The sequence below is a fragment of the Netta rufina genome (genome assembly GCF_964035555.1).
Source record: "Netta rufina genome assembly, chromosome: Z".
Taxonomy (NCBI): domain Eukaryota; kingdom Metazoa; phylum Chordata; class Aves; order Anseriformes; family Anatidae; genus Netta; species Netta rufina.
In genome coordinates this window covers 531,318-650,366 of record NC_140126.1, presented here as the reverse complement: position 1 = coordinate 650,366, position 119,049 = coordinate 531,318, and the positions used below count along the sequence as shown (strand labels likewise).

The 119,049-nt window shown below is 44.1% G+C and overlaps 5 protein-coding genes across 6 annotated transcripts; 2 read left to right on the top strand and 3 right to left on the bottom strand.

The window, feature by feature from the left end:
- Window positions 1–19,228: 19,228 nt before the first annotated feature.
- On the top strand, window positions 19,229–25,910 carry SIGLEC15 (sialic acid binding Ig like lectin 15; the record flags this gene model as incomplete). Its single annotated transcript, XM_084305707.1, has 5 exons — window positions 19,229–19,280; window positions 20,990–21,373; window positions 23,328–23,684; window positions 24,643–24,673; window positions 25,814–25,910. 5 exons carry the CDS (start codon window positions 19,229–19,231, stop codon window positions 25,908–25,910), a joined length of 921 nt encoding a protein of 306 aa, XP_084161833.1.
- Window positions 25,911–27,870: 1,960 nt separating this feature from the next.
- EPG5 (ectopic P-granules 5 autophagy tethering factor) lies at window positions 27,871–77,633 on the bottom strand. 2 transcript variants are annotated; one of them, XM_084305491.1, is made up of 44 exons: window positions 77,542–77,633; window positions 75,224–76,162; window positions 73,537–73,780; window positions 72,597–72,733; window positions 71,976–72,083; window positions 71,208–71,281; window positions 68,858–68,966; window positions 68,236–68,350; window positions 67,644–67,794; window positions 66,582–66,737; window positions 66,074–66,231; window positions 62,633–62,787; window positions 61,970–62,110; window positions 61,611–61,775; window positions 60,226–60,348; window positions 59,587–59,846; window positions 57,718–57,858; window positions 57,018–57,162; window positions 56,035–56,232; window positions 55,402–55,512; window positions 54,435–54,554; window positions 52,687–52,853; window positions 52,260–52,487; window positions 50,509–50,632; window positions 49,965–50,109; window positions 48,765–48,936; window positions 47,684–47,846; window positions 46,952–47,094; window positions 45,614–45,770; window positions 44,439–44,633; window positions 43,128–43,341; window positions 42,616–42,776; window positions 42,293–42,500; window positions 41,556–41,631; window positions 40,619–40,722; window positions 39,509–39,684; window positions 38,639–38,824; window positions 36,687–36,896; window positions 36,405–36,549; window positions 33,996–34,238; window positions 33,014–33,233; window positions 31,353–31,568; window positions 30,476–30,590; window positions 27,871–29,816 (listed from the first exon to the last, which is right to left on the bottom strand). In XM_084305491.1, exons 1-44 carry the CDS (start codon window positions 77,593–77,595, stop codon window positions 29,634–29,636), a joined length of 7,755 nt encoding a protein of 2,584 aa, XP_084161617.1. In that variant the 5' UTR covers window positions 77,596–77,633; the 3' UTR covers window positions 27,871–29,633. The 2 variants fall into 2 exon arrangements, with proteins under 2 accessions (XP_084161617.1, XP_084161618.1); XM_084305492.1 differs by having other exon boundaries at window positions 60,226–60,345.
- A 2,502-nt stretch (window positions 77,634–80,135) lies between these two features.
- On the bottom strand, window positions 80,136–96,752 carry PSTPIP2 (proline-serine-threonine phosphatase interacting protein 2). Its single transcript, XM_084305810.1, has 15 exons — window positions 96,644–96,752; window positions 90,508–90,608; window positions 89,387–89,464; window positions 88,424–88,458; window positions 87,212–87,318; window positions 86,637–86,699; window positions 86,169–86,267; window positions 85,967–86,012; window positions 85,536–85,615; window positions 84,386–84,484; window positions 83,614–83,710; window positions 83,226–83,307; window positions 82,309–82,343; window positions 81,746–81,803; window positions 80,136–81,550 (listed from the first exon to the last, which is right to left on the bottom strand). The coding sequence occupies exons 1-14, from the start codon at window positions 96,674–96,676 to the stop codon at window positions 81,754–81,756; spliced, it is 1,005 nt and encodes a 334-aa protein (XP_084161936.1). The 5' UTR covers window positions 96,677–96,752; the 3' UTR covers window positions 80,136–81,550; window positions 81,746–81,753.
- Window positions 96,753–97,828: 1,076 nt separating this feature from the next.
- Window positions 97,829–105,403, bottom strand: ATP5F1A (ATP synthase F1 subunit alpha). Its single transcript, XM_084304751.1, has 12 exons — window positions 105,252–105,403; window positions 104,173–104,251; window positions 102,928–103,097; window positions 101,927–102,100; window positions 101,686–101,852; window positions 101,398–101,546; window positions 100,315–100,466; window positions 99,956–100,180; window positions 99,750–99,857; window positions 99,029–99,173; window positions 98,675–98,825; window positions 97,829–98,038 (listed from the first exon to the last, which is right to left on the bottom strand). Exons 1-12 carry the CDS (start codon window positions 105,309–105,311, stop codon window positions 97,957–97,959), a joined length of 1,662 nt encoding a protein of 553 aa, XP_084160877.1. The 5' UTR covers window positions 105,312–105,403; the 3' UTR covers window positions 97,829–97,956.
- A 1,247-nt stretch (window positions 105,404–106,650) lies between these two features.
- On the top strand, window positions 106,651–115,969 carry HAUS1 (HAUS augmin like complex subunit 1). The gene is made up of 9 exons (XM_084305759.1): window positions 106,651–106,715; window positions 106,971–107,145; window positions 108,084–108,219; window positions 109,210–109,344; window positions 110,295–110,418; window positions 111,189–111,254; window positions 112,837–112,908; window positions 114,693–114,740; window positions 115,774–115,969. Exons 1-9 carry the CDS (start codon window positions 106,680–106,682, stop codon window positions 115,855–115,857), a joined length of 876 nt encoding a protein of 291 aa, XP_084161885.1. The 5' UTR covers window positions 106,651–106,679; the 3' UTR covers window positions 115,858–115,969.
- Window positions 115,970–119,049: the final 3,080 nt, after the last annotated feature.

The following is a 119,049-nucleotide window of genomic DNA, read 5'->3' as shown; positions in this document are numbered from 1 at the left end:
TTGCGGTTCCTTCCCTGTGTAATGGAAGGACTCTGTTCAGCCCATGCACAAGCAGAAATAACGAGCGTATCTTGACCTCTCCCTACACCATCCCACCCAGCCCATGAAGACCAAGCAGCAAACCATCTTCCTGTCCCAGCCTGGGGCTGCTCTGCTGCTTCCCTTTGCCCTGCCACAGGCAGGGGACAGGCTGGGGGCTGGTGGATGCAGCAGAGCCTACAGCAGACCAGCCCCATGCCACCTCCACCTAGACTCCTGGGGTCTGAGGACCTTCACCCAGTGGTGTTGGTGGCCTCACTGGGCCACCTCACTCATCCATCAAGAGACTATTTTTGGCCATAAGACTTTGTCATCATCATCCCTTACCAGGGATACCAACTAGAGAATATGGGCCTGACATCTTCACCATGAATACTCTCCTCCACGCTCCTTCAGTTGGCATTAGCCTGGGTACTTTAATGCTGTTCCCAGTCCTCTTGTGGCAGAGGAAAAAAAAAAAAACAAAAATAAAAATGAAATAAAAAGGTAGCTTGCAAATCATGCCACTCCTGATTTTTCAGGTTGGAAAAAAATATATTTTTATGAACATGACAAAGATTTGAGTGCAAAATATTTGGGATGAATTGTTGGCAGCATTTTCTGATGAAACGTTGCATTTTCAGCTGTTTGACAATATTGCCATGTGACTGATGCTCCAGAGATTGCTTGCAAAGCATGCCATTTACTGTGCTTTATTGATAAATATCTACATAATATTGTGTGGAGCTTTTTGTTTGTTTGTTTTTGGAAACAAACCGGTATCTCTTTGAGGTGGGTATATATTTTCCACTCTTTTTCATCACTAAGCTCTTCCAAAGGGAGGTTCTCTCTTAAATTACATAAATAGCCAAGAAAAAAATGGGAAGTAAAATAATGAAATCCAAGTGGGAGAGCTGATATTTACGAAACCTCCAACTTCTCCTCGTTATACTGCTTTATACTTTGTTACACTCCCCTATACTCAAAGGCAGGGCGTTGTGCTGCAACCAGGGCTGGAAAACTCCCCAAGCCCAGACCACGAGGATGCAGCCCTAGGGAGGCCACAGACTGTAGACTGGGGACAGAGGAGAGCCCGTTCTGGCCAGGGGATGCACCTCACCACTTGTCAAACCCTTCAGAAAAAGGTTATCTTTTAGTGTTCCAGGCCACGTGTGCCCCAGGGGGCAGGCCACTAGCACAGGGGCTAAAGGCAAGGGCTGGCTTTCACACTCCTGCTGAAATCTGCACTCGGGTAAGAGGACACACTTTATGACCAGTGTAAATCGGCAGACTTTCTTCAGCTGGTGCTATTTCAGCTTGCTGTTGCTCAGCAACAGAGCTGTTTTAGCAGCGCTGTAAAGGAACCATAAGCACAGAACAGAAAACAGCAGAAGATGAAGGCCACATCTCATCCTTTGCACATCACTTGGTTTTTCATTCTGCTCTACCCAGAGAGTTCAGTCTCCCCATCACCTCATGCAAATTTCTGTGGTAATTCATCATGTATAGTGTTCAGAATTTGCATTTCATGCTTTTGCCACTATCATTTATGGCAGTCTTAAAAAAAATAAATAAATAAATAAATAAAAAATCAAAGTGTTCTGTTTAGTGTTTTTTTCTTTAAACAAACACTATTCAAAGTCCACAGTTTTTTCAAGCAGTCTTTTTGCATTCTTGTTTTAGACTTACACATACAGGAGGTATCAAAGTCACGGGAATTATTTATGCTGGGCAGAGATAATGGGAGGTGTCCTGGTTTCAGTCAGGAAAGAGTTAATTTTCTGTGATGGGCCCTGGTTTAAGATCATTATTGTACTGTGCGGTGTAATAGTGGCTTATGATATGATGAAATTTCTGGTCATGACTGTAACCTGATATTTGTACTCAGCACTGTTGTCAACTCTATACTTTGGAAACCGTATCTCAGAAACTATTAACAATTACACCTATTGCCTTTTCTCATTGGGGAATCAATCTGTGGAGGGGAAAGGGGAAGATATTTTTTCCTACTTGTTCACTCTCCCTTTCTCCTCCACAGCCCTCTTATCCTCCGAGCTAGTTATGATAGTTCTCCAAGATATTGAATATCCTTGGGATACTCAGACCAGCATGTTCTTGTTGTTACGTCTCCTGAATGCACTTCAGGTTTTGTTTAAGGCTAAACAACAACTTAGGAATCTCATCCAGAGATCTGTCCTGTCTTAAACCAGGGCCCAGAAAGAATAAACAGCACGACAGGGAGCACTAACAGTAGGTAACGTGCTGTTAAACTCAATTTGGAAAACAGGCACAGCAGACTTGAGATTAAAGCAATCAGCACTGTGACTAGCAACTATTAAGTAGGTCTAATACTCATACCAATTTTAGTTTAACACACTCTGGTCAGATGTGTCATTATCTCAACCCTTCGAGCCCCACATTGGGCGCCAAAAGGACTGTTGTGTTTAACCCGGCCGGCAGCTAAACACCACACAGCCATTCGCTCACCCTCTCCCCTCCCTCTCTGGGATGGGGGAGAGAAACGGGAAAGTGAAGCCTGTGAGTTGAGATAAAGACAGTTTATTAAGACAGGAAAATAATAATAATAACAATAATAATAATAACAATAATGATGATATAGTACTACTACTACTAATGTGTACAAACAAGTGATGCACAATGCAATTGCTCACCACCCTCTGACCAATGCCCAGCCTAACCCCGAGCAGCCACCCCCCACCCCAGCTAGCCACCCCTATATATCGTTCAGCATGACCCCAGATGGGATGGAATACCCCTTTGGGCAGTTTAGGTCAGCTGTCCTGGGTCTGTCCCCTCCCAGCTCCTGCTGCACCCCCAGCCTGCCCGCTGGCAGGGCAGAGCAAGAAGCTGAAATGTCCTTGGCTTGGTGTAAGCACTGCTCTGCAACAATTAAAACATCAGCGTGTTATCAGCACTCTTCTCATCCTAATCCAAAACACAGCACCCTACCAGCTACTAGGATGGAAATTAACTCTGTCCTAACTGAAACCAGGACAGGAGGGCAGCGTGAATAAAGATGACCTTAGATAAGCAGTCACAGGATGCTGGGCACAGAGCAGCGGCTTTTTGCCAGCAGAGCCCCCAGGTACAAACCAGCACCAGTGCAAGCACCTAAGAGGCTAATATTTAGCCTCACAGCAAAGATGCTAAACCCCTGGTGATGCTGACCTGGGAGGAAGAAATAGCCCAGGAGACTTGGAGAACAGAGCCAGGAGGGGGTCGCAGAGGCAGAACCAGCACCAGGAGGTTGGAGTGCCTCCTGCAGCACACCAGCTTTTAGGTGCCCAGATCTGGGGCCAGGCAACCGTACAATCTCTTATCAGAGCCTTTGGGATTTTTGTATGGTTTTGTTTTTACATGAAATATGAACAATATAAAGAATGCTCCTATTGGTAATTATCTAATCTTTTGCATCTTGACATTTAGCACAAAGGATAGAATTGACACAGAGCTTGGCCACAACTATGGCTATTTCACCTGCTAAGAAAGGCACCGGCCCCAAGGGAGCAGGGGTGTGCATTCAGATGAAATCCTTGGCTATCCACCCCTCTCTCTGAGACAAAGTACTGCAAAGCCTACTACGAATTGTTGGACACACTGACATCTCTCTGGTGGTTTCTGCCTTGCTATGGAAACGTGCCTTCAGCTGGTAAGGACCTTTCCATGTTACCAATTGTTCACCTTCCAGGAGATTTGAATGAGAGGAACATAACTCTCAGAGAGAAAAGACTCCAACGGCCTCAGACCTTCACTCTGCTTTTTCTCAGAGGTACAGACAGGCCAAGGTAATTAATTTCCCAGCTCTGTAACCTGCTGGTTCTGGGCATCACCCAGGGCACTGCTAAAGCAGGATGCCAGTGGGAACCAGCCTGTGCTTTTTGAGCACCAGGGGAGGCTGAAAGGGCAAACATGTGACAGGCGCTCGTGTTGCTTCATTTCCTACAGCCTCAGATGCTGGGGCCATGAGATCCAGCCTGAGACCGGATGAAATCCTGCACACAGAACCAGTATTTCCAAGTGCCTGGGGGTTGCAGCCTGCAGGCACAGAGCACATCCACCTGCCTGCAGAAGAATTGCTCACCATGCATTCAAAATGCTCCTAAGTGAGCAACGAGGTCAGCCCTGCGAGCAAGCAAAACACCTGCGTAGGAAAACACAGCACACTTGCACCGTCAGAGCAACTCTTTCCACTTTTAAGCCTGGAGAGGTGAATAAGATTTTTTTTTTATGTTTATAAGTAAAATAAAAGCACATGCATGTTATTGTAGATTTGGGGCTTTAAATGCAAACACATTCTAAGAAAACCTGTAATTCCCTTTCTTTTGCCTACCACATGAAGACAGACTAGAAATGGATGGGAACCTTGGGCTTGGAAAAACGTCAAAGTACAATGTTTCCCCCTCCCCCCTTTAGATTAAACATTCTTGGATTGCTTATCAGTCTAATCGGATAAGGCTGAGACCAGTAGGAGGCAGGGATCAGATCTGTTAGTTAGCATAATTAAACAAATGATACTAGGAAAAGTGTGCCCCTGACACAACGCACTCAGAAGCAAAAGAAGGAATTTATTTAAGTGGAACTTTCCAGCAGCCTTTACAAATGGTCCCAGTGCCCTGGCCATAAAGGAGCTATAAACCACGCCGTAGTATATAGTTCTGGTGGGAGAGGATGGATACCCTATTAAGAAATATCATACACTGCAGCTTCCTGTGCAGCATGAAGTGCTTGTGGCTGGTAAAGACAGTGTTCCTTGCATTGTATGCCACTGGTCAGTTTGTTGTACCACATGGACATACCGAAGTGTGAGGCAGCCCAATGGCATAGCTTTAAATGTTATAGAAACTATTTTGATGGTCACCTGTTTTTATTGTATAATGGTAATTATCTAACCTTTAAGATTGCTTTTCATTTTAAAGCAAATTAAAGGAAAACAGGGATCCCTTCTCTTTATCTTTGCGTTTTCTTTCCTGTTGAAGTGGCCATTCCTATAATCTCACACTTCCCTTCCCACATGAGCTGCTTATGAAGCACAGAAGAAGCAGGGTATTTAAAGATGCAACAAAACCTAAGTACAGCTTCTAAGAACAGATGGATGGGAACCAGTCTCCATCCAGTCTCCTCCTGCACTGTTACTGCAACCTGTCCTGGAATTGACTCCCATGCACAGGGTGGAACTTGCTGCCCTACAAGTAACTTTCTGCAAACACAACACGGAGTTCTTTGTGCTCAGACATTAAAACACAAATAGGATTTTGAGCAGTAAAAAGGCATCTTCACTGCTGGTCTGTGAAAGTGCTGTCATCTCATCTGCCAGCCCTGCTGCACTGGTCACTCATCGCAGCAGCTGAATGTGTTTTGTGTGGGTAAAACTGGTCAGTGAGATGTTGTTAGCAATGATAGATATAAGTAACTGTGTAAGAGCTGGCTCTCCTGACCTGATTTCTTCTCTCATTAGCAGGGCAAGAAAAAAAAATCCTGCATCTGGAATTACTATGTAATTTTCATTATATGTTCCCAGTTACACACTGTCTTCCTTTTGCTCTCTGTCCTTTCTATGAGCTCCATCTCCTCTTCTGCTGCTTTCACAGAATTTGCACTCAATTCCATTTTCTGCCCTTTCTCCTTCCTATCATAAAAGATGCTGTCTTAACCTTGATCTTCCAAATACAGACAACGCTTTTCCTTTTCCTTTCCTGTTTTACCTCCTCTGGCCCTTCTGCCTGTAAACCCCCCGTCTTTACCTACTGGCCATCTCTTGGCACATCTCCCTTACCTTGGTAAGCCTTTAGCCTCGTTTACCCAGGGCCCTTCTCCTGTGGCCCACTCCAGCACCAGCACTGGGGTGGGCTGGTATTGCTCACAGACCAGGACTCCACTGTGCAAACAATTCCATAAGCACATAGGAAAAGAAGGGAAAAAAAAAAAAAAAAGAAAAAAGAAAAAGAAAGAAAAAAAAAAAAAAAGGAAAAAGGAGAAACTGTTCCTGCAAGAGTACCCTGAGTGGTCATAATGCACATCTCATCCCACACAGTGCCTGATGTCTCATGTGAAAGGGAACCACAACAGGCAAGCTTTCATTCTAGCTAGTACACAATGATTGTTACAGGTGTTCTTGAGCTTCTTGAACTATTTTATGACTTTGTCTTTGGTTTACAATTTTAATTGCAGCAATAGTGTATGTCAGCTTTGCAAAAGTTGACACCTCCAGTCTGCAGACACTTCTCTTTCCAAACTTCAGTTAAAGGACAGAAGCAGCAGATTAAAAATGAACAGATATGTAGCTGCACATAAATCATATGCACACATATTATACACAAGTGCATTTGTATTGTAGTTCCTTAGACTCTACACTAATTCTGTGTCTATTTCAGTTGTGCACAATGCTTTCCTCTACTCATGCGAGAAGGAACACCTACAGTGAGTGGCAGCACCAGACAGCAAATGCAGACTCCTCAGCCACCTCCTGCTGCCAAAAATGCTCTGCCTTTACTCTCAGCCAGAGGACAATCCAGCCCTTCCCTGCATCTGTGCACTCCTTACATACAAAGCCACAGTTTCCACCTAAATAGGAGGATCCAGAATGCTAACCCCCTGACCTTTCTGATTCACTTCAGTGTAACCCAACAGATCACTTACTGTCAGCTTACCTGCACGGGTCAGATGAGGGTGACTCAAACCCAACCCAAGCATGGAATATCTTCAGAATGCAAGCTTTCCCTCCCTGGAGAGAGCGATCCAACTTAACAGTGAGTGTCGTGCAGTGGTGGCTTGGCAACAAGATGCACCTCTGCACATAAGTTTTGTGCCAGGCTCTGCTAGCAGCTAGCAAGCTTCCTACATGCAATAAAACCAAGTTTTACCCAAGAGAGAAGGAATGCAGCAATCTTGAAAAAAAAAAAAAACACAAGTACAAAAATTCTCCTAACAAGAGATCTTAGGCTGCCATCCCTCACCACAAGCAGTGTCCTTCTGGATGAGCAGGACCCTTGCTGGAGCTCACTCAACTCTCACTGCCCTCTGCAGCTCAATGGAAAGTACATACAATTAATTTCTCTCCTAAAACACCCAGATTTACAGCATTTCATCTCTACAGGGTAGGGAATGGTGAAAGATGTGCAACCTGGTCCACAGCAGCACAGACTTGCTCCTTCCACATGCAAGAGCATAACTCCCAGAGAGCTGTGAGAGCACCTAAACTATTACAGAGGTATTCGGTGAAGGCGCCACACAGACAGATTCCATAGCATTTGATCACTCTTCATTCACATGATATGGAAGACACAGTTTGATTACATTCCTTTGACTGGAAAGGACAAATATGTATTCGGGAAAGAGGATCCACACAGCAAGCTTAGGCATCTAAGGGAATCTGAGATTACATTTAGCCAAACATGAGTGATACAGCTTTGGGATGGATTTGCCATATTACTTTTTTTTTTTCTTTTTTTTTTTTTTATTTATTTAGCCAAAGGTGAAAGCTGGTAAAACACAGAGAACTTGGTTATTTAAAAGGTCAAATGCCCACTAACATACCAAATGATAGATGTTGTGAACAAAGTTGTGCTGAGGATTAACATCAGAATAGCAAGAACAGAGCAGAAAAGCAGAACTGTTCTTATCCCTGGGGTATTTGCAAATGTGCCAAAGTGTAGGGGGGACAGCAGGCATGAAAATAAGTCACAGTGATGTGCTTGAGAGTGCACTGATGAGTTGGACTGAAATGTCCAGGCTTTCTCCACTGAATACAGGAAGCTTCTATTTAAGTACAGAAATTGTTTTTGATTTCTACTTTGTCTGCATAAAAATTCCCCAAGAAAAGGCCTTTTCCCCTGACTGACACCTCCTGGAAGCTGAAGCAGTCTCTGACCTTCAAACCTTTATCAAATACAAGCAAGGCTCAGGAGCAGCAGGTGCTACAGAGGGAATCACATAAGGGGGCTGCAATCTTCACAGCTCCAGCCTAAACTCTGCTGGGATCTCATGGAACAATCCTTCACAGCAAGTCAAACCACCCAGCAGCTTCTGTCCAGTGCAGCTGGAGGCAGCAGCTCCAGCACTTTCCTGCCCCCCAGGGTGGCAATTCTGCGAACAAGCAGTGATTCCCAAGGCTCACACAGCCCAACCACGCAAAACCAGTGCCATCCTTCCAGCTAGAAGCACATGGCGAGCCGGGGGACTTGAAACCTACACTATCAGCAGAGGAATGTGACAAGAAATGTGCAGAGGCACATTGTTTTTACAACAATCCTCCCAGAGGGGGCCGCTGACTGCTGTGTTGTGCATTTACGTAACTGAGCCACGGAGGTAAAAGAGGGCCCATTTGCTGTGCAACCCATAATCACACTGGCAAGTCCTGTGAGCTCATTTGTTCCATTGTCCTTTCACAGAATGACGGCTATTCGTACAGCTTGGAGAAGCCTGAGCTTTTACCTGCAGCTGCGAGCGAGCACGGAATGAAATGCACCCAAACACCTCTGGCTTCAGGCATGTGGCATCGTTCATGGGCTCCTCAAATGCTCTGAGCCTAATTTCTGCTGATCATGGGAGATGCAGCTACACACTGATGCTGGGGAAGACAGCTGCTCTCACACCAATCACAAACCATCCAGGATGTAAACTCTTCTGGGAAGCCATCCAAAAGCATTCAGAGGATAACTGCGAATGACTTACACACTCAAACAGAAAGAGGGCCAGAGGCCTGATTATTCAAAATAATCAAACCCAAGAGGCAGGTGAGTGATTGCACCTCAGAGAAGGCATATGACTGTTCTTTCCCCACTTACTAAATCACAGCCTGATCTTCCCACAGTGTGATTACCGGTTACAGGGTAGGTAATGCCTTCTGGTGGCTCTGTTCACCAACGTGGGCTAGATCAAAACCCCCTGTATGACATTCACCTCCAGCCTACCCCTTCAGAGCTTGGCTGTGGACAATGTTAGTCACCCAGCTCCCTAAGGAAGAGAAGCCTCCCATCCACTCTGACTGGAAAAAAAAAAAAAAATATATATATATATATATATACATATATATATATATGAAATCTAGAGCTATGCATTTTTCACTCCTTATGTACTTAAAGACATGCTACAAAGATGCACAGTAATCTTCAAGATGCACAGATGAACTCATACCTGTCACAATGGATCATGGAAACCCCAGGAAGAGTTTGTCCTTTGGGGACTACAGAGCCTCTCTGCTTGACTTAGGGAAGGTCTGTGGGGATGTCACATGTGGAACAGGGATCTGCATGAAACCTGCCTGCCCACGTGCCAAGATGTGCTGTAACTCCTCGTTCTATTCATCATGTCCAATCTCAACCAGCGTATTCTCCTCCCCACCTGCTTTATCCAATTTCCAGCTTTAAAACACCAGTATCTCATTTACTTTGGAACATGACCAAATTTCATCCCTCATGCCCCATAATAGGCTCCATCCTACTGTGCTTTAAGGCAATCTCTTTCCAAAAGGGACTATGCCCTAGACTCAAACAACACGAAGGGGGCTGTTCTCTGACACCACGGCACTCTCTTTGCCTGGCCCCAAGTTGCATCTCTTTTTCAACTCATTTTCCAGCTGCGTTTCCTCAGCATCCCCCCTTTCACCTCCTCTGCATTGAGCAACTTCCCTCCTCTGGTGCTGCCTCAGTTTCCAACTTTACCTTGACAGGAACATGAAGCTTTTGGCAAGGTCCCACTGGGGACAGGGCCACTCATACAGATGCTGTGAGCAGGGCGTATGAAGTGATGCAAATTGATCTATTGTTTTATTCATCCCCACGCATGGTGAGAACTGATAAGAACAATGCACTGCCCGAAACGCTTCTCCTCCACGTTATCAGCCTCCGATCGTAATCCCAGGAGTCAATGTCACCATCCATCACCCTAAATGAGCGTGAGCTCCCCTGGGCAGCGGCCTTATCGCACTCGGTATCTAAAGGGCCATGCAAGGTTATGGCAATAGAGCAATTAAGTAAAGGTTACATTGTACTGAAAGTGTTAGCCCTGGCTGTTTGGGAACACTTCCCTCTTATCAGAGATCAGAGGAAGCAAAAGTAACTGCATTTATGTGCCACTGCTCACACACCTCTTCCTGGCACCTCACCGCTGGGACCTTCCAAGCTGTCGAATCCCAGCCCCACCACCATGGGAAGGGAAACCACCAGCCATGGACACCTCCCAGCATGGACATGAGTAAGTGGTACAATCTGAAGGCAGGACACACGCTGGAGAAGTGCTGAAAGCAGTTTGCCATTTATTGCCACTGCACATTCATTTGCTGCCAGATGTTTCCTGAGGTGAGGTTAAAGAATAAACACACAGGCAGTAATGTTCTAACACTATGTCCTTTTTAGCCCCGTTGTCTGCATCAATTAAGATATCAGAACCTCTCAGGAAACAGAACTTTAGAAGAACAACCCCAAATAAAACAACAAAACAACCCCATCATAAGCTTGCCTTCTGGGAAACCCTTGCCAGAGACAGCAAAAATGATTGCAGCTGCTTCTTCTGATGCAGGTCAATCCATGAGGGCAAGCAAGGATGCTACCTTCATTTCACCTAACTCCTGTCCCAGCCAGAAAGGAGCTGTTCTTGCCATGTTAAGAAGTGAAGGCCACCTCTTTCAGTAGTACCTATGGTCATGCACTGCACCCTGCTCATCGTGGTCGCCTTAAAGGCAGAAAGGTCTGCAATGCCCTTGAAATCCATGTTCCTTTGCCTATGACTCACATGCGATTTAGAAAATCCTGGGACAATCTGGTCAAGGAACATTGTTTCCGGATGCAGTTCATCAGAGCGATCACCCAGCCTTGCCTCATTTGTCACCTCAGCAGCTTGGCTCCATACCCACAGCTCACCTCTCCTACAAGGTTTTCCCAGGGTGACTGGGCAGGGTCTGCGAGCACCATGCCTTCCCTCGCTCCTTCCCTTATTCCACACGTGGTAACCTGATGTCTAGCTCAACTGCTGGTATTTGGAATTTACTTCAGGAGAGAATGGATGAAAACAACGTGTGATATATTAGAAGTTATATACCAGGTCAGGTGAGATGATGCAGTGGTCATCTTTGTCCTTTTGACAAAATCTTGAAAGCGATCACTTTCACACATTTCTTTAGCTGTATTTAGGAGCAAACGTGACAGCTAGATGCCCACAGAGCATGGAGAACATCTGGCTGGCACTAGCAGGTGAGCGAGCTGAGGAGCATTCAGAGCAGCTCTGCCAATATAAAGCCTCAGGTAACACCAGGAGGAGAAATCCAGCTGAAGACTGAGAGTGAGCAAGGGGAAATGACCAAACAGTACAGGTCTTGATCATATGACCAAACAGTACAGGTCTTGATCTTGGACTGGCGCACGCTTCATTGGGTTAGAAACTGGCTGAATAGCCGGGCCCAAAGAGTCGTGGTGAATGGAGCCAAGTCCAGTTGGAGGCCAGTCACTAGTGGCGTCCCCCAGGGCTCGGTGCTGGGGCCGGTCCTCTTTAATATCTTCATCGATGATCTGGACGAGGGCATCGAGTGCACCCTCAGTAAGTTCGCAGATGACACCAAGTTAGGTGCGTGTGTCGATCTGCTTGAGGGTAGGAAAGCTCTGCAGGAGGATCTGGATAGGCTGCACCGATGGGCTGAGGCCAACTGCATGAAGTTCAACAAGGCCAAGTGCCGGGTCCTGCACCTGGGGCGCAATAACCCCAAGCAGAGCTACAGGCTGGGAGATGAGTGGTTGGAGAGCTGCCAGGCAGAGAAGGACCTGGGAGTGATGGTGGATAGTCGGCTGAATATGAGCCAGCAGTGTGCTCAGGTGGCCAAGAAGGCCAACGGCATCCTGGCTTGTATCAGAAACAGTGTGACCAGCAGGGCTAGGGAGGTGATCGTCCCCCTGTACTCGGCTCTGTTGAGGCCGCACCTCGAGTACTGTGTTCAGTTTTGGGCCCCTCGCTACAAGAAGGACATGGAGGTGCTTGAGCGGGTGCAGAGAAGGGTGATGAAGCTGGTGAGGGGCCTGGAGAACAAGTCCTATGAGGAGCGGCTGAGGGAGCTGGGCTTGTTCAGCCTGGAGAAGAGGAGGCTCAGGGGTGACCTTATCGCTCTCTATAGGTACCTCAAGGGAGGCTGTAGCGAGGTGGGGGTTGGTCTGTTCTCCCACGTGCCTGGTGACAGGACGAGGGGGAATGGGCTTAAGTTGAGCCAGGGGAGTTTTAGGTTAGATGTTAGGAAGAACTTCTTCACTGAAAGGGTTGTGAGGCATTGGAACAGGCTGCCCAGGGAAGTGGTGGAGTCACCATCCCTGGAAGTCTTCAAAAGACGTTTAGATGTAGAGCTTAGGGATATGGTTTAGTGGGGACTGCTAGCGTTAGGTCAGAGGTTGGATTCGATGATCTTGAGGTCTCTTCCAACCTAGAAATTCTGTGATTCTGTGATTCTGTGATATTTCAGGTATGCGACAGCTTAGGGAGCTAAGGTTAAAATAAGTTATATTGTGTTTGGATAAAAGAAACATTACAGGCTGCCAGAGACTAAAAAACACCTAAACAAAACAAAACAAAACAAAAAAAAAAAGTTTTTGTTGTCCTGGTTTTTGGTTTTTGTTTGTTTTTTTTTTTGAGAAGATGCCATACTGACCTTCAGTCTAAACAGGCTCGGTATGGTATTTGAGACAAAGCAGAGTGTGGACCAAATGAAAAAAGGTAGAGAGTGACATCTTTGACAGGTGGGTTTCTACTCAGTGCCGTGGATCTAAGTTGAAATGCTTTTGAATCTGCTTTGGGTCTGCAAGATGTGACAGCACAGAGGTGGTGTTGCCCAGAGCTCAGCTCATGCATCAGTCCCACTGCTTCCCTGGTCAGGAGCAATGTGCTAAGGGAAAGCTCAGGACCTGCTGCTGATACCATGTGGAATAACGGAGGTATTGGCCCACGCTGCTCCTCTACCCAAAGTGTGAGGGAACACATCTCATCTCAGGGAAGAGCTCTGAAGAAGTTTAAATCTTTTAAATTACCAGCTGGGCTCATTCAACAAGGAAGGACAGAGCACATAGACCTCCACAGTCCCACTTCGGGGTACAGTAGGAAGTGGGGGCTGGCAATTCAAGTGCCCTTAATCAGGCATGTCACTGAGATTAGGTTAGAAGGCAGATCTAGTGTCTCCCTTTTGCCAGCTGGCTCAGCTCCTTACTCAGATTATTTCTCACGTCACACAGAACAGACCTTTGGTACTGACCAGTGCAGGGAAATGAACCCTGGGCAGCATCTGCGCAGCTCTGCCAAAACCCCACACACCACTGAGACTCCAGACAAGACCTTTACCAAGGAGGTACCTGCACAAGTGCTCTCTAAGGAAAGACACTCATCATTTAGCATTATTAGTTGTATGAGAGCATGTCTGGGGTAGGAGGAAGGACAGTCAGTGGTTAGTAAGCTCACTTAGGTCCAAGGAGCACTGGGTTCAAGCTTAAAAATTTTTCATCGCTATCTTTAAGCAGGTACACACCTAAGGGGGTTGTGAGTCAGAGGTCTCTAAGGTTGTCCCTCTGAAAGGTCACATCAGGCATTTTGGAGCAATTAAATCAGGTGTACCTACACTATTAGTTAAGCTTAGTGCCAAGCCCAGTGCTGAGGTCAAACAATCCCACTTTAAAATCTGCAAGTCTATAATAAAAGGTTGGATTACCCTGAACTCTGGTGCTGCCTGAAGAAGATGTGCATGTGTTATCATGGCCCCAGGCTCGTTCTCTCACATGGCTTTGATTTACTTTGTACATGCAAAGTTGAGCAAAGCATGTCCCTGCCTGTAAGCACACATCCCAAGCCCTATTCTTCCTGCTTGTGGCACAGAGGCTTTGAACAGCCAGCAGGGAGACAGAAACAGAGGAAATCTGGGAAATCTGACCTGTTCTCCATCTCAATACACGAACAGGATTGTTGGAATCAGACATCTTACCAGAGATGCTGCCTATTTCTTCCTCCATAACAGATGGGAGCTATGTTTTTGCTACAGCAATTGCCTGCTAGGTGAGAAGTACCCAAATACCCATGTAACTGGTTTTCTGTAGCTGATATTCAGAGGTGACAGGCTCAGCAGCACCCCTGCTGCTGCTCATCAATTCACTGCTGCAACTCAAATGATGGAACAGCCCAAGATGCTGAGGTGACACTATGGCAAGCAGAAGTGTTTCCCAGGCCAGGAACATTTGTAAAGGGCTAAGCCAAGACTGTAGGCAAGCAACTGAACTTGCAAGACATCCAAATTGGATCAGCAGGAGCTTGACACAGCAGTGATCATGTTCTGTAGCAGTGCTCAGTGCCAAGAAGCAGGATCAGTGTCACCTGCAGGAAGGGTGACTGGCTTGACACCCTCCACTGCATCTCTCCCTTTGCACTCCAGGTACTTTGCTGCTGTTTTTTTTTCCTCCAGCTGAGCAAGGATCAAGCAGATGCACAGGAGAGATTTGCACAGGATTGATCCGCAGCCCGTGGCAGCTCCAAGAAAGTCAGCATGGCTCAGCTTTCTCCCTGCTCAGCTGGCAGAAGCTACTAGGGGAAATTCCTCTGGGCCCTGATCTTCACCTCCCAGCTACTCTGTATGCCCAATCCCCCTGTGGAAGGGTGCCAGATTTGACAAAACATGAGGCTTTTGCATCGAATAATGCACAGACCGGCACCCTTGAATGAAGAGAGGAAGGACTTGCAGATTCCACTGTAGTAATTGAAGTAGAAAACCTTGGAACTGGAATTAAGACTCAGAGGGGGGAACAGACAGTTCCAGTCTGGTTCTTGTAGCAGCAGGTACATTATCATCGAAGGCACATGTGTACCTGCACAGAGGAAGAGCTCCTGGCTGCAAACCTGGGGCCAGGAGCACGAGGTCTGCCGTGCCCATCTCCCGCTGCCTGAGCTACCTGAGCACATGTCGCAACCCCAAGACCAGACGGGTGCTCCCATCAGAGCAGCTGAAGGCAGTGTCAGTGCAGCAGCACACAGGGTGGCTGGGAGCAGCTTCTTACAAAGCTAAAGGGCTCCGTCTTCCAAAGCTGGCCTTGAAAAAAAAAAAACAGGATTTTCTGAAGGGCCAGATGCAGCCGTACTGGTGAGAGGGACCTAAGATGGGGACCATCAGCTGACAGAGAGCATGCCATGAGCTGGCCACAACATTGGCAGCACGACAGAGGTTTTCCTCTTTCCTTGGTTGAGAACTTGCCATTGGCCTACATTTGGTTGCCACATACTTTTACCTAAAGTTCAGCAATCAGGCTCAAGCAATGGATAATCTAACAGTGGGGAATCCTATTGGGATGGAGGAATTAGAGGGGATGCATGCTACCCCACAAGCACAAGTGGATAGACAATGCTCTGAGCAAGTAAAATGTTAGTATTGCATGCTATAAGAAGGATCCCAGACACTAACAACTGGGATGCTTCATTTTCAGGGAGCCACCAAGCCCAGTATAACATTTCTGGATTGGTTCTTGAATGTTTTAGGTTGAATGTTTTCAGCTGCAGGAAAATGTCATGATCTATGAAAACTGTAAACCCCACTGTAACCGGTATGATCAAAGCCTCCCAGGATGTGGGAACAGAGAGCCATGAGATGTCACTGTTGGCTGATGTTTTGTCCTCGCGTGTCACAGTCAGGGTGGCATAAAAAGCCAAATGTTTTAATTGCGGGGAGCTGGGTCATCTCAAGAGGAAGTGTAAAAAAATAAATAAATAAAATAAAAATAAATGAGTAAAGAAAGATTGGCCCCCACACTGGCATGTGATAGCCCTTATGCCTACTATTATAGGTGTAGGGGGCATGCAGCAACCAAAGTAAAGTGCAAAACAGCCGAGTTTCAAAGGGCCAGAAGGCCAGCAAGCCCGTACTGCCCCTCTGTGTTATCAGTGCCCTGCACATTATGGGGCTGAGGTGTTTGAAGTCCGTGGGGCTTTGTGTTGCAGATGCATTTTCATTAAGGGCCATTGACAGGCAGTGCCCATCCAGCTAACATGGAAAAGCAAACAACCCACTTGGATTGATCGGTGGCCCTTAAGGAAGGAAAAGTTGCTGCTGCTAAGAGAATTGGTTAAGGAACAACTAGGCACAGGCCATATAGTGCCTACAACAAGTCCCTGAAAGATCTCCAAGTCAGTTTGTGATCCTTAATAAGTCTGGAAAGTGGCAATTGTTACAGGACCGTGCATCCTCTGTTACAGAGTCCGTGCATTCAGTCACCACACTGAAGCACAGAAGTGGAAGCAAAGGTCCCAGGTGACAGTCTGTGAACCACAGGGCATCAACAGAAGCTGACTAGGACCATTTCTTCACACCCATCCCAGATCCTTGTCTTGAGAGTCAAGGTGGCTTTGTGCACATCACAGCAGTTAAGTGAGTGACATTAGCAAAATGCTGCTCTGAAAGACAGGCTTTAAGTCAAATCACACTCAGTGAATTTGTGCAAGCGTGATTGCTTGAAACATGGTGAACAGCCCCACCGGTACCACACAAGAAGAAAACTGAGTCAAGCTCCCCTGCAGCTAGCAAAGCTGCCTGAGAAATGTTTTATAGAAGTGGAGGACAAGACTCTGCTTTCCATTTTACTTCAGACTAGCACCTTTGCTGTGACCCTCTGAGAAAACCTAAATCACAGCCTGAGAGCAGAGACTATTGCTTGAAGAATTTTGGGGGGAGAAAAAAATATCTTTCATCTGCTTGGCTGTTTAGCTAAGCTGCACACCCCTCAGCTAAGTGGAAACAAGATGCTGGATAGTAGAGATAGTTTCTTATATATGTATGTTGCATTGTCAGGGTTTTCAATAAACCTAAGAATGCTAGTATGGCAAAAGACAAATGCAATTTGTTTGCTGAAAAGTGTGAGAGAAAAGATAAAGGTATTCCTGGTGTCTCTATTTACAAATAAAGGTTCAGGAAGCCATGTAGCCTGTGCAAGACATAAATCCATCAGCGCACAGAGCACTCAGCAGTAGACACCAGACATTGGTACGCAAGCATCAGACAAGTTCCTAACACAGCCCATCCCAAGTACCTTAAGATGGGCTTTGTCTTCATTTACACGACAGGCACAACCCTGAACTGCTGCAGACACTGCACGATTCCAACCACCCAAAGCATTAATTCCTGACCACCAGGCATGGTCCAACACATGGCTTGAACACAGAAGCTGCACGCATTCATCATAGCATGTTGTCAGCAAAGTAAAAAATTTTAGAACAAAAGAGCACTTTTTTGTTTAAACAATGCAAGTGAGGCTTGAGGAAACAATTTTTCAGAAGGGAGTTTGAAAAACAAGAGTTTTTTCCCCTTCCCCACAAAATTTCTCTGCATTTTTCTTAGATGTTTTTGTTTACAACTTGTTTTTGGCTGACTCAACTTGTCTTCAAATATTTTGACTAAGGATTTTCAAATCCCTCTTTTCAAACATTAAAATGATTCATTACAAATAGCTGTCTCAATATGGGAAAATAAAATCTGTCTAGAGATAAAGCCCAGAAGATTCATAAATGGTGCATCAATTTACCAGATATTTGCCTGGATGCTGGAGTAAAGCAGGACTGAGGGAGAGGTGCATGCTGTCAGCTGCTCCTTACATCGATAAATCCTGCTCCACCGTAGCAATGTGCTTCACTTTAACCTTTTATTTCAGTCCACTCAGCCCCACTGTGCCAAGAGCAGTGACACACTTAGGCAGAGCCACAGCACCAGAAAGCTTACATCAAAGGGACAAAAATCAAATAGTGCATGGAGAGAAACAGGGAAGGCAGAATAGGCATGTAACAGATGACTTGCGGGTGCAGGCCTCTTATTTACTGTTTCCACATTTCACACCCTCAGGTTTCTCTGCCAAAAGCTGCACTTGTGACAGCACTGCATCCTGATGCCCCTGCTGCAGGGGGACGTGCACAGGGATGGAGCAGGGCTCTAAGCCACGTGTTGGAGCAACACCAACATCAGCTGCGTAGTGGTGGGTCCGAGCCCCAGTAAATAACAGAAACTCTCCCCCAAGAAGTCCAGGAAAACAGAAGTCACCCTCACTTTGCAGACACTTGGGGAGCAACTGATTTCGATCAGAGCACAAAAAGGGTTCGGAAAGCAGCAAACACACCTCATGCTACCAGATCTCGAAGCCCCTTTCTGGAGGTATTTGCACACCAGACTAGCAGGGAACTCGCGGGGAGGCAGCAGAGAGGAGCCCTCTGCATCAGTGCTGGAGTAAAAGCACCACCTGCCGGCTGCAGCAGCTGCAGGCAGCACCCTCTTACCTTGTCCTTTGGAGCCCTCCAGTGGCTGAACAGCCGCAGCTGTCTGTCCCAAATCCTGCAGCTGATGCTGTCCCCTTCCCCAAGCAGGACAGAGGCAAAAGGGCCCCCTCAGAGGCACAGCTGCTGGGATGAGAAGGGGCACCAAGGCATCTTCCCTTCCCCTGGTCGGAAAAGGGGCAGCAAACCTCAAGCTAAGCCCGGACAGGGAACAAACACTTCAAGATTCAACTCAAAATCACGGCGTCACTACCTGAAGCTGGGGCTTCACGAGTCCCAAGCTCACGTATTAGCAAACCACACAGAAAGTTCCCTTCTGGGTTTAGCTTTTAACAAAGAGCATTTTCACAAGGGTTCTGGGCAAGAGATGGAGCTCAGCTTATTGCAAACACAGGATGACAAGAAGGAAGGTAACAACTCGTGGCTCAGAGCAGGGTACCTGGTGGCACTGCCAGACAGGTCATAACCGAGGCCCTGTGCCTGCTCAGGGTGTTTTACACCCAGGGATGACCACAGCCAGCAAGCACGAGAGGTAAAGCACAGTTGGCCTGCAGCTTCCCTGTTGAACTGCCTCAAGTGAGGAGAACGAAGGTCTTGCTACTACTCATTGCAGATTGCAAAGGCTTCCTGAAAGCCAGTCCCTTCTGTCCCATCACACACAGAGGGTGTCTGCAGCCCCAGCCTGCAGTCCCCATCCCTTAGCTGGAAGATAACATCCTGATTCCCTCCGCAATCTTTTTCACATGACTGACCACAGAACTATTAATATCTGAACCCAGAGCTGGTGCAGCCGGACCACTCATTCCCTCCAAGGAGGGGAAAACCACAGCTTCTCCCATCCCTGGAAAAACCTTTTGGGACAGCAAGAGCAGCAGCTCAGAGGTAGCAGAGACAGTTCTGGTTTGCTGATACACCCCCGTGGAGAACACCAACCAGCATGAGAGAGTTCAGCTTATCTCTTCTGTGCCTCCTTTCCATCTTCAGGAAGGGTGAGTTCTGAGCTTGCTACAGTTCCCTGTCCGCTCAGGGCTTTTCTTCCCGTTCTAGTCAGCATGGCAGGGGAACAGCTTGTAATGAACTCTAAGAACAGTACGTCCATCACGTTGCTTAAAAGGATCTTGAAACACCAGGTGCCTGGGTGAACACTGGAAAAACTCAAAAGCTTAACTCAGCAATTCTCAGAGAGGCTTCTGGTCTGTATTGCCTTTTTTTTTTTCCTTCCATAACTTGTGCAGGGACTTTATCTTCAACTAACTTTCCCCTGCATTGCCTGTTGGATGCAGCATTTTCACCATCATGCAGAAGCAGTTTCGTGTTCCTCACAGTTATTATGCAACATGCAATTTGCTCCAGCTCCACTGAGCACTTAAGCTCATGGTTAACTTCAAGTATATACTTAGTTCTATTAAAGTCAATGGAATTTGGTTAAACATGTCAATTTGTTTGCTAGAGAAGGTGATCATCTGTGATGCTCATTTTGGGAGTTCCTCTTGCAACTTGTGTAGGCTTTTTGGTTGTGACCTTGCCTGTTTCTCAGGAGAGGAAATCCCAGGAACAAATCAAGGCTGGATAAGTAGCAAAAGGAAGCTATGGAAGACCTGTCATGTTGATGCTTTAATGTTAAATTACACTCCAGAAGTTGACTAATCCCTCCATGCATAACATAGGGTCTTCTGGCAGGTTGTTTTAACAGGCATAAATGGATCCGATGACACAAGAAGCACTTGTTGTTAACATTATTTCTAATGTGGAAGGTGAGGGGATGTTTATGTGCCAAAAGAGTGGTGTTCTTTGGTTAAGGTACTTTGGTTATGGTAAAAAATGCAAACCAAAAAAATCAGAAAAGCCAGAATCTGCAGTTCTCCAAAGCTAAGGGGTTACAGTAACACACTCAGGAACTACCCAAGCCATGTCCAAGCAGCCAGTGTTGGCCACATCTCTCTCCCAGGAGGCCAGGAACACCAACAGCAGTAGCAGCCCTGGATTTGCTGTGCTCAGAAGCATCAGAGAGATGGGCAGAGAACCGTGAGGGCTGACACCACCCAAAACACAACTGATCAGTGGGGAAAAGAGATGAGTTTGTAGTGTCCAGATAAGCAATGGGAAACAAGTTAGAAGGCAGCAGAGTTCTTTGTTTTTACCAGTAGGAGTCAGGTGATTAACCTGGCAGCTGAATGCCCACAGACCACAGGGAGGGCAGCAATGTGTTTATAGAAGGTCTCCACATTTTTCCCCAGTTATTCTCAGGTATGGAGGGGCACCTCCTGATCAAGTAAGCCATGAAGTTTTATAGGACAGGAAGGCAGCCACACACACTCCTGAAGCCACAATCCGGTGCTATGGCTGTTGTGACAGCGATACAGTTGATAGATGCATGTATCCATACAGCAGGAGCTGCCTGTAAGTGCTGTTTGTTGATGCTATTGGTTTTGGGGGAAGGGAAATGGACAAGATTGAGTTCTCCCTATATACTTTAAGGATGAGGAGCATTCATTCAGGTAAAAGACACTCATCACCAGACAAAATTGACCAGACTAGGTCTCAGCAACCACCTGCAAGACCTCTGCATGGGGAAAAATCCTTGGTGGATCAAAGAGCATCCATTTTCTGCCCAACAACAGAGCAGATGCAGAAAGGATGACCAATTCCCCTCTTAAATACTGCAGATAAGTCAGCCCTCATATCTTTTTGCTTGCAGGTGTGCAGTCCAATGGATGGTCCATCCACGTCCCATCTGATGTTACCGGGGAGCTCGGGAAGATGGTCATTCTGCCCTGTACCTTCACACACCCCTACAAAACCTTTGACCGGACCCTCACTGCCATTTGGAGGATCAAGGAACCTTACAACGGCACCGTAGTGTTCAAGTGCACCAGCCAGAGTGCCAGTGAGCTCTGTAAGACTGCTGTCAGCTACAAAAACAAGTACAAACTGTTTGGCAACCCCCGGCACAAGGACCTCTCCATCAGGATTGACAATCTGACCTGGAGTGACAGTGAGAGGTATTTCTGCCGAGTGGAGCTCTCCGGAGATGTCCACGACAAGTATGAAAGCAGGAATGGGATAAAGCTGCACTTGATTGGTAAGAAAATCAGATTGGTATAAGAAAAAAAAAAAAAAAAAAAAAAAAAAGGAGGAGAAGCCAACCGCCAACCCAGAGGGAAGTCGGAAAGCCCCAGGATGTGGAAACTGATGAGATGGTAACAGGAGGTGACCTGAGATGTTCTTCCAAAGCATTGGCTTTTCTAGCTCCACTCAGCCCAGAGAAAAATTATAACATTTTGGCAGGGAACACTCATTGTAGTCTTCCAGTCTGAGATGATGCACGCAATGCAAGGAATAAAACAGCATAGGAAATAAGGAAACGCAAGCATAAGCAGGCCTGGATGGCAGCAGGGGCTTGGGACGACAAGGTACCTGGCACCCATGTGCCATAGGTCTAAAATGATCTGGAGCAGGATATGTTAAGTATAAACTGCCTGGCAACCAGCTCTGGTCAACAAAGGTCAGACCTGGGAACCAGCAGTCCCCACCACCCCCTGCAAGCTCCTTGGGCTCACCAGATCAGAGGGCACGAGGAGGAGCTTCACCTCCTCACAGTGCAGAAAGCCAACATGGCAGCAGGACATTTTGCATTCTCCGCTGAGGAAAAAAAAAAAAATAAATAATCAAAAGCCTGCCTTATTTCAGAGCAGCTCAGCATGGCACAGAGAGCAGAGCAAGCAGGGGTGGATTTCCTGCAGGGATCAGAGCTCTCTGCCTGCGCCCTCCATCCCCAGGGATCCCACAGCACCGTGCCAACCCCCTGGGTTGCGATGTACCTTGCTTACAGCGAGCTCTCGGCCCCTCTCCAGGTGTGCTCACTGATCTAGCGAGTGCTGGTAGATGTACATGGCCTCAGGAACAGGCTCAAACCTCAGCCAAGAGCACGGAGACAGTGTGAGTTGGGGGATTCTGCTTGTGAAGTGAAACTGCCTCGCAGCCACCATGCACTGCAGGCATCCAGACGAGGCACAAAGATGAGCTTGGTTACTCCTGGGCTGTGCTGCACGACCAGGGCTCTCCTGCATGTGGGGCAGCTCCAAAATATCCCTCCACAGAGCGGCAGCAAGCTCTGACCCCCAGAGCCTGCCAGAATATGATCTTCAGCAGAATGATAACCGGGTGCCATGCAGGTGTGGTGCCCAGGCTGCAGCCCACTTTGGGAACAGACCCCTAAAGTGTAAGGGGCAGGGATTAAATAATACTTTAGAGGTCATATTAAACACCAAAACACAGGTCCATGGCACACACAACTAATGCAGCTCTCCTGTGGTTCACAGTCCTCCAGCCTCACCCCCTCCTGCATTACAACCCTCAATAGGCCAGAGGGAGACGTGCTGCAGGTGGGTGCAAGCTATGCCTTTGCTGTCTCATCTGGCAAGTGGAAAAAAGCAATATTGAACACCTGCTTTTCCTCCACAAGGACATTCATATAGCTCCCCTCAGTTTCCACAATGCCTTTGTGAAGTGCATGAAGTAGGTCAGCAAGTCCAGCAGGAGAGGACTGATGGGTGAGACGAGCTTGTTGTGTTAGCCCCACTTCCCCAGCAGGCAAATACAGAGATCATGAGTCTGGCAGTAACTCTTAACTTTCTGCATTCCCTAAAAATGTTCTTTACTACTACTCAGTCACACAATCCCATACACTACAAATAGAGGATACAAAATCAGGGACCCTGCCTTAGTATCAGTGTGCTACCCCAAAGCGACCAGGGAGCTACACCAGCTGTTGGGCGGTCACTACAGGGCTGGAGAACATCAGAAACAGGTTGTAGCAGAGAGCAGAAGTGGTCTTTGACATCAATTTGTCAAATCTGGCAAGTCTCAGGCACCAAGAAAAGGGTTTGCACCAACTGTTCCCTCCTTGTGTGGTCTGGAGGCCAGAGACCAAGGCAACTGCCAGGAGACACCAGCAGGAGAGCACCACGGTTCCCTTCTCCAGACCTGGCTTTGAAACCTGACTTATTTTCCCTCTTCCACCATGATTTTCGCAGCTGCCCCCAGGATCATTAACATCACCGTCAGCTCCAACGGGGACCACACCTTCCAGGCCCGCTGCACAGCCGAGGGGGAGCCAGCACCCACCCTGACGTGGAGCAGCCCCCACCACAGCAACCTCACCTCGGTCACCAGCACGAGCCACCGCGTCACCAAGGAGCTCCAGTACCTGACGCACGACGGCAAGTACACGTGCACGGCAGTCAACAGCCACGGGAGAGCGGAGGGGGCAGTCTACTTCTATAAGTTCAGAGCGTCCAACAGCTCCTTCTTCATGATCCTCATTTTCGTGCCGTTGGGAATTAAGGTGCTCGTTTTGCTGGTGATACTGAGCCTCACCGTGTTCTCCAAAGGTACACCGTCACTACTTCCCTCGGTAGTCTTTCTCCACCAGATTAGTAACCACAGTGTGATGCAGCAGATAAAGTCAGACATTAGGGTGCACGTGCTGGGGGAGGAGGGTGCCTGTTCTGTGATTATACATTAATTTCCATTCCAGAAAAATTGGATTCGTAACAGGAAATCTAAGACCAAGTAGGAGGGATCTCCTAGCTGACCAGTCATGGCATGCAGACATGAGGTCTCACTCACAATGGTATCTTAAATAGGCTGTGAAAGGTTAACAAACCAACAGGTGTGTGATTAGCAGAGAACCTGCTGCCTACAAAACCAGATTATTGTTAAGCAAACTGTTTACTAACCTCTTCCACAGCCCATGGGCAGGATTTACCTCTGCTGTACCCCACACAGTGGTTTGATCTCCTCGTGTCAGCAGCCTTCTTAATCCCCAGGGCATCTCCATCTGCACACTTCCCAGCCATCAGTGAAATCCCATCTCCCCACTATGCTGGGGCCATGAGAGCAGGGAAACCCTGGGCTGATGGAGATGAGAGTGGGAAGAGACCTTCAGAGGAGCCCCAGGGTCACCAGCTGCCTGCCCAGCATCCCTGCTGAGCTCTGGTACAGGGAGGAGCTGGCTAGGGGGTATCTCTGCCTCCACCTCCTAGGTCACAGAGACATCACATTGCCATGACCTGTTGACATTAGCCTGTCTCTGTGACATCAACTGGTGCACGCCACCACTTACCTCCAAATACTGAAGCTGTAGGATCAACCAGAAATACTTCGCTGCTTATACTCTAGCACCTAATTCCTACCCTGGTGGAGGTGCACCACAAAAGACCTTCTCCTGTTCACCAGAGTTATCACAATTATCTTCTAGAGCATGTTCCCTACAGCTGCAGGGCAGTCCTGGCTCCCCAGCTCATCCCCGCTGTATTGCTAACTCACATCTCTCCTCTCATTTAACAGGTCCTTCCTCCACCCCAACCAGCCTGGCCCGGTAAGTGCATCCTGCCTTCTATTCATCTCAACCATCAGGAAGGTGGAGATTGCCAAGGAGAGAAATGCAGCTTATTCTTGGTCTTGGCTACTAGCTGGGGCCTGACAGCAGGCTCCTGGGACAAGGACAGGGTTGGGCTGATGGTGAAGCAAACTGGTGTGACGGACCAAAGCTTGGGGACAACTGAGAACAGACACGATTGATTTGGGGACAAGGAACTTGGAGAGACAGCGGTACATGGGTGCAGCAGCAGCAGATGAGCAGAAATTTAGGTGGCCCACAGGCCCAGGGAGTGATAGGAAGCCACATTAAACTAGCAAAAGAACCCCAGTCTGATGGGGCAGAAGGAGAGCCTGTCAGAGCTAGTGAGTTCTGTTAAGCATGGAAAAAGATAAGGGAGGTACCAAACAGCCCATATCAGAGGCAGCCCAGGTGTAGCAGGGCCCAATTCTAGCACCCATCACACACTGCCACAGTACCACGGGCATCTCCCATCACCCAGCACAACGCTGCTCCTGGGGATTCCTGACAGCTGTAGTGACCAAGCTAGGGAGAAAGAAAAAAAAACCTCTAAGGTAAATATACAGAAACAGTACCTAAGGCCAGTACAATTACGTGTGTTTCGGGCTACTCCCTTCCAGCCTCTGTGATGTCGCCGCCTTCCACCTCACCCAAGAAACGTGGCCATCAGCAGGACACTTGGGTGTGCAGCGTCTGGCTACAGCCAAAGAGGCAACAAGGAATTCAATCCTACAGCTGCTTTTGAAATAATTATTTGCAAAACTATGGTTTTGCTGATTTAGGTGTCTAAATAATACTGCGCCTTTGGTTGTGCCTGTACAGATACATAGATGAAAGCTGAAAAACCAAGATCCTCCGTGATCTGCAGGGACCCCTCTGAGGAGAGGTTTGTCCCAGAGCCTCCTGAGGCTCTGAAGCAGCAGGAGATAGTGCTGAGGGTGCAGGGTTCATTCCAGATGCTTAAGGATGTAAAACACTGGTTGTATATCAGACACTGAAAACCACCAGCTGCAGGAGGCAGGACCTGTACCAGACAGTATTGCAGGGATACTTGGAGCTAGCTGAAGTCCGGAACTGCCAGAAACGTGTCCTCACCTTTCTCACTTCTTCCACCACCAGGCCACAGCAGCAGGATTCCACCTACGAAAACTTTGACCGCAGACACAGCAGCAGCCAGAGCTTGCCAACAGAAATACCCGTGGCAAGATGCAGCTGAGCACCTGGGCTGTCCCACATGCACCTGCTCGCACAGAGAGCTCCTCTCCCCTCTGTACAAAGCTGGATCACCTCTCAGTGCTTTTTCCTGTTGCATATAAGACTGCTGTGGACTGATGCAGGTGGTCATACAGGCCCTGCAGGTGTGTGTTTTCCATCTCTGCTGCAACTTACGAATAACAGAAGCCTTCAAAGGGAACAAAAGAGGAGTGGAGCTGAAAGAACAGAAAGATTTCCATGAGATGCCAGTTCTAACCAACCTGCATGTTTCTAGCCTGCATCAGAGTGTTTAACAAAGAGCTAAGTCTACCATTTTCTCACATCTTTTTGCTTTAGCATATATCAAATGTTACTTCAAAAAGTTTTCACCACTCCACTTGTCAAAACAAGTGCAGACTCCTAGAGCCAGCAAGTGAATTATTTTATGTTTTAAATATCAGCTGTAAAGAAAAATGCTACTGGAATTTGTAGATTTTAATTATTGTTATCAACCCTTAACTTCCAGAAGAGTTTGTCTAAAACTTACCTTTCAAGAGAAGTCCAAGCAAAAAAGAAAATAGGTTTTCATTTGGCTGACAGAGCTGAAAGCGAGACATTCAAAGGGAGGTCTGTATTGCAACTCCGCTGTGGCTCCTGATAGGGGTACCTGGTACACAAGCCCATGTGCACACTAACAAAGCTCTGATACTCTGCAATAAACATGGTATGAAAACATTCCAATAAAGCAAACTACACCAGCTCTGTTTGTGTTTGTACATAAGTGCACAAATAGACACGATTCTGTAATATGTGCATGCACAGTTGATCCATCTTATGGTATTTGTTTGTTTTTCCTGGTGAAAACAGCTTCTTAATATAGATTTTTTTTGGAAATCTATATTGCAATACTATCTCTTTCTACTGCAACCTACAACACTAAAAGCAGCAAAAAAAAAAAAAAAAAAAAAAAAAAACAGTTTTTCTTCTACTGTCACCTGGATCTATTTAAGGCAGAAACAAGCAACTGCACGATGTGGGGTAGGGGGAAGGATGGAAGATGCTGAGAATGCAGAATTGTTTCCAGTAATAAAAGAAGAAACAAGAAGTCAAATCTGTTGAGCACTATTCAGAGAATGAAGTCCAAGCCCTGAAGTGCACATTTATGACAGTGGGATCTGATAGCTGATAAAATTGCAGCCCTGTTTTTGAGGAAAGCAAGCTTTTAAAGACTTATCGCTATAATGTCCACTGGGAAGCCAGCACATTGGTTTGTCACTGACACACATAGAAGTATCAGCTCACTGAGTTTTCTATGCCTCTAAAAACCTGCTGCAGAATTATTTAATGTCTTAACCATGGTGTGCACTGAAGTAAATCATTTCCACCAGGATTACTAGACCAAGATATGGAAAAAAAATAAAAATACCTCCACCTCTAATATATTTAAACAGTAATTTCTTAAGGAAGCTGTTTCTATGGTCAGGACAAAAGCTGATGTGATGTTTGTGTCAGTGGCATTTGCTGACAGCAAAGCCCTCAGTAATGATGCTGCACCACCAGCCCTGAAGGCAGGGTTTTCCTCTACTTCCTTCCACACTATCCACACTATCAGCTTCCTCCTCATTTAGGATAAAAAACAAATTCTATTGTCTATTCTGGATCAGTTGTAAGTGTTGAAGGAACAGATCCATGATCTTACCACAACACTGCCACAGAGGGCTGTGAAATGTTAAGATGGAATCATCATTTCTGCCATTACATAGATGAGCTTTCCTGTGGGTTCTGGCCACAAAAACAGAGTGTTGTATCACGCACTTGTTAAATCCAGGACTCCCCAAACCTCCATCAACTGAGCAAAACTGCATGGCATTCCTCCATCATACTTTCTTCTCCAAGAACAGGCATGTTTTATCAGATACGGTCTCTTCCAGCAAGTTGAAAATATCACGGCTTTTGTCACAAGTTTTTCATTTTTCATTTTTATTTTGCATGGTCTTTGCAGACATAGCATGTTATAAACACATTTGTAAAAACTCAACAGCTGAAACATCATCATCTTTTAAAAGTGCATGTCAAATACATGTATCCCCAACTCCTTCACATTTTTATACAACTGATCAATAACATATCTAATAAAACCAGTGCTTTTAAGTCTTTGGGCAGGCAGGAAAAGCAGCAGAACGTATTCTTCCAGGAGTTAATTTTCCAAGAGTCTGTTAAAATCCATGCTGCGTCATGATCTGGTTAATATACAGAGAGATGTACATATATATATATATATATATATATATAAATACATATAGGCTCGCAGATAGAGCAAAGAACTAAGACCACAAGAAGATGATGGTGATCTAATGACCCAACTGGCATAGTTAGCAGGATTTGTCAAGAAGAGAAAGGTGGTTTGTTTTCCAGCACCAAAAATCACAGTTAAGAGCAACACTGCAAAGCAATCCATTATTGAACAGACAGTAGGTAGTACACTTCCTTCCCCTGGGGACCCAAATAAATGTTTTAACATGCAACCATGTTCTAAACAGAAAGGCACAATTAATACAGGAAGAGAAGAAGCTACCACTGATCCTTCATACAGGCGTACAGATTGGGAATGCAGGACCTTGGGCACCTCAAAGAATCAATGATGAAACATGATGAAATGGCCAACATTAGGCAAGCAACCAGGGAAATTCACTTTCTGCTGTCATCGAGCAAAGGTGCAACAGACAGTCCAACAAAAACCAGTGATCATTCAGCTGAAACAACAGATTTACAGGACCATGGTTTGTGCTTTGGTAATGGAATTTTAACAAGCATCCACCTAATTAAATACAAGCTAAATAGCTTTTCACAGTGTCATCTAAAATCCTGCTATGGCTTGCCAAGCTAGGAAGAAATGAATAAACTTAAGTGGTGTCCACTTAGAAAGCCATTATTACCTAAACAACCAGACTTTCAGAGTTACAGGTTATTATCTGACAAGAACATAACTGTTTCCCACACAGACTCTGGGGATCCAGAAGGAAAATCAGTCTTTAGGCATTGCCTGATTTAAAACATGGCCAGAAATTACTTGTGTTTAATCAAGCAGTATGGAGGCAGACTCACTAATACCTAGAAAATCAGAAACAGCTAAAGTCCTTTAGTTCAAATTTTAGTTTGTATTTACAGGTGTGGGAGAAGATTGGTAGGCATGCCTTTTAACTAGAGTTCTGTGGAATATCAAAAAGTCAAAATTTAAAATATTATCTTTTCAAACACAAGGACTTCACAAGTCTCCCAACACACACTCACACACGATTTAGAGGTATCCTGGCTAAGAGAAAGGAAACCTCTTTTATACACAACCCTCCATTCCCTTTGCACTGGCTTAAGTGTTGACACTGAAAATGAAAAAGGCACAAAGCAAAAAAGTAAGATGCTACAAGAAACAATGATGAGCTTTGCTGTCTAATGACTTGAATGTCTGTTCTCAGGTAACCTCCTCTCAGAGGCACACCATACACAGGAAGGTATTCCACTGCTTTCAGTCAACAAAAACTGAGCAATTCCACAGGCCTAAATATCATAAGAGCTTTAAAGGAAGGAGAAAACCTCAAAGAGGATAAAACTTCCAAGCGTGCAGTTCCTATCCACACTTCTGACTTGGTTAAGTGGGACTCTGAAGGTAAAAATTACTTGTGCAATAACAACTACATGTAAACCAGAGGAATCGGAATCGCACGATGGTTTTGTGAGCTCAGTGCTGCTACCGTATGCAGTCCAAATAATGCACTTCCGGGTACAGAGTGTTAACAAGGAGAGCCAGGAGATTATTGCCATCTTGAAGACAATGTTCTGGATGCTTGATGAACACAGAAGCCTGGGAGAGCTGCTCCTGGTAATCCATGTACTGTTTGTTTGATGCCATAGATTCAAGAGCAGTCAGTGCCTAGAGACACAAGGGAAAACGATGTTAGCTGTTTGTGTTTTGGTCCATAACAAATCAGTTCATGAGCCACCAGAAGAACAACTCCACTGGAAGATCTTTACCTACTAGAGATCCTGGTGTATTTTGAACAAACATTTGTAAAAATACAGTCACATAATGTTGCTTCAGACCACCTCATTTTTCAAGCTGACTCCACCCCGAGATAAACAACAAGTGTTCTATTCCAGGCTTGCTCCGATTGTTATAAATATTGTCCTATACGTACCTCATGAACTGAAGACATGTTTTTAGGGAAACCACACCAAAATACAAATTGCAGCTCACAACTATTCCATTCAAGTTATTCTTGTTAAGAATCTTTGACTTATGAAACTATTATTTTGCTCCCATTATTAGTATTACAGAAAACATGAATTTGAAATTTTATATACAAAAACCTATGCTGGAAGAGGAGCAATGAACCATTTCTGAAATTCAGAATTCCAAATGTAAAGCAGCAACAAGAAGAGGGTGGGGCCATTTAGCACTGAATAAAATCAACAAGTTGAGAGCAGGACTTAGTGGAAGCTGTGCCTGAAGTGGCTCAAAAGCCTCACCCCAAAAGGTGAGCTAACACAGAAAAAGGGCATTTCTAGATGCCACTGATGGGCACACCCTACCTGCTGGGCCTTCTGCGACAGCTTTGGTTCTGACCCTGCTTTCAGGCGGACTTGACTCTCTGCAGGAATCTGCACCAGGAGGAAGGCAGACAAACTGCGGGCAACCACCCGAAACCTTGAGCAGGAAAAAAGGACAGAGAAAAGGTGACATCAGATTTGCAAGTCCTCAGCAGCACATAAACTGGAAGTTCTGTCCCACGACAGACCTCTTACATGACAAATATTGTAAAGCCTTTAGAAGATCATTTTTCAATGCGTTAATAAAGCAGTATCACTGTAATATACACTTCATAGTATATCATCATATATGCTCGCAGATAACATGCTACCATAGATATGAAATGTTACATGTGACCTAAGCTTAGCTGCAGCCTTGAGGTCACATCCAAAATGCTCTTTCTTTCATTTTACAGCATTGAAATATCCACATCATCCAAACCAAAAACTGGCTTGAACACGATTAAGATTCCAGAGCAATTTCAAAAGGATGGCACCCCAGGAGGCCTCAAACAATGTTTTTGCTTATGAAGTACTGTGCTGAATTGGTGTTCCGTAAACATTTTTTTTTTTTTTTTTCCCCATGCTGAACTCCACTTTGATACCTAACAACCAAACTGTCTCTCTTCAGAAAGGAAAAAACTAACAAGCAAGCATACATATCTTTGAATTTCTCTTAATATTTTCCAGCAACTGAAGGTTCAGATAGAAAATGCAGCAAGCATGTGATCATAGAATATTCCTGTGATGTCAACCAGAACTTCACTAGAAACAGACATTAAGCCAGAATCCCAACTGCACTTTCTTTCCTGTTCCACTATAAACTTTACAGAAGTTCACATGCATTTCTTAACCACAGTCAAACACCTCCAACCCTTACCTGGGTGATAAAGGAGACCTCCTGCCTAGCCCAATAGCACCGAGTATTCCAGAAGTCAGTCTCTCCTCAGCCAGCTGGCTCTGCCTGCCCTGGATGGACAGCAGTGTCCGAATGACAGATTCGATCAGAATGGCATCGTCTTGCTCCATCTGAATCAAGGATAACTGCATAGCTTTATGCCACCAGAGAAACAACTTTGCCTCTTCCTTTGCTGAGCTGTAGGTTAAGATCGAAAAAATAAAATGAAGTATAGATTCCAAAAGTCAAAAGCATAGTTTAAGAAGCTTGTGCCTCTCCCCATGAGGCCTATGAAGAATTGAGGTAGCAAATTAATGTCAGCTAATCTTACTACATCAGACCAGCATAACTGTTATGTCCCTTTATTACACTGATGTAAGCATTACTCTAATAGACTTGATGCTAACATCAGCTAGCAGGTTTCCACTGCCTGTAAGAGAACAACACTTCATTCTTAGATTTAAAGCCTACAAGGAAGATATTACATCCATAAGTGGATTTAAATCTTTCTAAATCTTGTTATAAAGGGATTGAAGCTGTACTTCGGGTCTGTCTTTCCTTTATTTACCAGAAAAAAAAAAAAATAGGAAGCACTAGCTATTGCTTCCACAACAATTTAGACTCTCCTCAAAAAGGAAACACTGAAGTCTTTTGTTGAGCAAAGCACAAAGTCAAGTTTCCCCTGAGGTATTTTTAACCTTTTGCCAAACAATTTGCAGATTCAGTTTAACTTGAACTCAGACTTTCCACACATAGCACTGGCACGAGTTTTCTGCATCAGACTATCCTCAAGCTACTTTACCCAGTCATTTCCCATCCCAGACACCCTCAGTTTTGATGGTTAGGACAAGCTGTAATTTGCCCTCTAAGGTGGCTCTGCTGCCTTCTTTCCACTTTGGCAATAAGATTACTACAACTATATGGTACCCGCAGCAGCCAAAGCAATCTTTGAATTTCAAGAAACAAGGGGGAACGTGCATGTTCCCAATACATTCTTTCACAGAAATATAAACATTATCAACATTAATATTAAAACTATTCACCACATTAGCTAAATCCTAGTAATTTCAGCAGCAACTGTATATACGGTTGTCATATACCTTAATGTATTATTGTTTTAACCCCACAGCTATTTAGAGCCCTCTGTCCTTTCTCATCAGAAGCCGACTACCTAGTACGTTGTTTTACAGCAATGCAGGCCTCTAAATTTGGGGCACCCCACTAGATCCACTGGGTTCATATTTGGTTCAGAGCTGCTGACGTTTTTACCAAGCTTTATGGGTTCCACTGAATATTTAGCATGCAACTCATCCCACCTAGTGGACATCCTGGGAAGTGGAACTCCCAGTAATCTAGGATTTTCTTGAAGTATTTTGAACTGAGAAAAATTCCAGGCTGCCATTGAAATCAAGCTTCTCCAACTGGAAGCCAAGCAAAACTGAACAGAAGTGTTCAACCAGGTAAAACATGAATACGCACCAACCCAGACCATTTTGTGACTCTGTTGTTGGCAGCCAGAGTGGGCAGACTGACAGGGGATACGGAAGGACTGGCCACTTCACTCTGCAGCCTGATTATACTGGCTACGCAACCACAGCCTTATTTAAGAGTCAGTGCACGTTCAGAAGCTTTGAGGTCCATACCTTGGATACACTTGCTCCAGCCACTTGCTGATGGTTATCAGGATTTTCATTTCATTGCTAAGAGTTTGGTCAGAATTTAGGCTTTGCAGCAGGTAGACATACAGGGTCAAGTAGCTTCCTAAAGACAAACACTCCTGCAGGAATTCTTCCATAGTTAGCTCAGGAACTTGGAGGGATGCAAGTATAGGGCCCCAGCCTAACTCCTGGTGGTGAGGAAAATCTATAAAGAAAACGAAAGCATCGGAGTAAGCAGCATTTGACAAAACCTAAAAACTGAAGTCACTTTACTGTGTTACTTTAATTTAAAGAACTCGGGCAATTTTAGCTTTTTTCCAGGTTATTAGTTTGACATTCAACTGATGGCAAGAAAAACTCCAATCACAGAGCACCCCCTGGAGGTCAAGGCAAAAAAACATTCTCTCAGTATTAAGTCAGGATTAAATTCTATGATTTTAGCCAATAGCATTATAAATATTTCTGTTAGATGTAATGAAATCTGATGACAGAAAGAAAAAAACCCTTGTGGAACTACGTGCTGAGTTACGTAAACAGAAAAAAATCTAGTGTTTTTTACCACAATTTATTTTCCCTGTATTAGCCTGCAGAATGGACAAAAGCATCTGTTTCGTTCCCTTTGGATGACATTTTTTTTTTTTTGTAAAAAAGATCCAAAAACTATCCTCCCCTTTAGCTGGAAAAATAACAACCATTAGACACAGCAAGTGGGTCTTGACAGAGAGAGTCACATACGCTTCTTAAGAAAATACACAATTAGAGCAGTTACATCCCAAACCACGTAGTACTGCACATACATACGTGACACTTGGGACACATCGAATACAAAGAATGGAGACCTGATTGTGAAAACCAGAGTAAGACCCAGTCCCAGTACTGGGCAGCCCGAAGCTATTAGGATTCCAGGTGATTCATGCCTCGTGGGCACCCAAAGACCGATCAATGTTTTCATAAGACGTGTTCCTACCTCCACTGAAGTAAGAGGTGATACAAGCCTCTGTTGTTTCTGCCATGTGTCGCACAGAGGCCAGGCTCTGACAGGCAGCCGTGAGGAGGGGCATGGCAAGCAACCCGTGCACTTTACTGTCGATCCACTTCCGTAAACTGCCCCGCAGCGACTCAGCTGTTGTAACACTGGAATTGTTCATCATCATCAGTGTTTCTGTAAAGAGACTACTGAGGGCCATGTGACGTGTTTGCAGATCCATATCTAGAGGACAGAAGTAAAAGAATTATTTCAGTAATTACATACCAGAACCTAAGTGACTTGAATTCAGCTTCATCACTGAACACTTGCTGTAAATACTGGGAGAGGTCTCTTGCTCATTAGACACCTAATTTCCTTGTCTGTATGTATGAAGCTACAACGACACTCATTCCTTGCAGTCTCTCCCCTTGGTAAGTTAATTCATAATATTTATTAAACACAGAGTAATCGGAGCCCATTTTTCATTTACAGTCTTTTACCAGGGCTATGGGCAAATAATATGAATGATAAAACACATTTATAATCACCAAAGAAAACTTGAGTAAAGCACAATTTGAAGTACAGACTGAAGTGATTCAATTGGAAATATAATCAAGATGAGCCTTGAAATGTTGCAATCCCCTTTTGCACTTTCCAGGAGTCTAGATTTCCTGCTAATTGCTGCATTCAACCCCAGAGCATTGTTTTGAAACCATCTCTTGTAATTGCCTGAACATGCTATCAAGAGCCACTTGAAACACTACCCTCAAAACACAAACTTCTCCTGATCTTAGCTCTTAAAAGCTGAAGTGAATAATAGGCTTTATTTTGTGAAAAGTCACCATTGTTATAAATGAAAGTTTCCAATCAACATCAGGCATTTTAGTAAAAGAAAAGCTTATAAAAAACAGATACGATGAAGAGTTATGCACAAAGTGGGATTAATCACTGGAAAAACACTGCCAAAAGGACTGAGACCTCCACATTTGCAGATATTTAGAAGCTGACCAGACAAGGCCCTAAACAACCTGATTTATTTCACCTCTTGTTTTGAAAAGGCTACAGGCCTGCAGAGACCCCTTTCAAACAAAGGAATTCTGTCTTAACCTACCTATTAAGAAACAAATAAGCCTTCCAAATCATCTGTCTGCACAGCTCTCCCAAAAGGTAAACACCTCCTATCACAGATGGACTGAAAATGATGATGTCAGGAGGTTAACTGACTTGCCTAAGGTGACTACTAGTTTTACAGCCCGCTCCTACTCCACAAACTGCAGGCATCAAACACCAGGCCCTGCCAAATTCCTTGGGCACTGCCCTTGTAACAAGCCCAGCTTTCCCTTCTCCAGCTGCTGTCAGGACACTGCTCCAGAACCCTAACCCTGCCCCCTCCAAATCTAACAGACACCAGATCTGACTTACACCACCGCTTTCCTGCCACCCTGCATCACTGATCCTACTGCACTCTGCAGCCTGCTTGAGCTTTGTGAGCACCAGGGAGCATTCTCTCCTTCAGCCACATAACATACAAACTTGCACAGCAGTTCATGAAACAGAGCTGCTCCTCTCATAACACAGGCTTCTGCCTCCAAAATTTCTCGCCTATTAGGAGTGTCAGCAGTGACAGACAAGTCCTCATTTTATTGCAAGTCTCAAAGAATTTTTCTGATTCTGGGGCTGCCCTAAAGAGCTTCCCCAAGAGCGATACAAAACCTGAAAAATGGTCATCAATGTCACAAATTTTTGGATAGTTACTGTTAACTTCTGTTGGCACACTGTGTGGAGGTCATAGAGACATAATTACCAACAAGTATGTCAGTGTGATGCAGTCAGTCAGCTGATGTGACCTGAAATTCTGTTTCGACAATGGAAGGTCAGAGTGGTACTGGTACTAAAACCTGGGATCAATATGGATGCTGTGGATGCAGACACACCACACTACCAGTGTACACCAATGTAATTTCCCTGCTTCCATACTGCAAGTTATCCTGATTGTGAAATGTTTTAGAATCCATTCTTAAAATGCCATCCCTCAGGGCGTGTATTTGTGCCATCTTTACTTTTTTTTTTTTTTTTTTAAAGAAAAGGCAGTGTCAAATAAAGAGATTCAAAAACTAGACAGCAAAGAACAGCCGCCCCACACAAAATCCCCTATATTAGCCAGTTTTACTTACAACATAACCCATTTTTTTCCTGTTGATACTATCACTCTTAACAGTTCTTTGAGGGTAACAATCCTATTTTTGCTTTATGCTCATTTATCACACACACCCCAAAACACCATGACCTGAACTTAACAGAGATGTTATGGTAAGGCAAGTAATTACAGTCACAGAAGTTCAAAAAACCATGTGTTAGAATAAAGAATCTTGACAGCTTTTAAGTAATTTGCACTACTTTAACACAAACCTGGAGGATTAAAAATGACTATATCATCTAACAACTTGGACATTTCTTGTTCTAAAACTGCAAGAGTTATCTTTCCGCTTTGTTCCAAGGTGCTGAGAAATTGAACCACCTGACGAATGTATGCTTGGCACTTCAGTGTTGCATCCTGTTAACCAAAATTAGAACAAATTAGAAAAAAGCAATCACACCTACAGTTCACTCCACATTCTACATATAATATACAAAAGAACATTGCAAATGACAGGAACAGCTTAGAGACAATGCAAAACCAGTTGAACTTACAAGGTGGATGTGACTATCCGAAGATGTGCCAAAGCCTGCTGAGATTTTCAGGAGCTTCACTATCAGTGCAGCTGCAGCATCCTTCGCAAGGATGACAGAGGGAGGGTAGTGGCTGTTACAATAGCTGATGATGCTTTGGTAAGAAGAAATGCCCACAAGTTGCCAAGGAAGGGAGCTGGTCTGTCCGAGAAGATTTATGAGTGGTGATTCCTGAAGATGTAAAGACATAAGCCTAAGCTCCGCTTTCTGGTCCGTTTTAAATTAAATATTCAGAATACCCAAGAACAATTACAGAATACACAATAATAGAAGTAAGCTCAGACGCCAAAATTCAAGTAGACAAAGCAAAAATCCCCCAGAAACAGATGTTTACTGAGAGCAGGCTGAAAATCAACTTCTTATTCAAGTAGCACATATATGATACCTCCAGCATTCATGTAACAGTATTTAGACTGCTGTAGCAGCTGTAACCAATCACTGCAGTCAGAGAGCCATTAATATGCAATATATAAACACGTAAATACAATTAGAAAGAAACGGAAAACCTGCAAGCTAAAGCTTCTTCAGGGTTTGTTTTTCAAAAAAAAAAAAAAGAAAAAGACAAAAAAAGTACAGAGTTCACAGCAGGACCAGGGATAGAAGCCAGGTCATTTGATTTTCCATTCAGTGAATCATCTGATAACTTGGGGACCTCCTCAATAGCTTATTCCTTAAGAAAAAAAAAAGGAGTTTCCTTTTCTTTTTAAAAAAAAAAAAAAAAAAAAAGTACAGCAACCTAGTGTCCACAACTGACACAGCCAGTGCAAGTATGCAGACAAACATCTGTCGAAAAGCAGCAGAGACTCTAGCCTTAGCTACTGCCATCTTCTTCTCAAGGGTTCTTCCACGTCTGCAATACAAAAAAGCACCACCTGGATACCAAAAAGCATTAAATTTCTACAACCTATAGATTGAGTAAATACTGAAATTTTGCTGACAGCCAAACAAACTCTCTGAAGTAATCTCTGCCCAATAATGCATCAGAAGCAGATAGTGACAAGCTGGAGAGCACAGTAAGATACAGAGCTACGTTTTTTTTTTTTTAAAGTTAAAGATTCTTTACCACCCCCTCCAGACATTTTTGTGTGCTGCTCTGAAAACTAAGTAAACCAAAGCTCAGGTTGACTTAACTGGCCATGACAGAGTAAACACGTTTCAGTCTCCTGACCCACAGCACTGCAAGTGCTACAGGCATGGATGCCACACAAAGCTGCTCCTGCACTTACTTCAGCAGATGGCCTGAATCAAAACAGACTGACACAAGACACCCATTCCCACTCAGCCTTTCAGAAAATGCTTCACATTAAAATATATATAATTTTGTACACATATATATGTCCATTCTGTATAGGCAAATACATAAATCCTTGCCAGTGCTACTTCCATTTCCTATGTGTGTATACCTAAGGCTTTATAAAGCTAGGAAAGAGAGAAGGAAGGAGGCATTTTAATTAAAGATCAAATTAAAAGGCAAGATGTACTATCCAGCAACCCATGCTTAACTATAGAAAGGAAAACAGTAGTATAGTAGTTTTACGTAACTTCTTTTTAAAAAAAAAAAAAAAAAACAATATATATGTATTTGTTCTTTCCAAAATCCAAAGAGTCATTTTGTAACTCCAGGAAACTATCTGTATGCATTTGTTTACTCTTTGTGGCATTACTGGATCACAGCTCCTACAGAAACTTCTCAAAACAAACGGCAGGACTTCCTTTGTTCACGCAGCTTATACACAATGTCTCACATATGGATTTAGTCTAACCTACTTATAGCTTGGGGTAGTTTACCTAGGCAGTAAACACTTCTGAGTTAATAATTCCGTAAATAAGGAAGAGGTCACAGCCTGTCTCCTTTTCAGCCATGGATTATTATTCTTCAAAGACAGACAGGTACAAGCCTCTTCAAAAATTACCTCTTTGCCTATAAGTTGTTCCTCCTTTGCCAACAGGACCATCATATACAGCAAACAGACAATCATGTTGTGGGTCTGAGGGTTTGGGTTGGGACTCCAGGCATCAGAGAGGACACTGACCCAGTTTATTTCACATAAAACATAACCCAGGAACAAGAAACAACTCTTGGGGCTGCCTCTTTCAACCTAGGAAAAAGAAAAAAAAAGAGCCACATAGAACAGCGTAAGATTTAAGTACACTTGCACTTCTTAGCTCCTTATCCAACCATAAAACCACAGCAGCATTTTAGATCAGGGGAGCAGACAGACACCAGTTCCATATCACTTTACTCCCTGCCAGGAGAGCTGCACACATAGCTTTCTAAGTCTCTGAAACAACCAGCACAGCATACAAACTATGGCAAAATAAGGAATCTGGTATAAACTTAACTGCATGATTAAGTTACAATCGTGTAACTCTTCACTGTAAGGAAAACTGAGAAGTTCTGAGCCCATTTAGAATTGCATAAAAAACCCATCCCAAACAGGTAAGTAGTAAGTCCTGCAGCACTTACCCACCTTGCCACAACTTTATGTTGTCTTAGATGACTTGGAAAGAAGAACATGACCACAGTAAAATACAAGCTTCCTATATATCAAGCACAGCAGTGACAGATTACAAAGACTGCCAGCTTTACAGCTCCTCACATCCTTGTATAAAACTCAATAGCACTCCTTCATAAATATCATGAAACACAAAGTGAGTAGCTGTGAATGCTACAATAAACTTTAAAAGCTTACTTCTTAAAGAACTGTATCAAGCTCTCCAGTTATTTCCAAGTGGAACACACTTTAGGAACTTAATTCAACTGATGCTATGTACGTACTCACTTTAAAGAACTCCTCCATAAGCATCTGGTCTGGATGCATTTCCTTCCATGGAAGCTTTTTGAACTCAGTATGGAAAGTATAGAGAATAAACTCCGGCATTTTGGGGGCCGTGCAGCATTCACAGTAATGCATTAGATGTAACCAGAGAGCCCCATGGTGGCTTGGCAACAGCTTATCTAGATCCAAAGGAAATAGTCGAATTAACAACAGAAAAAGTTAAGAAGCACAATCCAACTTTGAAGGTGAAAAACCATAAGCACAAGTTACACCAAAGTCCATGCATGAAAAAAAAAAAAAAAAAACACATTTTTCATGTTTGTTTTGTATTTTCTGTTGTTGCTTGTTCCTTCCTTATTTGACATTGTCCTAAATGACATGTCCTAAGTTGACAAGTCAGGTAGCTTGCAATTTCCCTTACTCATTCTTTGGAGCAGCTGCTGGCCAGTAATCTGAAGTTATAGAATACTGCTTCCATGTAGAACTTCACCATTTTTACACTTGTGGTTTTGCGTGAGATTTTTTTTTTTATTTAATCTCACAAGTCTGGAAGCTTATCAAATGCCTGATGTTATTTTATGCATTTATTTCTACAACTAAGCTTGAATCCAGCCCATCACTAAAAGTTGAGACATTTGTGAAATTAATTTCTTCCATTGTTATGTCCAGGTACACATTAGACATAATAAGCAATGCTAAATATTGGTTCAAAATGATTGGATGTGGAGATTAAATTACACCAAGACTAGCTGCTGAGAAACACACACCGATCATCCTGACATGTTGCTACTGTGTATTTTGTACAGGAATCAAGACCTGGAGTGAAGTCATGCACTTTTCATGAGAGCTTTTGTTTCACTTTAATCCACATAAATGCATATCTATCAGATGATACGGTTAATTAACCACATTCTCTGCCTTTGCCAAGAAAAAAAAGCTGTATTTTAAGGATGAAAGAATATACATGCTAATGGTACCACTACAGTGATCATCTTAGCTAAAAGTTCGTAACAAACAAAATCTCCTCACATCCCATGTCTTAACAGAAAAATCTTTTTTGATCTGATAGAACAGAAAGTGCCATGACATTAAGACAACATCGACCTCACCTACCTTTAAAGCTCTCATGCAAAAGCTTGATGCAATCTGTAAACAAACGGACCACGCTGGATGCTACAGGAGTGTCACTCTCTAACCAAGGGTAGCAGGGCTGGTTACTTAAAAGAAGCAGGAGTGAAACAACAAAAATTTCAGTGCTGTGTTAATAGGTATCATAAACAAGTAGATTTAAATACTCTGAAGCTCAGTATAGTACAGGTATCAACAGTCCTTTCACTCAAACAAAACTCTCTAGGCTTGTTCTTCTTTAAAACAGGTGCATATGTTAATGTCACAGTGAAGATCCATGATACCATTTAATAAGCAGAGATTACTTGTTTAGTATTTTATAACTGAATTAATTTCCAAATTTATTTCCAAATGATGGCACACACCACCAGCAGTCAACGTTTTAATTAAATACTGGAGATGTGCTCAGAGCTCAAAAAGCTTCTGGCTTCAGAAGAAAGTCAAATTTAAGTGCATAACACTACAGAATAACCCTTCATGTGAAAACAGAAGTACACAGCATAATAGATCATCGTAGGACTGATTTGCCCAAGGTTTGTTTACACAGCACTGCCATTTGAGGTTGTATTAGTACGTTTTGTTCATATGGACTGGTGGTATTAAGTTAAAAAAATACACTCAAATTTGAGTGTGTCTTCAGAACTAACAGCAATCCATATTTTTCTCATCTCTGCTTCCTGACAAGTGTGTGTGGCATTAATTTTGTACCTAAGACAGTTATTCAACCAAGGTCTTGTAAAATGTATCTAGGGAACTGATGAATTAGTTGCATAATTGTTAACAATATGACACACACGTAACAGCTATTTAAATGGAAAGTTACAATACAATTATGAGTTAGAAAAGAAATCACATAAGAGACATCTCACAGGACTAATGTTCTTTCTTTAACAAAAAAAACATTTTGAAATGCAATGTATACCTTGCATCTTCCTTGTCTAAGACCAGTATCCATGGTTTAAAGAGTCCAGCAATGACTGAATACAAGGACTGCAATGCTAGAAGAAAACAAAGTGAAGAAGTTGACATCTCAAACTAGCAACACTGAGCCAGTTAATTTTCTGAACTGGGATTAAATCTCTGCTTAGTTCAACTTTAAATCAGTTCTTCAGGGTCAAATAGAATGTTGACCTCAATATGCTTGTTTGTATCTTTGACTAATAACATGATTGTTTTAACAACAATCCTGATCATTTCGCATTTAGATGTTTTATTAATACTACCTTAGCACATCTTTCAGACTGCAGGTGTAATGATTATTCAGACTTTAAAGCTTCATATACAAAAGTTGCTTAAATTAAATTAAAATTATGCCATGACAAAATTCAGTAGTCCCTTGTTCCCAAACCTGTTCTCAGTGCAAAAGACCATATTTCTTTGAAGAAAGTAGGATCTCTCCATAAAATAATTCAAAAGCAAAGTCTGGATTGGTTAATGTAAACAAGCCTCCAGTAACAAATATAAAAAAGGAGGAAGCTCAACATGGACACAGAGTAGACACCTATAATAACTTGTATATTTTTTAACACTATCATCATTAAACAAATACAGAGCAAATTAAAGTTGCTCAACCCAAACCATTTTATGTTTCTATGAAATGGTCTTTAACGGGAGAAATTAAGTGCTCAGTTGAAGTCATTTGCTTATAAGACACACTACCTGCTAAAACTTTGTTACTGCCAACATGCTCGTGGGCTAAATTGACAACTTCAGTTTCAATGAGCCGTTTGACAAGGTACTCCAGAAATGTATTCATTTCAGCCACATAAGTACTCCATTTTGAAAACAGGCCAAAGGTCCTGAAGTCCACTGAAGCCAGTCGGAGTTTGCAGAAAGAGCTGGAAAGCCATTCTATTGTCTCTCTAACCTGAAGAAAGAAACTATCAATCAGATAAAGAAAGACTGTACAGCAGTGTTATTTGTCACTGGTGGGCATGTGTTTCAGCTGCAGAACACAGCAAATCAACCAGAAAGGCATCCACCTGTTCTTCAGAGAGGAGAATTTCCACAGACTCCCGCAGTACAGAACTTTCAGTACAATCATTTTTCTTGAAGCTTCCCTGTTCAGTCACGGATGAACCACATCCCAAAGCTTTAAGCGATGCCTTCCAACATTCAGGGCTTAGAAGCTGCTCTGAAGAGCCTTAGGAGGAAGAGAAGGGAATACATTTGCGAAAAATCTGAAGAATATTAAACCTATTCTCATTTTAAGTCAGAAAAGGTTGAAATTAGAGCTTCCTACCACATTAAAAAAAAAATACATAGTTCAGGCACGAGTTTGAAAGCTCCAGGTTTAAGGTTGAGCAGTCTCTAATTCCATAGCAAAAGTAATTTCACGTTCCCATTTGGCTCCTACATGCTCTCTTCTCAGGAGACAAAGAAGTTTAGATCATTCTATATTTGTTACTGTCTAACACTACTGCATCAACTTCATGTTTTTTAGCCAGAATAGCGCTGTACAAGAGGTCTAGTATGTATCAATTCAGATACTCACTTTGCACGAACAACCTTAGAAAATCACTATAGTGATCAGGAAACTGATACTGGAGAAGGTTAGTCCAATGTTTGCAGAAGATATTAAACGGCATCAAAATATCTTCCTCAGGTTCAAGGCCGCATGCATTGAGAGCCAAGTGAATAGATTCCAGAAGCCTGGTACGTTCAGATAGGGGTGGCTTAGTAACACTTAACCATTGCGTAAGGTCAAACTAGAACAAAGGACAGGAAGCATTTGTAAGCAGAAGCTTTAATGGCCACAACACCTTCAGGAGAAGGGAGAAACTGTCAAGGGAAAATGCCTCCCTAAGATTTTGTGTACTTAAGTAAAACCTAAAATAATCATCATCATCACCTCACTAAGCCTAGCTCAAAACCAATGTAATTCTCTCTAAAGGTTATGATTCAGCACATTACAGAAGTCCCTAAATGTACAAAATAATTTTTATCAGAGGTTCTCTAATTCATACAAATGCACGTGAGCTTCTGTATTTCAGTACCACCACCAAACACTCAAATGCATTAGACTAGGGGAGCCTCTGTAGCCCCTAGATTTTCATATGGAGATGCAAAGCTTTTGTAGCCTCCAGGCCATCTGTTCAGAAAAAGTGCAGCAGGGACAGCGCTGATTTTTGCCACTAACAACAGTTCAGAGTCATGCCCAAACCAGACCACCTGCTATTCACAGCTATCAAGCCCAGTCCCTGAGTAACTAATGCAGAGAATTAGAACATCGTCAAGGTCTAAGTGTAGCAGTCATTTCTCCACAGATACACAATATCATGCAGCCCTGATACAAGCTATGTGCAAATCGCTTGCTCTTACTTAATCCTATGCATTTGAAGATTACATTTGTAGCACTCTTTTCATTCACAGCTAACAGAGGTGGAAGATTCAGTCACTGTTCCTGTTTTTGATAACTTGTTTTTAAAGTAGCTGATATTCACTGTTTCGATGAAGGTCTCCACAGAGATATCAGGCAGAAAATCATAAAGACTCATAAATAACCTGCTTTGACTTCAACTTAAGAATAAGAGTGTACTAAGAGGAAGCCCTAGTAAGCACACACTGATACTATGTGGGAAATGGTAATTCAAGCTTCCCATTTGATTTTCCCTCTAGTTCCTCTTCAGCTTAAAGGTAACAAACAGCATTTAGTATGAGCAACATTGATTAATAAAACCTGTCACTGTTATTTTGCAGTTTGAGGTTTGTATCTTTCTTCCATAGCTTAAAGGTGCAGTCATTAAAGGGAAATAACATCCACATAGGGAACCCACAGAACAGAGAGTATTTGTGAGTATTTTACCTTTGTCAACAGCATGAAGACAACATCACTGTTATCCTCACTCAGAAAGGCCACAACTTTTTCATATAAAGTCACAAATTCATCAGGAGAAGCAACAGGAGTGAAGTAAGGAGAAAGAAGTGTACAGAGCCTTCGATTCTGCAGGATTGTCTGGAGGAGACGCTTGCACTCTGACTTGGTCCCACTGATGAACACCTGAGGAAATCAGTAATAATGAGAAAAGTGGTCCAGTGTGAGTCTATGGGAAAAAAAAGCACTTTGAAACTTTTTGTTGAGATAAGGACAAATGCATTTGTTTTGTTTTTAAAGCTTTCCAAAAAGCAAAAAAGGCAGACTGTATGAGACCAGCTTCAAATAAACACTGGTGTTCCACAAATATTATTGTAAAGTAAGCAGTTTCCCTAGCACACTGAAGAACAGCACTTGTGACCGCACACATCACATAGAAATACCCCAAAATCCAATTTTTCTGGCTAACAAAAAACAGAACAGAAAGTGAAGCCAGACTTCAGTAGCGCTGTCTGATACTAGCGAAAATTTAATCAGAACTATGACTATGGAAAGCTTTCTGCACCCCAGCTGTCAGACTGGGACAGGACTTCAGGACAGCTGGGTACGGGGAAACCTGCATCTAATAGATCCAAATAAACACCTGAACACATAGGAAAAATCTACTGATTTTTCCTCAGAGCATCCATGTAATATGATCGCTACTGTGAACAAGGAGTTCATATTTTTTCTACCAGAAACATTCTGGCCAACTCATTACACAAAGGATACTGCAAGGCTTCAGAAGAGAGGTGTCAAAACACAGAGGTTGACAAGACACGTGTAAGCTAGGAAGTCATCAATAATAAAGAAATATATGCCAAAACAACTTTTTATATACTGCACTGGACTTTAAACAATACCCTAAAAATCCAGCCTTCTTCAGCACTTGATACACACAGAGTATTTCAGTGTTCAGCAAGCACTTCAGAGCAACAGTTGTAATTTTGCTCATATGCAAGCTTAAACTCTCCTATATACTGCATGTATTATACAATTAGCTGAAGACAAGAATGGGATAGAAGCTTAAAAGCTAATTTTCAGACTTTCTAAAGATTTTAAGACCTCAATATCAGCAGACAACTGGGGTAAGTGCTAACGCATGCAATGCTAGAGAATAAACTTACTTGGCCAAGAATCTCAATGCATGAAGTGAAGAACTGCCTCGTGGGAGGATTGCGTTGAGTTTCATCACACACATATTCCACTACTATGAAAAACAAACTAATTCCAACCTTCTGAATTGCAGGCATAGGCTGCACCTTGTAGATATTTATTAATGCCCTGCAAAACAAAAGATTAAGGTAACATGTGGAAAATAATTATGATATTGATGAACAGTTTCTTGTCCACACGTAGCATTAAGGTAAATGTACCTGGCTTACATGACAATTAAGAGTGGTTTCACAGAATTGCTAAGGTTGGAAGCGACCTCTAGTGGTCATTTGGTCGAACCCCTGCTCAAGCAGGGACACCTAGCACAGGCTGCCCAGGATCACATCCAGGCAGGTTTTGATGCTTAAACAGCGTCTCCTGTTTCAGTTTGTGTCATTTTACTGGGAAGACTCAGTGATTTGGCTTTAATTCTTCTACTAATGTTCTCTTGCATATTGCTAAATAAATGTTTGAGGTCAAATCAAACTCCATATTCACTGAGTCTGAATTCAAACATCTGAAGAATATGCAGTTCCACAGATATAAATCGCAATTGCGAGCTCATCTACAGAATTTTTCAGATTAATGATCAAGAATGAATGTGTAGAAACAACAATCAAATACTTTACAACAGAGGATGTACTCTACAAGGGTTGTTCTGTTGTTGTTTTGTTTGTTTGTTTGTTTTAAATTGTACTTGGTTTCCTAGCTGAAATCTAGATCAAAGAAATGATGTTGCAAAATTGGATCTCTGGGATGAACTCTAAAACGGCTTCAAGAGATGGTAACCCTTGGACTAATCCACTCATTCACACAAAAATTCAGATTTAATAGTCCTCTTCCAGTACAGGATTTCATTCCACATACTGAAAAGCTACTTGAAATCATAGTTTTCCATTACAGAACTATGTCCTCCTACACAGGAGGCACATATTAAAAATATCTCCTTTAGCTTATGGCTGGAACAGCTGTTAAATTTTTTTTTGAAGCTTAACATATCATCCCTGTCTTCACTCAATCTGCTCTTGCACATTTAAAATGAGTATTCTAATGCTGAGTACAATAAATCAAAATAGAGAACATGTGTGCCCTGTTAAGGCTGAATGACCAGCAGTTAGCTCTTCTGATAATGCATGGAGTTATTCCGTCAGGGATCTGTCAAACATGTAGGTTTCCGGGTTCCAGCTCTGTTGTTGACCCAGACTGATAAAAGCATGAAAACCACACAAGTAAGTTCCATATTTTACCTCTAATATATAGGAAAAGAAATATAAAACATCACTACCTAAAGCAGTGTCTGAACAACCTACGTTATAAAATTTTCCACATGTACTGCTGCTTCCACAACACCCAGAGAAGGTGGCTTCGTAGCTTCTGCTTGCAGTTGTCTCACTTCTTTACGCAAAGCATGAAGCTGCTGGCTCACTGCTTCATTTTTATGTTTCCCTTCAAACTAAATGACAAAAAGACACATGTTCATTTCAGAATAGTATCCTTTACCAAAATTCTTCAATGTTGCACATAACTGTAAAAATGAAGCAGAGCACACTAAGAACTGAGCATAGAAGGCTTTCTCCTGAGAGTTTTGATCAAGTTCAGTGCATACAGCCCAAACACACATCCGTATGGCACACGAACATAATCCTTACCTTTGTAATAAGAATTTTTATCCACAGACACTGACACTTGGATGGGATCGAGAAATTCACACACCAAATGACATGGGAATTTTTCTATGAACTTTTTCAGTTTTATTCCTAGTAGTGTGAATATTGCTACACTCTCATACTGGGAAACAGTTTAGTACAAATGCTATGAGTAATCCAAAACTTTAAACAATTTATTCTTCAGCTGTTGATCTGCATCTCCTTCACAGAATTACATATTAAGTATTTCAGGTAATTTTTTTTCTTTTTAGAACTTAATTTGTTTCTAAAGGTATAGAGCAGCACTTCATCAAATATGTCCACTCTTGCAACCATTCAATCACTTCATTTTCATTAACCACAGGCCCAAAACAGAAGTGATGTCACGCCTCTGACCTGGATTGTCAGAAGAGCTGCTCCCTGGCAGGCTTTATTTGAAGTTCCCCGGCACTCCAAATGGAGGGTGATCTGTTCTTCCCGGTTGACATACAGCTTAGGTATAGTATCCAGTATTTCACTGTTGAGAGCAACATGTTGGGATTCCCAAAGAGCTGCAGTTCTGAAATGCATTTATTAGTCTTTAGTAACAGTACTGCTAAGAATTTAAAAGCAAGAGCTAAGACTTCACTTTAATGTGCTGTACAAAGACTCATGACACTTCTCTAGGAAACAGTAATTCCATTTCATAATCTTTTAACTCCAAAGTGATAGCTCCTCAAAGTAGTAACAGAATTAGCTTAATTTAAAGAAGAACAAAACTAATAAAGTTTGCATATTTTAATTATTCCCTAAGACATCCTGAAAGGAAGTTAAATAGATTACCCAGTACAGAAGATGCAATTCTCCACCAGACAAAATAAGATAGATTCAGTCAACAGAAAAAGCCCAGCTGAAACTGTTGCTGGAATCATTTACACATCCCTTCTTGGGATTAACAAGGATTTTGCATTTATTTTAAATAATACTACTACATTACTACTGTATTACTACATTGTGTGAGAATACATCTATCACCTGTGTTTGACACTTCAAAAATATTTGATCTGAGTTCTCATAGAGTAATTTTAATAAACAAAGTTTCTTCTCTTTTATACACAAACTTAACAGCTCCAGAAGTCAGGTTTCTCTCCGAAGGGTTTCACTGTTTCAAATTATCATCACTAAATTAGTGCAAAAGGGTAACATTGTCAATAAGTCTAGGTTAAAGGGAAGCATTATTTTTATGTCAAATGACAAAAACTGCAGCTGTTAGATATGAACTGAAGCAATCTTAGGTCATTAAATAAGACTTGTATAGCCAGTTAAAGGAGTGAAATAACAAGTGACATGATAGCCAAGAAAACAAAACAAAAAAAAGGGCCAAGAGACAGAAGTCAAGTATTGCCAGTCTTGTGCACCATCAGTAAGGCTGCTGTAAAGGGCAGCTGAAGACACTGTTAAACACTAGGGAGGCAAAGGGTCAACAGCTAAGTCTTACTTGGCATGTCGCTGCAAGACATTAAGGTCTGTTCGTGTGAGCTGAATTGCTTCTTTCTGACTGATCAGACTGGCAGAGGAAATAACTGGCACAGGAGCTTTCATTAGCTGGAGCGGAAGAGGGGGCTTGGGAGTATCAAACTTCTTCAAATTATTCATTATCCTCTCTTTGGCTAGAAAAGAAAGCAGAAATAAGCTATGTTGCTAAGAAAACTTTAGAATGATTTCAACAAAATATTTCAGATTTATATATATTTTTTTAAATTTATGAAATATTTTTAGGAGACATTCTCAGGACTCCTCCCCTTTTATTATCATTTAGCTAACCTTTTTCTGTTGTTGTTGACAAAGCTTAATTCACACAGCTAATTTTCACGGCCAGCTCCATCACACACCATTAGGATCCAAGGTGCCACAGTTTACCTTTTTTCCCCTCCACCCACTCCTACCTTCCAGCTTTTCTGTTTTCCTCTTACCACCTTCTTTATTCTCCTCACCTGACAGAGGCTCCTAGTTCCTCCTAAGCCAAATTCATATTCTTTGCCTAAAATTCATCCTCATCTCTAGTCTTGTCGCATCCAAATCCTTCCCAAAGCACAATCTCTTTCCAGGTCAGCTCTTTTCCTGCTGATTCCCACTCAACTTCTTTGCCTAAACAGTACAAATTCACCCATAAAAATATCCTAGTTTCCTTCTTTTCCCTCACTCCCCTTTTAATCAGCCCACCAAGAATATCTCCCACATCCTTAATGTATCTACCATGATTATTATCCCTTTCCTAGGCTAGAACACCCCTTTCACTGTGCCAGAACTTCAAGTAAACAACAAGGAAATGTACTAGTAACAAAAAAAAAAAAAAAAAAAAGAATCTTTCTGGTTTTAGTTATAGTGTTTTTTGCCTTTGCTTGCAACTGTCTCTAGATAAACATTAGGAAAATTCAGCCTGTCTGATACGTGCTCTGCGTGGAACAATCTTTGCAGAGCCCACTCACAAAGCTTTAGGCGCCACATGACCTGTGGTTCTGTGATGTGTCATGCTTTAAACCAGGAACCATGATAGCCTCATATATGAGCATTTCAGTTAGAACACCATGAAAATTGTGTAAAATGCTGTACCAAGCTGTGTTAACATTTTCACTCACAGACATCATCATATTTTTCAAGATACCAGGGTATCATTAATAATTCTCTTATCTCTTACCTGACAAAGGATTGGTGAAATCTGTTTGTCCTGCAGAAATACTAGCTGTTGTATGTGATTCAAGCTGAGACCGCATCCAAAGGTTTATAGCTTCCTGAAACTCATGGTGGATGAGTTCAACATTGACATACTCCATCCACAAGTCCTAAAGCGCAGAAGAATTAATCATTACAATTTTGGTTATTACCATATATTGCGCATCCATCCCAGTAACTAGGGAGCTAAATAATTAAAACCACACCCCGCAGTTTAAAGTTATATGAAAACACTATGAAGAAAAAATTAAGAAAACTGTTGCAGAATTTTTATCACATATACAGATAAGCCACTGAAAAGGGTTCACGATACTTCAAGAAGAAACCTGACAAACATACATAATATAATTACTAACAAATTAGAGAACAAGTAGGGATGATTACAATTTATGTCCTGAAAGCGTAACACAGAGGAAACCAAAGTTGTCTAAAACATCATAGCACAATTTTACAGCCCACTTTAACAAGTGAATTCAAATCCCATGTTGCCAGAGTCATTAGTACTTCACCTGTTGATTCTGCATGATTTTAGCAAGTCTATGTGCATCATATTGCTTTGGTAAAGAAGGAATGTATGTGTTTCCTTTCTGAAAGCTCTCCTCTTCCAACCACAGAACAAAAACATTACAAAGCCTGAGACGAAAAACAAAACAGGGGAAAAAAAGTCAATACTAATTTTAATTGTATGCATACGTACAGCACAGATTACAGAGTAGTCTTAATCTGGGGTTTAAAGTTAAGGCAACAAATCTTGCTACCAGTTTACACAGCAGAAAATTTGGACTTCTCAGATGCTTTGTGATTAATTTACTAAGCATCAGTTCAAGGACCACCAGTGGGAAGAAGCTACTTACAAATACATGAAGTGCTATAATGATGAGTAACAGGAAAAATTTTGAAGAGGAAGACATTTATTATGAAGTCACACACAACCCAGGACCAGAACTGTGTGTCAGGGAATAACATCCATAACCCCATTCAGAAGACCAAAGAAGAAAAAATTATATATATTTGAGCAATCTTAGCTTCTCACACCAGGACTTGTCTAGGAAGCCTGCTCTGAAATTTTACATCTGAGCTGAGCTGCATCTTCCAATCGTTTTCTGACTCAATTTCACACCTAGTTTATTCTCATTTCTTTCTCTCCTAACATAATTCCTCAATGGATAGCCTCAAAGGCTATCCATTTTTTTTAAGCATAGAATCCGAGTTTTCTTGACTGAATCCAGGGGAGAACAAGAATGCCACTAAATCTTTCCACCATAGGAGTTTGCTTGCGATATTTAATACTGTTTTCTATATCAATCCACTGATGAGAAAATGGAACTAGTCCAGTTCCAAGACTCAACCCTGATGAATTCAAGTAGTATTTTCCCTTCTGTCCAGGTGGCCATTAAACTTTCTCAGCGTAAGATTACTTGGCTGTAGAATCCTATGGTTTTAAGATGGAGTGTGGAAATCCTTCGATGTGTCTGGACTTTCTTAGAAATTAACACTGCAAATATTTCTGAAGGTAGACTTCTCAAGACTAGAAGTCTGCCTAAACAAACATGGACTTCTGAACAGCATAGTTATGGTTTCATTGTGCATGAGATTCATGTCTCCTAAAAACAACCTACTTGACACTGCTTACAGAAATGAGAATTCCTCAGCTGAGTTGCAGTATGTCTCTCCAACATAAGGAGAGACTCTTCACTAAGATTTTGATTAAGTAGACGTACCACATTTGTCTTTCCACCTAGCACACAATGTATTTATTGCAGCTCAGCATTAGCACACTGAGTAAACTGCACTAACTGAATTATGAGCTGAAGTCCCTATTGACTTCCCTGCTGTATTCAGATGTAAACTGGGGCCCCAAGTCTGTGCAAAACAGGTATACATGCAAAGCAGCACTTATAGCTGCTATATGTATGTACAAATACGTACTTATATGTACAAGACTATGAATGTGTCTATACTAGTATTTTAACAGCATGGGAATGCCACTAATTAAAAAAAATATACATCTCCCCTCTACGGAGGGTGACAATTCAACAACGTTTAATTTTTAGTAGTAAAGTCAACCTCCTTAAACAAAACAACTTGCATCAGAGGAACAGACATGATCATGACTAGGTATATAACAAGTGCTTAGGTACATCTACGTCAGCCAAGAGTCCCATCCCTTCACATCTCCCATGGCTAAGACTGGTAGCACAGCAGTCTAGTAGCTCAGGTGTTGTCGTGAATAAGACTGAACTGGGCCGGAGTTCTTTACCTGACAAGCTCCTTATGCAATTCCGGTGAAGTCAGGTAATCTGATGAGCAGCTTGCCTTCTCCAGTGATCTTTCACTGCCTTCTGCAGGACTCTCCACTTTAAGAGCCTTACTGGCAGCATGGTGGAAGTCTGCTACCTCTATTAAGCGCTGCTTCATTTCATTTAGTAAGTTAATATGAGCTGCACTCTGGAAAAATCGTCTTCCAATACAGCCATCTACAGGTAATCTAAAAAAGAACAAAACAGCAAAAACAAAGTCTTGTTGCAAGTGTCAGATCAGAATGTCTGCAAATGAACTGACTCTGGAGAAGTTACCAATACCTACTGCTTTAAAATGAGCTCTTAGTACGAAGCACTTAGACACATTTACAGTGCAAGCATATTAGTGCTTGCTATTTTACCTGAAGGCTTTATGATCAGACTCACCCATATTGTGGTCCTGGTCGGTGAAGGTAAAGCAGAAAGAATTTCTGCCAGATTAGTGGCATGAGAGGGTGATCAGCAGGTGTAGCAAGGGCCTGGTGAGCCCAGCGGTAAATCATTAGCCTCTGAAGGGAAGGTACAATGGGCAGCTTCAGCTGGATCTGGGCTTTCTGCAAAAACAGTACTTTCAGTTGGGTGCCCTGCTGCAGTTTCCTGCAACAGGCTGTCACATCCTAACCCAACAAATCAGCACAGCAGGAAAATTCAGCAGTTCCAAGACAGAAAACTTCAGATACGTTCATGTATCTGTTCAAGGTCTTGTAGGAAATCTGCCCAACTAACAGTTATGTTGGACAGCTATTAGAGAGCAGTGCTACAACTCTGACACTTACAAAAAAATAACACAAGTAGAGGTACTACTGTGATGCAAACCCAACGTAAGCCTGTTGGTGTTACAGTTCCTCCTCACAGAAGTATATGCTTTAAGGTTCCAGAAGGTGGTGTTAAGAGAACAAGGCAGCAGCAGTGAAGTACATGGCATGTTCCAAACACTAAAAATAAGTCATAAGCTACATGAGGAAGTAGAGCCCTACATCATGCTACCGATTTTAGCAATTTTCCATACTATGTTCTACACAGCCCTGCTGAACATCCAAAACAAAGTAGAACTGATGTGAAGAAAGTATACAGAAGGAAAAGCTTTTTTTTTTTTTCCTGCAAAAACAGAATAAAGGCAGTGCAATGTACGAAAGCAGAACACAGAATGCTAACTCTATAAACTAAATCACAGGAAACTCATAGACCAAATCCCCATGGACTGTGCCTGTATCAGGGGAACTCTTCTGAGATCCCAGGCCTCAGTGAAGATCCTGGCACTACCTTATCCCCTACGCTAGACCTCAGAAACCCTCAGCACGCTTTTCTGCCCAGTCCCCACACACCATCTCACTGCTTACCAGGGAAATTGAGACAGGTAAGCCCAGGGACAAATGTTCTCCACACTTGTCTCCAAGTAACCAAGACACATACCAGTCTGGCTGTAGCCAAGCAAATCCACTTCCTTAGGACTTCTAGACTAACTTCTTCAAAAAAAAACACAACACACTAACAGTTGAGATGAAGGACAGTCCAGAATTTAAACTTCTACACAAGACAGCTTGTTCTCGACTTGTTTCATTCAGAATTTCTCACTGAATTTGGGCAAACAAACTGCAAAACACTGCACTCTGGCTTAAAGAACACCTGACTTTGCAAGTTAATAACAAACTTCTCTGTCAGTTTTGAAAAATACTTCAGAGAATAAATAGGGCAACAAATAAATGTAAAACGCTAAAGCCCAGACTTTTTTTTCAGAATTCAGATCATCTGAAAAATTGATCTTTGACAGAGATGTTTCCCTGCCTGCAGATTAAGAGTATCTGCACTACTCATCTCAGTGGCACAGAATAAATCCACCAAAGATTGGAAGGCATTCAGCTGATCTAGGAAATCATGTAAAAACCCTAGTTACTGAATGAAACTTTCTGTAAATAATTACATATTAAGAACAGATTAAATAGTAATCTTTGAGTATTCAACTCAAAATGTGAAGGGAAGCATTCGACATACATTTTCTCCAGGAGAGCCAAGCAGATATAAAGCATTAGTTATGACTTTGGCTTGGTAAGAAAAAGCAGAGGAGATAAAAGCTATGGAATACAAACGAACACTTTTCTATACTAACCCTCTAAGAGGATGAACGGTTTGCTCACCTTTAAAGCTTGATCAGGAGTTAAATCATTAATAACTAATTCCCCCTCAACAACTCTGCGAAGCTGCGAATCTTCTTCAAATATTGACTCCATATTTAACACCATCCATGAAAACCAGACCTGTACAACACAGTAATAATGGAAATATTGGTAACAAAATTGTAGGTGCAGGATCAGAAAGCTTGCTGTTTTCTTAAGTGTATGTCTTTTCCAGATTTTCATTACAAACATGAAAGAGTATTGTCACATCAAGACAAGAAAAACACTTTCTTTACCTACATTCACACATCCTTTTTGTATATTGTATTATTTTGAGAAAGGAAGGCGAAACCAGGGACCACTGATAGAATTCGCCTGAGAGTTTCAGAGGGATACCATAAAACAGGATCTCCTCTCTTCCACCTGCACTACATTTCCAGCTGGGGTACTACAGGTTTTTTATTTTTCTTTTTGCTTCAGTGAGGACCTTTTTTAAGCAGAAAGAAAGCAAAATATTAATCAGAAATTGACTGATCTAGGAGAAGAGTCAGTCTTAAATTAATTGAGAGAAAACACGTAGTTGAGAACAACTGAAGATTCTTATTAAATAAGTTCTATTGTATGAATTCTTGGGCAGATCAGACAAACTTCATCTTTGAAAAATTCTTCACGCTCTCTTTAGTGTAATAAATCTGCAGCATTCTCTTATGCTAAATTAGGATTTTATCACAACACTGCCCACAGAAAGGGGGATATGGAAAAAGAGCGAGCAACAGAAAGTCTGCAACAACTTGTGAAAGCAGGAAAAAAAAAACCTGCTGCCCATGGAAACTGTAGATGCCCCATCCCTTGACGTGTTCAAGGCCAGGGATTTGAGCAACCTGATCTAGTGGAAGGTGTCCCTGCCCATGGCAGGGGTTGAAATTAAATGATCATTCGAAGGCCCCTTCAACCCCAACCCATTCTATGATTCTATGATACCACTTACCTGAGAGGAGTTGGCATTTCCCTCAACAAAGGATGGTGTCACATTGCCTGCCACAATCCAGCTTACAAGCGAAGACAGCAGACCTTTGTCACAATGATAGCCTAAAGCATTCTGCAAGGAAACAAAACTGTTTATTATTATTTTGTAGGAAGCCTAACAGATGATTTACAAACTACAGACATCATGCTGCTTTTATCCAAGTTCCTTTCTACCTCATATGACTACTTCCCAACATTAGCTCAGCCAACCAGCACTGAATCCCTTGTTTGTACCTCATTTCTCATCAGTGAAAAGGTTGGTTTTTTTAGTTACTGTTTTCCAAAAGATGATGCTCTATTGTTGTTCTCAATATACTATTGAACATATGAAATGCAAAGACCACAAACTAAGATACTGTTATAGAATTATTCTGAATGAAACCTGAGTTTCAAGTAGATTTAATTATTATTAAAATATAATTTATTCCACTAATCCTGAACCACTCGGAACCAAACCAGATAGCATAACCACATCATGCATTATTACAATTGTTGTTGGTACCTTTCAGGAAAACAGATTCACATCAAAATGAGAATAAGTAACTCTAGAACTGACATTTACTCAATAGCAACACAAACACAACCAACTGTTTACCTTGTGTTGTTGGTAAAGCAGCTTTTGTACGCAGTCTTCCTGACTGTACTGAAAAGCAGCTTTACAGAGGTGATCCAGCAGGAAAAGCGTTGCCCTGTCCCTGTGCCACAGCTGCTGGCTGGTGAGGACCTGAACCCAGAACTCCAGTACTGCAGCCGGCCCCACACCATTTGGCTGGCTGCTTAGGAAAATGTGAGTCTGCCAAATTAAAGGGTAGAATCGTTCAAATGCTTTCAGCTTGAATTACAGCATAAGAATTTTATGAAGAACTGTTTAACTTGCATGAGGCTGTGGGCCTACCCTTAAAATAATACAGAGCAATGCTCTCTATACCTATGTAAAAACAGGCTTATCAACTCCAATCTCCAAAAGAGATTCTGCAGACTGAAGAACTGCACATCTCACACAATCAGCAGAAACAGACACGAACACAGGACCCCCTGCAAACTGCAGGTATAAATAACACCTACATGTGAGGCCTTGCCTGCTGTTCCTACAGTAGGTACAGATCTCTTTAGTGCATACCCTTCTCTGATGGCAGTGGGCCTTGGTTCTTGAACCCTCGTAACGAATACTGCAGTTTTCTAACACAGGAACATTTTTTCATACTGTAGCTTTACGTTAATGGACAAAAGCAAAGCTTCAAAGCATCTAGTAAATCTGTTCCATTCCTCAGCTAACACAGGTGAGACAGTGCTGTGTATCACGTTCCCTTTTCAGACAGTTTTGTTACCAGAAAATCTGTCTTTCCAGAAGTCGAAGGCACAGTTGATATTTCCAGTGATACATGCATCTTAAGCAAGTTTAAGCCAAAGTATTTCAGGAAACCAAACCCAACTTTTCAAGCTTAGTGCAGAACACTCTATGGATGTAGAACTGCCACAATCAAGTATTCTTTCTAACTTTAAGCACAAACTCAGTCAAAAAAAATACCTATTTTTAAGCATTGCCCCTGCTATTTTCTTTAAACATTACCTTCTTACCTGTATCATACTACTGAGCAGCTTAACATTTTCTCCATAGCTCACTCCTGTCAAGTGCTGTGTTACCTTGTGGGTAACCTGCTGGGTCATGCCTTGAGGGACTCCACTATCCAGGTGAAGGAAGAGTTGAACATGTGATAAAAACCTAGAGATATCAAATTAAATTCCATTAATTTTAAACTTTATTTTACAGCTTAAACATAAAAAACCTGCTTCTAGAGAATTTAAAACTTTAGCATGAAGCACAACAGCACTTGCTGACACACACACACAAGAATCTTGCTTCACAATGATGTTGCAGAGTTACTTGCTCCACTTTAAACATATCATAGGAATATTATGAAGAGTTCAAGGCAGACCGTAATTCAGGGCAGTTTATCTGGACTAAAGGTATTTGAAACTGTAAGGCAATCTGAAGATCTGAGAACTGACCAGTAGGTAGCGCTGCACAACAAGCCTTGAAGCATGGCCAAACTGCAGAGCAATATACCTTGAGTTTCCAAATAGGAAACAGTAGCTTGCATTGGCTACCCAGCTTTTTGGAAAGGGCAATGTTTCTCGGAAATCACACACACTTCCCCATCACGTGTCACATTCTCACTAAACACGAAACCCAAAATGAGATATGATACATTTTAACTGTTAACCTTAGCTTTTGCTTTCTTTAGCAATTAAGATATTAGGAACATACGAAACTTACTGTTCATTCTTCAGGAGATAATATTGACAAGAGTAAAATACAGGTAAAATTTTATCCAGTACATGGACTACTGTTCTCAGATATCTAGACTGGACGAGTACACCCAAAAGGGGGATCCCTTCAGCACAGAACTTCTCAATGCTGTCAAAACAAAAGAAATAAGAAAGAGCACATAGACTATTTGTAAGAAGGGACATGGGATGTTGGCTTTTTTTGTAAACTGAGGTGTAAAGACGTTGATATATTTACACAATCTTTGAAATCCTGAAGACCTAAATACAGAGTTTTTTTCTTCAGCTGCAGATGTAAATCAATGGCTGGAAGATTTATTTTTTTAAATCTTTCCAGTCTTTTGGGGGATTTACATCCTCTCTTTCAAAAACCAAAATTGATTGCTGAGGATGGGTGCCTTCACCACGTTTCAATCAATTTAGAACTCAGGGTGCTTGCCTAACCTTGTCAATCAGTTTCCCAGCTTCGTGTTATCTGCCTTTGACATGTCCTTAGGATGAATGATCCTCTTTTTCTGCACTAGCTACTGATGAAGCTCAGACTTCACCTTATAGTTTATACTTGGACAGTTATGATTAGATGAGATGAATCCCACTCTTGTACAGAAAACTACTGGCAGCTGATATGGCACATTGCTCTGCACCAAGCAGAGACAGTGGAAAAGTGTTTTACATTAGAACAAAATGAAAAATATTAGTCTTATGTGTACTGCACAGTCACAAAAAAGTAGGCTTCCCAAGGGCTTCATTTTAGGGCCACTTGTCCTTAATATATTCATAAATGACCTGGATGCAGGACTGGATCAGACGAACCCTGTGATTCTATTCCAGCTTGGGATATTCTGTGATTCTATGAAATACAGCATTAGGTCACTAGTATTTATTACAGACCTTTAATTCTGCACTTTTGTGCAGTAAATATCAGATGTGCAACAGTTCTTCAAAAGGCCATACAGAGCGCTTGGGAAAAAAAATATCAAAAGCAAAGAGGTTCCTTGGTTTTCCATCTGTGTTCAGTCACGTAAAAGCTTCCACCCTCAAACCAGATTACCCTCATATTAGTCTCAAACTGATCTAGTACTATTAGTAAGTTTGTATGCATCTATGGCATAACCATACCATCAAGCAATGGCTTGAGGAAGAAGAAATCCAAGACAGTCTTCTGAGACAAGTTAACGCAAAATTCAATGCAGAAAACAAGTTATTCAGAATTTTGATGAAGAGCCAGAGATATTTAAAAATTGATCACAGATTCAAAAAGTACAGCCCTGGGAAAGATTATGAATCCAATCTATCCCTGATTTTGTATCTTAATCACTTAATATTATTTATAATATAATGTTAATATTACACTTGATTATATGCACACTTGATTATAAGCACGAGCATTGCTTATAAAGCAACTGAAAGCATTGGCAACAACTGTGTTGGAACACAGTCAGGGCTAGGAGGTTCTGCAGAAAGGTTATATAGCTCTTAATTTATTATTATCAACAGAAGTGGTTTCCTCCTCACTATTTTCTGAATGTTCTGCTGCAGCTCTACTAAAAAGTTACCAACTAAACAACCCTTTCAGTAAGTGTGGTTAAAAGTTCGTACGACTGAAATGGCCAGAAATACTGCCTCAGTTTCGCTACTGTTTCTAATCGCTATTTTCACCCCAATGTGGAGAGGTCAAAGTTAGTACTAGCAAAATAAAATAATTGGCATAATGCTCAAAACTGCACGTCCCTGAAGACCGCTCAGTTCCTTGCATCAGAAGTCGTTTATCATCTTCAAGCTCACATGAGATGTTAGTAGCCCTCAGCTCACCAGTTACTGGGCTGTTCCTCCCAAAGCAAACACAAAGCACGCTTACCTATGACCTAGCATGGTCATGGCCAGTGCCAGGTAACAGCCGATGGGGATGCCAGCTTTAACAGCCTTCAGGAGGGGGTGAAGCGTGACTGACTCTGTCATGTCGAGCATACTGTCAGACACAGGCACTGCAGGCCAGCCATGCTGCATGCCACGGTCATTTCTGTGAAGCTTCAACCGCAAAATCAAGCCCCATGCCCACTGGTTAAAAGAAGTCTCTGGTGTTTCTCCATAACGAACAATGCTGGCTAAGTAGGAGACCTGCAAGAAAGCAGAAGGAACAGGAATGAGAGGAAGCACAGCTATGCTATGGCATGAACAGCATTAGCACAGGACTTGGGTTAGCTTGGATGAGTGACTTCTTCTATCACAGTACCATAAGAATATGGATAGCAGTAACAGTATCAACCTACAAGGGGACCAATCTGAAACTTTTATTTCTCATACAAGCATTCCACAGAAAACAGCATTTTCAGAGAGCACTGTAGGTGGAAAAATACTGAGAGCTAGGATATTTTAACATTCTAGTACTAAGACAGCATAGGTCTTAAAAGGAAGAAAGTAAAGAAGTCTCCAGCTGCAGTTCTTCCTACGTATCACTAGCAGTACATTATTCCCTGTAAATCTGAAGAAGAAATACCTGTTTTATGCTTTCAGAAAGCAGCCCAGCATATGGTTTCTGGGAGAGATATTTCAGGTATGCTTCCAGAACCATCAATGCAACTTCAGAATGGACAGCTGGATCCAGATGAAGAGTATCCTGCTAAAAACAGAATCAAGAATCACAGCAAAACTTCATTTAAAAGAAAAAAAAAAAAAAAAAAAACTTTGCTTCATTTAAAAGGTCTTTGCAACCATATGATTAAGCTGCACTAAAAATAACCCTTAGTTTACATGGCCAGAAGGAGAATAAGTATTGCAAGGCTTGGTCAAAACCTTTACCGGTAAGAAGAATTTTGGCCCAACACTGAAAGATAACAAGATCATATTGGGCAATACGAAGCAGAACAGTTGCATTACTTCCAGAAGTGATCATAACCATTAGATCATGCACATCATGGGATTTACAGTAATTAATCCAAAGATACATGGATACATAAATTTAATTTATATGGTACAAGCACCGGAAAATTTGCCTTTAAAAAAAATGGAATAACCAGAACCTACTACAAATTGTATCAAAACATAATAATTCCTCTTATCAACTGCCACTTTAAAGAACTATTTTCCCCACCTCTGACATGACTGTTATTGCAAAGCAAAGACCTGACAGTTTCTTAACTGGTAGTTTTTTTCTTAATGGTAGTTTTCTCTACCATTCCGTTGTGTTCATGTGTCGTCAAGAAATGGGGAGAAAAAGTAAGGCAAACCTCATTTCCAAGAATCAATACAGCAAGGGGAAGAGTTCAGTATGATCACGTGCACAGATTACAATACTAAAATGTATCGCCGAGCATAGGCAAAAGGATTTTTCCCAACTTTATTTCTGGTTCTCTCTCAAAAACAAAACAAACAGAAAACCACATTCAGACTGGATTGAATGCTAAATGGATGAAGCTCCTGGAGCAACCTTTCTATGGAATGTTTTTTGGTCATCTAAGTAACGCTCAGGGCTTTGAAAGCTCTCTACTTCAATCACTGAGGTTTTTGTGCATTGTGGGAAAAACATACCTGGATGTTCTCATACATACCACTTGAAGGATTCCTTTATTTCTGCAGTCAGAGGTATCTTAAAATCAAGTGACTAACAAAAAATATCCAGTCAGCTGTTTTGTCAGCTATTTCCTTCTCATTTAGGAGAGAAGGAACTCCTGCTTAAAGCTTTTAGTTTCAACTACAGTACTACAAAATACCAGCAGAAGGCTAGAAAGTTATTGTGAATTTCCTATCCCACACCTTCAAAGATACAGTGGTCATATCAATAGCATATAATTATTTTTCAAGTTCAGTTAACAGTCCCAGGTTGAGTAATATTTTTTTCCTCTGAAAAACTGTCCAGGCGCAGGCCTCCTGATTAATACGTACCTGCTCACCAAATCCCCAGTTTAGACCTTCCAAGATAATGCAGGCGAGTTTATTCTCCACCGTTGTTAGACTGTAATTTAGTAACCAGTCTCGAATCAGTGCTATCTCAGATGAAGAAGGCTTCCACAGGTACAAGGGCAGTTCTTTAAACAGATACAAGGAAACCTTCGAGAAGAGAGAAAAAAGTATATTCAATACTTACTGTGGAACAACAATCAGCATTATACCCTTATGCAGTGATATAGTCAAAAAACAGTTAGGTTTTTAACTTGATCCATTCATACTGTGTACCTGGTCTGTATGATCTCTACCTAGTTTTAACTGGGTGTCTACTTTAAATGACAGAGGTAAGAACTTACCATTCCAACTTTCTCAATAGTCTGTTTAACTCTATCCAGCAGTACAGAAATAATCTGTGTATGGATGCTGGCAATTGCTCCCAGGAGTTCACGGCCAACTTTTGAAAATGTCTCCCTTGTTGAAAGACTAACATATGACACCTGAGAAGATGAGCAGAGAGAAGTTACTCATTATGGTTGATACTGACACTGCAATAAAATCTGTTTTTGAAAATACAGAACCAAACTGCTCTTCGTGATTTTGGACAAGGTTGATAAATGCCACATTAAAACTGACTGGCCTAACAGCTCATCAAATTACCACATCACAGTGGCAAAAATGAAGACCAAAACTAAACATATGAACAACAACAATAAAAAACTGCAACACACCACACAAGGTATTTCAGAGCTACAAGTTAAACTTGAGAAAAAAGAACACACCATGTTTTTTTTCCCGTTTATTTCATTCCAGCTTGGTCTCAAGACTACTGTTGTTCCTCCACGGAAGGAAGCACTTTAGGACATTTTAATTCAGTAATAAATTATAAACCTCAGAAACAGCTCTCTTCATTTTGCAGTTGAACAAACTACAGGAGCCATAAATGTTTCACACTTATGTCTGTTAGAAAAGATGAGAGCATTGTTCATCCGTCTCCTGAATGGACCAGTAAGATTTCTCACCTCATAGATCTCCAGAACAATGATTTTGATAAAATCCTCATCAACATCAGCCCGTTTGGCTTGTGCCATCTGAGCAAATGTGGTAAGTAGACAAATTTCTTCTGAGCAGTTCATTGATTGGAGATACTTTTCAAAATTTTCAAGGTGCTGTGGCTCTGGAAAAGTCACACGGTTTAAGTGTTATCTGACATACATAATCAGAATTTATACAATTATACAAATTCAAAAACGGAGAAGGAATGAGTAATAAAGCATACTCTCTTCAGAGGTTCTTGTACCAGCTGACTAAAAAAAACAGGTGCAAGAAGCATCGTAATATGCAGTGAGCCCATGCAATTCAGTAAATACACTAGTAAATCAAAATGAAAGCTAAGCCTACTTCAAGAACAGCTGGAATATTTTATTTTTAACTACATGGTGCTGATCACTCACAGGAAGAACTACCTGAATCTCTGTTTTTTAAAAAATGTTATCAGCATTTCAACTTCCATTATAGGTTGCAGCAATTAATTCTACAGATTGAAGTCCATTAAATTCCATCCTGAATCAGTCAATAAAAAATTAAAACTAAGCCTACACAAGGACAGCAGAGAGATTTTGATCAAGTCAAGATAAGAGACACTGCTCATTCCAAATAATGTGATTTCAAGCAGCAGTTAAACTAGGGAGATTATTCTATGCTGGTTACAGATAGAAACACCGAAAGCATCTAGCTCTGAGTCTAAAATATGTCCAAGAGTTACAAGGAAAGCTTAATTCAAGTTTCTCAAACAATACAACAGAATTATTGAATACACTAGCTTGGAAAAATCTGAAAACAGGGAACTGAAGTAGCACAGAAGCACAAGGAGGTCACTTCTTTAAACACAGGAATGACAAGGAACTAAAGAAACACTCCATCTCTTGTGGTGGAAGACAACAGGAAGGGAAGAGCACAAAGAAAGCCTAACAGGACTTGAAAAATAACATGTTTTTAATTTCTTCCAAAAAAATGAAGCGTCTACATGGAAAAGTAAAGTATGCATTAAATACTGCCCTTGAGCTGTAAAAGAGTTTTGATAATGGCCTACTTCCCCTAAAGCTTAACATATGAGCAGAAATGGTTTACAGTGATCTTCTCACACCAGTTGAGTAGACTGAACAAGCACTGGTGGTACTCAACTACTTAATCAGCAGAAGCATGCAGTTAGCACGCTTGTGATTAAACACTTCCTCTAGGCTTAGATTCCACGTTAAGTGCTTTCAAGAATCTTCAAACGTACTTCAACCTGAGATCAGACTTGTACAGCCTGTGCATCTCATGAATGATGTGCTGGAGAATCATGCAATTTAAGTAAAGAGTTTTTCCATATAGTAACATAAATCTCACTCCTAACAAATGCAGTAGACACACCCCATCCCCCATCCATTTATCTCCCTTACCGAACACTACCCGTTGCCCTTAGCAGCATTTTTGTTGTTGTTGTTGTTTTGTTTTTACATTTAGCTATTTTTTGTTTGTTTTTTAAGGTAATGCTTAAGGACAGAAGATGACCAGGTCATTATTACATCAAAAGGCCCAGCAGAATGAGGCACAGATTAGGGAAGGGGTAGAATGGGCAAGCAACAAATGAACCAGTAACTGCAAACCTTACCACGCTTGCACCACAATTTGCGTGTTTCATTAGGCATAAATCAGCTAAACAAGAAGGGAGACAGAAGAGAAGAGAGAAAGGATCCGGTAAAGTCAAAGACCGTAAAAGGAAAGGAGAGGGCTGGAGCCAGCTGCTGAGCACACATACCCTAGACCTTCTCTGCAGCAAGACTCATCTCAGCAGCCTCCCAGCTTCCTGCTTTAGCCACATCCTCCCCTGCACTGTACCTGTGCTCCACACCGCAGTTCCCCCATGCCAACCTCAAACTCCCACCAAGCCCTATCTTGGGACTGGGGAACGCAGACAGTGAACAAGGGAGGAAGAGAGACTCCATCTCATCTCAGTGGAGCAACATCTCCATAAGTATCAATAAAGGAGCACTCTTCCAAGAGAATGTTAATTCCATGGTCTTCATGTATTAGGGTATGGAATACAGGAAATAAAGCCAGCACTATACTGGTAAATGTCAAGCAAAATAAACTATTTCAGAGGATTAGATGGATTTCACTAAAAACTTTTGATATTGCCTGTCTAGACATTTGTGAAAAAATACCAGAGTGCTGACATAAACCACTGAGAAGAATGAAGAGAATAAAGATATCCTGCATCAGCATACCAGGGACTTTAACACAAAATGTTAGCTAGAAGCAGAACAATGCTCGATCAAAAAAAAAAAAAAAAAATGGTTGTTTGTGTCAGAGCTGCAATCTACCACATCATATTATGTTCTCTTTGTTTGAGATGCAGTAAAAAAAACCTTTGCAGAAACAAGACTGTCCTCACTGAAACAGCATAACTGTTACTGTTAGCTCCAAGCTAGCCAAAACAGATCAGCGCTTAATAAAATATACATAGTTAGAGTCTTGGTACCACTCTCCCACTCTGACTGCACTGCCCTGAACGTTAGCTGAGTTTTAAACAGAGCTGAGACGCTCAGTAACTTGAAGATCACCCTTTTTTTCTACTTCTCCATCAAAAAGCTTGGTTGATGTAGTGATAGCTATCTGGCCCATTATCTAGCTGAAGAGTAAAACTGACAGGAAACGAGAGCACACCTCAAGAGAACAGAGGCTGTGAAGTAAGGAATTACTGCTTTGTTTACCTGACTCCCTGTCAATCAAGTCCCTGAGTAAGTTTTCCACAAAGATGACAACAAAGAGAAGGTGGCATTCAAACTGGCTTTTAAGTAACTCTGCTACATGTGAAACCACTACAACAGCTGCAGATATCAACACAGGCCAGAAATAAAGGGAAAACAGAAATAAGTGGTGGCATACAGGACAAGAGAAGCATCAAAAAGGACACAAAATACGGGCAACATCTGCAACTGTGAAGATAAGTAGATATCTAGCAACGTAAGTTACTAATGCCAGAACTACCAAGTTTAGGTAAAGGAGGAGGATGGGGGTATTTATACAGCTATCAACAGTTGAAGACTCAAGAACAGTCAACAGCTCATAAAAAAAAAAAAAAGTGTATGATTCCTAACTCTGTTTTTCAGGATTTAAGTCTCTGTTGAAGGCCATCCTGACTGTTACTACATGGCACTCCTGAAGCTCTGAAGCAGCCAGTAGCACTGACAAACAGAAAGCTAAAAGGACAGTAGATATGCTAATACCCACTAAAATTAGCATTCGGTCAGACACTTGCTGCAAGCCCATGAACTATCCAAGTTAATTCTGAGGCCTATGGACCTGTCATGCTACCAAGGGTGCATTTAACAGCAGAACCTGCAAAGAATTAAACATGCTGCCGATGCACCTGTAGCTGAATCTATTAAAATTGGTTCTGAATGAAGGAGTTCTACCTTTGAGCCTCTGTTTGCAGTCAGCAGGTTGTAGAGAAGAGCAGAGCTTTTCCAGGTGTTCACTCTCTGCACAATGCATGACAAAGAAGAGCTTCCAAAGCATGTTGCTGGACAATGTTCCGTAAGGCATCTCAGACATGAAAAGCCAGACTCCCAGCCTGTTAGGTGTGAAGAGAGGCAAAGATTCTCACCCTGATAAATCCCAATATCTGAAAAGGAGCCATACACCCACATCTCTGCTGTACAACAGAATTAGGAACATGAGGATTTCTTTTAGTACTTCTATTTTTGAGCTAACCTATTTCTGAACTGAACAATTCCCCAGAGCTTCTGTCAGGTGCTAGAATTTAAGTGCAGCTCCTCCCCATCTTGACACTACCAGTGTGCTGAAAAATCCTGCATACTGCAGTCTTGTTGAAACCATGAAGTCCTTAAAGCTAATGCAATTCCTAGTTTCAAATATCTCACTCCAAGATGAAGTCAGTATCGATCACATGGGACAGCCTACCTTTTTGCCTTCAGAACATGTAGAACAGCTCTGAAGAACAGCTCATCGAACTCCAGTTGCAATTTCTCCACAGAGTACGGATGCGCTATTGATCCATACTGTTTATTGCCACTAACGTACTGCGCCCAGTGGTCACTCACATGACAGAGTGTCATCCTACACAACAGAACAACAAAGTTGCAGAGGGATCATTAAGTATGTCATCACCAGATAGAAACACAGACTTCTGCAGCTACACTCTGGTCTAGTTCCAAGAGACATATTTAATCCTTGGTTTAAGCCTTGGTTTCCAGAAACTGCCATATAAATAGCATGTACTTTTCCTTCCACACTTCAAACAGGGTTAGGCTAAAATTCTTATCTTTCCTTGGTTTTGCAAGCAAAAAATACGTAATATTCTGTTATATCAAACTAATTTGTATGTGAACTTCCAAGCCCTAACGCAATCCTACTTTATTAAATGGCAATACACTAAAACCCCATACAGGAAAAATTTTATTAAGTTCTCACTCTACTAGCACAAAGGAAAACTGATTTTGGTTTTGATTCAACTGCATCCCTCTCAACAACACACTCATATAAGCCAAGTAAAGAGACTAAAAGAAACAAAGAGCAACTTCTAGCTTCCAATTACATTTGCTTAGTGCAACAAGGATTTTTCAAGGAGCTAATTATAAAAAAAAAAAAAAAACAGTTCTACATTACAACAGAAAGAAGGCAGTAACACCAGTTATAAATGGAGCAATTAGAGACATTGCTGAACTTCTGTGACCCCACACACAACCCTGAGTGAAGTCAGCACGGTGTTCCTCAGCTCACCTGGCTCTTCTGTAGCTACAGCATTTAGACTCTGTAGCTCTTCATGTCACAGGCAGCTTTGGGGTCAAGGACTCTGGGATTTCAGATTCACCCATGAGCTAATGCTAAACTGACCAATTCTCACAACAGAAGCTACTCAATAAATGTTTGGGGTTTATTTAAGTATGCATTAAGGAGCTCTAAAAAATAAAACAGAGCGCATGAAAGTGATTCAACCATATTGCAGAGAAGATAGTCTCTTACTTTATTAGCTGACCAATTCTCTTCACAAACTGTCGGTACCGTGCTCTATTAAATGTTTCTAACCCCACAGACAGAAGTTCCACTAAGGAGTTTGCAAAAGCAAAAATCTTCATCATCTCCTGGGGAGTTGTTTTTTCAGGAAAATAAGTACCTACGACCAAGACAGATAAAAGTAAGTCTCAAAAATATGCATGAATTCTGGATACTTAAGTAATTTTTAATTACATACTTTTATTATTAGCCAGCTAGATAGTGAATTTGTATTTTCTTTATGAGATGAATGATAAATAACTGTTAAGTATCAAAGTACAAGTCATCTGAGCAGGTTATAAGATCTCTAGCGAGCAGTTATCTTCATGTACTTGTCCACAGACTTAATAGAATACTTACACACTAGTATTGCTATAGTCTTTTAAATTATCCCATGCAAATAACATATACTTCCATCTATATTTAGTATTTGAGCTGTTGTACCGGTTCTATATAAGTTCACTTCAAAAGTCTTGTAATGCAGTAACATTCTGTGACTTTGTGGTCATTAATACTATTAAAAAAAAGCAAAACAAAGAGAAACACTATAGTGGCTGATTACCTGCAGACTTAAACCCAAGAAACTGCTGAAACAGTTCATGAAATGGGAATTGTGACAATAGGGCAATCAAGTCATCTTCCAAAAGCAGAATCCAACTTGTTTCAGGATCCTCATCCTATAGAAGAATTCAAACAGTCAGTTTTACTAATAAAAATACTAATTTTACCAATAAAACACATGATAGAACGGCTTCACTACTTTGCTAATTCCAGTTTGCTTTGCAAAACAAAGAAAGTACAAATGAACTCTCCTTTCCACACATAGAAGCTCCTAAATTCCTGTCTGTGTGCCCCTACACAACAGCACTTGCCAGCTAGAAAAAAAGAGCTAGACAATGCTACACTAGCTTCACTGCAGAAGCTGTGTTGGACAACTGTTCAAATGCACTATTTCTGTGCTTTCTGCATGCAACAGCACCCTTAAATTCAATCTCTCATTACTAATTTCTGGAAATTCCATTATCTACATTTATATCACAGAGAAAAAGGCGAGTAAAATAGATTGAAGGTTCAAATGATGCTTTTAATCTGAACAGCAGTTAGTTTTCTTTATTCCATTTCACAAAATCAATACAATAAGCCTGAACAAAAGCACAAAAAGAAAACAACATCATTCACTATACCTCTTCCCCTCCTTCGTCTACTAGTGTCCAGTTTCCAGATTCTTTCCCAGAGGAAGAGGAGCTTTTCCTTTCAGCTGGTTTCATGTGGCACATGAACTCCATCCTATTTCTGATTTAAAGAAAAAAATAAATTTACAAAAATTTGAAAGATAAAAAACTTAGAATTTCATCGTATTTCAGTTAAGAGATCATACTGGTTTTGGCTGGCATGGAGCTAGTGTCCTTCACAGCAGCCTGTATGGTGCTGTGCTTTGGATTTGTGTTGAAACAAGTGTTGATACCACACAGATGCTTTAGTTAGTGCAGTGCTTGCAGTGTCAAAGCCTTTTCTGCTTCCCCTGCCAGCAAGGAGACTGGGGTTACACAAGAAGCTGGGAGCAGACACAGCTAGCACAGGTGACCCAGACTGACCAAAGGGATATCCCATGCCTCAGGACCAGCAATAAAAGCTGAGGGAGAGGGAAGCAGACACATTCATAGCGATGATGTTTGTCTTCCTAAGTAAGCCTTTTGTATGATGAGCCCGGCTGTCCTGCAAATGGCTGAACATCGTCCTGCTGATGGGAAGCATCAAATGGATTCCTTATTTTGTTTTTTTTGTATACACAGCTTTTGCTTTACCTATTAAACTGTCTTTATCTCAACCCACATGTTTTTGTACTTTCACGTTTTATTTTTTCCTCCCCACACCAGGGGGCAAGTAAGCAAGTATTTGTGACACTTTGTGTTGACACTTCTGTGTGACACCTGGCTATCTACCAAGATTAACCGATATCAGAGAAAAATATTCAAAACAGATTCAAGGACAAGTAAGCCAAATAACCTAATGCCTTACAAGACTCAGTCTGCAATATTCTGAGAACTATAAATGGCTGTCAGCCCTGTATAAAAAGCATATTTTAATATGAAAGAAATAAAACTATTATCCTCATGAGAGAAAAACCCCTGAAATCAAATAAAAGGATATGATTTTTCAGAAGAGGTACAACTACTTAAAGCTATCACATGGTGAGTCAATGACTAGCAGGACAAGCACAGGCTAGCTGCACTACAGAACTGCCATAGCTGCATAGCTGGATGCCATGCCAACATTAGGAGGACTGGGCTTAGGTACACTGAGCTACCACAGCTAAAGAACTTCCAGGAAAGAGTTGCTTCACTTCAAGCCAGCTCCAATTCCATGTGTTAGACCATCGTAAGGCTGGGATACTAGTTTTCAGACTCTGTACCATCAATATCTTCAGCCGTTCAGATATATACCAGCAAGTTAAATGAACAAGCAGAAGGGCTATACAGATGTTAAAAAATTTAACTTATAACTTCCTTTTAAAAGGAATGTACAGGCAGAACTCTGAACACAATGCAACAAAATCTCTGCCACCACATCACCCTCCTAATCTGTCCAAAACCACACTGATAATGCAAACATACTAGAAACAAAATACAAGTTTTAAGATAACAGTTTCACAATTCTGAATTTCACAATCCTAATCCAATTCTAAATATGGCTTAGAAGTGAAACTGGTTCCTGACACACAGCAGCTGTAACAGAAGCATCAGATCTTTAATAGTAAGTACAGCCACCGAAGTCTGTGCATTCCTGCATAATAAACACTTGAGAGAGACACCCTGTACACCTTGAATCAGTCCTCATTCAAAGCAAAATCTTACCCCACCAACAATACACATACCCTCAGGACACATTTGTTTCCCCAAGCACCTCTAGAGATGAAATGTAAAACAAAACCCTTAAAAACAACAGTCTACACTAATCAAAGTCTTAGTTAATACAGGGTCCGACTATCAAGATACCAGTAGTTTGATTCTTCAACGCTAAAGTCTGATGGGTCAGGGCAAGATATGCATTTTATCTGAAGTACATAACAGGATGTTAATGATTAATTTCATTAGATAGCATCTCCTAGCATCATGTACTCCTTCTCGATAAAAAAGCACAAAAAATAAATTAAGAAATACAATCAGCATCTACACCAATTTAGTAAACCCTTTATTCAAGCCCATATGTTGCAGAGGCAGCATTCTGATCAGGCCATCATCCACAGCAAGAACTATTTCAGAATTCACTAAAAAAAGAAGTCAGCCATCACAAGCTATTTGACAGTTAAAAGAAAGCTTTATCATACCACATGCAGTCAGAGAACGTGCTGCCAAGGCTGTATTTCAAGGTGAATAAATAAAAAGGGTTTGACTTTAACCACGAATCTCATATTTGTGCCTGCTTTTACGACTTTGCCTGCAATGTGCTTTCAGGGTTGCACAAGATTTTACATCATGTTTTCTACTACTAAATCATCAGATCATATTTATAAAATTATATTTCCATACTTACTTGACAGGAGACATAAGCAAGGCAAGAGATTGCATGAAATGAAAGACACCTGATGGGTTATCCAAGACTTTGATCTGGAATGAAATGCAGAAGTCTAAGTATATAAGTAAAACTCAATCCAAGTAAAACAAAAGGGAATTCAGTTTTACCAGAAAAAAAATCATATTCTGGGTTTCACATTTATAGATGGTTTTTAGTCTGACCAAAAAATGAGTGGAAAAGACAGTTCTGATAACCTGGAGGAAGTGTTGCTATGGCACAGTATGAGGTACTATAGAGTACAGGTATAAAAAAAAAAAAATAAAGGAAACAAACATCAAGAAGGTACACAGAAAGACAACTTTTCTTCACTTCTCACATACACCTGCACATCAGTGGGAAGCTGAGCACAGGGGAAGTTACAATGCTACCCCCAGTCACCCTTTTGTTTCATGGCTCGCCTTACCCAATTAGCTTAACTGCAATCTTTTCCTAGAGCTAGATTTCCTACATCTTTCCCTCTTGGAGGGGACACCTTTTTTGAAACAACGCCCTGACACCTATGGATATCTAGGTTCCCTCTGGTCTATACAAAATGAACCCTTTTCTGTGCCCTTGAAATTTCCCAGCTAATTAACTTCCCAGGGAAACGCAGCCCAGTCCCATTTCAATGGGCAGGTTGTAAAATCTGTTCTTCCTCATTCCTCCCACACCACACACAGAGGCACTTCCAATCTCACCCATCAACCCCCTCCAACCTTCCCACAATAAAGAAATAAACATTCACACCTGAATGAATGGAACAGCCCATTCACCGATCCCAGCTGGGCATCGAAGGATGTGGTTGAAGAGGAAGAGCTGGTCACCTGGACAGCCAATTCTTTGCAGCACTGACACCTAAAGGGAAGTAAATAATCTCAGTGTTTGTTTATATCCTTGCTACATAGAATAATATCACCCTGTCTGAATTTAAGAAGAGATTGGACTGTGCACTTAGGCACATGGTCTGAACTTCTGGGTAGACCTGTGCGGTGTCAAGAGTTGGACTTGATGATCCTTAAGGGTCCCTTCCAACTCAGGATATTCTATGATTCTATGATTCTACTTCTTCATTTCTCTTCCCACCCTTTCCAGCAAGCCTCAGTTTTCAGAGCAAGTTAGAGCAGAACAGTATTTAAAAGCCTGCTTGCTTGGCTCTGAGCCACAGTGCAAAACAACAAAATTAATTACAAGTTTATTAAGAAACAATTTATTTAGAAGTCAGCAAGAACAGAAGTTTCTCAAAACTGCTAATTAGAATAATTTAACTTCCAAAATAGAAGCGTTAGTACTCTATACACATTTAAAAAGTCCTCTCTGAATTCATCCCACATGTTGGATCAAACAGCTCTATCATGCTCACTCCCTCACCAGCCTCTGCAGCCACATGAGAAGGTCACTCTGAAACTGAGGATCTTCGATAAGCCTGCGAGTGAAACTGAAGAGAACGCTGATACATTCTTTCAAGTGGCCCAAGTCTGAAGAAAGATTTTCAGAGTGCTTTGAAACTGCAAATTAAGAAAAGAATTAAGGAGCTTTGAGGAGCAGCTTTCAGAAGAGTAGCATAAGTTGTTGTTTTGGGGCTGTACAGAAAACTCTGTAGATAACAAGGTATTTCAAACAGCCATTTGCCAAAACTGACAAACAAGAACACCTATGCAGCATATTTCATTTAACCTTATAATTAAGTATTGGATGCTAATTGCAAGAAGAATATCCTACGGTTGCTCTCATAAAAGGCCCTCCCTCAACATCAACTTTGTAAGAGGCAATATTTACTACACATATAAACTATCTGGGGGCAAGGGACAAAGGGAGGAGAAATATCTGAGGGAAGGATACTTTAGCTAAAAGATACTGGTAGACACCCGAGAAAGTAACGTGCTTAGCCTGAAAGCCAGAAAGATTTCTAATAGAGCTGTGAGATTTCAAACGGCCTTCCAAAAAGTAAAGCAGGAGGTATATCCTTCTGTTTTCAAACTTGTGCATCATCAGTTTTGCAAAGGGACTGTATTATTTGGCCTCTTAGACAAGAGCTTGGACTGCAGGTGTCCCATCCCACCTGGTGTTCCCCTACAGCAATCTGTGGCAGGATACAGCCTAGACAGAAGACAGGACACCTGCATTCAACTTCAATTTTCCAGTATGTAGGAAAACTGAAGGTTTTCTGCAAGAAAAGTATTTCACTGATCCCTCCATAAAACCAACAGGTTTTAGGATCAGAGGAGAAACACTCTGGTGTACAATTCCCACCACAAGACTCCAAAACTCCAGGTGAACAAGGTGCTGGGCACAGGCAGCGTTCACCCACCTTGTTCTTGCTGCTGAAGAGCCACCGACCTCAGCAGGGAGGAGCTGTTCAGCAACCTGTACACATAAGACTCCACTTGCAACCGAGATAACACCGAAGTGTACGAGTGTAGTGCCAGCGTCTGGTGCACGTGTTCTGCTTTGGCTTCAAACAGCTTCTTCAGCTCCCCCAACACACCTTCATTCAGCTCCACGGTCTGGTAGCGATGGTGACCTGTCACTTTGCACTGATCTGCACAGACACCCTGTAAAGCGACCAAGTATTTTATGTCAGTGGTTTTCTCATTCTGCATGGTCAAGTGTTGCTTACAGAAAGTAACCCTAACATAACCCTCCCCTCAACAGATTTCACAGCTTTCATACAGGGGACCACTTTACAGGTGTACAAACACTTGGGAGCATTCTACTTACTTTTCAAAGCTGCTGAATACTGAAAATGCACATCCCTGACTTCTGAAAAACACAACTCTCATAAACCCTCAATAACAAGTTTAGAGGTACACATGAAGTAGCTTGCCTGTATCACTGAAAGATGTGAGCAAAATCAGCTGTCTCTGCTCCCACTGAGTGCACCTGCTTCTCACTTCATAGATTTCTGTAAATATTTGGATTTATTATTTTAAACCTAAGATATAGAGTGGAACAAGCTAAATATTTTTCTAAGCTCTCAGAACTCACTGTTGATAGCAATTCCCTACAATACATTTAAAATTTCTGAAGTGAACTGTACTCTTTTTCCCCAAACTGGAGTTAAATAGTGAGAACAATCCTCCCCTGGCCTATCTCTAACTCTTCAGCACGAGAAAGCCACAATACATAACAGGCCATCATTCTTTCACGTCACCAGAAAACATGCTTCAGACCATGCACTTTGGAAGCTTGGCCCTATATTTTTGAAATTATTAGAATAAAATTTTTAAATTAGTAGTTATTAGAATAAAATTTTTAAATTAGTAGTAAGGTAACAATTATTCTGAACCAGGAGGCAGCAAGCTTAGCCAGCTGCACAATAACAAATAGTGACTTCAGTGAAGCCAAAATTGCTTTCAAGGAAAGTTATCAACACAAAACAGAGCCCAAAGAGGCTCAGTGACACAGGCCCATTACACTTTTACTCCCCAGTAAAAAGGAAAAGGCTCTGTACAGCGGATGTCTCTCAGCATTAAACTCTGAGGAACTGTGCAGGGTCACCTGTGAGCATGACTCAAGTTCCTCTGCATCTGCCACCTGACAGCAGGAAGCTGCCAGGACTGATGTAAACAAGAAGTGTCACTACAGGCAGCAGGCCAGAGGGGACACCATCACTACAGTCCTTCTGGAGCCCCCCAGCCAGCCCTACTCTGCCACACAGCTCCTGCATCTCCTCTAAGGACTGCGACACCAACCTCACCCAGTGCTGTGGGCAGAACTGGCTGGGCACAGGCATTGACTGACTACAGATAAGCCTGACTCCAAAAGAGGTCACTAAAACAAATCCCACTGCCATGCACTCGCCAGAGTTTACATCAGCTGACTTAAGGGTCAACAAGGATCTGAAACTGGGGGCCAGTGGAGATAAAGAAAAGCAAAGGCAACCATCTACTTTAGAAGGGAGCATCCTAAATACAGGAAACTTAACAGCAAGTAAAATCAGCGTCCAGAATCACATCCAAATAGTTCTGCTCCAAAAGCAGCTTCAGTGACAGCACCTGCACAGTTTTCTGTTCTTCTTTAAAGGTCCACAATCTCCCCTTTGCATTTTGGCAGTCTGTCGTCATAGCCTGCAGCTCCGCCTCAGCCAGCAGCAGCTGCTTCCTGCAGCGCATGTAGTTCAGGAGCAGCTCGTAGAACTCGTGCCTGTCCTGATGAGCAACGCTTTCAAATTCCTCCGCGTAGGAGTCAACATTCTCCAGCCATGAACACGGCTCAAAGATCTTCAGCTGCTCCCTGGTGAATGGCACCAGCTCGGGCTCAGTCGGGAGCTCAGGATAGAGCCTCTCGTTGTGCAGCAGGGGTTTAACAGCCATGACTGTTGGCCTCTCGTAGGAGAGCTCAGCCGACAGGTCTGGGTACAGTGACTTCAGCCCCGAACGCTGCACAGGCGCCTTGGGTTTGTCATGGAGCTGTGAGGTGCTGAGAGGAAGCTTCTCAGAGAAACGGAGAAGAGGATTTTTAACATCCTGCGCGTTTTCAGCTCCTTTGTCCCGTGCGATGCCCACTACTGCCTGAGAACAGGCTGCGCCGTGATGAGAGGTACTGCCCGCTACGTCAGAGTGTCCTGATTCACCAGCAGCCACCTCCACGGGGCTGGGAGGCTTGTCCACCTTTTTTTCTTCACTTTTCTCAACATCCCCTCCACGTTCTTTATGTGAGGGGTCAGCTTTGCTCTCCTCTCCATCTGTTGAAGGCTCTAGGGTCGCTGCCGAAGACCCTTTGTCTGCTGAAGTTACATTACTATGGGGAACGTCACGTGCATCAGTTGCAGGTTTTCCATCCTCTACATCATCACTGAGCTGAATTTCTGTGAATTCTCCAGGTTGTTCCACTTGTACTTTACTGGCTTGAGAAGACGCTTCTGCGACGGGAGGGAGGAAGACATCATCAGACTCTCGTGTCCAGGATTCCTCGCTACTTTTCTTCTTTTTCTCCTAGAAATAGATTCACAGTGTCGTCAACAAGCAAACCCCTCCTCCTGGCATCCCGAATCCCACCATCACTAAAATCAGCATTTGCCAACATCACTGACAAAAAGCCCCTCTTACCAGATAGATTTTCATGGTATTAAAGGTAAAAAGAAATGCATTAAACACATCCCTGGTCTTTAAGTGCCCTTTAAGCACTGTGCACCAATGTCTACTGTCTTGGTCACTTCTCCATCAAACATCTCAATATTTCTACATTAAAAGCTACATATTACCCAGGGCAGAGTTTCACTGATGTATAAATTATCCAGGTAACAGGACCCTGCCTGACCTCTTGGAAAAGACTCACTAGATTTAACCATACAGCAATTAGTTATTTTAGGATTCATCTCAAGTTTTATAAAAGTATCTTAACAAACTGAAAATTATTTTCAGAAGGTAACTTCAGAACAAAGAAAGGTCTAGAATGCAACCCCTAATCATATCTGAAAACCACCACGAATCTGGGCCATTATGGAAATACCTACTGAAAACAGGTGTTACAGACCAGAGACGCAGAACAACTTAGAAGTGACATGAAAATTGTAAACCACCAAGTTATCCACCTAGGGGTAAGCAGTTCCCACAAGCCTAGTCTGAAGCATAAATTTGTAGCCTCCTTCCCAAAGCACAGCAGGGATCATGAATCACAGAATCACAGAATTTCGAGGTTGGAAGAGACCTCAAGATCATCGAGTCCAATCTCTGACCTAACGCTAACAGTCCCCACTAAACCATATCCCTAAGCTCTACATCTAAACGTCTTTTGAAGACTTCCAGGGATGGTGACTCCACCACTTCCCTGGGCAGCCTGTTCCGATGCCTCACAACCCTTTCAGTAAAGAAGTTCTTCCTAACATCTAACCTAAAACTCCCCTGGCTCAACTGAAGCCGCACGGCGCATCTATAACCACTCTGCTAACGGTGTGCCCACAGGCTGCGTGCGTGCACCGAGCACTTCCAAGAAGCAAAAACTGCTCAGCGTTAGGTTAAAGCACCCCGGTTGTGGATGATCCAAATACCATAACAAGGAATGCAGCAGAAATCAGGAAAAGCTCCCAGCACCCCTCCAGGGCTGGGGAAGAGGTGACGGGTTTGGGGGCTCAGTGACAACTCCCCAGCTGCCCAGACACCGCCTCACACGAGGGCCTCGCGGAACAAACACCCCGGGGGCCCTGCGAACCGCAACCCCCAGACCCCTCTGAACCCGGGCGCCTCCTCAGAGCTTCCTTACGGAGCGGCACGGCACCGCGCTCGCTTTCCAGGCTGTGCTCCCCTCCATCAAAGCCTGCAGCACCCCCAGGGGCCGTGACCCCCTCCCCAGCCCCCCCCCCCCCGTCCCTTACCTTGTCCCGGGTCCGGGCCCGGGCCCGGCGCGGCCCCCTCACGGCCTCCGCCATGGCCCCCCCTCTGCCCGCCCGGCCGCAGCCGGAAGAGGAGCCCCCTGCCGCTGCCCCGCCCCCGCCCGCTGCCGGCCAATCGGCAGCGCCGCGGCTACGGGAGGCGCAGAGGGACAGAAAGGGGGCGAGGCGCGCCGTTTCGCTCCCCCTCCTCCCCCCTTACTCCTGTTGGGTGTTTTTCCCAAAACAATTCCCGTTGGAATTACAGAGTCACAGAATCACAAAATTGTCTAGTTTGGAAGAGACGTCCAAGATCACCCAGTCCAACCTCTGACCTAACACTAACCAGTCCCCCACTAAACCATATCCCTAAGCTCTACATCTAAACGTCTTTTAAAGACCTCCAGGGATGGCGGCTCCACCGCTTCCCTGGGCAGCCTGTTCCAATGCCTCACAACCCTTTTGATAAAGCAGTTCTTCCTAATATCCAACCTAAACCTCCCCTGGTGCAACTTTAGCCCGTTCCCCCTCGTCCTGTCACCAGGCACTTGGTACAACAGACCAACCCCCACCTCGCTACAGCCTCCTTTAAGCTATCGATAATTTCACAGCTGTCCGAGCGATAATGAGGGTGTTGCTCACCCAAAAAGTGCACTGCCGGTTATGTTACGGAGCAGGAGAAGTAGGACAAGCAGGAGCAGCTTTAAACTAAAAGAGGGGAGATTTAGATTAGAGGTTAGGAGGAATTTCTTCCCTCAGAGGGTAGTGAGGCGCTGGTACGGGCTGCCCAGAGAAATATCGGGTGCCCCAGCCCTGAAGGTGCCCAGGGACAGGCTGGATGGGGTTTGGGACACCTCTTCCAGTGGGTGGCACCCCTGTCCATGGCAGGGGGGTGGAACTGGGTGGTCTTTAAGGTCCCTCACAACCTGAGACATATGACAAGAAATAAAGGTCGTAATAAATGCTAGTGGCTTAGTGCTCTGTTTCATACAATCACAGAATATCCCAAGTTGGAAGGGACCCACAATGATCATCTGGTGCAGCTCCTGGCTCCACACAGGACCACCCAAACCCTTCCCTCAAACAATTAACCATGCCATGCCTGATGCACCCCAGGTTGGCCCTTCTGGCTGCCAGGGCACGCTGCTGGCTCGTGTTCAATTTGCCATCAGCCAGAACCCCCAGATCCCTTTCCCCATGCCTCTCATCCCCCAGTCTGTATGTGTATCCAGCATTGCCCTGTGCCAGGTGCAGAATCTGTTACTTGTTCTCATTAAACTTCTTGATTGCCCAGCCCTCTGATTCGTCAAGTTATCCGTGCAAGGCTGCTCTTCCCTCCAGGGAGTCAACAGCTCCTCTGTACTTAGTATCATCTACAAACTTACTTGGTATACCTTTCAAGTCTTGCATCCCAATCACCCAACATTAAATAAAACTGGTCCTGAAATGCAGCCCAGTGGATAGCAGTCCACGGGAAGAACAGACTCCTGTTTAAGGAGTGAAGGGGGAGGCTGGGCTCCTCTATTTGGGTCTGGGAGAAGGCTGAGGCTCTCTATAGGGGTCTGCAGGGAGGCCCAGCCTTCCTATAGGGACCAAGGAGGAAGCTGGTTCCTCCACTGGGGCCTATAAGGTAGTGAAAGTCTTATGTACCGCTTCAAAAACAACAAGGAAAGGGAATTTGATGAAGATAAATATCAGTTCAGCATTTATGGGCACACAGACTTTTTTCACAGTAACTTCATGTTTGGACACTCCTCTTCCAAGTCAGGATTTGCTTGGCTTGAGGTCTCTTCAGTAAGTTGTTGAACAACTGTTGTATTCAGGGCATTAGAACCAGCACCCTTATTTTGGGATTACTTCTGCACATTCAGTGAGTGTGCAAGCCAAGTTTCAGCCTCACTGGGAAACCTCTATATCCAGAAAAGCCTAGCACCCTCTATTGTACTCTGTCAGCTGAAAAATCCCTATAAAGAAAGCATGAAATGTCTTATGGAGTAAATCGTTACCATGCTAACCTTGCTGCAGCAGCAAACTCTAGGAACCATAAAGGAATTACTGATGTTTACAAGCTGAAAGTGGTAGAATCAAGTCCTGAATCTGTATAAACATGCCTGATGGGTTATGATCCCATCCAACCCTCAGAAACAAAAATCCAACCAAAAAAAACAGGAAGCAAAGGAAAACTGCCTTACATGGCCAACAGCTCACAGCTGATCACACATAGTTGTTCTCATGCCAGCTTTCCTTGGTGTGTTCTCTCCCATAACTATCTTGGTATTTATACAGAACAAGCACTGAAACAAAAGCTGTGGAAAGATATGTTCTTGTAGGCTTTCTTCCAGGAAACGCAAGTCCCCCCACCTGATTGTGGTAGGATGCTTTGAAGATGTATCAGCCCCAGACCCTGCAGAAAGCAAACATGGCAGCATAGGAAGAAAAAAAAATCCAGCACACAACTCAGAACTGTTATTTTTAATATATATATATATTTAAAGAATTAAAACTACAACAGGCTCCTTCAGAAGAGTATTTCTATACTTGGTCTTTTAGGAAAAGAAAAAAAAAAAAAAAAAGGACAAATTATTCCTTTTATTGTGCACTTTGTACATTTCATGCAAGAGGACAGAAGGTAAAGCTCATTGTGATCCTTTCCACATAAAGAAATAAAGCATATCCCCGGGTACCAGTGTGTTTAGGCACACACTGAAGTTGCGTGGATTCAACTTGAAGAACATCATGCAGCCAAGCAGCCCCTGTTGCTCCAGGTTTAGACAGCTAAATTGTGTCCAGCACCCTCTGTCCCGTATCCCCATGCTCAGTATAGCAAGGCACCGAGGAGCTGTTAAGCCACACAGCACAGAGAGACCAGCAGCCCTGAGGTATGTGAACTTCTGCATTAAACATGCAATCATGTATAAGGCAACAAAAAGGAGAAGTCCTTTGAGAAGACCTGACCAGGAAATCGGTTTCATGGCTCCACAGCTAAGTTTGTTTCCAGTGGTGTGCAGACAGAACTAGACAGACCCTGCAGAGTTACTGCTGAGGATGCCTCTAGGAGTCAGAGTGAGGAAGTCAGAACAAATATTTTGTTGTCAAGCCTGCTAGAGCAGAGGGAGAAGTAATTAAGATAGAGAGTTGACGATTTCCCTTTCATTTTTACTGCCACTCAAATCCCTGCTGAAAACAGATGCTACATTTGGATCTAGCATCGATACATGTCCAAAGTTCAGGGATTCCCAGAAGTTAATCAAATGGGACTATCTGCAGCCTACCACAGACAAGTTATACCACGAGCCTAAAAAACCACAAGCCCCTCATTGGAGAGGTGGTGGAAGAGCTGTCTGACTTCCTTCCGATCCTCAACAGTATTGCAGGGTGAGAGACTTGCCAGCAGGTTTGTAGTGGCACAGCCCTTTGCTGGGTTTCTGTTCTGTGAACTGCTGCACCACACAAATCAGCACCAAACAGCAGAGCAAAGCCAGACCCATGATGTAATCGATGGTGCTCCTCTATGTAGTCAGCTCCCAGAGAAACATTACTGGAATTAAATCTAAATTACAAGTTTAATCGCCATTAATAAAAGACTTCAGAAACAGGCCAAAGTGTACCCTTAGCTCTGAACACAAGCCAGCACGCCCAAAGCTTTGCATAGCTCCCCTTGGCACAAGTGTTTTTTAGTTATTTGGAGAGCAGAAGGCTCCAGGCTCTCCCAGATGGCTGCACATAGGAAGCACTTCAAATCAAAAGTTTCTTGCAATGCAGATCGCCCTCTGTCCAGTTCCATTGCTTTTACTCTTTTTCTTCCCCTGAGCGTGAAAATCAGATATATGTCCAAGGAGTTTGCTTATTAAAAGAATAAATTTTTAGTAGGTGCTTTCTGAATGCACAAATAATTATCAGAGTCCTCAAACACTTTCTTAAAATGAAGAAGCACTGCAGTTCTGTGTCGCTGAGAATAACTGAAAACACCGACTGCCGCGCTGGCCAGACTGACAGCATCTTCTGCCTGGAGAACCTAGAGAACAGGATGGACAGCATCAAAATCACAGCTCCAGCTCACACAAGGACAGAAGGGCTGACAAAATTGTCACTCCCACCCCGTCACCTCAAGTGTCCTTTCCCCTAAATGGTGGCCTTTCTTTCTCCACTGTCCCTCTGTTGAAGTTGCATCTCTTGTTAAGCCCTTTCTCCATCAAACTCGAGTACTTACCGTGGCTATTAGTGGTGTATCAAGCTGTAGCCATCAATTGTGGCATAATCAGGGTCACCTAAAACACAAAGCACAAAAATATTAGGTCTGCCCATGGGAAGTGCTTGTTAAGAGGCTTCATGCAGGGCAAGACCACCATGCACTGGCCACCTCTGTTATAAAGGAGCCAGGGATGGGGCTCAAAGAGATGAGTTGATTTGCCTAAGAAGCAAAGCAGAATTTAGTTTTACTGAGTCCCACTGCGTTATCCCATCCCTGAAGTCGTCTGGAAATGACGAATCACATGCTGTTTAAACAGAGAAGGGCCTAAAATGCAGAGACTGGTGAGACACCAAGCTTAGGCAATGTGCACGCAAAGGGCTTTGATCAGAACTTATAGGTGAAATTTTGCCACCAGAGTCAGTAGCCAACTTCCCAGCATCTTTCCATGGGGACTGGACTTATAGGAGGAGCTGGGCCTCGAGCAATCCCTTTAGACAGATGAAGCTCGTGGTCCTATGGGGAAGAGCAAGATCAGAGAGATCCTCTGTGGGAGCAGAAGCCACCTAAGGTAAGGAACTCACCTGGCCCACTGGTTGGGGTGGGTAGAGGCGCTCTCCTGCTCAAAAAGAAACAGAGGTGAGGACCTGCATGGCTATGGGGCTCCCTCCCATCCAAGGGCACCTGCCCAGGCCATTATTCTGGCTCTGTGGCTCCCAAACCACCCTCCTGGAACTCACAGGAGGGCAAGAGGTTTGGCCAGCCTGGGCTTTCTGGAGGCCTGGCCATGTTTTGGGTCATTCACCAACAGCCTGCTTGGCAGACACAGGAATTGAGGCTGCTACAGTGAGGAAGAGGAAAAAGTCACCAAAAAACACTGCATTGGCAAAACATTCATGAGTGAGCCTCGGGGCATGCCTTTTACATGCCTCTGCCCAGGTGAGCCATCAGGAAGCCATAATTAGGCATGACTCTTCTCCTGACGCAACAGCCGGAGGTGCACACTCATCCTTGGCAAGAGTCTTTAGCCCTGAATCCTCATCTTCCTCGTGGCCGAGGCATCTTTCACCCTGACCTCAATTCTCTCCAGGCTGCCTTGCTTTTCTGCTGCCTGGGTACCGCAGCCCCTCACCTCAACCCAAAGGACTTGTGGAAGAGGCTTGGCACAAGGAAAACTGAGCACAACCTCACCACAAGCACCTTCAGAACAAGATTCCCAGCCTCAGGAAGGGAAAAATCACCTCAAAAGACAAATAAGAGCAAAAAGCTCTGGGTGGACTTGAGGGCTTCCTTGAACATGATGTAGCAGGCATCATGCTGGAATAATTTCTGCTGGAGAGAGCAATGGGCTACATAGCATGGGAAATATTTTCCTGTAATACTCCCAAAGCTTCCAACAGACCAAAAGTAATAAAATATGGTTTTGTTTATTCGTTTTTTGTTTTGGTTTGGTTTTTAGACAGCATCAGTTGCAACAGCAATTGCAAATTATGTCCCTTACCGTGATATAGGTACGGAAACCGGACTTCTCACAGGAGTGGCGTTTCTCTGTGTGTTGTAGTAGTTTTCATAAACAACAGGAGCTAGGAAGAGTTAACAGCAGTAAAGCACAGACCTTTCACAAGGTGCTACTCGACAACCCCAATATTCAGCTGCTAAGCTTTTCCCTGCTCTCTGGAAAGGTGTTTGAAATGTTACAGAAAGGGGAGATCATCGTCAGAGGCTTGTGGTAAGTGGCAGAGGGACTGGTGCTGCTTGCTGGGGAACGAAAGGAAGGATGTTACAAAATCAGTAGGTTTTGCATCTGAATTGATGCTGATCCAGGCAGCAGCACCATGAGGAGTAAAAGCAAGTCAGTGCTACTTCAGGAGGTTGCACCAAGCTCTCACCTGGGGCTGAACTTCCAGTTTTGCGCAAATTTACAAAAAAATCAATATCCTTCTCAATGCTGCACATTTCTAAACTCTTGCGGATTTCCTCGTATTTCTGCGGGAGAGAAATGACAAGCACTTCTGTGCATTAGGTCAAAAAACAAAAGGACATTTTTCGATCAGTTATCACACATGGGTTGGGAGCCCATTGCTCACCCAGGACCCAGGCTTCAATGGTGCAGGGAACGAGGAAGGAATCCCAAAGAAAACTTAATCTCTAAGAGCTCTGGCCACAGGCTTTCTGCCTGCATGCTCATGTTATCCGATCAAAGCCTGTAGGCCAACTTGAATTAACACAGTTCAGAGCACAGGAAAGCAAACCAGGCTCTCTGCTTTCCCATTCCCAGCCTCAGATATGCAGGAGTCGTAATAATCCTGCGTAATCTTTGGCAAGGTCACCTCCCACTGCATTTCATTTGCCTCTTTTTCAGCCAATTTTCTTCAGCCAGGGAGAGCACTAAGTGCATCTTTATGACGCTGGTGGCAAGGAGCTGAGGACACATCTTCATTCCTGTACTGCCTTCTCACTATTTCTCCAGCCACAGATATGCACAAAAACTTGCACTCAGGGGGTCCTTACCGCATTACAACTACACCCTGACAAAACGACGGGCAAAAGATAACCCAGGTGGGCAGCAGGGGTCCCAAAGGTCTGATCCAAAAGAGACCTCGTAGAGGTCTCAGATCCAAAACAAAAAAATGGATGTGGAGGGACCTCCACCCAGCTCACCTCGTCGTTCTGGACGCAGCCCTGGGAGAGCTGGTTGACATGGAGCCAGAGGGCATTGCGGAAGTAGCTGATGCGCTCGCACTCCTGTGTCTCGAAGAACTGCAACGACATGGGCAGAACAGCATGTCCCCTGCCTGCTCTCCCAAGGGAGAAAGCATCCTTCTGTGCAACCAAAGAAGGCGTTCAGCTCAGGAAGGTCCACAGGTGGCAGTGCCCTGCTACACCCATGTGGAAGGGGCCACCCAGCACCCCTCGGGGAGACCAGACCAGCTTCCTAAAGGCAGTGTGGGTTCCCTGGGCACCCCATGGTCCTGCAGTCTCAGCTCCCTTCTCACCTCCCTTCCACAGGTGCAGAGAAATAAAAAAAAAAATGGCTGGGGATGTATAAAAACGGAGGTGCATTTGGTTGGTCTCCTTCCTGTTTCCTGCCATGCCCTTTTCGTAACCAGTTTAAACCCAAGTCTGTTGAAATTTGCTGTCTGGTGCAGCCAAACCCCATGCACCTTTACACATTTCCAGTGAAAGACAGACTTCCATCCCGAGTGTACGTTTGCATTTGTCATCAGTTACGGCCTTTGCAACGTACTGAGGGGAAAACTTCCACGTAATCTCTCTGTGGAAGTGAAACCCTGGCTTCCCAGCCTGGCCTGCAGAGAGGCTTCCAGAGCCCACAGACACCGCAGGCACCCTCACGTCCCCCTGACATGGCACAGCAAACAGGCAGCAAATTCCACCCCAGTGGGGGAAAGTAAAATAGAGGCATGGGTGCTCTGAACATTTAGGCTGTCAGCATCCAAGGCAGACACTGCAGTCTCATGTCCAGGCCACGACTGAGCCAGGTGGTGGCAGCACCAAACATGCAAGCAGAAAACAGGAAAAAAATATCACTACTGAGCACATTGACTCTGTCAATTTTAAAAGGTGGTGGAAGAAATTAAAAATAGTGCAGTGGAAACTTTGAAGTGGTGGGACCTTGAATCCAGAAACCAAGCAGGAGAAACGTGCAGGGTTACCTGCAACACGTCCTGCTGTTGTCCTGTGAAGGGAATACAGAGCAGAAGGCACGTCTGCTCTGTCCCCAAGCCCTGCAGAAAGGGGGCGAACATCTAGAGGACCACAGTGCCATGTGAAGGAAGTTTGTGGTATTTACCTCACAAGCCTTGATGTGCTCTTTCAGCCATTCTTCCCTGATCTTCTCCAGTGCGGTAATACTCTGCTGGTAACCCCTGTCTGTGAGAGAAATCAAATTGTCAATTGGGTAACATTAATTTTAAAAAAACTCCTTCACTAGGAGGCACCATGTCCAGCATAAAATGGCTGGGATGCCACAGAGAACCCAGCAGCAATGTGTGAGCTCAGCTGCTGGTGGGCGATGCATCGGGATGGGAGCCCCACAGCAGCCGTGGCGGGGCCATGCAGCCTTCTGCAGGGCAGGAGCCACCTCCTGTACCTCTGGACACATTTCCGAGGAGCTGCAGCTCCCGTGTGCCGTGTCACAGCTCCCAGCCCATCTCCTCCTACCCCCGGAGGTGCTCCCCTCGTCCCCAAAATGCAGCCAGCACGCTTCATCTCCACGCTCACCTGAATCCTCCAGGGCTGATTTCGTCTGGGCCAACTTCAGGAAGAGCTGCCAAAATTGGGGGAGAGAAGGAAGGTGTAGGAGAGCCCTGGTGCATTGACATGGGAGTGCAGGCCCCAGAGCTGAGAGAAGGGACATGGGGCAGGAGACCAGCCAGAAGAGACATCCCTTTGCCTGGCAGCACGGCCCCTGCCTCTCCTTTACCTTCTCCTGCTGCTTCTGCGTGACCAGGTTGGCGTTGCGGTGCACCGCCTGTTCTGCTTCGTCTTTATCCCTGCAGCGCTGCTCATAGAGCCGCTTGGCCTAGGGGAGACACCAGACAGGGCAGGAACATGTTAGGAAGCAAAAGAGATGAAAATCCAGCTGACAGGTGATGCGCCGGGTCCCGGACACCCCATCCCTACTGCCTGGGCAGCACTGTGCTCACAGCAGGGGCGGTTCTTTGCTCAGAACAAAAAGCTCGAGGCTACTGAGTCCAGGACATTTAAACCTCTTGTATCTGAGCCAGCATTTCCCCTCCATGCTCCTCAAGCTTTGTTGAACACACTCTTCACATTGTTAATGTGAAAGGGGAGGGAGGAAGGCCCTCACGCATAGGCCTGTCCTCGCTCCATGTGCGCGTTTTGGCAGTGTTAGCCCCTACGGCAAGAGACAGCAGTACACTTGCTTTACCTCCATGGTCTTCTTGTACTGCAAATTCCTGTTCTTGTGAATCGCCTCCATTATGAGCTCTATCTGTGGAGACAACAGACCCCGAGTCAGCGCATCAGTGACCGTCAGAGCTCTGGGATGAACTACGGTATGGTATGGCCTCCATGGGCTCTGGCAGAATTGGCAAGCCCTCTCCCCTCTGCTCGGTCCATATCAGCCCCTGGCTCTGACAGCTTCCCCTCATTTTCCAGACAAGGGAATCTCGAGCCAGAAGACGTTAAAGAGCTTGCTAATTTTACCAAACCCTATGTAGACCATACAGCACTACACATACACCTTAACAACCCCCCTAGTCAAGGCTGGAGGGAGCCCCCACTGTCTCTGGCCCCAAACGACCCTGAAGGACAGCACGTGGCAGCGAGAAGAAGGAAGTCAGGGGTTGCTGCACAGCTCTCCAGCACAGTTGCAACACGTAGGAAAGAGCTCAGGACTTCCTGGCACTGGTGGGCACGGAGCAGGCTGGGGCACAGGGGGGGACGGGGGACAGGGGCAGCCCAACTGTGGAGGTTCCTCCTGCAGTGCCCTCAGCTCCTGACCTTCTTCCGATGCAGCTTTTGCTTCTCCCTGAATTCCTCCATTTTCTTGGCTTCCTCCCGAAGGGTTTGAGCCAGCTGGATGTGACCTTGTCCCACATTGTCTATCTCTGCAAAGAAAAGAAATATACATATATATATATTCCTAAAAAGGCTCTTGCGTAAGCCAGCTTTTCTAGCTGACATCAGAGTGACCAGAGACCCCTTCCACCCGTGGTCCCACCTCATGAATTCCCCTGCAGAAACCTGAAAGCAACAGCACTTCCTACACCCTACACAGGGTCTGCCTATGTAAGAGTGATTCATCATCGGTCATGCTGGGGCCTGCGCTTCCATTTAAGTAAATCGTACCAAGAGAAGTTATTCAAATGAGCACAGTCACTTTTCCTCCTAATCTGGATTAATTCAGGCATGTTTCAGCACATCACACCCTAAAGCGTCTGTCTGAATGAAGCATTCCCCCAGGCTAGCAGAGAAGCAACTTGGGGCAGAGAAAAACTATTGCTAAATAAACCTCAGGCTCATTTTCGGTGTCACACTGAGCTAGCCCTGCTGGAGGAGAGCAGCCATACAATAAAGCACCCAGCCAGCAAGCAAAGCAGCAGCTCACAAAGGCAGCTAAGAAAAACTGTGGTTCAAGAGCTAACACCCAGAGCTATTTCACACCCATAGTGATTAAAGCGTCAGCTACTGCAGGCAGAGCCTCGTTAGAGCATCAGCCCAGGAGCACAGCAGCAGAAATATCTGGCCAGTGTGGATGGTGGTGGAGCTGTGGCTGCCAGACTTCAGCACTGGGCAGCAGAATGGTGAGGAACGGTTACTGCATATTGGCCAAACCCTCATCACTTGGACGCTCTGATTACTGCACATTTGTCTCAAAAGGGCAGGATGAGCCAGTCCAAAACAACCCAGATGAGCTTTCCACAGACAGCTTCAGATGTTGCACAACTCTGAAGCTGCCCCAAAAGCCCAACAGATCCCCAGAGGGACTTGCCATGACTTCCCTCTGGTAACTATGCCCTGGAACACTCTATCCCAAACTCCATGCACTGTGCTGAGCAAGACCACAAGGACAGCCTACACCTGATCCTGGTATCAAACACTTATGGAGATTTCTCTGTTTCTTCCCAAATATCTCTGTTTCTTCCCAAGCAGTAGCCTGAAGGCTTCAGCACTGCCAAGTGTCCTGATAGATGAAGAAGAAGGATTACTTACGTTGCTTGAAAACATCCAGAGATCTCTTCAGGGTGCTGAAAAACACAAGAACAGCATTAAAAGAATAAGAAAGCAGTGCCAGATGCAGGCATGGGCTTTAGTGGTGACAGCAGGGCACTTCTGAACTGGCAAGGGAGTCCCTCACTCAAGACCAGCCAGATCAGCCTGGAGCAGGTTTATCTACCCTCTTTACACTTCCAGCTCTTTCCTTACCAGCGAGTATAATGCTGTCCACTTGGTTTGAGATCTACCTTAAGCCTTCTTCCTGGACAGTGAACACTATTAAATATTCTGAGTTTCAAGACAAATGTCCTGTGTAATCTCCAAAGAGTATCAGTTGGGACACATGAACAATTTTTTTATATGTAGTATGGGCAAGTGGTTGGAAATGTAGGGAACTTTCCTCCCTATTAAGATAATGAAACAATGTAAGTGACTGACTAATATAGAGCTGTAAACAAATGAGCAGAGAACACCAAACCAGGCATGTATGAAGCACAGCAGGAAGTAGACGGTTCCCAGGGCAATGGGGAAATGGAGATCCACAAATGGAGCCAACTGCAGCGGCTGCAGCACCCGTGTAGGGTGGCAACGTGCTGGGTTTGAACATCCGTGTGGTTTGACTCAAGGAAGTACGTGTACTTCCCTCTGGCCACAGAAACAGTGAGGAGCAAACCCAAGGTCTCATGATGCTCGGCTCTCTGCTGAACCACCAGCCCACATCTCGCCTGAGCGTCCACAATACTTTGGATACTCTACGGCAGGTGAGAAGTTGGTGGAGTCCAACTCGGTATCGGCAAAAGCCAGCACAACTGGGCACCATTCATCCACAGGACTGAACATCTGGTGACATCCCAATCACATTTGAACACTGGTTTGTCTCTCTCAGCCTCCTTCCCCCGCCCTCCTCCTTCATTGCCCCAATTACAGATACCTATAAAAGACACTGGGCTCTGAACTTACTTCAGCTCCGTCTGCCCACAGGGCTTCTTCTTCGACAGGTTAATGAGCTCTTTGCCATACTTTTCTTCTATAATCGCTCTGTTGAGGAAAGAGAGAAATGAGAGGAAATTCTCATTTCAGAAAATGAAAGTTGCTTGCAGCAGAGGCCAAGAGCAGGAGGAGTTTCACATGAGACATCCCCTGAGCACGGACGAGGGAATAGCGGGTGCACAGAACACGCTGGGCTGCAGACAGGCTGACAGCACAGGCATCCACCTCCCTGACCACCACAAACTGCCCCTGGGCTTGTGGCTTGCTGTGTGCATGCTCAGAGTCCTGCCAGCTCCTGAGCTGGTGGAGGTGGCACGGGAAGGGCGCGCAGTCATGCTGCAGGATGGACCCACAGGGAGCATTGGAACGGACCTACAAAGATCATCAAGTCCTGCTGCCTGAGCACTTCAGGGCTAGCCAAACGTGCTCAACAGGCTAAATATAAAGACTGCTGTAGAATGACCTGGAATTAATGTAATTTTGTTATCGACTGGAGAAAACAAGCCTTGAATACAAGACTTGGGATGAAATAGTCTGGAATAAATGTGATGGGCATGCAGAGCAGGACGGCCTGAAATTTAAAGTGTCTGAACTATCAACACAGACATCTGCACTTGCATTAGAGATACAGACATTTCAGGAAGCCATTTGTTTTATTCTGCAACTCCTTGAGGAGGAGAAGCAGGGAGGGAAGTGCTGGTCTCTTCCCACTGGGAACTGATGGCAGGACCTGCATGAACAGCACAAAGCTGTGCCGGGGAGGCTCAGTACTTCCTACAGAGGTGGTCGATGCCCCATGCCTGCCAGTGTTCAGGAGGCATTTGGACAGTGCCCTCAATAACAAAGCTTCTGGGCTTTGTGGCTAGCACCACCCTCACAGCTGAGGATCCCCAGGTATGGATTTCATTCCAGCCATGCAGAGAAAGAACGGTGTGAAAAAACAAGTTCCTCATCAGTCAAAAGTGAAAGATGCTTCAACCCAGTGGACAGAAACATGATGGAAACCCAAATAGGAATACAAGAAATAGAAGAAGTGCCTCTGCCTCGCTTCCCAGATTCAGCCAAACCCGTTTTCAGAGGCCGTTCTGTACCTTTCCTTCAGAAAGTCTTCAAACTCTTTGCAGTTCTTCCTGCCGTCGTTCAAATGTTGAATGATGCTGTCATAGCCAACTGTGCTCGTCAGGTCTGTGCTCTGAAAACACAAGAACAGGATTGACATCCCTGTAGGGGCAGTCCATGCCCACTGCCACCCTCACAGGCACTTATACAAGCGATGGCTCGGCTGGGAGCAAGTGTGCCAGGGCCTCTTTCTGGTTTGCCCATAAATTATACAAAATAAACTCTTTTTTTTTCTTTTTGGGGTGGGAGAGGGTCTGGAATGAAGAGAATGAAGGACCTTTGTGTCCTTCACAGGTCAGAAGAGCTCAGACCTGCCACATCCTGGTGATCTCCCCCCATTCTCAGCACCTCTGGCCCTGCAGCGCACTGAGCCCCCCTAAAACTCCTACAGCACTTTCCCTCCTCCCACCTTGTAAAGACCATCCTCATAAAATCCAGCCTGCCTTACTCTTGCTTCTCCCAGCCTCTGCAGGCACCAGGACGGATCTCGGTCAGCGCCAACTTGCAGTTGTCTGCCTGGTCACCATCCCCACACCCGGCCTCGTTGCAGGAACCCACACCCAGGCCGGGGGGAGAGCTGAGCAGCCCTTTCTCCACGGCATCACCAAGCTTCCTATGAGCTTCCCCGGCTGCCCACACAGCCCTGAGTGACTGCTGCTGCAGCAGCCTCCTCTCCATCCTCAGGAAAAGCCACCCTGTCCCGCACACGTCAGTCCAAAACTCCAACACAAAGACCACTTCCCTCAGCAGCAGGTCCTTCCCCACCCCTGTTCTGTGCCCTTCAGCATGTCACACTTCTTCACGTCCCCCAAAACACCACGGCCAAGTCCCATCTTCCAAGCCAGGGCTCTCAGCCCCGCAGTGCTACCCGCACTGGGGAGCAGCTTCCCATAGACTTCTGAAGGACCATGGCTTTCCCTCAAATTATTCTCAAAAATAGGGATTTTCCTGTGATGGTTATTTAAAAAAAAAAAAAAAAGAAATGTGACAATGATGTAGCAGGGCTAGGATGAAGGCTGAATAACTCCACCCCATTCTCTCCTTACTCCTGTGCTGGGAAGCACCTGAGGATAAAAAAAATTTTGTCCTATACCCGCTGAGGATTTGCCACCCTGAAGACCTGGAGCAGGGCTCCGAAGTGCTGTGACGTTACGAGAGGGATGCTCTGACCGCAAACCCTCCTGCTCTGGAAGAAGCCCAAAGCGGATGCAGGAGGAGAGCAAAACTGCCCGCTGTCCCCTGCAGAAAGGTCTGGCTGGCACTGCAGGAGCAGCACAGGCAGGAGCAGAATAGGGAAACGGGCTGCAGAAAGGAAGCAATGGCAAAAGCAGATATGAAGCTGCGAGAAAGGAAGCAGAAACCACAAATAATTATTATGAAGCTTAAAAGAGGAATAATGGCAGGATGGAGAGATCCGGGAAACAGTTCCAAGCCATGATGACAGCGTGCAGAGAGCTGGTGCTACAGTGCTGGCAGCAGAGGGGGATTTCTCATAAGTTTGTGCCCAGAGTGAGAGCTGAGGAGGAACAGGGCCAGCATTTGTGACAAATAAAGGATTTCATCATTGTGGACTTCCCCAAGCAACCAAAGATTTGAACACAAGTGGCCAGAAAGCGGGAGATAAAGTGGATATCTGGTGGAGTGGGGCCAGCAGGAGATCCCTGGGAATCCTGGATCAGCTTTGCTCCATCGTGGTGTGCATGGGAAGGAGGAGGAGACTGCACCCAGGACCTAGGGAGATCCTCAAACACTTTCTGTTTCTGTACTGAGCACGAACCTCCTCCCAAAATGAGCTTATTACTGAAACAAAAACGCAACAGGTTCTCTGTTTGCTAACCGGCTCTGCAAAAGCAGGAAGCACGCTTACACTGAAATCACTTTTCATGACAGTTGCAAAACTCAGGAACATCCTAACTTGACTTTTTACCCCAAAATAAAACGGGCAGGGGCAGGCAGGAGGGGCTCCCGGCCCCACGAAGCTGGGCTGGGCAGCGTCACACACCACAAAAACCACCCTGGCAGCGCCCTTCTGGGCAGACGTCAGCACGGAAAGAATACAGGGGAGCAGCGTGACTGCCCACGGGAGGCAGGGAAAGAGGAAAGAGGAAGGGGGATACAGGGAGGACAGAGCCAGGGAGGGAGGACAGGGTTTAAAGCCACTGTAAACTGAGCTGAAGAGGGCTCTGGAGGATGGGATTTTGCACCGAGGCTCCCCAAGCTGTCCCAGCAAACAGCACCTCACCCCTTACGTCCTGATTTCCTTCCAGTTTTTAGCAGTAATAAGGCAGGAGGTTATACAAGAGCAGAGGTTTGCTGTGAAAAGGGGAATAAAAGAAATGGCTGCTCTGCTGCTGTCGTCTTCAGAGAATAAAAGTCAGGCAAAAACTGCTGGGCCAGCTCTGTCGTACCAAAACCAGCAGCACGGTGCCAGCCTTCCCACACCAAAAAAGATGGTGAACGGGCAAATAACTGAGCAGCCTGCTGCTGGAAAGAAGGTAACCTGACCCTCCGGGGCTCCCTGTGCTGACAGGGTCCATTTGGGGTGTAACAGGGAGGTTTCCGTCCCGCTGCACCAAACCAGAGCCCACCTGCAGTGCAGGTCCGCAGGGGCTGCACGGAAAAAGCCGGGACCTGGAAAGCACCAATGCAAATTCCTTCCCTGAGAAATCAGTGGCTCTGCACAGCCCCAGGAGCATCCCAGAGCAAGCACGCATGGGTTATCCCCGTAGGTTTGGCTGTAGGATTTGAAAAAAAGGCCCCAGCCCCACGTTTTGCAGCTGGGGAACTGAGGCAGGGCGACCGGAGTACCGGCCCCAAACCCCGCCTCGCCCGGCCGGGTTAACAGCGGGCGTGCTATTTAGGGGACAGCACCGCCCGTGGAAAATACAGGCGGATGATTTCAAGGTGACAAAGCAGCAGCTGATGTTTCCCGAGTACGCAGGGCTCCAGAGGAGTGGAAACTCCCGTTCCTGCCCTTTCGGAGGGGGAGATGAAATGAGAGGCTTCATGCAACAAGAAGGGCAAGGTGGGATTCGCATCTGCAGCACAGGTGGAGAAGTGCCGCTTCCCTTCTGAAATTTTGGCATTTCAGGTGGCATGAAGTTAAGATGTTTTGGGGATTTTGCTTGTGCTTAAGCAAAAGAAGGGCTGAAATGCTCCCGTGGGCACGCAAAGTCCCTCTTTCACTAAAGGGAAAGCTGTTTGCTTTGATATCTTCTCCATCTTCTTCACATCAATCCCCCTCCAGACACAAGCCCTGTGAAGATAAGGGTGCAGGAGAAAAAGCAACCTGTCCCAACCTCCCCAAAAATGAAAGGTTTGGGGCACACAAAATTTCACAAGTGACTTCAACACTGCCACGCACACGTGGCCACATGCATGTCCCCAGACACATGTCCCTGTCCCTTAGCTTTCAGCCTGAGCAGCCAAACCAGAGCCACGCAGTCACAAGCCCAGGAGCCCAAACCCTCAGCGCTGCTCACGGACCATTACTTGACACGTTTTACTTGTGCAGAGCTTTGTCAGCTCTCCTCAGCTCTGTCTCCTCAGAGAAACGCTGCAGAAGTTGTATGTCTATTTTTGTATTTGGAAACACCGTGCGATGACAAATGGCTGTGCTATTCTTGCTCGCAGCCGACACGATCTCAAAACTGCTCAAGGTCCACCGGAGGTCACCAAGACCGAGAAAAATCTTTGTGCATGTTTCTGCAGGGTGCAGAGGTAACCCAGAGGCTTATCCTTCGTCCCCAGCGGGTAGCTGGAGGACGAGCTCTCATCCACGGCTGGCACCATGCAGAAATCGTGCAGCGTGAGAGCTGCACGGGAACAGCACCGACCATACCCCGAGTCAGCCAAGTGCGTACCCAAATCCACAGGCCAGCCAGGTCCACGAGATGGTCCTCTCCATCTGGTGAACTCCAAGCAGGAACATCAGGGCAGGAAAAACTCATCCCAGGGATGAATACTCACTGCAAATCCCCTCGCCTTAGCACAGCATCCCACGAAAAGGCACCCCAAATGTGAATGTTAAAGCAATCGACTGTCGGGCTCGACGCAACCACACCTAACCAGAACAGCCACCGGCATCCCTGTGAGCCAGCACCTGATGAGCACCTGATGAGCTCATCAGGCTGCCCAGGAAAGCCGGTCCCTTTCGGAGAAGGATGAGCAGAGGAAAATGAAACAGCCCAGCCTGCATAATGCCATGAGACAGCAGCCAGGGAAAGCACCCAGAAGCCTGGCGGGCACCCCCCTTCTGCAGCCCTGCAGAAACACGGAGCAAAAGGAGCTCATCCCCAGCCTCGCAAAGCCCTGTGGATCTGGGCAGGTTAAAAGACAGATAGCAAGCAGGGAGAGCAGATAAAGCTTCATCCCACTGAGGTGTGAACCAGCCCAGTGGGATGAATTTCCCAGTGTGCAAACAAACACGCTTCACCAGCTCTTTCAGACCCTATCCCACATGCTTTGGTAGAAAATTAAACATGCCAGTGCACCTTCTCCTGCAGGAGAGGTGCCGTGGAGTGTTTCAGCAGCATCATTTAGCACCTCATTTTCTTAAGGTGGCTGATAAACATTTGGGAGTGCCTAAGAGGTGCACGCACCTCAGTCTGATATGCAAAGATCACTTAACCAGAGCAGCCTCAGTGGGAGCCAGCAGGTCTCAGCCCTCAGCATCATTTGCTTATCCTCTCAATGTCCTACCAAGTCCTCCTTTTTAAGGCACCCCACCACACTCTGCAGAGGGCAGAGCTTTTGTCTCTGAACACAAAAAAAAATAAGGTTTGTCTGAAGACAAAAAGAAATGGCCAAGAATCTGCCCTCCGGGTTGCAGGCTGTTAGCCAATAGGTCAGACATAAACCTTGTTTTATCACTATCAGATTTCCCTTTTCCCTGCATGGTTTTACAGATGCCTGTGAGCCCCAAGTGCTCTGATGAGACCCAAAGCCCCGCTGTCAGGTTTCCCGAAACACTCTGCCAGAAGGGCTTGCGGAGAAACGGACACTTATCAAGGAAATGGTAAAAATGAAAGGCAAGCTCTCACGCAGTGAAAGGAGAACGGCAGGTTGCAAAAACATGCAAACAGCCCCACGCTTGCTCAACTCTCAGCAGTCGCTGCAGGTCGGGCAAGAGGAACCAAACAGGATTTGGGGTGTATTATTTTTGCACAGCTCTTTGGTGGGTGGCTGCAGCGTACACCGAGATGCTGTAGGGTGAGCAAAAACAACAAATAAGGGAATGGGGGAAAAGGTTCGAGACCGGCTGCAGCCCACGGGGCTGGGGACAGGTAGGGACATGGGGCTGCCGACATTTCTTCAAACCCCGAAATGCAAAATCAAGGCCTAAACGAAGCGGCTAGCCACACGCAGTATTTGTTCGTGCTTATGAAGTGGTGGTTTGTAGGCTTTGGCCCACCAGACAGAGCACGGAAATCCTCTCCCTCTGCCTCCAGCCCCCTGTGCAGCATCCTCCCTCCCCTGCAGCCACCCGGGGCAGCCGCAGCTCTCCCAAAAAGCACCCTGGGCTGTCCTGAGCCCTGTGTAATCCTCTGCATCTGTAATCCTCTGCTTCAGCAAAGCAGCGCTCTCCTTCCTCTTCCCTTTTTGGCTCAAGCAAAGCTAATAAAAGGGGAAAAATCTCAGGAGGAAGTTTGCGCTCCCTCGCTGCCTTACAGCCAGATGAAGCCGGAGCAGCAGCCCCTCTGCACCTGGCCCAAATTTGGGTTTTTCTGTCCACCTCTCACCCCCTCGTCCCTCCCCGCAGGTGATGCACGCTCACTGCTGCCTTCTCCACGGCCAAAATGACCGCAGCGGGTCCTGGAGGCAGCGCTGCCACGCTCCCATCCCCGCTCAGACCCCGCTGGCTTCAGAAAGGAAAAAAAACACGCAGAAAGCTCATTAGCACCAAGAGCTCGAGCCCGGATTATTTACAGATTACCTAGTAATTAGCCTCGCTTGCCGTGAAGGCCACAAGGACCTCTCCTTGTGCCAAAACCCAGCACCGGCTCCTCCAGCACCCGCGCACCTTCTCCCCAGTCCTGCAGGGCTGCGTCCCGGCAGCGCAGCGCAGGACAAACTCCCCCTTTTTTCCCATCCCAAACCCCGACTCACCCAAAAGTGGTCCCTGAAGCGTGCCTCCCGCATGCTGCTGCTGCTGCTGCCGCTGCCCCCTGCTCCCTCCCAGCTCGGCTCGGCTCGGCACGGCCCCGCCTGGCCCCGCCCGGCCCGGGGACAGCCGCAGGGCTTCGGCTTGGAGAGCCGGGACGGGGGCAGAGCCCCGAGGGGTGTGCTCAGCGCGCAGCCCGGCCCCACGCAGGTGGGGAGAGTTTTTTGGGGAGGGTTTTGGGGCGCACAGCCTGCTCCCAGCCCCGGGGAGGTGTCGCTGCTCGAGGTGAGCAACCTCTGGTCTTGGAATAGCGATGGGGGATGAAAGCAGATGGGCAGCGACTGTGCCGATTCGCCCTGGATAAGTCGCTGCCTCTAACGCAGGGATAGCTAAAACAGGCCAGTAATGTGAAAATAAGGCATTTTCCACTTAATTTATCTGCCCAGGGTGGTGCGACACCTACGGCTAAGATGTGCTTGAAGGGCTTTCTCTTTCGCTGCTCGTGGCCACGGTCGCAGCTGGGGCTGGGCTCAAGGCTTTGAGGTTTCAGCAACCTCCTCTGCGAGCACGAGCCAGGGTGCACTGAGCCGAGCCAACCCCAAATCCTGGAATAAATCACCAGTTTTCCTCCACACCCTCACCTTCTGCACTGCGGGCAGTTTCAGCCAGCCAGGTAAGCCCCCCTGGGGCTGAGACAGGCAGGGGGACAAAGTAGCCAGGGTCAGGGCACACACTGTGTGCTGTGGCACCCACACGAGGAGGCATCAGTGTGGTGCTGGAAGCTGCAGTAAAACAGGCACAGCGAGCACTACCTGAATGAAAACGCAGCAAAAAATCAAACTTTTTTTTTTTTTTTTTCTGGCACACGGAGGCTCCTTTCAGCAGCTCTCCTGGGTGCAAGTGATCTCTTGCTCTCTGCAGTGCCTGCCAGCAGCCACCACCACCCGTACGCTGTTTCCCTGCCTCGCAGCACCACCCCGTGGCCTGCTCACCCCACAGCTCCCCTTGCATGACGGAGCAGTCAGTCAGACACACACTGCTACCCCTCCCAGGTTTTATTTTTTTGGATCTACTCAAGTCAAAAGCACCCTGATGTTTCAGTGTTCCTTTGTGTGTCCAGGGAAGTTGTGCACACGAGTCGTTAAGAGCAGCTACACAGAAGGGCAATAATTGAGAACAGGACATCCAAGTCTTTTTACATGGAAACTTTTATTCTCAGTGAGATCTGTACATTCAAGTCGCACATACTTTTAAGTCTTTGATGGAGCTGTAGCACATGACCACAAAAACCGCCTGGTCTGTTTGAATGGTTACAAGTTTATGCCTCGAAAGTAGACAGGAAATTTGTGACTATTTCCTTCAACTTAGCTTCTGTCTGGTCAGAGATCTTCCCTTCGGTCCTGTTGAAACAGAGTTTAGTTAAGCTTCTGACACAGAAATAAATGTACTGTTAATTCCCAAGTCAAAAAAAAAAAAAAAAAATCTTTACTAACACAACCTTCCTTCTCCACAAGAAGTTGGTCCTGTTAAGAACTAAGGTTTGTCCACAAATACCCTCAGAACAGAGCCGTGCTGAACCAGGCACAGCTCTGCCAGAGCTGGAACGCACAAATCTCAGGACAAAGCAAGCTAGAACCAGCTCACAGGACAAGATTGTGGACATACCTAAACCCCCAGAGTCAGCTCTGCAACAAGGCAGCTAGCAGCACTTAATCCACAGAATTCTAATATTTTAAAGCTATTAGCATGACAAAAGCATGCCAGCTCACTGCCTGAAGTGAGTTCCATTTCAGATTACAGGAGAAGCATGCAAATAGGTTCATTTTAAGGATCAGCTGGGTTTTTTTGAATAAAAACTGTGGACAAGATGCTGAGATCTGTGTAAGGACAGCAGGCAGGCTGATTTAAGCTCCACTCAGAGGCAGCAGAAGGCCTGATGTTCGGGGATACACTAGCTTAATGAATGGTTCGGTGACCATCTGTGCTGCAGCTCCCAGGTCAGTACCCCTGAGATGAACTAAGACAAATTATCATACCTGATTGTGGAGAGGAGGGCCTGGTGCTGGCTCAGGACATGAGCCAGGAAAGCACTCTCAAATTTAGTGATTTTGCTGGGCTCCAGCTTGTCCAAGTGACCTCTCACACCAGCATAGATGACTGCAACCTGCTCCTCAATAGCCATGGGAACTGCATGAAAGAAAACATTCGTACCATCAGCCATTCTTGTTTCAGGATACATCAGTATCAGTCTCCCTGAAGATCAGCTCTGTGTATGCAACAAGGTTGTCAAGCCTGCGTTTACAATACCCAGAGGATATCTTCGTGCTGCCACAAAGACCAGCACCACAGACTAAGAGGGAATGCAGACACGTTACACCCGAGACACTCACCGTACTGTCCTTGTTTGAGGAGCTCTGTCAGACGCACACCACGATTCAGCAGCTGCTGCGTGGCAGCATCCAGATCGGACCCAAACTGAGCGAAGGCAGCTACTTCACGGTACTGAGCCAGTTCCAGCTTCATGGTACCTGCCACCTACAATAAAAGGCAAGGGCACGCTGAGTTTCACCAGTTTTTAAGTGCATCTAGTTGTCATCTTCAGCTGACAGTTGTCACAAGTCAGCTAAATAGGTGATTAATCACATTTCTAAAAAATCCCACACTGTCTGGCCTTTAACATGTTATTCCTCCCTGAAAGTATCACAACTGATACTTCTAATTTGCATCTGGATTAAAAAGCGTGTCATTAACAGAGCGTTCTCTGTACCCAGCTGGATCAGCACCCAGTTCAGCACAATGGAACTTTTGACCATTTTTGTCTGGTTTTGACTATTGTCAAAAATCTTTATGCAGATACTCTTCCCTCCCCTCGCCATGTCCTGCTTCCTGCCAGCATGTGATAGAAATATCAGACTCCATAAATTTGTCTGATTATTTTTTTTTGTTTTGTTTGTTTTTTGTTTTTGTTTTTGTTTTTTAAAGTTATTTCACAATACCAAGGAATTCAGAACTTACTTCCCTTTCTATTCTTGACTCTGTAAAGAGTGACATGGGTTGGACAGCCTACACACTACTCATCTCTGACGACAGGAGCTCTCATTACATGCTTACCTGCTTCATAGCCCTGGTCTGAGCAGCAGAACCCACACGGGACACAGACAGACCGACGTTGATGGCTGGACGGATACCTTTGTAGAACAGCTCAGTTTCCAAGAAGATCTACGGGATAAATTTGTTTTATTACCCTGGTCAGAAACCTCCCTCAGACACACCAGCATGTCTGTGCAACTTACTGGCAGAGGAAGAGAAAGACCTACCTGTCCATCAGTGATGGAGATGACGTTGGTTGGAATGTAAGCAGACACATCACCAGCCTGAGTTTCAATGACAGGCAGGGCAGTCAGAGAGCCACCTCCAAAGGAGTCGTTCATTTTGGCCGCTCTCTCCAGCAGGCGGGAGTGCAGGTAGAACACATCACCTGGGTAGGCTTCACGGCCAGGTGGACGGCGCAGCAGCAGAGACATCTGACGGTAGGCAACAGCCTGTGCAGAAGCATAAAGGAACCCTCTCAGACTTCAGCAGCTCATTTAAAATTCTGAATTTTTAAGCTTGATGTGATCTTACAGCTATAAGCATCAATGCTGGACCACAATGTCTATAAGCAATGCTTCCTGACCTGCTTGGATAAGTCGTCATAGATGATCAATGCATGCTTTCCATTGTCTCTGAAGTATTCCCCCATGGAGCAGCCTGAATAGGGAGCAAGGTACTGAAGGGGCGCAGCGTCAGATGCTGTGGCAGACACCACAATAGTGTACTTCATGGCATCTGGAAAGAATTTGAGAGAATCCTTACCTTAAGTACATTACCTTATCACCCCAGTAATCAGCAAATGCAACATCCTTATGAAGTGCTAGTTGCTGAAGTAAACCCAGGCACTATCACTAATTACAGGAAAGTACAATGGATGATTATTAGCTTGACTAACTCAAAGTTTCACAACCAAGTTTATGGCAGCTATTATCTGGCACTTGCAGATTATTTTTCATCTAAAGTGAGGCTTCAACTTTTACTAAGACATCCTTGGGCTCCAGAAGTCAGAGACCTGGAAGTCTGATTCCTTAGCTTTTACAAGAAGGTGCTACACTGCTTCACAGTCCAAAAAAAAATTGCCACTAAAATACCTTTTTTTTTTTTCTACTAGGTATGATTCCACTTGACCAGCAGGTAAGAGGCAAAGTGCCTAGGTTCTTTTAAGCCCTGTTATACACACGGCTTTTTTGCCAGACATTACTGTTTCTGAAAAAATACAGTGACATAATGGATTATGTTTGGGCAGTAAAGTCTCTTCACCAGACTTTAAATTGCCATTCACACTGACTTGCATGCATACAAAGCAAATGCAAAGTCCATAAAAATACTTGCAGGCCACAGTTTATTATCAGGCTTGCCTGACTGCCAAGAAGAAACTCCCCCAACTCTGATGAAAGAAACATGAAGGGTAATGTTTTCAGAAGCAATTAAACAGTTTCAGGGCATCATTTAGTTTTTGAATACAACAAAGTGAAAAGGTGTCCCCTGTCCCTGCTGGTAACTGTAAGAACTTGTCTAGAAAAGTAAGTAATTTTTTTTTTTTTTTTATCAAATAAGAACAGAATCCTGTCTATACTTTCAGTCAGGAGAGTTCATAGTATTATTCAGCATTACAAGAACAGGATGTCCTTATGTGCCAGGCTCAACCATCATCAGCAATCTGTACCTGCATCAGTGAGCCTCTTCACCAGCTGTGCAACAGTAGATCTCTTCTGGCCAATAGCAACATAGATACAGTACAGCTTCTTTTTCTCATCTGTTCCATCATTAAATCGTTTCTGGTTGATTATTGTGTCAATTGCAATTGATGTTTTCCTGTACAACACACGGTTTGGTTAAGTTAAGCGACCCATTCCTCTCCCAACCTCCACCCAGCTGTGTTCAGGTACAGTAGAGCACACTGCATTCAAGTCTCTATTCATGGAAACATTTTTCGTTTGGTCATTTAACTTACCCAGTCTGCCTGTCACCAATGATCAGCTCACGCTGGCCCCGGCCAATTGGCACCAAGCTGTCCACGGCCTTAATACCAGTCTGCATGGGTTCCCGCACAGAGATTCTGGGAATGATGCCAGGGGCCTTCAAGCCAACTCTCCTACGTGTCTTAGATGTAATAGGACCCTTAAAAGAGAGAAGAAACCCCGTTGCAGTCTGCACCACACAGGAGAAAGCTTAACGCTGAGCGTGACACTCACCTTCCCATCAATGGGATTGCCCAGGGCATCTACAACACGGCCCAGCAGCTCCTCCCCAACAGGAACATCCACAATGGCACCGGTCCTCTTCACAACATCCCCTTCCTTGATCAGTCTGTCGTTACCAAACACGACAACACCAACGTTGTCGGGCTCCAAATTCAAGGACATCCCCTAGGATAAAGATCATGATATCATGAGAAAAACAATACCAGCATCTACGGTGAATTCTTGATGCTTTACTATCGACGTGATTAGTCTACAGTGTGAAATACGGGACACTGGCAACAACTACCAATGTTCTGCTTACATCCAATCATAGAATATCCTGAGCTGGAAGGGACCCACAAAGCTCAAGTTCAGTGCACTTACCTTCTCCCATACTGGTGACAGAACCTGCCTAAGCCTTCATTTTACTACATAATTACACTTGCAGCAATCATTCTTCTCCCAGAGAAAAACAGAAAGGTTAAGTAGGTTTCAAACACATTTCTCTTGCCTAGGAATTCAACAAGAGAATTCATCTATCTGCCTGAGGCAAGCCAGAGCATTAACAATTCTGGAAGAGATGCTGCAGTAGTATTAGGTAACAGTCAGCTTTTTAACGTTAGTCTACCCTTAGGACTAGAAGGAGTCACCAAATTGTGCACTGTAATAGATCACAGAGCTTTTTCTTCAACGGTAATCATAAAAGCCTGCCTAAAACCTATGAAAACAAAATCCAGTGCCAAATTAGCCCTAAACACTTCCTAGAGGAAGGCAAATAAAGCTCAACTGTTGGCCAAGAACCAGATAAGGATACCAACGGAAAGCATTACAAATTCAAAGAATATTTGCCTTCTGTAGTATTTGCCTAGTAGTCTACTAGTTACTACTCATTTAAATTACAATGAAGTCTGTAAAATCTCCATATGGAGAAGTCCATGCACAGACTCAGACTGTCTTTTAAAAAGTCATCTTCTCATTTGTACAATAAATAAACTGCTTTAGTGGAAGCTCACCTTCAGCCCAGAGGAAAACTCAACCATTTCTTCTGCCTGCACATTTCTTAGGCCATACACACGGGCAATGCCGTCACCAATCGAGAGCACACGGCCGGTCTCCTCAAGTTCAGCAGAGGTGTCAGCTCCCAAAATACGCTCCTCAAGAATAGAGGACACCTCAGCAGTGCCTAGAAGATATTTCAAACCAGATTTAGCGAATTAAGGCACAGTAGAAATTCAGTAAACTTGTCTTTAATTCACAAGCCAAGGTAGCCTCTCCCAAGTATAATTAAGTTCTAGCAGGAAACATTCTTCCATATATATATAATGCAGAAGGTAAGTAACAGTTTGCGTTCACAGCCAGTAAAAGCAGCTTCAAGTCATCACTGAACAGACTTCAATCAAAACACTGATGGCTGTTTAGTTTTATCATTGATTTCCTTCAGTATATCCTACCCTGTTAGCAATCCCTCCCTCTGGAGAGCCATTAGACTAAGTAGATTAGACTTCACTCAGAAAGAACTGCCACGCCCTCTCTGCAGGCAGTGCGTTTACTTAGACTAGATGCATGAAAACACCAACTCATTCGTAAACCAGCATATTCTAAAGGCACTTCATGCCTTTACAGAGCAAGTTGTTCAATATGAACTATAACAATGTTTTCCATCTTCCCCTGATTTGGCAGCATGCCCCCAATAACTTTTTATTTCCTCAGCTAGGAAACAGTAAGCAGTGAAAATTATTTTCTAATAAAACCTTTACTTGGCCTAAACCACAACAAAAATTGTACATAAACTGCTACCAAAACACAGCTATGCAGTGCTGTTGCCTTCTCAACACCCTAGCAGCTCAAGAGTAACGATCAAGGACAAAAGGTCAAAGTAGGCCTGAGAAAGTCATCCTTTCTCTAATATTGCCAACAAGCAGACAGGAAATTGGAATTTGGGTCATTTTTCAGATAATTCTGCAGGACTGAAAGACTGAATTGGGCATTTGGGAGGCAGATAAGCTTAGTGAGCCAGCTGACATGCGATCACCCCATTAGTTCGGACACACTTTGACCAATTATTAAAGTTAAGTCTGACAGATGTGACCGTGTAACTGATATTCCACTTCCCAACACTGCCAGTACATAAGTGTCCTGAAGTGTTTTGTCAGCTGACACATGCACCTCACACTACAAGTTCAAATTACCTCGTCTGACTTAAGATCAAGGTCTTAAACAGTACTCTTATAATAATAGGGGCCTTTCTTCAGACTCACCGGTTTTCTGGAAATGGTTTTTGGAGGCATGGATGTTTCTTGTGGCGACAAATGCTGCACCCAGGGTGTTTCTGGAAACCTAAAATAAGTAATTGTTTCAATAAGCGAAGCCTCTTTGATCACAAAAAATACAGTATTTTAAAGAAAGATTATGTTAAAATTTCTCAGTATGAGATTAGATATTTAGTGTGTCTCCATTTTGACTTGCGCTCCAAAGCTCTGCGTTCCCAAGCTGCAGCTACAGAACCAAACCCAACATGAATAAATAACCACGGGCACTAAAAGAGACTGCTCTAAATCGCTGCGTTTTCCTGCACAGCCCTGGCGTTGCACTGTCACCACCACAGCGCTGCAGCAGCTCCCACAGCAGCGCCTCCCTCATCTGCCACCATTCCCCGTGGCATCGAAAGCTCAAAAAAAAAAAAGAAGAAAAGCACAAATAAATCAGAAAAAAACTCATTTATCTGCACAAGGGAAAACAAGGTTGTCGTCTTAGGAGAATTGATTTCTCGGTAAAGCGAGGAGTGACCTTTTCTAGCAAAGTCTAAGGGCAAATTTCCTGAAGCGCAGCTAAAATATAGATGACTGTGCAAAAAAAAAGCTGTGATAATTGATGCATTAGATGGTGATTACAGCTATAAATCCTGAAGCTCACAGTGCAGCTCTGCAGCCGCAGAAAGCCCACGCTGCAGCCCCAAACCCCCACGAAGGCCTGCGTTCACCTTCACAAGGGGCACGGGCTGGGGACAGCCCCTGCGCCCCCCTGCCCCTCATGGAGCCCCCCAAACCCCCCGGGACTTCGCCCCTTTCCCCACATCCCTCACGGCCCAATTTTCACCTTCAGCGAAGGGCACGGCTCCCCTAACCCCATTCCCATTCCCCAAACCAACCCATCCCCGGCAGGACCCGGTCCCCGGTGTGTTTTGGGGACCCCCCCCTCACCCCCACCCCACAGCGGACCCCCGGGGGCCGAGCCACGGGCGGCCGCGGCCCCTCAATGTCACCGCGGCCCCCAAGATGGCGGCGGCGGCCGCCCTCCCCTCAGCCCTCAGCCCGGCTGCAGGGGAAGGCGAGCTCACCAGGCCGGCATGCCGCGGCAGGGAGCGGGCGAGGGTGGCGGCCAGGCGGGCGGAGAGCATGGTGGCGGCGGCGGCTGAGGGCTGGGGGTGATGCAGACGGGAGGAGGCTGCCGGCCCCGCGCTCTCTCCACAAAATGGCGGCGCCGCGCTCCGCCCTTAATGGGCGGTGGGGCCACGCCTGGGATGGGGGGAGCTTCCCCCGGCCCCTCAGCCCGCCCTCTCTGTGTGTGTCTGGAAAAGCAGAGAGAAATGGGGTGTTTAGAAAAAATAGCCTTTATGGCAGGTGCGCTTGAAACGGCCCTGGGTGGACGCTGAGGGGACGCGTGGGGCTGGGGGCTTCGCCACCCTTCTGGGGGCTGTGGGGGTTGGTGTCCGTCTTGTTCAGCTTCTGAAAGCTGAACATGGGGCGGAAAAGTGCTTAAATCTCTTAAAAACTTAAATCTGTGCTCTGGGAAAGAAGGTGAAAAAGCCACAGCATGCAGCGCTTTGCTGGTCTTAGTGACCTGACAAAGCAGCTTATTTATTTCTCAGCCCCTCTCTTGCTAATGCCGGTGTCCTAAAAGGTGACCCCTCAGCTGCCTGGGTGCAGTGACAGCCACGCAGCCTCGCTGCAAGGCCCGTAGGTGGGGAGGGTGCCAAAGGTCGGGCAGCACACCAGGACAGCGGCCTCGGAGTCCTGCAGGAGTCTGGTAAAGCTCCCAGCAGGCCTTTGCAGGAATCGTAAATGTTAGTCAGAAAAGGAGCATGCCTTTTTTACGCAAGTAACAATACACAAGCTATTCAGGTTCTAACTTTTGCCCTTTAGTTTAAGAAGATGACTCGTGCCTTCTTGGTGAAGGGTTTCATATGTCTTTATTTGTAATTTTTATCGTGATACGCATGAAACATAAAATTCCATCAAAAGCCACTTCAATATTTTACTGACTAAAGACTTCTTAAACTACTGGGTGCATAAGAAGAAAAAGTAAATTCCTTCAAAACCTTCAGAGCCCGTCAATAGGCTCTGTTGAAAGCGATGGCTGCAGGTAGTGAATTGCACCGTGTGTTGTTTTTGTTATTTTATTTGAGCTTTGAGATTTTAAAGTTAGGATATTGTAACCTCATATCTAAGTAAACTTTAAATAGAGAGCTCCCAGCTGCTTGTCTGTTAGCGACCGTGTGGCTGAACTGCCACAAGGATGAAGCAATAGGATAAAGGATAAAGCAATAGGCTTAATAAAAAATAATAATAATAAAAATATAAAAAGCATAAAACAAAAGGGCTTCAGGTGCTAAAAATCACACCCAAAAAGGCAAACGAGAGGACAACCGCAGCTGTGGCTACGCGGCAGGGGCGGCGGGGCGCTCCCGCAGGCCTACAACTCCCAGCAGGCCCCGCGGCGCGCGGGGAAGGCCGGGGTGGAGGCGGGAGGCTCAAGGCGGCGGTTGATGGCTGAGGCGGCCACCATGGAGAAGCTGCGGCGGGTAATGGGTGGGCGGGGGGGCTCGGCGGAGAAGGGTCGGGGGGAAACTGTGGTGGTTGGGGTCTCCAGCGCCTCTGTAGCCAACAGGGCGTGGGGATAAAAAGGTGAGATTTATAAAATTAGGAGGTGAGCAGGGGTCCTGAAAAGATGAGGGAAGTTAAAGGGGAAACGCACACGCAGAGCTCGCAGCGCTCTGGCTATTTTCTCTCACCTCACTTATCTGTTTATTTTTTTCCTCCCCCCCATCCTCTGGCAGGTTACTTTATGGCTGAAGGAAGTGTTTGAGAATCAGCCCGTTCCGCATTACGAAGTGAACCCTCAGACTGTTGATATTTTGTATAATCTTAAAGAATACAGTGAAACCAGAGAGAAGGATCTTGCTTTCCTGGTAGAAGACACGGAGCAGAAGGCAGCAGAATACGAAGCACAAGGTGAGTTAGAAGCTCCGGTTCTTGGTTTCATCACAGTTTTCCTTAGTTACCTCATAGACTTTTTTTATTAGAACCTTATCACCTAGTGTATTTAAAAAAACAGACTAGCAATAAGCTTAGCTTTTGTTACGGTACATCTTTCACTCCAATATTCTCCGTGCTTTCCTTTCAGCAAAATACACTCTGACATAAGGTTGGTCAAAAGCAATCTTTTAGCCAGCTTGCGCAGGCTGTAAATGTGGACAAGCAGGTTGATTGCCAAAGCCTCCTAGCCTGCTGAATAAGAACAGCATTAGAATATTGTCTGGATAGATAGCAGAGGGACCCTACAGCTAATTTAAGAGTCTGAGCTGGTGCTAATCCGCTGTTAAGGAAAACAGTTCAGGAATCTGAAACAATAGTGAGGTGATTAAGTTATGCTCTTGCAGCCTGGACTCTGTGTCCAATGTCATTTTTTCTGGAGCAAGTGAGTTGTTTAGGGGGCCATAGTAGATCTTAATACATGTGCCAAAGGATCATCCCTTCATTGGCATCTTTCAGGAAGGAATTTTACTGCTCTGTAAAGAGGGTGATGTTGTGCACAAGAAGGCAATGTTGTAGAAACCCCATTTGTTTTTTTCATCAAGTCCTCTAGTGATTTGACATCAAATGAGTAGTAATGGAGACTGTGCAGTTGATTTGGGCTCTCAGAATGTAGACGCTACCAGACAGTTACAGATGTGAGCTCTGCTGTAATTTCAGACTCCCCTGGTAGGAAGGAATATCATTACTAGCAGAGGTTTCATATGACAAGTGTGATGGCTCTTTCCATAATAGCAGAGAGATTAAAAAAAAAAAAATCTTCTGGAGTAGAATTGGGTCCTACCTAGAGCTAAAATAATATTATAATATTATAATATATTTTTTTAATCTATTTTTTGTTTCAACTTGTTTTTCAGCTAAGTATCTAGAGGACCTTCTCACAAAAGGCTTGGGTCTTCCATTATCCAGTCTGTCCAGCAAAGGCACCGCCAACCTCAACACCCTGGTAAACAGTGCAATAACACTTGGAACGAAGGACACCTCTCTTACCAGGTAGTCCTTCCCACTTCGCATTGGGGTGATGGTCTGTGCAATTTCCCTTTCTACAGTTTCAAATTGTGCTTTCACAACAGGGGTCTTGTCCAGCTTCTTTGGCACCTCTGGGGCAGCTTTAGAGGACACAGAAACCAAGCACAACACTTGATTTTTCCCTGTAAGGAAAGCCTCTGAAGCCCTGAAGGTGCCTTAGCCACAATTAAATCTCTTTTTGGCACATGCCTTCATGATCAGTGCCTGCAGGATGTGACCACTACAACTGTCCACAAGCTGTAGCAGCTTTTATATTGCTGAGGCAAGGACTGTGGAACTGTAGCTGGTTGTTTAGTCTCACCTCCTCTCTTATAAGGCCTCAGTTATTGTAAGGAGATTTCCTTGTCTCAGCCACAGAGCAATTGCAGCTGTTAGTCTGTTCTTTCTGTTCCCTTCTGCCTGGCCTTAAAATATAACACAGTAGGAGTTCCTTGAGCATTGTCAGTAAGGAGGAGCTGAAATCTGCCTTGGAATCCATTTTTTTTAAACCATGTTCAGGAGCTTTGCTCTCACGGTTCTTTAGAGACAGAGGGGCAGGCAGAAATGAACAACTTGAGAAGAAAAAGTGGATGAAATACTTCTGAGTGTGTCCCAGGGGCATGCATTTTCAGGAACTGAATTTCAAAGGCAATTTGGCAAGCCACGAATGGAGCATTTTATTATTTCAAACCTGGTGGCTATATTCACTGGACTGCCAGGTCCTGTTTAGCCTTTCCCAGTACTCAGTTTGCTGGGCTGTTTCCCCTTCTGGACAAAATCTCTACTAATTAAGGGAAGCAAATACTTTCAGTGACTTATTTTCTTCTTCTAAAATACCTGGTAGTTAGTTACCTAATACATCATAGCATGAGAAAAACAGGTCATTTGTGGAAAGTGTGGGGTGGGTAAACAACAGTAATTCTGAGCTTCATAAAAGTTGACTGAGTATTCCTGTTGATTGATTCTTTCCACCAGCTTCTTCTGTGCCATCAATGACATGAGTTCCGAGCTGTATGCAACAGAATCAAAAAACAAAGTATTGGAGCTGGAGGTGGCCAACATGAATAAGAAACTAGCTGCTGCACTGGCGATGGAAAAGCAGTTAGAGGAGTGAGTAATGGGTGGAAAGGGGAAAGATGTAAGCAGTGCTGCTGATCTCTGCTGTGTGGTGCGTTCCTTGTGACAACTAACAAGGGTAACCGAACTGACAGGTTTTTGATTCATCTATAATCCACAGTATTGGGAAGTATCTGCCAAAAACTGTGTGTTATGGGCACATTCAGAAGTTAAAAGACTTTGGGGCTATGATCAAACCTATTATTTTAAACCAAAAATGGTTTACAAGCATTTTTTGGATATGGGGCGGCATCTTCCACCAGTCCTCTTCAACTGAGGGTGGTGGCAAACTACATCTTCTAACCACACTTACTGTAGGCTTTGTAGTTAGAGTGAAGGAGCCAGGCAAAACCAGAAAGATTCCTAGGTAAGAATTTCCTTTAACCAGTGAGAGTCTAAACAAAAAAAAATACATAAAGAGTATCAAGTCCATTCCCTAAAGGATGTCATCTGAAGGGCTTTGCCGAGTGTGCTGTGATCAGCCCCTCTCTGGGCATTGGTCCAGATGTTCTCCACAGTTCCCTTCCATTCTAATTATTGTCTGGTTCTGCCAAAGTTGTAATTGTGGTGCTGTTGCAGCACAGATGCAAGACCCACATGCCTCTCCCAGTTTTGCCATGGCCCCTTTCTATGCCCGTAAGTTTAGCCTGCATAACACGTCCGTAAGTGACTTAATTACAGAATGAAGCAGAAGACTGTTATTCTGTGCTGTTACACAGATGGCTTTCCCCTTGACCCTTTTATCCTGTGGCCCTTGGGAATCTGGAGTTGACAGCCATGGATATTTTCATGGGGGAATCTCGCAGGAAAATGCAAGCATTCTCCCCCTCTGGAGTTGGTTGTATTATGGTGTTTAGGTTGAGCATAGATGACTAAGTGGTATGTGAATACTGATGTCTGTTTGCATGTAAAGGCTTGTTTCTTTTTCTTTTTCTTTTTTTTAGGGATCTTAGAAAAACACAGTACTACCTTGAGGTAGAAAGAGTCAAGGCTGAGAGCCGATCCCAGACCTTGAAGTTCCTGAGAGACAAATCTGAGGATTTCAAAATCAGGATTAAGGCTGCTGAGGTAGACAGAAAGAATTACTTAACAGTATTCTGTAATAGGTTGGTGTAGTTGTGATTGGTCAGGCCCAAAACTAGTTAGGGACATTGCTGGTGCTTCCTAAACTCCTGGATTTTGTATATGTGGGCTAACAGGATGAGTTGTTACCATACTTCAATTGTTCCCAATATGTACACTCTCATTCTTCTGAATGTCCTTTGGTAAATGCAAAGATACTTTCCCTTTTAAGAATATTAGCTCAGACTACTTTGTGCTTGCTGTGATGTACTGTTAACTTGTCTGTATACTCTTATATTAACAGTAGAACATATGATTCACTGAGGAAAATCGTGTCAAAATCCTGAATATAGCTATTTGGGGAGGATTAATGAATGATTAAATGTTGAAGGCAGAAGTTGTTCTGTCTTCTTCACCTCTCCCTATGTGATGAAGGATATGTGAATGCTTTATTTAATACTTGGATGCTGTTCAATATCCTGACAAATACCAGATAGAAAATGTTGAATTAGTGTTAACGATGTTTTACTGAGAAACCTCTTCATAGCCTTGCCATGTACTCTTCCCCCACTAATATTCAGGAAGGATTTATTACTATGAATTTTAGTAGTATGATTTCATACACCAGCTAGAGCTGTAGTTAAAGTAGCATGTTTCTATTCTTTTCAGACTGTGTTCTTGTCTGCCTCTTTCAATCAAAACCCAAGGAAACAGCAAAATCTTTCTCTTTCCTCTTATATTTTGTCATTTATGTTTGAACTCTTTCCTGTTTGTAGGAGAAGATTGCTGCCAGTGGGTTGGATTATTCATTAATGCATGAGTCACTACTGAGCATGTCTGAGGTAGGTCTGTTGGTACAAGAGAGATGTTTCTACAGCAATCCGTGTTGCAAATGGAGTGGGTATTCTGTGGAATGTATCTCATTACATGGCTGTCTGTGTATTGCAATTACTAAATAAAATGACCCAGCTGATTGCTTCTAGGGTGTACCTGCTCTCAAATGCTGCTGAGCTAAGGGAGAGAAGATTGAGTGAAACCCAGATTCTGAACCTCTGTGCGCCTTTTTCTTGTCTTTAAACATAACATTTTAAACTAAATGCTAAGTCCAGCAGGATGTTTTTAAAGAAAAAAGCACACTTCTTGAATTACTAGCTATAGATCATCCAGGTTTGCTCTGAGTATTTATAGATATTTAATGTGTTTGAGTTGTTCCGTCTGCACTCAACATGTTTTAATGTTACTTGCTATTACTGAAACGCGCATTTCAGTCTCTCTTCCCATTTCTTTTACACTCTCTTCTTGCCTATTAGGCTGAACAATTAAAATAGGTTTCCTGAATGTATGTTGTCATTCTTGTGAACCAGCACTGGGTGGCAATGTTGACATTGCACAGTGTTTCAGAAGAGTACTAACTAAAAATTGTTGGAATTCTACATACAAAATGGCCTTGGAACCTTTCTAGTCTTTATCTGACCTTCATCATCTTCCCAAACCTAAGTAAAAGGGCATGTTTGACTCACTGGCATTTCTATGTCTGCTCTGCCAAGAGCTCTGTAAATTAGGCAGCACGGATGACTTCATCTTCAGAGTGTGTTCTTCTCCCCTCTTCTCTCCCCTCTTCTCTCCCCTCTTCTCTCCCCTCTTCTCTCCCCTCTTCTCTCCCCTCTTCTCTCCCCTCTTCTCTCCCCTCTTCTCTCCCCTCTTCTCTCCCCTCTTCTCTCCCCTCTTCTCTCCCCTCTTCTCTCCCCTCTTCTCTCCCCTCTTCTCTCCCCTCTTCTCTCCCCTCTTCTCTCCCCTCTTCTCTCCCCTCTTCTCTCCCCTCTTCTCTCCCCTCTTCTCTCCCCTCTTCTCTCCCCTCTTCTCTTTCCTTTCGTTGATTATTTGAAAAAAAAATACGGGCTTTGTTATGTGCTAAATTTTAAGCCCTCTGGAGAAACTACCTCCCCTTGTTAACAGCATGAGCAAAGCACTGCATTATTTGGGGACTTTTTTTCTGTTGCGTGTGCAAAATTATCACACCCAAGGCATAGGCATGAGACTGTATCTCCTTCCTTGGGGCTCAGGTCTGTGTGTGGCCTACAGTGATGTTGACCATGAAAGTCCTCTAGTGGCTTCTGAGTTGACAGGCTCCCTCCTGTCAGGGAGGTAAGATCAGGTGGTTATCCTGCAGGTAACAATGTTGTATGTTCTCAGAAAGGAAGAGAAAGTATATCTGTGTAAAATTTGAACTGGGTTTAACTGACTGATAGCTGAATGAATGGTAGATCTTTAGTTCTTTGTGCATTTTGTGAAAGATCACAAGACCTCTAGCCAACGTGGGTGACTTCTGAAATGCTGTAGATAATTGTAAATGTATTTTTTGCTGATTTACATCACTTCTACAAGTAAGTCTGTGAAATGTAATCTACTTTGTTTTGTCCACAGAAACTGGAAGAAATGCAGAAAGAAGTGGTGCCTATGAAGAGGGATCTTGACTCCTACCTAGATTTAACTCCTGTAATTATTTTTCACTGTTCTTTTATACATGCAGTCAGATTGACTTCAATGGACTTCAAAAATATAAAGGAAATGGTTACATGTTTCAATAGATAGACAGATCTCTGTAGAGATCTATTAATGAGTCGTGTAAACAAAAGACTTTACTAAAACAAGTAGCCATATATTGATTAATCAAAGCCAGAAAAATACGAGTGTTTGCCTGGCAAACTTTGCTCTAACAAAATGTCTAGGAATGTGACCTGAAGAAATAGGCTGGTTGAGCTCAGTATCAAGATGAATTAGCTAGAAATCAAAAATTTAGAAGAAAATGTATATTTCCTTAGTATAACAAAATCTTTCAGATTACACGTGTCCTAATACATTAGTAAATCAGGCTGTCAATATGGCAGACACAGCACACGGTGCAGAGGTTGAAGCTCTGAGCAGAGTTGTAGAAATGATGAAGAAATACCCAGATGTAGACTTTGTTCCTTAAGCAAGTACTATAGCTTGTATGAGTACTGGCTGCTCCATCATTTTCCTTGATTTCTCTTGAGGGTGCTGGGAACACACCTCAGTAGGCTGCTCTCTGAAGCACCTTTTATAAAAAAGATGTTTGATCATTTCAAACTAGAAAAACTCACATTACAAAAGACATTTTCAATTGAGGGCAGTTCTGTAGACAATAGTGGCTTAAAGAAATCACGGGGAAACGGTAAATCTGTGAAACAAATGTCTTTGGCTGTGTGTGATGTGTATATATCACCGCCTGAGATACTTGGGACAACTCAGCCTGGGTATTTCTGATCTCCTTTGGAAGATCACTACTTTTACAGATGAGTATTAAGGATTTTCTGCCATTCAAGTGAGATTCTGCAAAAACTGGAGCAGATAGTCGAGTGGGCTTTGGCTTCAGTAAATAAAGCGGTAAGCTAAATGCTTGCCGTTGCATTTGAGTTTCCTGTTACGGCTTCTGTTACCTCCTCATCTGAGCACCCTGCAGTCCATAATACAGGTAACCTCCAAGAGGTGAAAGATTTATTCCAATTTTTATAAGCAGGGAGTAGAGGTCCAGAGAAACAAAGGGATTTGTCCAAAGTCATGCAGAAATTCTGAGATGAATCATGTATCTTGTGTTGTGAACTGGGGACCTGTCTGCTGGACCAGCCTTCACCCCCTCAGCCCTTACAGAGTTCCTGCTCCTCAGCACGCCTCCCTGTAACCTGATCTCTCCCTTATACAAATACTGCCATCTCCCTCCTAGAACAAAAGGATGAAAGGAGAGGATGGGACTGATTCTCTTTTAAATCCATCTTACTCCAAGAGGCAGCTGCCTCCTCTCCTCAAGCAAAACAGGATGTTCAAATTGGATTAGGTTTCCCAATTCCTCCCTCCCCGACTCCCTGTCAGTGGAGACAGGGAGAGCCCTGATGCCCTGCTGCTGGTGCAGACAGAATGAAGGAGGAGGGTTCATACTTGCACACTGCTGAAAGTTTGTGCTCTGATAATTTCATTCCTGGATATGGTTAAAGTCTAGTTCCTCACTTGGTAGTTTTGGAAAATGGATAAAAATATTTCCTTAGACATCAGGTTATAGCAGAATCTTGAAAAATATCTGATTGTCCATACCAAACTGATAATAGGCTTTTAATGTCAGTATCAATAGTATGTGAAGGGTGTACACAAAACTGATTTTATTATCCCTGAAATCCCCTGGGGCACATGATTAGAGTCTTGCAATGATGCAGGAACTCTGCGATTCATGTTGAAATATTGATTTTTATGCCATTTTCTTTCATTAGAATCCTTCCCTTGTGCAAGTGAAGGTTGAAGAAGCAAGACGAGAACTGGTAAGCGTTTTTATCTTTTACAGGGATTTAAGTGGGTGCTGTCATTCCAAAACAAGCTATATGTATTAATTGCTTGTGGATTTATCTACCTCAGATCATAGTCTTAATGATCTCTGGAGGGAAATTCTTGCTCTGATATGGCAGAAGTAGTGCATATTGGTAGGGGGAACTGTTGGAGGCACGATATCTAAAGCTACAAGGGCAGTTGAGCATAATGGTATCAGTGGGGATTACGTATCTGTATCCCTCTGGATTTTCTGCTTCACCTGTCAGAATGTTTATTCATTCAACTGTGCCACAGCTTCTTGGTCTCATGACCTTCATTACTGTGCCTGAATTCTCAAAGGGTTGTAGGGCCCATGTGTTATTGAACAGCTGCCTTGTGGACTGCAACAGGGACCTTTCCCTATAAAACACAATGCCTGTTTCATACATGCTTGTGTAACCTGCAAGGCATTGGTGAGAAAAACTTCATCTAAAGATGTTTGGGAACTCTGTATGTACCTTTCCAGAGCAAGCTGGGCCATGTCTGAGCATAGAAGCTGTCTTTGATTTCTTTGGGTTACTGTCTGCTTGTTTATAGACACGGCACAAGGTATTCAGTGATAAACCTTAAAACTGTGATCAGAAAGCACATTTATTTGAGAGTATTCTATATGTTTTCAGATGGGACTAGTCAGGTTGGTGATCAACTTATTTATGTTCCAGAAATACAAGCTCACCTTAACAGCCTGTAAGGCTTTTCTCAGGTGTGTACACTCTAGAGTATATCAGTTCAGCTCAAAGGTGTCCCATTGGGGCACAGTACAAAGGCTACCGAGTGATTTTGGCTGTTCTTTTGGAGGTTCCTCTGTAGTGACTACTGACACTACTGCCACTTGCAGCAGCGAGAACTTTCAGTTCAATGCTTGGGTTAATCAGTGCTAATAATATCTTGAGGTTTGATCTCTGCAGATGTTTGTGTCAGAAGAATATATGAAAACTACTGTGTGTGATTGCTGAGTTCTCTTGTGCCTTTTTTTTCTCCTGATAGAATGCCTTGGAGGCAGAGCTCTCAAAGCAGATTCTCATGCTGACTCTCGAGATGCCAGAACCCAGAAAATACAAGTTCACCTGAAGTGGCTTGAACGGAAGATTTCTTTTCCAAATTTCTATTTTACTTGCACTAGTTTGGACTCACTGTATTCCTGCAGCTTTCTGCCTTACTCTTCTTGCTGTCCGATGGCATGCTTGTGACCTTTCAGTGAGTGTAATCTTTCTGTAAGGGTTCAGGTAGCCATGCATTTTTAAATGTCACTTTTTTCATAAAGTAACATGCAAGCTTCTTGTTTTCTGTGTCAGTTATTTTTCCATGAGTGATACAAACCTGTAACCAACCTCCAGATGGCACCTTCACCAAGAACTGTCCCTACCAGCATCTGGTAGGCCCTTACCACACAGAATTGAACTAATTGTCTGGCTCTTTCTCTGTGTCCAGGCTCTGGATTGTATTTTATTTCCCTGGACTCCTTGCTTTGGTGGTGCAAATATGGTAATGACAGGAGCCTTGCACTTACTAGACCATTGGCTTTTGCTCTCCTTTTCTTGTTATTTCAGAATTGGAGAGGCATCCGTTTTTTTCTACCACACATACCATGTCTAATATTTACCAAGTTTTTGAAGATGAATTGTAGATTCTTAGTTTGGGTGGTTTCTTTAAGGGGGAATGAAATCAACTTTATTTCATGTCTTCAGCAGGGATTTGATACATTAATCAAAACAATTAATATGAAAATATAGCCTAGGGCCGTATAGAGACCTATAATAGGGCCTAGAATTGTAGTTCCCAGTGTGTAGTTCCCAGTTTAAAGCCCTGCAGCATTTGGGACATCCCACAAAGCGGATTTTTGTGTGTGTGACCAATGGCTGTCTACTTTAATGGAGACAAATTCAGCTGTGACTTGCCTCATATGGTTTATCAGACAGGCTTCACGCATCAAATTCTACTGCTCACACAGGTAAGAGCTGGAGTGAAATGCAGCAGTACCAGCTGCCTAAGAATCTGTAGTTTCTTTTGCCATCTGAGAAAATGGAAACCCATTACCCTAAACCTATAAAGTTTGCCCATGTTGAACACTTAGCAGACCAGTAGCTCTCAATTTTTCCCTTCATTACATTCTAGTGTTAAGCATATGAAAGTACAAAAGATAGCTTTATGGATAGCAATGGAATAACTTTAAAAACAATAAAAAAGGGGCTTTATACATGTAGTAAGACTTTCAGAGGTCTAAAGACATGGATATCTTTGTAGACCTACTGTGAGATAGTAGTTTGAGGCTAGATTGACCCTTCTACTTCTGCGTCAAATGTCATCTTCCAAAAGGGTCTGCGGAACCCTCCTCTTTCTATGCCACCACCACACAAGCCATGAACACCCAAGTTCTTAAAAGCTGTTTTGCATGAAAAAGCCAGAATCTGAGAAGCTTGTGGCTGGGAGGGAGCCTGGGAAGCATCAACACCTTAAGACATGGAGCATGGACCATGGGCCATTTGTATCAGACAAATGTACCAGGCACTGTCCAGATAAATAGCTGTGGTGCTCTCAGTAGCAATCTGTAGCTACATCTGTTCGCAATTACAGTTGCAAAAGATTATGGTAATGGTTGAGCGTGGTGTGCCTGTCACCAGGAGCTGCTGCTTGTTTCGATTCAGAAATTGATTTCACTGATCTGCAGGATGAGAGATTCTGTTGTTTCATGTCCTCACTTGAAGCAGTAAGATCATGAGATTGGCACCTGATGGTTATGATGATTACGTGCATCTCTGATTTCTAAGAAGCTGCAAGCTCAGGAAGACAGAGTAAATAAAGCATTACAACCTCATCACCTTGTGACCTTCCTTGCCTCATATTTTGCACCTTGATGGGGAAGAATTAAAGGATGTTCTTAGAGCTGACGCCTGTGGGATCTGTCTTCTTCCAGATGCCAGAGAGAGCTGATGTTTACCTTCAGGATTTTTAATTAGAAAGTTAGGAAAGTACTAGTTGCCTTGGTTTCATGACTATTATCTTCAGTTCTTTCTGGGCTAAAAATCAAGATGGCAAGAACAGGTGGATGAGCTGTATATTCTGTATATACACATAGGTTAAACAGGCAAAGGGGAAATTGCCTCAAAGAGGTAATTTTTCCTGTTGTGGAAGGGAAAAAGTCATAGTCTTAGAAACAACATATCTGGGCAGATGTTAGAGAGCAGTTTAACAAGGAATCCATTGTAAGGCACTGGAGGTCATGACCAGTCAATTACGGAATCTTAATCACTTGAGGCTTTTAAGAGCAGATCAGAAATGCTTTGCTTAAGCATTTATTATGCTAAGGAGAGTTGATCATGCTGGGAGATAGTAAGACGGATTAGATGACTGCTTGAGGATGCTACCAGCCCTGTTTGTCAATGAAAGCCTCCAGACTTACTCAGCTAACACACGAAGGCTTTTTATTGCACACGTTACCGTGACTCAAGGCTTGAGTAGGCTTCCTCGGGCAGTGGCACTCCCTGAGCACAACTTTATCACACAACACCACACCAGTTGGGAAACTTGGTGGGAGAAAGGGGGGGGGTCTCTACGCCTGCACCTGCAGGGCAGCTGCATGGCTCCTGGCTGTGCTACTTCACAGCACGGCAGCATGTGCTGTGGCCCACTCATTGGCAAAAAGCCCGACTACAGAGGTTGGCAGGGCTGGACTCTGACTCGAGAGCTGTCCAAAGATAGCTGTGTGTTGCTTCCCAGGGTTGGAAATGTAAGGGGGGAAAAAATACCCAGCAGCTGCATGCGAGCTGTGTGCCACAGCTGAGCCATCTGCAGCACATGCAATATAAATCAGGAGCCAGTTGTCAGGTCCTACAGTTTGGCTTTTGATGAGAGCAGGGAAAGTCAAATAAATGAGATTTATGCAGCAAATGGACTGTCAGTAAGATGTCTCAGCTCTTCAGTTACACGTTTGCATGGGCAGGGTGCATTGCAGGGCGATCAGAGACATTCCTGCTCGCTGCTGGTATTTTAGGGCAGCCCGGCTTTTCCAAACTGGGGATCGGATGCCAGCACAGGAACAACTTGCAGAGGTGCTGCCGAGTCAGAAGCGCGCTTGGCTGAGAAAATGTTTGATTTTGGGCTTTGCCCTCTGCCCTGGCAGCTGTTGAGTGTTTCCACGGAGGTCAGAGCTGGTGGCAGGGAGCTGTGCTGCAGCCTGGAGGGAGGCTGCCAGCTGGACCTCTCTGCTGCTGTATATTAGGAAATAATCACCCAACTGGGAATGACACAGTTGCCTGGGGAGGC

Coding starts and splice junctions, on each gene's coding strand:
- EPG5 (XM_084305491.1), bottom strand. CDS start 77,595: ATGGCGGAGGCCGTGAGGGGGCCGCGCCGGGCCCGGGCCCGGACCCGG. Junction 60,349..61,610: donor ACTGGGGATTTGGTGAGCAG/GTACGTATTAAT, acceptor TTCTGTTTTTAG/CAGGATACTCTTCATCTGGA. Junction 45,771..46,951: donor CATGTGGAAAATTTTATAAC/GTAGGTTGTTCA, acceptor TTTGTTTTGCAG/GGCATTAATAAATATCTACA.
- ATP5F1A (XM_084304751.1), bottom strand. CDS start 105,311: ATGCTCTCCGCCCGCCTGGCCGCCACCCTCGCCCGCTCCCTGCCGCGG. Junction 101,547..101,685: donor ATTGGTGACAGGCAGACTGG/GTAAGTTAAATG, acceptor TGTGTTGTACAG/GAAAACATCAATTGCAATTG. Junction 100,467..101,397: donor GAAGAGGCTCACTGATGCAG/GTACAGATTGCT, acceptor AATTCTTTCCAG/ATGCCATGAAGTACACTATT.
- HAUS1 (XM_084305759.1), top strand. CDS start 106,680: ATGGCTGAGGCGGCCACCATGGAGAAGCTGCGGCGG. Junction 108,220..109,209: donor AAGGACACCTCTCTTACCAG/GTAGTCCTTCCC, acceptor TCTTTCCACCAG/CTTCTTCTGTGCCATCAATG. Junction 114,741..115,773: donor AAGAAGCAAGACGAGAACTG/GTAAGCGTTTTT, acceptor TTCTCCTGATAG/AATGCCTTGGAGGCAGAGCT.
- PSTPIP2 (XM_084305810.1), bottom strand. CDS start 96,676: ATGCGGGAGGCACGCTTCAGGGACCACTTTTGG. Junction 89,465..90,507: donor GAAGACTTTCTGAAGGAAAG/GTACAGAACGGC, acceptor TTTCCTCAACAG/AGCGATTATAGAAGAAAAGT. Junction 87,319..88,423: donor TCTGGATGTTTTCAAGCAAC/GTAAGTAATCCT, acceptor TTTTCTTTGCAG/AGATAGACAATGTGGGACAA.